This window comes from Ranitomeya imitator, chromosome 2 (genome assembly GCF_032444005.1).
Source record: "Ranitomeya imitator isolate aRanImi1 chromosome 2, aRanImi1.pri, whole genome shotgun sequence".
NCBI lineage: Eukaryota > Metazoa > Chordata > Amphibia > Anura > Dendrobatidae > Ranitomeya > Ranitomeya imitator.
In genome coordinates this window covers 40,375,920-40,520,098 of record NC_091283.1, presented here as the reverse complement: position 1 = coordinate 40,520,098, position 144,179 = coordinate 40,375,920, and the positions used below count along the sequence as shown (strand labels likewise).

Below are 144,179 nucleotides of genomic sequence, written 5' to 3'. Positions count from 1 at the left end.
TGCCCCAGCCCTGGTGCCTAAGTAGCCCTAATGTCCCCAGTGCTATAAAGAGACACTAGTAGTATAAATTACCTCTTAACTTCGTCTGTGCAGCTTCTTCTCTAGTGCACTCCCGGTCAGTACAGCAAAACGCCTATTAATTGTTATATTATTACATAATCTAGATTATCAATGATTTTAGAAAAAAAAATATAAATCACTTTTAGAGATACAAAATCTTTCAGAACAATGTTATAAAATTTCTTCTGTAGTGCAGTCCCATTCAGTACAAGAAATAAGGCTGGGGCTAAACAACGGTTTGGCAGTGGGTCAGTAATGGTGTGGGGTGGCATTTCTTTGGAGGGCCGCACAGCCCTCCATGTGCTCGCCAGAGGTAGCCTGACTGCCATTAGGCACTGAGATGAGATCCTCAGACCCCTTGTAAGACCATATGCTGGGGCGGTTGGCCCTGGGTTCCTCCTAATGCAGGACAATGCCAGCCCTCATGAGGCTGGAGTGTGTCATCAGTTCCTGCAAGATGAAGGCATTGAAGCTATGTACTGGCCCGCCTGTTCCCTAGACCTGAATCCGATTGAACACATCTGGAACATCATGTCTCATTCCATCCACCAACGTCAGATTGCACCACAGACTGTCCAGAAGATGGCGGATGCTTTAGACCAGGTCTGGGAGGAGATCCCTCAGGAGACCATCCGCCACCTCATCAGGAGCATGCCCAGGCATTGTAGGGAGGTCATACAGGCACGTGGAGGCCACACACACTACTGAGCATCATTTCCTTGTCTTGAGGCATTTCCACTGAAGTTGGATCAACCTGCAATTTGATTTTCCACTTTGATTTTTAGCATCATTCCAACTCCAGACCTCCATGGGATATTAGTTGTGATTTACGCTGATAATTTTTAGGTTTTACTGTTCTCAACGCATTCCACTATATAATAAATAAAGATTTACAACTGGAATATTTCATTCAGGGATATCTAGGATGTGGGATTTTAGTGTTCCCTTTATTCTTTTGTGCAGTGTAGATATAACCCACTGGTAAGGATACTAAAGCTTCAGAAAAAAAAAAAGCATAAAAGGTTCTTCAGTGGTTCGTCCAGTCGGTACAATAAAATATCCTGTGATCTTGTAAAGAGATGCAAGATCATCAAGAAATGTGGATTACCAACGTTTTTAGAAAAGAAAAATATATAAAACTTATGCGCAAAGGTACAGAAACTTCAGAGCAAAGTTTCCTGCTCAGTCTTCTGCTTCTGGTCTTTTAAAATCATCTACGGTATTATATTGCAAATATTGGGCTGCAGGATTATCAGACTTTCCAGACTAGAAGATGCTGGATTAAAGGAATTTAATTCCAAATAAAAGGGAAATATAGACAACAATAACATGTTTAATCCCTGTGGAAAGGTTTAGGAATATGCATGGTCTTTGGCAGGACAGCACCAGTGCAGATCTTACAGAACCGTATCAGAGAACTGACTGTGATTTTAATAGAAAATCCCACCCCTGGGTCTATTTTACATAACTCATTCTATTTGTATATAGGGACAATTAAAAAAAATCTAAAAAATGAATGTTCGCAATGTGCCAAAAAAACAGCAATGAAATATAACACTACACAGATATAAATATATAGAAAAATTCCAATAATATGGAATGATTAGCACTGTAAGTTCGGATACATACACATTCATCTATACGTGCATGTAACCTGTTTCTGGTAGGGGCTGGTAATGGGGGTCTGTGTGACCCCACAACCAGAAAGTACACAGTACAGTGCACAATCAGGAAACAGCTCTGCGGAAATCCACTGCGTGCAGTGAATACGTAGAGTACAGGCTGTACAGATCAGCCTGTAACTCCGCACAATAAATCCTGCAGATAAGAGCAGACACTGTGTAATATGATAAGAAGAGGAATGGAAAAATATCACAGGGAAATGTGTAAGCTTTTCTGGCCGAAGGTCTCTGAAATATCTTACTCTATGAGTCAACTTAAAGAGGCGGTCTTGCTAGAAAAAAAATTGTTTTGATGTGTTCATAGTGAAAATAGATAATATTTGCTAATATAACTGGGCTCGGACTGGCCCACTGGGCAACAGGAGAATCCTCCGGTAGGCCCCCTTGGAGTAGTGCTGACGAGCAGTGCTATTGCACTGGATTTACTATTTGCAGAAAAAGTTATCAGTAAACGAGCCAGCCAAATTAATATTACATAGAAGTAAAAGTAAACTTACATACTGGGGTCAGGTTATTTTTGCATGTAGCTAAACAGTGGGCCCCAAGAATCAATGTTATTGGTGGGCCTTTGCCAGCCCAGTCCGACACTGTATATTGTGACCCGATGCCAAGTTATCAGGGTCATTCCCGGATCATGGCAGCTTCACTACTAACTTGATATTAATACAAGAGTTTCTTGGGCTAGTCCCTGCCCCAGAACTTCCAATTTATGTTTGTATAAATGCTGCCCCTTTTTGGGCCAGGATGTTACAAATTTTGCAAAAAAAAAAAATCTAGACACTTGGAATATATGAAATCCCCCCCCTCTATGTCTGTGCATTGTATGAAGGCTGTTTGGCTCATTTCAAAATCAAAGCCAGCCCCCTCCTCTGTCTCTGAATCAACCATTATTAGGTATTAAAATGAGCCGTACAGCCAGACCCCTTCAAGGCACAAAGAGGGATGAAATGTTCCAGTGTCAAAAAGAGGTGGCGTACACAGACCCATACCTAGCGACAAATACTTCTTAATGGACAACCCCTTTAAAGATGACCACACTCACCAGAGTTACCGTTCATTCAGCTGATAGCCATTTTTCTCAACCTCTTTGTACGTAAGCACACTTGGCTTGGCTGCGAGTTCTAAATTAAAAAAAAGGGAATAAGACTGTGCCAATCCAGAATTTACATCCTTTCAATTGCCTTTGGGTAGTTGGTACTTAAAGGGAATATAAATTTAAAACAACCCCTGTCTGTAGGTCCAATAAGGTCATATGATTATTTTTGAGTGGGGTTTCCATGCTTGAAAGCCACTGTGAAGAAAGATTCCTGTATAACCGTTGACTTTAGTAGATGGCTTGTAATACTAAAATTCCCCTACATAAATGTAGATTTGTCACCAGATTACCTCCGCCTTAACAGCAAATGGCCACTACACGGGATCAGTGACCAGAGATTAGTTAGAGCATTACAGCTGGCAAACAAGAAGACCAGGAAACATCAGAAGATGCAGAACCAGGAGTGTAGATAAACACAGGAACTATAGAGGAATAGTCACTTCAGGACTTGCAGCAAACAAACGGTTAAAGGCAGAGTTGTACGCTATCAGCAGACAAATAGTTAATAGTAGAGACTAAGGCAATCATCAATCCGAAGTGATAAACAGTGAAACTGGATATTTGTTTGCAGAAGAGATCACACACTGTTGCAGCAGCGTTGTAGTGTGAACAGCACTAGCGTACCAAAGGAGAGTTCTTTATGCTGACAACTGAAGAATGGTTCCTGCAGGTCAGCACTGATGAACAGGCAACTTAATGCATCCTTGCAGAGATGATCACAGTGTTGAAGCTGCATGGTAGTGTGAACAGCACTAACCAACCAGAGAAGAGTTTGTAATGCTTACTGCAGAAAAATTGTTATGGCAGGTCTAAGTCAGAATTCCCCAATTTTTGCTGTTGTGATTTTACTATATACACACCAACAAAGGAAATTTAATTGTGAGCTCTGGGACAACCTTCTCTTTTTCATCATATTCCACACCTATCTCTTATTTTATAACCAAGTCTTGAAGAAAAATAACTTCAGGAGACGGAGAAGACGACATTATTTTGCCCCCGAGGATATAACATGTGAAAGTGAGAAAAGGGATCATTCATCGTGACTCGTTAACCTATACATGGTCCCATTAAGTAAAGCGTCTCCTGAGCTGCAGACTAGCAGTCTCTAACCTGATGCCACCTTTTAGTAATGCTATACACTCAATGTACAATAATATCTGAAGTTACCAACAGAAGGAGGCTATGGGCTCCTCAGGGGCGAGGGCCAGTTGTCATTACAGACACTACATTATGTTTTAGACGAGTCAGCACCTAGGAATATGTAGGTTTGGATATTTAGGGGGAAAAAAAGTGAGCTGGGCCATCCATGATGTCTACAATTAAGGGACCCATATACAACAGCATTGTCTATAAATAAAAAGTGGAACATAGAAGAACTCCAAATAAGCCCCACCCATTGCTGTTTTGTGACCTGTTGAGAAAGGCTTGGTTTCTAGTGCCTACTCCATACTCATACTTATGACCCTTGTGCCAATTCTTCACTCTCTTGGCGTTCTGTATGGGTTTCCACCACCCAATAGCAAAGTAGAGGGGTCCATGCCCCTCTTTCCAATGTCCTCTGGCAGTAGTCTGCCTCTATGATATGTAGACCACTTGTCTCCATTGTAAAAGCTGTAATGAAATGATAGTTTCTTTCTTTTAGTGATCAGTGGGGGTCTCAGGATCCCAACAAATTGTAATAAGTGAGGGTCACTGAATGTTATTTTTAGTGTTTTCATATCTACTGCACACCTTCATATATATATATACTCTTTTATATATTTTGGTCACCAACCTTTTCCTGTTGTCCGAAAATGGCTGACCTTGTTTATGTAAGAACATGTGCTCCTTGTACTATGCCGCCTCCTCGCTCAAGTCAAGAAGTTGACGTCTGCATTACGGAATCCGCTGCTATGTAACATCAGACATTCCTCCACATTCTTCAGCTTTCAAAGCTCTACAAAAACATATGCATTCCCGGAAAATCTTCGACCCGCCCAGCCTTTAATCTCAGTATCAGCAGCTTGTACAAATTTCCAATCTTGCGTCCACAAAAGACACCTATGTATTATCAACACAAAGTGGGGTATTCCCGTGCTGTACCCCACCCCATATGGTTTTTTTGTTTTTGTTTTTTTTTGTAATTTTTTTTTTATCTGTTAAATCTCTCCTAATACATAGTAAAGCATCCACTGTAAGGGAAATTCCTTTCATAAAAGTGATGGTATAGGATATAGTACTTCGACCTCTGGGACACCCACCAATCATGGAAATTAGTAGATGCACCTTGGGTTGAGGATTGTATCTGCTCTGGTGCTCTGGAAAGAATGGTTGTAGATGACGAGGAAAAAGCTAACATATTAAACACCTTCTTCTCCACGGTATTCACGGTGGAAAATGAAATGCTAGGTGAAATCCCAAGAAACAATGAAAACCCTATATTAAGGGTCACCAATCTAACCCAAGAAGAGGTGCGAAACCGGCTAAATAAGATTAAAATAGATAAATCTCCGGGTCCGGATGGCATACACCCACGAGTACTAAGAGAACTAAGTAATGTAATAGATAAACCATCATTTCTTATTTTTAGGGACTCTATAGCGACGGGGTCTGTTCCGCAGGACTGGCGCATAGCAAATGTGGTGCCAATATTCAAAAAGGGCTCTAAAAGTGAACCTGGAAATTATAGGCCAGTAAGTCTAACCTCTATTGTTGGTAAAATATTTGAAGGGTTTCTGAGGGATGTTATTCTGGATTATCTCAATGAGAATAACTGTTTAACTCCATATCAGCATGGGTTTATGAGAAATCGCTCCTGTCAAACCAATCTAATCAGTTTTTATGAAGAGGTAAGCTATAGGCTGGACCACGGTGAGTCATTGGACGTGGTATATCTCGATTTTTCCAAAGCGTTTGATACCGTGCCGCACAAGAGGTTGGTGCACAAAATGAGAATGCTTGGTCTGGGGGAAAATGTGTGTAAATGGGTTAGTAACTGGCTTAGTGATAGAAAGCAGAGGGTGGTTATAAATGGTATAGTCTCTAACTGGGTCGCTGTGACCAGTGGGGTACCGCAGGGGTCAGTATTGGGACCTGTTCTCTTCAACATATTCATTAATGATCTGGTAGAAGGTTTACACAGTAAAATATCGATATTTGCAGATGATACAAAACTATGTAAAGCAGTTAATACAAGAGAAGATAGTATTCTGCTACAGATGGATCTGGATAAGTTGGAAACTTGGGCTGAAAGGTGGCAGATGAGGTTTAACAATGATAAATGTAAGGTTATACACATGGGAAGAGGGAATCAATATCACCATTACACACTGAACGGGAAACCACTGGGTAAATCTGACAGGGAGAAGGACTTGGGGATCCTAGTTAATGATAAACTTACCTGGAGCAGCCAGTGCCAGGCAGCAGCTGCCAAGGCAAACAGGATCATGGGGTGCATTAAAAGAGGTCTGGATACACATGATGAGAGCATTATACTGCCTCTGTACAAATCCCTAGTTAGACCGCACATGGAGTACTGTGTCCAGTTTTGGGCACCGGTGCTCAGGAAGGATATAATGGAACTAGAGAGAGTACAAAGGAGGGCAACAAAATTAATAAAGGGGATGGGAGAACTACAATACCCAGATAGATTAGCGAAATTAGGATTATTTAGTCTAGAAAAAAAGACGACTGAGGGGCGATCTAATAACCATGTATAAGTATATAAGGGGACAATACAAATATCTCGCTGAGGATCTGTTATACCAAGGAAGGTGACGGGCACAAGGGGGCATTCTTTGCGTCTGGAGGAGAGAAGGTTTTTCCACCAACATAGAAGAGGATTCTTTACTGTTAGGGCAGTGAGAATCTGGAATTGCTTGCCTGAGGAGGTGGTGATGGCGAACTCAGTCGAGGGGTTCAAGAGAGGCCTGGATGTCTTCCTGGAGCAGAACAATATTGTATCATACAATTATTAGGTTCTGTAGAAGGACGTAGATCTGGGGATTTATTATGATGGAATATAGGCTGAACTGGATGGACAAATGTCTTTTTTCGGCCTTACTAGCTATGTTACTATGTTACTATGGTGGTCCCCAGAGAGTTACCTGACCAATAAAGCCAATTACAGGCCTCAGCGGACAGTTGACTGAAGAACAAGACGTCATGGCTTCCTCTTCCACCAAAGACCACCGGAACGGCCAGGTTTTACCATTTTGCCACCATTCCTGACACTTGGAAATTTCTTTTTAAGGTCGGACAGCCCTTGTTGGGGTTTCTTGCGCTTGTCAATCCTTTTTTGTTCAAAGGGTTCCTCCTAGAAATAAACTAATCACGGGAAATCTTGGCTTCTAGAAACCCTTTAGTCTGCAGTTGTAATCTGAAAATAGAAGTACTACATGATGTCTATTGAATTCAATGCATGGACTATTGCAGACTTCAGCTTTCAGCAAAATCATCAGACATTGTCGTTCCCTCCACAATAAGCCTGCAGCTGTTGTATATTCCAACGTGGACACCCCAGATCCTCCAGATCTTGACACTCTCCTCCTAATAATTAATGGAGGTCCTCAGTGATACACTAATAGAGTAGTTGAAAGTGCTATGGTTTTCTTCTGTCATTCTCAGTCTCTGTTTTACTGACTAATTATGTGAAATGTTAGGGGTTATGGTATGTGGATCAGCGTGGACTCACTGCTATTAAGAGGCAACATCAGGAAGAAGCCTTATCTACTATATATATGTCTAAAGGTACCGTCACACTAAGCGACGCTGCAGCGATACCGACAATGATCCGGATCGCTGCAGCATCGCTGTTTGGTCGCTGGAGAGCTGTCACACAGACCGCTCTCCAGCGACCAACGATGCCGGTAACCAGGGTAAACATCGGGTTACTAAGCGCAGGGCCGCGCTTAGTAACCCGATGTTTACCCTGGTTACCATCGTTAAAGTAAAAAAAACAACCACTACATACTTACCTACCGCTGTCTGTCCTCGGCGCTGTGCTTCTCTGCTCTGGCTGTGAGCACAGCGGCCGGAAAGCAGAGCGGTGATGTCACCGCTGTGCTTTCCGGCTGCCCGGCGCTCACAGCCAGACCAGAGAAGCACAGCGCCGGGGACAGACAGCGGTAGGTAAGTATGTAGTGGTTGTTTTTTTTACTTTAACGATGGTAACCAGGGTAAACATCGGGTTACTAAGCGCGGCCCTGCACTTAGTAACCCGATGTTTACCCTGGTTACCAGCGAAGACATCGCTGAATCGGCGTCACACACGCCAATTCAGCGATGTCAGCGGGAGATCCAGTGACGAAACAAAGTTCTGGACTTTCTTCCCCGACCAGCGATCTCCCAGCAGGATCCAGATCGCTGCTGCCTGTCACACTGGACGATATCGCTATCCAGGACGCTGCAACGTCACGGATCGCTAGCGATATCGTCTAGTGTGACGGTACCTTTAGGGTCACTTCCGTCTGTCTGTCTGTCTTTCTGTCTGTCTGTCATGGATATTCATTGGTCGCGGCCTCTGTCTGTCATGGAAATCCAAGTCGCTGATTGGTTGCGGCAAAACAGCCGCGACCAATCAGCGACGGGCACAGTCCGGAAGAAAATGGCCGCTCCTTACTCCCCGCAGTCAGTGCCCGGCGCCCGCATAATCCCCTCCGGTCACCGCTCACACAGGGTTAATGCCGGCGGTAACGGACCGCGTTATGCCGCTCGGAACTCACTCCGTTACCGCCGCTATTAACCCTGTGTCACCAAGTTTTTACTATTGATGCTGCCTATGCAGCGTCAACAGTAAAAGGATCTAATGTTAAAAATAATAAAAAAAATAAAAAATCATTATATACTCACCTTCCGCCGCCTTTCCGGTGGCAAGGATGGTATGCGACAAGGACCTGCCATGATGTCACGTTCATGTGACCGCGACGTCATCACAGGTCCTGCGCTACCAACCCTGGGATCGGAAGCTGCCGAGTGCACCGCACACAGGCGACATTACTACAAGGGCAATATACTACGTGGCTGGGCAATATACTATGTGGCTGGGCAATATTCTACGTGACTTGGCAATATTCTACGTGACTGGGCAATATACTACGTCACTGGGCAATATACTACGTGGCTGGGCAATATACTACGTTACTGGGCAATATACTACGTGGCTTGGCAATATTCTACGTGACTGGGCAATATTCTACGTGGCTGGGCAATATACTACACGGCTGGGCAATATACTACGTGGCTGGGCAATATACTATGTAGCTGGGCAATATAGTACGTGGGCTGTGCAATATACTACGTGGAGATGCATATTCTAGAATACCCGATGCGTTAGAATCAGGCCACCATCTAGTGATTAATAAGCCCCAAAATTAGGTTATGGGGTACATTAGTAAAATGACGCAAAAAGGGCCTAAAAAAACATATACAAGTGGACACTATATCAAAATGTACTTACCTAATACTCCCCCACTCCAGGAGTTGCGGACATCACATTAGGGGTCTTTGTTCAGCAGGCAGATTTGTGTACTTCTCAAAATTGGCTAATGGGGTTCATGGATATTTTTCTTATAAATTGACAAGTCCTGCCAGGGGCGTTACTATAGGTGGTGATAGGAGTGCAGTCACACCCGGGCCCTGAAGCCTCATGAGGCCAAAAGGCCCCTTTGACCCATATCATAAGACCGACACTAGTACAGACCCTGTGATAGATGGACGCCCTGTTGGAAATTTTGCATTGGGGACCACAAGATTCATGTATGCCTTTAGCACCACCCCAATTTGTGACACCCATTGAATTGAAAACAGGATAGAAGCAATGGGTGTCACCCAAGGGTCCATCCAGGGGTATAACTATTAAAGGTTAATGGGGTGTAGTCACACCCAGGCCCTGAAGCCTAAAGGGTCCCAAAAGATCCTTTTGGCCATATCATAAGACCAATACTATTAGAGACCCTGTAATGGTTGGGGGCCTTGTTGGAAATTTTGCATTGAGGTCTACAAGATTCATGATATGCTTCCAGTGTCACACCATAGCTTGTGACAACCCATTGAATTCAAAACAGGGCACAAGCAATGGTTGTCACCCAAGGCAGTAGCTATAAGTCCCACTTTTGTGAATAAGTTCCTTGCCAGGGAATATTCACTTCTTAACACCCATACCTATATCATTCTTATCCAGGGCCGGACTGGGACTAAAATTCTGCCCTGGCATTTGAAGTTACACAGGCCCACTTGTCACATGGTGACTGTATAATATCTTTGTACACTTGTAGGCAGGGCCGGTTTTAGGCAAAGTGGGGCCCTAGGCAAAGTTTAAAATGGGGCCCCAAATGCTAACATATCGCACATCACACAAAAGCATTTCGGTTGTATTTACATGCGCTGAGTTCAGGCCGCTAAATGAGTTTGATCGACAATACTGAAGTTGTTCAACGCTTGTTTCCCGTCCTTTTTCCACCAGCTGAGGAATAATGATGGTACAGAACGATCACTAACAGATCACCATACAGTATCATGTTATCAGCAGCACATCTACAGTTTACACCGGCGATGTGCTGCTGAGAGCAAGGATTTTTGTTCCGGCAAAAGCAATCTGAATATGCAGCATTTTACTTGTTTAGTAAAATACACCCCATAGTCCTCCATATATTATAATGTGCACCACAGTCCTCCATATAGTATAATATACTTCCTAGAGTCCTCCATATATTAAAATACACTGCTCAGTCCTCAGTATAATGCACCCCGTAGTTCTTCATATAGTATAACGTATTCCCCATAGTCCTCGATACAGTATAATGCAGCCCCCATACAGTATAATGCAGCCACCACCCTACAGAGTATAATGCAGCCACCCCAGAGTATAATGCAGCCTCCTCAGAATATAATGCAGCCACCCCAGAGTATAATGCAGCCTCCTCAGGATATAATGCAGCCACCCCAGAGTATAATGTAACCCTCTATAGAATATAATGCAGCCCCCTCATAGAGTATGATGCAATCACCCCTCATAGAATATGAATATAATACAGCCCCCCATAGAATATAATGTAGCCCCGAATAGAATAGAATACAGCCCACCTCCCCATAGAATATAATGCAGCCCCATCAGAGTATGACGCAATCATCCCTCATAAAATCGAATACAGCCCCCCATAGAATATAATGCAGCCCCCCATAGTATATAAGACAGCCTCCTCCATAGAATATAATATACCCCCATAGTATATAACACAGCCTCCCCCATAGAATATGATATATCCCCGCAATAGAATATAACACAGCCACATAGTATATAACACGGCCTCCCCCATAGAATATAATATACCCCCCATAGTATATATCAAAGCCCGCATAGTATATAGCACAACCCACATAGTATATAGCACAGCCTGCATAATATAGCACAGCCTGCATAATACAGCACAGCCCGCATAGTAGTATACAGCACAGCCCACACAGTAGTATATACAGCACAGCCCACACAGTATACAGCACAGCCCACACAGTAGTATGCAACACAGCCCACACAGTAGTATATACAGCACAGCCCACACAGTAGTATGCAGCACAGGCCACACAGTAGTATATACAGCACAGCCCACACAGTAGTATGCAGCACAGCCCACAGAGTAGTATATACTGCACAGCCCACACAGTAGTATATACTGCACAGCCCACACAGTAGTATATACAGCACAGCCCACACAGTAGCATATACTGCACAGCCCACACAGTAGTATATACAGCACAGCCCACACAGCAGTATATACAGCACAGCCCACACAGTAGTATATACAGCACAGCCCACACAACTGTAACTGAGGCAAAACACCTATATACATGTCCTAACTAAAGGCCATAATATTGAATCATAAACACCTACAAGTAATGGCAACGCCAGAGAGAACAATATCATAAAAGATATAAGTTTATTGAAAAACAGAAATAAAACAGAAAAAATGATATTAAAATACAAAAGTACAATACAGGTGCGGGTCACATGAACAGGAAAAAGAAAAGGTGGAAAACGCCTGGAACAAATCTATATATAATATAATCTACAGCTGACCTGCCATCTGTGCAAGCAAGAAGCTACAACCAATAAGAACCAAGTAAAAAGGGACCTTATGTCTAATAAGCCTGTATATGTATGGAGGAATATAGCCAATACATATACACATAAAGGCCGACAAGGGTCCTATAAGCTAGTAAAGTAGCATGTTACAAATGGCAACAACATTACATAGTACACATATTTACCAGGTCAGGTGCAGGATAACCAGGCGTCCACCACACCCGACGCGCGTTTCGCATTGAAATGCTTCGTCCAGGGGTGTAACTGAGGCAATGACAGACTAGCACAGCCCACATCTCACCTCTCCCCCCCCCCCCCTGAGAATGGCCGCACAGTCCAGTTAAAAAAAAACAAACAAAAAACACTCTCCTCACCTCTCCTCTTGCCCGCGCTGCTCCCTGCTCCTGTGTCTGCGGCGGCAGTCTGCCCGGGACACAGCAGGTGCGCGATGATATGGCGTCATCGCGCACCCGCAGTGTCAGAGGCAGAGCGGGGAGTGATGGGAGAGGGAGCGTCAGTAGACGCTCTCTCCTCCATCATTGCATTGAACTGTACCGACATCATAGACGCCGGTATAGTTGAATGCGGTGGCACTTGCGGGGGGAGGGGGGAAAGAGTGCAGCGGCCCACTACTGGCACCGGCCCTTCTGGCATTTGCCAGAACTGCCCGATGGCCAGTCCGGTTCTTATCAATATATTCCCTTGATCTCTAGAACAAAAGATCCATGATAAGAGCTGTGCCCCATCGTCAGTGAGATAGCGGCTCATTGCTATGGGTCTCTCTTAAGAAATCCCAACACTCCTCCATCATCATGGCCCGGCATGTATTTCGCCAGTAGAGAAAAAAAAAAATGGTTGATCACCTAATACGTGGACGGGTTCACCAGAACGAGTGCCGCTCTCTGTTACTGGCCACCACTGTTTAATCGAGGAGGTCCCAAGCAGGGGACCCTTTTTTTTTACATCTTTATGGACTTAAAAAGGGGTTGTCATGATGAGATCTCTCTTTAAAATGCAATTTTTCAGTATCTGCTGGGTGCAGTTCTCCTTTAAAAGCTCAATAAAGCGTCTGTTACATTGTTTACTTTCTTATCAAATTATTTGCCAAAATTCTATTATATCCTTTATCCGGATACAATATTATGATGGTAAAAGCTGCCTGTTGTTACATCAGATTTCCTGTATAATGTTCTGCAGGAATTTTCATGGAAGTTTTCAGTAACTTAGCATAACACGGTTATCCGCTTTTTACCCTTGCATTAGTCTTGTAGCCCTGAGTCACATTTAATTTGCCGTCAGACCCCCTGCTAGCCTTCCCGTGGCCCCCCATGCCCTTAAGTCACATCGCTGTGACACGGATTACGCCTGGTTTCTGGTTGTGTCATCCTACTCTGTAAATATATATGACATGGATGACAGTTCTTTCCACGAAGGATAGACTTCTGTGTATCTGCTGCGTCCGTAACCTTTGTGATCCATTTAGAGAATTGCATAACCAACAATTCCCTGAACTCTCTAAATATTTCCCCATGACTGCCCTCTCCTTTAATATAAATCGTTACAAAATTGTAGAACAAATGAGTTGATTGTGGGGGTTGCTGGTAGGCGAGTCTCCATCAATCGGATGGGTCAACCATAGTTAAAGCCCCTTGGATCAGTTGAGTGCCATAAGTCAGACCCGGACTGATCTAATGATAGGTAATTAATAGTAAGGTTTTTATTATGGTTAAATGGGAGTAAATAAACTTTGTATAAGGCTCTGCACACATCTGCATTGTGAATTATGGGCGCCATTGTGCAATGATGGATATCGAAAAGCGTCAGAAGAACCCCGCTAACTTGTAATGGGATCCATCAGGTTTTATAGTGGTGTCCGCGACACATTAAAAAGTTTTTTTTCCGAGGAAAACAAGTAATCACCTATCTATAACTTATTGATCGCTGAGGGTCTGATCGCTGGGACCAAACTGAATAGGACACTTTTATCCCCGTTAGAATTGAGCGACCGCCACTCCATTCATTCCCTATGGGGCTGCTGAGCTCTGCATCCAGCTTTTTCTTGCAACCCCTTAGAGGATGAATGGATCCGCGGTACAGTCCTTTAATTAGGATAAAAATTCCCCGTTCTTATTTGTCCCGGTGGGCGGATGCACATCAATCAGGTGAAAATATATTGCATTGGTCCTATATTAACAGCAAGATCCAGGAGGACAGGTATGGCGCTGTACCTTATGGTAAAACTTCAAGATATCTGATATTTTTTTCAGCACCGAAATGCCACATACAAAGGGGATCTGCAAAGATATGGAATATAGAGTAGTGATTGGCGAAACAAGATGTCTGCAGAATATCAGTCAACCTCTTGCAGAAATTGCAGTGCAAATTGCAGAATAATAGATTGCATGCAACTTTTCCAACCAGTGAAGATGACGCTAGATGTCGGAGCACAATCAGAACTAGTGGTATAATCCTGTATACATTTCCCGGTGCAGTCAGGACGCCGCTGTGCGGTACAGAGCGTGCAGATTATACGGACTATCCATCATAACAATCTGACGGTAGCACTGGAGGTGTTTATAAGAAGCTTAGCTGCACTTATACACAGCACTGGAATGGGCGGGCGAGACTCATGAGTGCGTGTTCTCAGATAAGGACTGACGTCAGCTCACCTGATACACAGCCAGGAACTTTGTACTGCAAAGACCCAGACCACAGGGTGAAAAAGAGAAGTCGGATATGTGAAGTGCGACAGGCAGTATAATGGCGGGATACAAAAAGAGGAACCAAAATCGCATCATGCGTGTGCATATATACATATTGTAGTGCCGCAGGGTTGGTGCAGTGTGACAGGCGGGCATTGACCCAGGAAAGTTCAAAACAAAGTCTCTTTTAATGGTCAGCGTACTCACAAAAAGAAAACAATAGTATCCTCGAGATCACAGCCGGGAACCCAGACAGTCCGTAGCTGAGACTGGTTGTCGTGGGGGACTGCGCCGTCGTCTACGCTAAGGGGTGCCAGGCCTTTTGGCTCCCCTTGGCTCCATGTTGCTTCACACAGGCTGAGCACTGCAGAACCTCCTGTAAACCAAATCTGACACACCCAACCCTTTGCTGCAGGGTTTTTACAAGGAACCCGTGGCTATAGGCCACATAGAAGACCCAGCTGGGAGGAAACGGGAAACGGACCGCCCCACTACCATCCTATAGTCCGTTTCAAAAATAAAAGCCCATGGCAGGTTTTCCTAAATCTTCCTTGGACACATGGCTTGCCCAAGACCAACACTTACTTTTATTTTGCATTGCAATCACAGCTATGCCTGTGACTGCAATGCACTCTCACGGCCTCAGTATGCATGTGTGTGCATCCTGGGGGACACATAGTGACCCTCGCATATTACACTGGTCACTGCCTCACAATATATACATATATATATATATGTGCAAGTATGTGGTCCGGTCCCAGCAGTTTATAGGGGTTTTGTCTGCAGTACTGACATTACATTGACAGTGCTGCAGACAATCAATGAATTCAGTGGCTTGTACCGTCAACTTCGGCAGAGCCACTGAGCTTACTGATTGGCTGCAGCGCTGTCGATGTGATGTCAGCATTGCAGAAATAAGGCTGTGTGCACACAATGAGCTTTTGGTGCATAATTTTACAGCGCCAAAAATGCAGCGTCTTACGGTTTGAGCAAAGTGGGCTTCTCCTGCCCACTGTGGTTTCACTGAGGTGCGTGCTTCAAATCCGCAACACATCAATTATTCTTGGATGTTCGCGGATTTTCTCCATAGACTTGCGTTAGATGCTGAAAATCCGCAGGTAAAAAATGCACGCGTGTATTTAGTTTGTTTCCAAGGCGGAAAGCCGCATGTGATCCGCACCTAAGTACATCAATAAAGTTTTGTCAAAGCCAAATACCAGGATGTATCAAAAACAAAGCAGCTTTATTTAAAGCATGACACACAGAAAGAAGACAAAAAAAAATCACAATAAAAACTCACATTAAAAAAAAACGCAGTTGGGGACAGGTTTTTTTCACGAAAATATAAAACCCCTTTAACTCCCCAAATTTACATATTTGGCATCACCGTGTATGTGACTGTCCAGACTAATAAAATATCTTAAAATTTATCCCCTATGGTAAATGCCGAAACAAAAAGGGTAAAATCATGAAACTGCAAAGATTTGAAAGTTTCATGGACCCTGAAAATGATAATGATAAAAGCTACAGCACGTGCTGCAAAAAAACAAGCCGTGGTACAGCGCTATCAACCGAAAAATAAAAAAAAGTTATAGCCCGACGTGAGGAGGAAAATCGAAAATGAAGAGGGGGTCACTGGGACTCTGTCACCCACAGGAGTTGCCGGTCAAGGCACTACTGCTGTATAGATAGGTGTATAGACCACCATGGTGGTGGGTCTGGCGCCCAAACTTGTCAGGACATTACACAGTCAAAAGTAATTGTAATGGCTTTATTTGTGGAGTTTCTAGAAAAAAGTTTTACTTTTGACACTTATGAAAATCATAATCGTCTTTGTTTCCCATAGTAACCAATCACAGCACAGCTTTCATTTTACCAGAGCTGATTATGTAATGCAAGCTGAGCTCTGATTGGTTGCTATGGGCAACACAGCTATTTGTTTTCTCTCTATATGGAGGACATACAGGGCCTCATTTATCAAAACTGACTAATTATTTTTTCTCTATATTGTAGAGATACAGGGCCTCATTTATCAAAACTGACTAATTATTTGTTCTCTATATTGTGGAGATACAGGGCCTCATTTATCAAAATCAACTAATAGTAGTACTGTCTTGAGGCCCATAGCAACCAATCAGAGCTCAGCTTTCGTTTCTTAAACTGCAAAATGAAAGCTGAGCTGTGATTGGTTGCTATGGGCAACACACATATTTATTTTTTCTCTATATGGAGGAAATACAGGGCCTCATTTATCAAAATTGACTTTTTTTTCTCTATATTTTGGAAATACAGGGCCTCATTTATCAAAATTGACTAATAACAATACTGTCTTGATGCCCATAACAACCAATCAGAGCTCAGCTTTCATTTCTTAAACTGCTATACTAAAATGAAAGCTGCGCTGTGATTGGTTGCTATTGGCAAGAAAGAATTTTCACTGACAGTTTTGATAAACCAGGCCCTTCGTTTCTATAGTTTAAAGGGGTTCTCCGAAATTATCAGATCAAAGTTCTGCAGCTTTCTAATATACTTGTATATGAATATACGCTGACGCTGTATATATACAGTGGGGCAAAAAAGTATTTAGTCAGTCAGCAATAGTGCAAGTTCCACCACTTAAAAAGATGAGAGGCGTCTGTAATTTACATCATAGGTAGACCTCAACTATGGGAGAGAAACTGAGAAAAAAAAATCCAGAAAATCACATTGTCTGTTTTTTTAACATTTTATTTGCATATTATGGTGGAAAATAAGTATTTGGTCAGAAACAAAATTTCATCTCAATACTTTGTAATATATCCTTTGTTGGCAATGACAGAGGTCAAACGTTTTCTGTAAGTCTTCACAAGGTTGCCACACACTGTTGTTGGTATGTTGGCCCATTCCTCCATGCAGATCTCCTCTAGAGCAGTGATGTTTTTGGCTTTTCGCTTGGCAACACGGACTTTCAACTCCCTCCAAAGGTTTTCTATAGGGTTGAGATCTGGAGACTGGCTAGGCCACTCCAGGACCTTGAAATGCTTCTTACGAAGCCACTCCTTCGTTGCCCTGGCTGTGTGCTTTGGATCATTGTCATGTTGAAAGACCCAGCCACGTTTCATCTTCAATGCCCTTGCTGAAGGAAGGAGGTTTGCACTCAAAATCTCACGATACATGGCCCCATTCATTCTTTCATGTACCCGGATCAGTCGTCCTGGCCCCTTTGCAGAGAAACAGCCCCAAAGCATGATGTTTCCACCACCATGCTTTACAGTAGGTATGGTGTTTGATGGATGCAACTCAGTATTCTTTTTCCTCCAAACACGACAAGTTGTGTTTCTACCAAACAGTTCCAGTTTGGTTTCATCAGACCATAGGACATTCTCCCAAAACTCCTCTGGATCATCCAAATGCTCTCTAGCAAACTTCAGACGGGCCCGGACATGTACTGGCTTAAGCAGTGGGACACGTCTGGCACTGCAGGATCTGAGTCCATGGTGGCGTAGTGTGTTACTTATGGTAGGCCTTGTTACATTGGTCCCAGCTCTCTGCAGTTCATTCACTAGGTCCCCCCGCGTGGTTCTGGGATTTTTGCTCACCGTTCTTGTGATCATTCTGACCCCACGGGGTGGGATTTTGCGTGGAGCCCCAGATCGAGGGAGATTATCAGTGGTCTTGTATGTCTTCCATTTTCTAATTATTGCTCCCACTGTTGATTTCTTCACTCCAAGCTGGTTGGCTATTGCAGATTCAGTCTTCCCAGCCTGGTGCAGGGCTACAATTTTGTTTCTGGTGTCCTTTGACAGCGCTTTGGTCTTCACCATAGTGGAGTTTGGAGTCAGACTGTTTGAGGGTGTGCAAAGGTGTCTTTTTATACTGATAACAAGTTTAAACAGGAGCCATTACAACAGGTAATGAGTGGAGGAAAGAGGAGACTCTTAAAGAAGAAGTTACAGGTCTGTGAGAGCCAGAAATCTTGATTGTTTGTTTCTGACCAAATACTTATTTTCCACCATAATATGCAAAAAAAATGTTAAAAAAACAGACAATATGATTTTCTGGATTTTTTTTTCTCAGTTTGCCTCCCATAGTTGAGGTCTACCTATGATGTAAATTACAGACGCCTCTCATCTTTTTAAGTGGTGGAACTTGCACTATTGCTGACTGACTAAATACTTTTTTGCCCCACTGTATATCCTAGATTCCTACATTTGGAACTCTCAGTTTGCTGCCAGTGAATGGAAACCTTCATTGATTACATCCAGAAGCTGAAATTGTGTCCGGGTCATGTGATGCCCCAACAGCTAGTAATAGAGGTTTTTGAGGCATTAAAAAAACTCAAATCTTTCAATCAGAAAATGCTTCAGAAAACATTCCTCTTTGGGGGGGGGGGGGGGCGGGGAGTTTTTGGAGCAGTTTTTCTTTTCTGAAGTGTTTTGGAGAAAGTTTTTTCCTAAATTGTTCTTTGCAGCCTTTTGATTGTGGATGGGGCTGATTCCTTCAGGATTTTTTTTCCCAAAACCTCTTCACACCATGTTCACATGTAACATAAATGTAGCTTTTTTTCCCCACTGCATTTTTCTCTTGCACACATTGCAGATTTCCTGCAGATCCGCAGCGTTTTTTCCGGTCAGAAACGCTGCAGAGCCGCAAGTGATTTACAGTACAATGTAAATCAATGGGGGAAAAAAATGCTGTGCTAATGGTGCGGAAAAATCCGCACTGAAAATGCAGCAGATTCAAAAAAGGACCATGTGGTCGTGTTCACATGTAGCATAAATGCTGTAGCTTTTTTTTCTCCTGCTGCTTTTTAGCTGCACGTTTTCTTCATGTGATAGGCAGATACAATCTTCTCTGTGTTTAGGCTATGTGCACACGTTGCGGATTTGCCTGTGGAATTTTCTGTGCGGATTCTGCGTCTCTTGGCAGAAAACGCAGGTCAAAATCTGCTCGTTTTTTATGTGGATTTTGTGCGTTTTTCCTGTGGATTTTGTGCAGATTTCATGCGTTTTTACCCCTGCGTTTTCCTATAATGGAATGGGTGCAGAAACGCACAAAGAATTGACATGGTCCGTTTTTAAATCCACTGCGGATTCCGTGCAGAATTTTCTGCACCATTAGCACAGCGTTTTTATTTTCCCATTGATTTACATTGTACTGTAAGTCACATGTGGTTCTGCAGCGTTTCTGCATGGAAAAAAAACGTAAATTCGCAATGTGTGCACATAGCCTTACTGTGTTTAATTAATGCATTAAAGGCAGTGTTTAAGTGTTTAATATTACAAAAAAGCTTTAATTCTGCACTTAAAAATACAAATCCTTTTTTACATGCATTTTTTCAGTTTCAGGTTCCCCATTCAAGCATGTATGGAAAAAAAGAGCACACCAAAAAACACACAATGTATCAGCGTCTTGAGTTTTCATTAAATCCAGTGCACTTTGCTTGAACTGTTAAATGCAGCAGATTTTCTGCCCCCCAAAAAATGCTAGGGGAAAAAAAGGAGCGTTTGTACTATGTCAGAATACGACCTCAAGAGAAAAAAGAAACAACAGATTTCTCCTAGAAATGAATAGGAAGGGTTTAAGTGTTTTTTAAAGTTGTTTTTTGGAGATGATCTTAACGTGAATCCGCTCAAAAAAATTATATATAAAAAAAAATCCTCTGTATGAACATAGCCTTACAAGTTGAGTAGGGGGATGCGCGGACCCACGGAAGTTCGGATTCTGGTACCTGACTACAACTTTATTCCAAAGTTTGGTGCCAGAACTGTACCGGAACTTAAATCTGAACCCCAATGAAAACAATGGGGACCTGAACTTTTGATCTGGAAAATGTTCTCTCTCCTCCCGGATTTCCCCCGGATGGTGAACATTGTAGTGGACTTCCACGAGAAGTCTGTGTTTAGCAATTAGCACCAGATACTAACTGTCTGGTACGAACCCCAAACTACTAACTGTCCGGTACGAACCCCAAACTACTAACTGTCCGGTACGAACCCCAAACTACTAACTGTCCGATACAAACGCCGAACTTTTAAGTGCGGGTTTGTTCATCTCTACTTACAAATCATTCATCTGTGTGAGCGCAACGTAGGTTCCAAATCACTGACAGCAATCCGAGATTTTACGATAAATTCATAAAGTGATGAATAGACTTGATTTTTTTAAAAACTATAAAAATGGCACCAGTGATGAGCGACCATGCTCCGACAAGGTGTTATCCGAGCACGCACGTTTCCTAATCGAGTATTTTCGACGTGCTCAAAACAAAAAATGCTCGCGTCACCGCGGCTCCATGTCTCCCGGCTGTTCGACAGCCGCAACACATGAAGGGATTGATTGTTTGTTAGCCAATTCTTGCATGTGTTGCGGCTGTCGAACATCCGCGATACACAGAGCCGCGGTGACGGGAGCATTTTTTTTCGAGCACGCCGAAAATACTCGATTAGGACACGATCGGGAGCATGCTCGCTCACTCATATATGTATATAAAATGTCATTATTTAACGATGTCGATTTCCAGATTTTGTTTCCCTCAAAGACACTCCAGGCAAATGGAAACCTGCAGTTTCACTCTTCTGTTTGTGTTTGAGAAGGAGAAATAGGTCAGCGTCTGAGTCACCCGAACTAATCAGTCAGCTGAACTTAATCATCTTGTTATGCTGCCTCTCGTGATGCCAGTTCTAGCCATAGAGCTGCCACCGCCACTGCTTGGCATCCATAAAAGTACCGATCACACGGTGCTATGGCCATGCCAGATGCCTTCAGACGCCAAACCCACAGGCCCGGCTAACTCCTCAGGGATTCTGGGCAGGAATGTATTCAGTTTCCGTTACTCAAAGAAAACAGGAAAATGTTAGAAAATCTGCCACGAAAAAATAAGCTAAAAGTAGAAACATTTGTCGTAGCGGAGCCAGTCATACAAGATGAACTCAGAGCGATTGGTCCCAGATTGCGCTCCGACTTTATTTTAAGTTATCGTTTTCTGCTGACGAGCACATATGTGTCTCATTAATCTCGTATTACAAGAAGTATGAAGGATGTGCTTTTTTTCCATGATGATGTCCTGGAAAAATATCTAACTGAAATGCTAAATCTGACTAATATATCTTAAGGCATGGCGTGACTGATTATCATGGCGTGATTGATTAGTTATCAAGTCAGCCTTTTAGAATAGCTGTCTTTTTTTATATTTTTCTTAAAAGAGAACCTGCTACTTGCTATATATGTATTTTTTTTCCCTCTGGTGAAAATGCCGCTGTTCTCCTGAATCCGGCGATGTTTTTCTTTCTTTCCTGCATCTCTCCATTCCTGAGATATGGCCCCTTCTTCCCTGTATATAAATCAAGTCTTTATAACCAAGTGGGTGGGGTACTCCACTGCTCTTTGTGGGCGTGTTCTGAAGGACAACACCCACTTGGATAACAAGACTAGATTTGTATACAGAAAAGAGAGGGCCGTATCTCAGGAATGGAGAGACGCAGGATTGAAAGAAAAGTAGCACCGGATTCGGAAGAACAGCGGCATTTACATCAGGTAGAAAAAAAATACATTTTTTTTTTAAGTGATGGGTCCACTTTAAAGGGGTTGTCTAGTTTAGAGAAATAATTTTTATATACCCTGTTAGGAAATTCTGAATTCATAGTTGCGGTCCTCTTTTCAGCCGACAGCTATCTCTCTCAGTTACCCCATACACATGAATTCGGCTATGAATTCCTGTGCTCTCCCAAAAAAACAGAACCATTAGCAATTGATCCATCTCTCCCCTGACCTCATGTATTGGGGAAAAGACAGCAGGCCCTCATACATATTAGATGGTCAGTCGAACTTACCAAAATCTGCGGATTCAGCTAACATTCAGGATAAGCACATTGGGGATAATCCCCCAAAAAGTACCCACTTCTTTGGGCTACTTTGGCATAAGCCCACCATCCATGGAGGTTAATTAATTGGGGCAATCCTATAAAAAACAGGATGATTGGGAAATGTGGGTGATATATCTGCCTATCTATGCAAGATACTTGACGTCCAACCTCTAGTCTTTCCAGAAACACCCACAACATTTCTCAGAAGTTCCCACTTCAGGGTCTTATTTGTATAAGCCCTGTTTCAGAATTCTATATTTCCTACATATATATTTTGAACCTCAACAAAGCATAGAATAAAAGAGACAGGCAGACACAAATACTACTACCGTATATTGGAAAAAAATTCATAAGCATGTCCACCCCTCACTCCAGTCGTGAATGAGCTCGATGTGTGGCCCTGACGGAGTCAAGGGCCACATTCGAGGCCCCTACAGTATGTCAGACTGACCACCGCTTTGTGTTTTTCTTTTATGGAAGGTAATAGAAGAATGTGGAAAACATGCAGACCCCATGCCCTTGTATTTAGGGCAGCTAGAAAACGAGCCACCACAAAACCTTACACTTGCAAAAAATAAATCCAGGTTTCTGACAAATTGCTGGATTGCACAAAACTCCATTACAAATAGGCTTTCTTTCTTAAAAGTTCCCTGTCAGCACATAGAACCACTTTCAGAACCTCATTTTATAGATACAACCATGTTTTTGAGTTGGAGTCGGCAGGAGGTGGTGAGTGTGGCAATGTCAGAACTGTGTGGGTTAAACTTAAAATTTATGCACAAGAAGGTGTCTCCATGAGTAGAACACAGGGTCGGACTGGCCATCGGGCAATTCTGGCAAATGCCAGAAGGGCCTGTCTGGTCATGGGCCACCTTGTCTGCTATGTTGTTAACAGAATCTGTGTTCTCAAGACACCCATACTGCTAAGAGTTGTGATGGAGCACAAAGTCACTTACTCCATCACTTACCCCAGCAGGGTATCATTAGAAATATTGGTCTTGTAGAAAATCTTCCTTTACTTCATCCAGGGTGATATTAGTAATATATCCCATCTGTTTCTTTTGGACGGGGACAACATGGGCCTGTGTACTTTCAAATGCCAGGACTGAATTTCAGCCCCAGTCCGTACCTGGTAGAACATGAAATGTTCCCATGAGTTTCCTCCAAGATCAGACAATCTATGGGTCTACATGGGTCCAAGCGATTGTTGACCATATTGCCTTAAGCTAACTTTGGTCCAAAAATCACTAGTCGTGAACCCAGGATCTGTCCCCAGCTCTCCTGCCATAACTGCATCCACACATTTTTTGAAGTTTTACACACATTTATTTTAACTCCTCTGACAAAACTACTTTCACAAAGTTTATAAAGCTTAACATAACTTTTACTGAGTTATTGCTGTACACCTGCAGGATGTACGACTTCCTCTCTGGGTGATTACAGGAAGTTCCATATTCTATACAATAGACTCTCTCTTTGTCTCATCACAGTGTACAAGTTATTAACTATGTACTGAGAAGAAGAACGGGGGAAGACATTGTATAGAAAATGGATACAAATTAAATCCCCTCCAGAAGGAAGAAAACTGTCTTTATAGTGTCATCTATAGGCAGCAACCCAATAAGTCAATGTCTGGTCCAATCAAAAAGGCTTGAAAGATGACTATGGAAGCCAGCCAAACCATAGACAACCATCTGTAGGCAGCTGTTTGGGTTTTTTTGCCCCTCATTAGTACAGAGCAAGGTATTGTTAGATGGGTGGTTTCCCTTGTCATGTTTCAAGACTCTTCGTTGGATCAGATTGTAACCCTTAGGGCACTAGAAAAACATCATCCTTAATATAGCGGCCTAACAGATTTTTAATTATTAGTGGAAATAGAGAAGTATACCGTGTGCAGAATTATTAGGCAAGTTGTATTTTAGAGGATTATTTTTATTATTGATCAACAACTATGTTCTCAATCAACCCCAAAGACTCAAATATCAAACCTTAATATTTTTGGAAGTTTTTTTTACATTTGGCTATCTTAGGAGGATATCTGTTTGTGCAGGTAACTATTACTGTGCAGAATTATTAGGCAACTTAATAAAAACCAAATATATTCCCATCTCACTGGCAGTAGGTCTGGGAGTTGAGCTTCACTCCATCCTCAACCCGAAAAGGTCCCACAAGTTCATCTTTGATGATACCAGCCCATACCAGTCGCCCACCTCCACCTTGCTGGGGTCTGAGTCGGAGTGGAGCTCTCTGCCCTTTACTGATCCAGCCTCCGGCCCATCCATCTGGCCCATCAAGAGTCACTCTCATTTCATCAGTCCATAAAACCTTTGAAAAGTCAGTCTTAAGATATTTCTTGGCCCAGTCTTGACGTTTTATCTTATGTTTCTTGTTCACAGGTGTTCGTTTTTCAGCCTTCCTTACCTTGGCCATGTCCCTGAGTATCGCACACCTTGTGCTTTTTGTTACTCCAGTAACGTTGCAGCTCTGAAATATGGCAAAACTGGTGGCAAATGGCATCTTGGCAGCTTCACGCTTGATTTTCCTCAATTCATGGGCAGTTATTTTCCACCTTTTTTGCCCAAAACGCTTCTTGCGACAATGTTGGCTATTTGCCATAAAACACTAGATTGTTCGGTGATCACACTTCAAAAGTTTGGCAATTTCAAGACTGCTGCATCCCTCTGCAAGACATCTCACAATTTTGGACTTTTCAGAGCCCGTCAAAGTTGCCTAATAATTAAGCACACCTTATATAGGGTTCTGATGTCATTAGACAACACCCCTCCTCATTACAGAGACGCACATCACCTGATTTACTTAATTGGTAGTTGGCTCTCAAGCCTGAACAGCTTGGAGTAGGACAACATGTATAAAAAGTATCATGTGATCAAAATACAACTTGCCTAATAATTCTGTACACAGTGTAGATTATTGACCAAAAGAATTGTGCCTCTTCACAATATCTTGCTGTTTCTGTGGTCTACAGGCAGGGTTGGACTGGCCCACCGGGACACCGGTGAAATGCCCAGTGGGCCCCGCCCCAGAGAGGAGGAGAAGGAGGAGGAAAAAAAAAAAAAAGGGACGCAGGCCCTTTAAATCTTCTGGCGGCGCCGACCGCCGCCACGACCAGGGGCTCCCCCGATGCCAGCGCTGGCATCGGGCCCCCCTTCTAGTACTCACCTCTCCTCGTTCCGGCGGCAGCAGCAGTGTTTTCAGCGCCCTCTGACTCTGCGATGTCTCAGGGCAGAAGGGGAGATGACGTCATCACTGCGCGCTCAGCCTCTCTGTCCTGAGAGTTGCAGAGCCGGAGAGACGCTGAGTGCACCGGACCTGCAGTGGGAATGGGAGAGGTGAGGATTTTACTTTTTTTTTTCTTTATGTCTGGGGCCCATAATAATTAATGGAGGAGCGGGGGGAGGCATAATACTGTGCGGAAGGTGGGCATAATACTGTGCAAGGGGGCATAATACTGTGTGGAGGAGCTGGGGGGGCATAATACTGTGTGGAGGAGCGGGGGGCCCATAATACTGTGTGGAGGAGCTGGGGGGCATAATACTGTGTGGAGGAGCTGGGGAGGCGTAATACTGTGTGGAGGAGCAGGGGGCCCATTATACTGTGTGAGGAGCAGGGGGCCCATAACACTGTGGATGAGCGGGGGCCCATAACACTGTGGATGAGCGGGGGCCCATAATACTGTGTGGAGGAGCAGGGGACCCATAATACTGTATGGAAGAGCAGGGGGCATAATACTGTGTGGGGGGGCATAATACTGTGCAGGGGAGCATAATACTGTGCGGGGGCATAATACTGTGTGGAGGAGCTGGGGGGGCATAATACTGTGTGGAGGAGCGGGGGCTCATAATACTGTATGTAGGAGCTGGGGGGCATAATACTGTGTGGAGGAGCTGGGGGGGCTCATAATACTGTGTGGAGGAGCGAGGGACCCATAATACTGTGTGCAGGAGTTGGGGACCCATAATACTGTATGGAGGAGCGGGGGGCATAATACTGTGTGGAGAAGCACGGTGCCCACAATACTGTATGTAGGAGCAGGGGGCCCATGATGTGCTGTATGGAGGAGCATTATATGGGGCTCATAATACTTTATGGAGGAGTATGTGGTTTGCCATAATACTGTATGAATGAGCATTATATGGGGCCAATAATACTGTATGGAGGAGCATTATATGGGGCAATAATACTGTATGGTGGACTATGTGGTTGGCCATAATACTGTATGAAGGAGCATTATATGGGGCCAATAATACTGTATGGAGGAGCATTATATGGGGCAATAATACTGTATGGTGGACTATGTGGTTGTCCATAATACTGTATGGAGGACTATGAGGTGCCCATAATACTGTATGAAGAAGCATCATATGGGGCCAATAATACTGTATGGAGGAGCATTATATGGGGCCAATAATACTGTATGGCGGACTATATGGTTGGCTATAATACTGTATGGAGGACTATGAGGTGCCCATAATACTGTATGGAGGAGCATTATATGGGGTCAATAATACTGTATGGAGGAGCATTATGTGGGGCCAATAATACTGTATGGAGAAGCATTATATGGGGCCAATAATACTATATGGCGGACTATGTGGTTGGCCATAATACTGTATGGAGGACTATGAGGTGTCCATAATACTGTATGGAGGAGCTTTATATGGGGCCAATAATACTGTATGGAGGACTATGAGGTGCCCATAATACTGTATAAAGGAGCATTATTTGGGGCCAATAATACTGTATGGAGGAGCATTATATGGGGCAATAATACTGTATGGTGGACTATGTGGTTGGCCATAATACTGTATGAAGGAGCATTATATGGGGCCAATAATACTGTATGGAGGAGCATTATATGGGGCAATAATACTGTATGGTGGACTATGTGGTTGGCCATAATACTGTATGAAGGAGCATTATATGGGGCCAATAATACTGTATGGAGGAGCATTATATGGGGCAATAATACTGTATGGTGAACTATGTGGTTGTCCATAATACTGTATGGAGGACTATGAGGTGCCCATAATACTGTATGAAGGAGCATCATATGGTGCCAATAATACTGTATGGAGGAGCATTATATGGGGCCAATAATACTGTATGGCGGACTATGTGGTTGGCTATAATACTGTATGGAGGACTATGAGGTGCCCATAATACTGTATGGAGGAGCATTATATGGGGTCAATAATACTGTATGGAGGAGCATTATGTGGGGCCAATAATACTGTATGGGGAAGTATTATATGGGGCCAATAATACTATATGGCGGACTATGTGGTTGGCCATAATACTGTATGGAGGACTATGAGGTGCCCATAATACTGTATGGAGGAGCTTTATATGGGGCCAATAATACTGTATGGAGGACTATGAGGTGCCCATAATACTGTATAAAGGAGCATTATTTGGGGCCAATAATACTGTATGGAGGAGCATTATATGGGGCAATAATACTGTATGGTGGACTATGTGGATAGCCATAATAATGTATGGAGAACTATGAGGTGCCCATAATACTGTATGGAGGAGCATTATATGCAGCCAATAATACTGTATGGAGGACTATGTGGTTGGCCATAATACTGTCTGGAGGAATATGTGGTTGCCCATAATACTGTATGGCGGACTATGTGGTTGCCCATAATACTGTATGGAGGACTGTGAGGTGCCCGTAATACAGTATGGAGCACTATGTGTTGACCATAATACTGTATGGCGCATTGTGTGGTGCCTATATATTGTACTATATCTGTTTTTTTAATCTGTGCATCAGGAATCGCGGCATGTGTTAAAGGGGCCCACTGATACTCTTTCGCCCGAGGCCCATGAAAACCTGGCGCCGACAACGCACATCAAGATGAATCCCGGCTGCAGCTGTGACAGGGCGCTCTGCTCTGTGACAGGCCATGTGTTGAAGTCACATAGCAGTTTTGTTAAATGACTCCTGCAGCCTTTGATAGGCCGGCAGCCTTTCAATGTTACTGCTATGTGACGTCAGCGCTCGGCCTGTCATAGAGCAGAGCGCCCTGTCACAGCTGCAGTCGACAGCCATTGTAACGACCACGCCAAATATGAAGCCACAAGAGGATGCCGGGGAGCGCAAGAAGGTGAGAAGAATCCCCCCTCTGTAGTTGGGCAAGGTAGTGGCCATAGGGACGGACATAGGAGCCCAGGGAGCGTACATTAAATAAATGGGCCCAGGATGAGGACATTATTACTGGAAGGGGCCCAGGATAGGGACCTTATTAAGGTGGACATTGGGGTCCAAGATGGAGACATTAAATAAAGGGGCCAAGGATCTGGCACCTTATTAAATAAAGGGGTGACATAATTACTGTATTGAGGTCAGGATGAGGAACATTATTGGTTTATGGTGGCAAGTGGGGACATAATTACTGTAGGGGCCATTCAGGGGACATTATTACTGCTGTAATTTACTTTTGATCTTACTGTCTTCCATTGTGAGAACAAAAGGGGGTCCTACTACTGTGCAGGGTGGCACTATGTCTTTTTTTTTCATCTGACACAGTATAGAAGTCGAGGAAAATAGTGGGGAATGTGCTCTGGAAGCGATCAGCTATAGCTAACTGTGTTATTTTCTGCAGAGATGAGTCTTTGCTGGGAGAAGTAATGGCGGTCTGCACTGGATGAAGAAAAAAGACTTCAACTACAGATGTCACCGGTGAGTCAGTGTGTTGCTTGTACACTTACACTATATACTGTGTACAGAGCTCCTTTGTATAATGTCACTGGTGATCACTGTATTATGTGTACACTGACACTATATACAGAGCTCCTGTGTATAATGTCACTGGTAAAAACTGTATTACCTGTACACTATATACTGTATACAGAGCTCCTGTGTATAATGTCACTGGTGATCAATGTATTATCCGTACACTATACACTATACACAGAGATCATGTGTTTAATGTCATTGGTGATCACTGTATTGCCTGTACCTTTATATACAGAACTCCTGTGTATAATGTCATTGGTGATCACTGTATTACCTGTACACTATGCAGCATATACAGAGCTCCTGTGTATAATGTCACTGGTGATCACTGTATTATGTGTACACTGACACTATATACAGAGCTCCTGTGTATAATGTCACCGGTGATCCCTGTATTACCTGTACACTATACACCATATACAGAGCTCCTGTGTATAATGTCACTGGTGATCACTGTATTACCTGTACACTGACATTATATACAGAGATCCTGTGTATAATTATGGTGATCACTGTATTACATGTACACTATATACAGAGCTCATGTGTATAATGTCACCTGTGATCACTGTATTACCTGTACACTGACACTATATACAGAGGTACTGTGTATATTGTCATTGGTGGTAATAACAGTGTTGTTAGTATTGTGGTTTGTATTCATAATCAATTTTGTAGCATTCGGGCACTATGTGTTGGTAATTTGTGGTCTGGTCACGGCGTGGCAGTATTTCTCCTTGTATGTGGTATCATTTGGTCCCTATATGCTGGTAATATTTATTTTTATTCATTTATATAGCGCTATTAATTTCACAGCGCTTTACAGACATTATTGCCACTGTCCCCGATGGGGCTCACAATCTAGATTCCCTAGCAGTATGTCTTTGTAAATGTGGGAGGAAACCAGAGTACCTGGAAGAAACCCATGCAAACACGGGGAGAACATACATTGCAGATGTTGTCCTTGGTGGGATTTGAACCCAGGACCCCAGCGCTGCAAGGCTGCAGTGCTAACCTCTGAACAGTGCTGCCCTAATTTGTCATATTATTCGGTCACTATGTGGTGGTAATATGTGATCTGGTCATGGTGTGGAGTTATTTGTCCCTTGTATGTAGTATTATTCGGTCACTATGTGGTCTGATCATGGTGTGGTGGTGTTTCTTCCTGTATGTGGTATTATTGGTCTTGGTATAGTGGATTGTGTTGTGTATGGCAGTCATTTGTTCTCTCTGATATTAATTAGGAGAAGATTCTTTATTTCCATTAGAGTTTTAATGCTTTGTACACAGCGGCGGAGATGCACTTACAGGGGGTTCCCTGTGGAAAAAAGTAATCACCTCTCCACAGGATAAGTGATAACGTACTGATTGGTGGGGGTCTAACTGCTTTGACCCATTCAGCAAAATGTGGAACTTTTTATCCCCATTAGACTGGAGTGGCATGTCCGACTAGATCACTGATCCATTCATTCTCTCAGTGGCTGCACTTGGTTTTTTCTGGAAGCCCCAAAGAGAATGAATGGAGCTGCCGTCAGACATCCCACCTGCCGCTGCATTTTAAAATAGGGATAAAAGTGTCCTGTCAGGGATAAAACGTCCCCAGTCTTCCGATCGGTGCAGTTTCTGATGGTCAGACCTAAGCGATCACCTATCCTGTGGAGCCCATGGATGGGTGATAACTTGTTTTAACCAAGAACCCCATTAATGTAAACTACCGAAATTATACATCCCAGTTATTGGGGCATACAGTAGATGTGCAGCAGCCGCTGGTGTTTTACAGCTGATGCTCCGCTATAATGACAGATATTTGCATATAGCTGTAGGGTGGGCCCCTAGAGTCCATTCCCCTGGTGGGCCCCAGACACCCCAGTCCGACCCTGTCTACAGGCGTAGGCTTTCATTGGAGAGGGTAAAGAAAATGTCCATATCAAGTCCACCACCTGTGGAGGACGTACCTGATGGTTCTGGAGAACACCCCAAAATCAACCCCATTCCTGTATTTCAAGAAAGCTACACTAAATTATACACATGTTATCATCTGTCATATCGGTACGGCTTTCGGAAAAAAAAGCAAGGTCCTAAATTTATAGAAGATGTTTCATGTGTGGAGCTACATTGCAAACCAGTGTGTCCATATTGCATAAAAGGCAATAAGTCACAACATCTGAGACCACTATATATTGATATTCATGTGAATACATGGCATATTTGAAACTTTTTAAGGACATTTTTTTTTCCAAGATTAAATGCCATTTTGCTTTTTCATGAGCAATTCTATTGGACCAACGTACCTTAAAAATGTAACCTTGAAGCTAATTTGGTGCTAAAGTGACATGTGGAGTCAAAGGGTTCTTCACCAGCATAAGCTTCAGGGAACTTTGGATCCCCAGGTTAAGGTCCAGAGGGTAGTCACTAATTGAAATCCCTCAATGTCTGTCCACTATTTCATCCTTCTTCTCCGCTAGATTTCTGAAACTTAACATAGACAAAACAGAATTCATCATCTTTCCCCCATCTCACGTGACCCCTTAACGAACCTTTCCATTACAGTAAATGGCTGCCCACTCTCCCCAGTCCCACAAGCTCGCTGCCTCGGGGTAATCCTTGACACTGATCTCTCCTTCAAACCACATATCCAAGCCCTTTCCACTTCCTGCCGACTTCAACTCAAATATATTTCACGAATCCGTTCATTCCTCAACCAAGAATCTGCGAAAACCCTAGTCCATGCCCTCATCATCTCTCGCCTTGACTACTGCAACCTCCTGCTCTGTGGCCTCCCCTCGAACACTCTCGCACCCCTCCAATCTATTCTAAACTCTGCTGCCCGACTAATCCACCTGTCCCCCCGCTATTCCCCAGCTTCTCCCCTCTGTCAATCCCTTTACTGGCTCCCCGTTGCCCAGAGACTCCAGTACAAAACCCTAACCATGACGTACAAAGCCATCCACAACCTGTCTCCTCTGTACATCTGTGACCTCGTCTCCCGATACTTACCTACACGCAACCTCCGATCCTCACAAGACGTCCTTCTCTACTCCCCTCTTATCTCCTCTTCCCACAATCGTATACAAGATTTCTCTCGCGTATCACCCCTACTCTGGAACCCTCTACCACAACATATCAGACTCTCACCTACCATCGAAACCTTCAAAAAGAACCTGAAGACCCACCTCTTCCGACAAGCCTACAACCTGCAGTAACCACCGATCGACCAAACCGCTGCATGACCAGCTCTATCCTCACCTACTGTATCCTCACCCATCCCTTGTAGATTGTGAGCCTTCGCGGGCAGGATCCTCTCTCCTCCTGTGCCAGTTATGACTTGTAGTGTTTAAGATTATTGTTTTTATTATGTATACCCCTCCTCAGATGTAAAGCGCCATGGAATAAATGGCGCTATAACAATAAATAATAATAATAATATGTGGCAGGGAAGATGGAACAGGAGACTATTCAGATGGAGGCTTGGGTCAGAATCTAAACATCAATTGGAGAGATAATCCTGAAAAAAAAAGGAATCTGAGCTCAGTCAAGGAGTAAAAGATTGGCCTCGGCAAAGGGAAGGATCCCCATAAATGAGGACTGTGATTGAGGAGGAATAAATAACAAAAGTCAATAGATTCAAACAAGAAGATGATCTCTATGGTCTTGGGACTTGGTGGCCACTTACAAATGTTAGGCCATGTAAACTCCTTTATCAGAAAAACACATTTGTTTTGATAGCAGACATGGCTATACATTACATATATAAAAAACAGGAGAAGCTCTTTAGTCACACTTACCAGTGGCTTAAAGTCTTAAATAAGTCAAGATAGTTGACTTTTCACACTGCATCACTATAATAAGTGTTATTATAACTGGGTAAGGGAAGGACAGAGTCACCACAGATCTCACCACAAAGCCTTACAACGGCAAAAATAAATCAGGGTTGCTGACAAAGGAATGCTGGATTACACATCGCTTCATCAGAAATAGGCTTTCTTCACCACACAGTACCATGTCAGCACAATACGTTGCTACCCTAATCTAATTTTATAGGTACAGTATAACTTTCAAAGTCAAAGATTATCCCTAGAGCCAAGAAGGTGCTTCCCTTTACAAGACATTTAGTTTGTAAAATATCCTTTTTTTTTAAACTATTCTTGACATTCGCGATTACATACCATCGACCTCTTGCCTCTTCTGGACGCTCAATTGATTAGAACATAGTATTTGACTTTCACGGCTTTCTGAGTTCATCTATCATGTTAGCTTAACCTGTCCTTATCCAGTGTGACCGCCATGAACTGGCAACCCAGACAACTAAGGGTACCGTCACACTAAAACGACGCTGCAGCGATATGACAACGATGTCGATCGCTGCAGCGTCGCTGTTTGGTCGCTGGAGAGCTGTCACACAGACAGCTCTCCAGCGACCAACGATCCCGAAGTCCCCTGGTAACCAGGGTAAACATCGGGTTACTAAGCGCAGGGCCGCGCTTAGTAACCCGATGTTTACCCTGGTTACCAGCGTAAACGTAAAAAAAAACAAACACTACATACTTACATTCCTGTCGCGTCCCTCAGCGCTGTGCTTCTCTGCACTGACAGTGAGCGCCGGACAGCCGGAAAGCACAGCGGTGACGTCACCGCTGTACTTTACGGCTGGCCGGCGCTCACCAGTCAGTGCGGGAAGCTGAAGGCGAAGGACATGACCAGACACCGGGAAGGTAAGTATGTAGTGTTTTTTTTTTTTAACATTTACACTGGTAACCAGGGTAAATATCGGGTTACTAAGCGCGGCCCTGCGCTTAGTAACCCGATGTTTACCCTGGTTACCAGTGAAGACATCGCTGAATCGGCGTCACACACGCCGATTCAGCGATGTCAGCGGGAGATCCAGCAACAAACTAAAGTTTCAAACGATCTGCTACGACGTACGATTCTCAGCGGGGTCCCTGATCGCAGTAGCGTGTCAGACACAGCGAGATCGTAAGGATATCGCTGGAACGTCACGGATCGTGCCGTCCTAGCGATCAAAGTGCCACTGTGTGACGGTACCCTTAGATCTGCTTGTTTGACATGCATATCTGCTCGGGAAACCAGAGAACCTGAGCCCTTCACCAAGGGATGTCAGGTGTTCCTCAAGATGAAAATGGTTTGAAAAAGATAATGAAAATGGAACAGAGAGTTTGTACACTGATGACAATGGCCCACACAGAAAGACCAGCTACTTCTATACAACATTACTACTTAGGTAGAAAATGGCTCACTCTTCTTGATGGAGGACTTCAGAGCTGCACATTATTATTCACTACTAATGTTGACAATGGATATCCATTTTTGGTGGTCTCCAGGGATGCATGACTACTGTCTAATCATATAGACAAGTCACTAATCTTGGTGGTGGGTTCCAGGGGTAGACATAGATTACGGATGTCTCAGGTAGACATTGGATCAAAATTCTTGATGTCAAGGCACACAGGATGACTTCACATGTTCGCAAATCATTGCCATTTTTGATGGTGGGTTCCAGATATACACAACCTTCCTTACCACTCAGACAACTGAACCCTATTTTCAGAAAAAGTAGTCCATGGACCAAAGAATAGCATGTCTCATTAGTTCAGTGATGCATCTACACCTTCCTCCATCTATGCACATTTTTCTTCATAGTACTTACATGGTTGGAAAGTCCAAGAGAACTCATCAGTTAACCATCAAGATAGGATTTTGTTTGAGAATGCAACTCATGCACATTAGATGACTATGGGCCAAGCAATGTTTCGGCTGATCTTTTGGACGTCAGCCATCTAGGCCAACTCTCTCACGCACAGGAGCATTTGCTTGGCTGAGCGCTCCTGTGTTCTCTATGAGAAAATCGCCGGGTTTCGACAGTCCGAAATCAGACATGGCCAATAGACAACTCCAGCTACAGTCGGCTTTCCCCTCTATACACATTAGACAGTCAGCCAAACCTGTCGATATCAGAGGGTTCTGCCGAACATTAGTCTATTGTGTATGGGGGCCTTTAGGACACTATTGCAAATAGGCAAGCACACTAGATGCCAATGACGACATATAACTCTACAAAACGTTAATAAAGACCATCATTATGGGAGTTGCCTCCATATTTTATTACTTACACCCATAAAATACTATTACATAACGTATTCTTGCAGCCCCTATAAAGATTTTGGCAGAAATGAATCAGCACCGAATGTGATAACTAAAAATAGCTGCTTATCCTAGTGGGAAATTATAATTCCTCCATTTTGTATTATTATTAAAAACAGATATTTAGGACGTCAGACCTTCTGTTGGTGTGTGCGTATAGACGTTTTACATCATATGGAAGTTTCTTTAAATGTGAATCACTAGACCGCTGTAAACCTACAGAACTCTTTTAGGTTGTGAAATCCCAGATGTCTGATTCTTATGAGAATTTATGCTGCTTTCGTGAAAAATTCCCACTAAATTCATTCACAGCTGTATTGTTAATTCTGCACATTTGACCACAGACTGAGTACTCTGTTAACTCATGATGAAAAGGACATAGAAGGATTATCTTCACAAGGCTATCCAGTAAGTAGAGGGACGCTCTGTACCGAGTACGCCCAGCACTGTACATCAAGGGACTAGTAATCTTTTTCCGTAAGTCACGCAGGGTTCATATGAAATGTGCACCTCGAGAGTGCAAGCGACTTCTCACAATTAATGAAACAAAATACAGGGCAGCAGATTTGCAATCTCCAACAGATATTAGTTGGGCTTAAGTCCTCGATGTCCAAGAACGCTTGGTTCTGCCGATCGCTCTTGTGTTCTTTATAAGAGAGTTGCTTCCAAACTCTTTGGACTGTGTATCTCACAGGGTATAAAAGGAGCAACTCTCAGAAATTCGATGTCCCTGTTGTTTCTTCTGACATTTTCTGGTGAGAGTCAGTGGACCCTCATACACACCAGATGGTCAACCAATCTTACCGATATGGTCAGGTTGGGCCAACTATTGTCCAGTGTGTATGACGGCTCTTAGTCATCACTATTCGAGTTACCTCTTAGATTTTCTTTCATGATGTTAGGTCGGTGGAATACCTATAGAAGGTACTTGCTGGTCCCATTGGAAACAATAGCAATTATTCAGCATATCAGACAATAAAAGGGGGTTCCACACACTCGAAAATCCATGCTTGCTAAAGGGTCCCTTAGCAAAAAGCAAATCACAAAGTTTCCCCCCTTGCTTAGAACTCCAGAGATCAAATTTTATCTGTGAAGAAACCAAGCTCTAAGAGTTGAATTTCCTCGTAGCTCCACCAGCAGAGAAATGAAGCATTTGATCAATAGGTCCTCCAGAAAGAGACTCTCTTTGTAACTGCTCTCTGCTTTGGCCAAGAGATCAGAATTCTAACCCGAGGACCCACTAAGAATTCACTAACAGGTATATACACTAGACAATCCCCTTTTAAATTTATTTCTCAAGTGTTTGACCTGTAACGTCCTAATGAGTTAATTGGGGAAACCAAGTAAAATCTGTGTCCAAGGAACTTTTGGTTGCACCACTGAAAATATGAAGCTCATGTCCAATGGAAGAAAAGGCATTGTCAGCAAAGTCCAGCAGCTAGAGCTTTCACCTTTTGATGGTCCTTTGGGGCTGCCTCTAGAAAACATGTTCCTCCTGCAAGTCTTAATTTACGTTCTCTGCCATTTTAGCCCAAAGGCAGCTGCACACTCTTCACTCGATAAATGCTTAGCATATTTGAACTGGAAAAAGTGTGTATTAGTCTATTTTAATGTGTGCTTGACGTGGTGGTGAGCGGTTGCATGTACCGGATTTCCTCATAGGTGGGTCCTTGGAGGATTCTAGAAAATTTGCACAATGGAGATCTGGCAGCATATGAACATGGTGCTGTTTGTTTCATGAATTCTTAGAAAAAGGCAAGAACTTCTCACGAAAGTGAGAAATGGTGATTAGATCGAGTGCCAATTTTTTTTTTTGCTATTATGGCTGAATTAGGATGTTATCAACTGAGGGAAGATATAAAACCCTTGGCATCTGGTAGTAACCTGCATTGTAGTAAACTCTTGGTACCAGGGAACCCAATGGTACAGTGTCCAGTCTAGCTCCAAAACATTTTGTTGTGTAGTATCTATGACTTTTGATTATCTGTCTTAGCCTTGATCACTAATCATCCTTTGTGGCACATTTGAGAAAACTTCAAGTTGGAAGCAGAAAAAAATGGGTCTCCCTACACATTAGATAGCCGCTGGCAGGACAATATTTGGCCAATATCTATCTCCCCTAAACCCCTCATGCACAGGAACAGGCATCTCTCTTGCATTCACTTTCTTACTCCTCTGGCGGTGTCTTATCTCTTGAAAAGCCAAAGAATTGACCATTAGAAATCCAATATTCCAAATTCTTCCCTTGTTGGGGGCCAATCAAGAAGCCCTATACACACTATCGCTGGATTCAGACATACTTTAGTCTAATATTTATGGGGGCCTTTAGGATCTGGGTCACTTTGAGAAGAGACAAATTGTGAAATCTAGACAACAAGGTTGGATCATTTCCAAATTGACAGATTGGGGTATTCACAATGTTCAGTCACTAGTAACTATCCTATGGTCTAAGGAAGGGCATGAATGAAGACTAGCTCAGCTGGTCCGATCCCATCGAAAAACTATTGTACCATGAGATCACCACATTGCAACTTACACAAACGAAAGAATTTGCTGCCAACCGTATTGGGGCCAGATACCACAAGAACTTTTCGAGGTTATGTGGAGTCCATGTATTGATAGGTCGGTGATGTTTTGGTGGCACAACATGAAGCTACACAATTTTAGTTTTTATTTTATGAACGACCAGTGATTATCATATGCATGGATGTAACACATAGGAAGTATACAGTACAACCACTGAGCGAACGTGAAGGTGTTTTCTGAGCACGCTTGTGCACTAACCGAGTGTCTTCGGCGTGCTCAACTAATATGTTCTAGTTCCCGCGGCTGCATGTCTCTCTCCTGTTCGACAGCAGCAACACATGTAGAGATGACCTGTCTGTTAGGCAATCCCTGTATGTGTTGTGGCTGTCGAACATCCGGGGACTAGAACATACTATTCGAGAACGCCGAAGACACTCGGTTAACGCACAAGCGTGCTGAGATAGCGCCTTATCCGAGGAGGACGCTAACATACATATATTGTGATATACACACACTGGGTGTCTGTTCTCCTATGTAACAATACAATAAAAATTTCATGTAGCTAATATTTCATTCATCTCTTTATTCCACCTCCGCCCTATACACATTCTATTAAAAAAAAAAAGCAAGCTTTTCAGGCAAATTCTTTTCTAAAGTACTACAAGTTCTGATGAGTTCTTCACTGCGGGGCGTAAACTTCCTGGAAATCAAAGTATTGAGACATATGAGCCTGTTACACAACTCGGCAGTGTTGCTTTGCCAAGCCAAACATGGGAAACCGTCCTCCCTCTGTGCAAATGGGCCGGGACTTTTACTGAAACGACTTCCGACTGCAGCAAAACAGCTCTGGTTACTTGATAGGGTTTATAGAGCTCTGATACTAGGTCTGTACTCTGTAGCCTGCCCTAGATAACATATGCCAGGGGATAGAGACTATTAATGCTCATTTCCCTGGAGCACTAGTCTTAAATGTCATTATGTAACTGGGGCGTAATGTTCTATAATGTAATAGTAGACCTGTCAGCCATGATAGGTTCACTATGGGCTATACAGGCCATACACGACCTGATTTATATGCCCAGTGTAGAGTTTCTTCCTGAGGTCATGGCCGGATGGCCGGCAAAGGCCACTGAGAATATGCATCAGAACTGGTATTTGAGAATGTGAGGGTGTCTAGGACATTTTCTAGTCTATAGCAGATGGTAGGAAAGACCCCCCCCCATATACAGCCAATTGTAGGTAGCAATTTTCACTTGGGCATCTGCTCTGAAAAACCTGTTAACCTATCCCACCAAAAGCCTTTGGGCATTACCATCAATGGGTACGATAATTTCCAAGTGAAATAGCCTTCAAGTGGCATTTAGGTCTTGTGTTCGGCTATCTTCTGTAGCTGGAATGGTCTTGCTGCCCACATATCTGTTGAAAGACAGCAGCTCGACTACTTGGAAATGGTAAGTTCTGTGGCTGACTCTGTTCGCGGCACTGTGGCTGGTGCTAGTCCATGGCCGGCTTTGAGCACTGTGGCTAATACTGTTCCTCGGACTCTGCTGCTGTCATTGTTGTGCGGGTACTGTAGTTCGCATTGCTCTGGGAGAACTGTGGATGGCCCTCCTGTGGGACACTATTGTGGGGAAATAGTGACCGATTTGCTTGTGGAGCACTGTGACTGGTTCTGCACTGGAGGACTGTAGCTGGCACTCTTCTGGGGGCAGTGTGATATTCTCTTTGTACTGGGTCACCTTTACTAGCACTTTCTTCTGAGGGCACTAAGGCGGACTCAGTTCTGGAGACACCTTTGCTCTTTGCCTACAGAAACCATGACTGACACGTCTGTGGCGCAAGGTACTGTCTCTATACTATGCAAATTAGCTCTCCTTCAAAAGGAAGAACGCTGACACTCTGAATCTACCCTATAAGCTATGTCTGACGTGTTAGCAGGCCTTTACGCTTGACTACAGTTATAGGCCAGACGTAAGTGTCCTTCAAAAGAGACATCCAACTACAGACAAGGGTATGGCTTCCTCTACAAGTTGTCATCAGAGTACCAGCTTTCTTCCTCCTGGAGGATAGCCGATTGAAATCCTTTTTTCCCCAGAAAGTCTTCACTAGTATAGAGCCAAGGCGGGTACAGTTGGAGCGCCCCCAGATGCAGGGCCGCGGGTTACTCGGTACCGGTTCTCTGCTGGCTCAGTTCTGGGGATGTCACGGTGGCTGGACCCGGTCCGTGACCCTGCTAAGGGGCGTCCAATGAAAGGTGCTACGAGTCTGTCAAGGTTTTGTGACGCCACCTGTGGTATTCGGTCAGGGTGACCGACGCTGCTTGGGGCCCACTGGGGTGATGTGATGGCAGCTAGATGCTAAACCTTCCCACAGGTGAAGTGTGTCCCCAGGGCTTCCCAGTAAGGTGGATGGTGATGATGTGAGGTGCAGACAATAACGAGGACACAGGGTTGCAGTCTCTTTACCTCTTTACTGGTGACTTCAGGATCCTCAATCCAGAGCACAGTTAACAGGGCTGTCTGAGACCGGCCGGTCCGAAGGCACATCCAGAGTTCCCTTTGCAGGTGGAAATCGTTGCCTACCACTAGCGCCTGTGTGTTGTAGTGCTTCCCTGCTGAGCATTTGGGATAGTTCTCACAACTTCTATTCTCGTTCATTCCAGTTCTTTCTAGTTCTTTCTAGTTCTTTCTATTTTCCGTCCCCCAGGTTTGTTATGGCTAGGACGCACCCGTTTGACGGGTAGGCTCAGAGCTCTTCCGGGACCCTAGAGACGCCCCTCTCCACGCGTTGGCCCCTATGTCTGCTTAGGTGATGTAAGGTAGACAGCCAACCTATAATTAACTGTCCTGCGGTATTTGAAGTAAGGCATAAAGTCAGTTACTTCCTCGGTGTTCCGGGCACCGGCTACGCACCTCAGTAGGAGGTTGCTGTTCTCGGTGCACGACTCCTACTGGCTCTCCTTTGTGCTTGATCTCGTTTCTCACTGTCCACAATATCCTTCGCTTCGTGTCCTTTCTAAGGATACCGCCGCAAGGTAGTGCAGGCGCGGTTCCGTTCGTTCTGTTCTTGTCGCTAGGTACCTGCCAGGTTCCCACGCCTGACAGGGACCCCCCTGAATCTTCCCCCGCAACACCTCCTGCCACGGGATGTTGCCTGGACAAAACCCAGTCAGCTTCTGACTAACTTCCTATCCAACCCCTAGTTTTACCAGTGTGAGGAGTGGCCTAATAAATAAAACCTTTTGCTCCCCCTAGTGGCCGGAGTGTGAAGTGTAATGTGTGCTGGTGATACCTGGTCAGATGAACTCCTTTAGTGCCATCAGACGTACCATCCACCCTTAGTGGTAGAGCGACACTACTGCAACGACCAGGTCTCTGGGGCGCTGCACTACCTTAGTATTGGCACCATGGCTGACATTCATCTGAGGCACACTGATTGACTTGGTTCTTGGGCAATGTAGCTTACGCTCCTCTAGTGACGCTATGACTGGCAATCTTATGGGCCCCTGTACTACGGGCACATAATGTATGAACATGGCCCACCTTGTCCCCTTTCTATCCTTTTCTTATGTTCTGTGTAATCTTTTTATTCTATGTACTGGTACCGGTAGAGCAGTATATTTACAGGGTGTACGATATGTAGCCAAGGGGGTGTAACTGTAGACAGAGATAACTGTTCCACCCCGGCTGGAGCCTTGGACTACTAACCAGAGATACTTATTGGTAATTATACATCTTGAGGCCCATACCAAGTGCTGATCGATAAGATAACAAGTTGATCGACGCTCGTTTGAAGCCCTTTTTTTTTTCATGTCAAGTCCCCTGCTTACCAAAGACATAAGCCGTGTTTTGCCGGCTGACCGCTAACATTTATATGTCGGCCAATGATCTGGAATGAATGCTCATTCTGTTCATTATTAGGGGCCCAGGTAAATGTGCCTAAAAAAAGAGTTTGGTCCAAATTTTGACAGTTATCCCCTATCAATAGGTTAAGGGATAACTTACTGATTGCTGAGGGTCCGAATGTAGATGGTAGTCATCGCCAGAGGGAGCTGAGCGAAACGCTTGGCTATCTCTAGAAGTCCCATAGTGAATGAATTGAGCCGGTATGCACTTGTTCAACTTCCCACCCGACAAGACAAGGCTCTGCAGACCCCACTCTCCGGTCGGACCCTCAGTGATCGCTAAGTTATCCCCTATCCTATAGCTATGGATAGGCGATAAGGTCAAAACTTGGTACAAACTCTTTAAATTTGTAGAGATGTATTTAATTACACTAATTTCCCAAAAAGTTACATAATTTTGCAAACACTTTACTGGTTTTGCATCCATATTGAATTTTCACCAATCACCTCCAGAGCTGCTTTCAAAATTCTGCTATCGCAGATGTGATCGAGCTCCCACAATGGATCCCCAAATCTGTACGCAGTAGGTAAAGTATTTTAGGAAATACCTTTACACTCTGGTTTCCACCAATGGTGGCTGATAGAAGCAATCACTGGCTGTAATGCGAGCATGTAAAGCATGGCGCACTGTTGAGGCCGGTGATTGGCTGCAGCGGTCAGGCGGATGTACGTGTGCAGTGCAGGATTAAGTGCTTACTAGGCTGCGACTGGGCGCTGAAGGATGAGGAATAACAGAGATTCTGCGCTGGTAATCTTGACTTTTCTCCCGCGGTGCAGTAGTCCACGTTGTGGAGTTGGACTTTAAGAAGCAGCGGAAACTTTTTTTGGGATGCCTGCCTAGCATAATAAGTGATTCCATGGAATGGAGGAAATATATGAAGGAAATGTTTCATTTATTAACACGCTGGCAGCCTGACCGTACACGCCGCGCTGCCAGCAGCTGCCTGCCACTTTTACGAGCATGAAGCAGTGAAGAACTTACGGGAACTCGGAGCCGGTAATATTTACACTCCGCTTTTATGATCACCAAAACTTCCAGCATCCACTCAGGTTAATATTTAAGGAAAAGAAATAAAAGCCGGCGGATCTCACACTGGATTTAAAGGAATGCCGAATTAACATTTTAACACCTAAAATGAATGGCAGTCCGCCGAAAATACAAAAAAAATAGTAAACTGCTCAATGTTCTTAAAGGGGTTAGTATCACTTTATTTATATCAGGGTATTTTCAGATAGTTCACGTAAAAACAAACACTTTTGCAATTTACTGTTCATTAAAATTTGCAGCCGTTTTTGAGATATTAACAGTTTTATTTTGTTTACAGCTGGTTGCCTGGGAGACCGACCACCACTGCTGTCAATATACTATGCATTGCGCTGAAGCTCGCCAGGATCAGGAGGTAGCCGCATGCTCAGGCGATCCTGACCAGTGCTTACAAGCTCAATAGAAAAGAGCTTTTAAGTACTGTGCATGTTCGACCACCAATGCTAGACAGCAATGGTGGTCGGTCACTTAGGCAGCAAGCTGTATACAAATGAAACGTGTAAATAAGTTTCAAGAACGGCTCAAAATTTTGTAAAATTGCTTGTTTTTACCCGCACAATGCAACAATACTTATCTTCCAAGATGGGAAAAAAACCCTTAAAGGGGATCTCTACTTTGGACAGGTTTCCTTCTGCTGTGATTGACAGATTGCGGCTGATCACTGACAAAGAACCTTGTAATAAGTGTTAAAACTCCCTGCAGTGCCACCACTGGCCAAAAGAAGTATTACATGATGCATTTTTTTTTTAATCAAGCACATGGATGTGTTGGGTCCTCCAGTGACATAGGTGGTCTTTAAAGTGCCAACGTTATTGTGAAGGTCCCAAATGAGGGTCCGCCCGTTACCAATACAGATAACCACACAATGACAGGAGAAAATGTGCCCTGGTCAGGTCATTTTTGCACCTGCCCCTCTATAATAAAAGGCCAAACATCACTCTGCCCATGTGCATAGGAAAAAAACAAAAAAAAAACAATGAAAAAGGGGAACAGCGTGATGACGGAAGTCTTGCGCCAGTGCTAACTTGCTGACTGCATTTCTAAGAACTGATACAGAAGAAAGTCCTCCCGGCTTATGATTTTATGTATATATTATATTGACGTGCATTCCAGGGGGCTGTGGAGACCTGCAGTGTTGACATAGTTTCATTTAAAGGGGCCACACACATGATAATCCTTAATACACATATTGAAAAGGTTAATTTAAAGGGACCAGGCACCCTAATCCTTAACGCATAAGCTTGAAAGTTTCATTTAAAGGGGCCACAAACGCTAACACTCAAGGCATATGCTGGAAAGTTTCATCTAAAGGGGCCATACATGCTAATCCTTAATGCGTATGCTTGAAAGTTTTCATTTAAAGGAGCCGCACATGCTAATTCTTAAAGCATAGTTTGGAAAAGTTTCATTTAAAGGGGCCACGCGCAATAATTCTTAGCGCCTATTCTTGCACTTTTGTATGAGCAGAGTCTTTTTTAGTTTACTTTTAAGTTGACTATTTTAGACAATGATTTAGAAATTTTGATGACGGTCCGGACCTTACGATGGCACCGAGTTAGAGCAAGTCTAATAAAAGCCACCATTGTCCCGTGCTTTAAGCACTTCTCAATAAGGTTAATCCCTTGTAATATGCCGTGCCTGCCTCGCTTTCCTTCTTCTCTTCTTGTTTTCTTTCTCCAGTTTCTCTCTTCTGCCCTCTTTGCATTCTTTCTCCCTTTTTCACTCTTTCATTTGCTTTTCTTTTTTTTCCTCCCCCCACCCTCCCTTCCTTCTCATAATGTGATCTTGGCTGGAGACTGACTTGTTTTCCTAAGCAAGGAGAGAGATTAGCTAACGCCTCCCCCCTCCACCACCCTTCCCTTATCCTCCTCTCTGGACTTCACCCTAGGGTGACATCATTTGTAGGTGGGGTATCGCCACTGTATATAAGGAAGGCGGCTGGGAGGCTCTGTACTGCACTGACTGCTCACAAGAATCACTGGGTGTAGGAGCAAGCACTTATTTTTTTGGATCATTATGTCCACAATGCTGGATATACAAACAATCTACGAGGTGAGACCTTGGGGACAGTGCCACTTGGCATTTGGGGGGGAGAGGCATCTTGTCTCAAGGGTAGAGAGAACATCATAGTTCCTTAAGGTTCCATATTCTACAGAATTGCTCCAGAATCTGTATTGTAATGTTTTGTATAACTTTGTTATTGTGTTGTGACATTTTTTTAACCTAACCGTGTCTACGTTAGGTGGACTGATAGGGTGGGACCCCTACATAGGAAGTGCAGGGACAGAAAGGGGGGTAACGTATAGGTTGGGACTTGGATATAGACCGGACACAGAGGTGATGTGAAGGTCAAGGGACTGTAGCGTTTGGAAGGGTCGCAGAGTAGAACAGATAAAATCAGAGAGGAAAAGGGTTGTCGGTGGGTCCTAGAAGCGCATGAGGACGTCCGTAGGGTTGGGAGATAGGATAGGCAGTCTGTTTTTGGCTACAATATGGACTATCCGGTGCAGAGGTCAAGGGACTGTAGTGTTTAGGTGGATCTGGAAAGGTCGCAGAGTGGAACAGGTAAAATCAAGATGGAAAGGGTTGTCGGTGGGTTCTAGAAGATCTTAGGCACATTTGTAGGCTTGGGAGTTAGAATACGTAGTCTGTTTTGGGCTACAATATGGACTATCCAAGTCCCAGAAATGATATTCTGTTCCCCAGGGCTCCACTCATTTTGTACAATGGCTCTTTGTCGGTAGTGCCCTCAGTCTGTAGGATAGACCCAGAGGTACCGGTGCTGCCGGATATCTTATGTCCCTTCATTGGGCTCATGTAACCAGGACGACTTCAGAGATGAAACCTGCCATGACAACTGCGCTGGACTGACCTCATTCTCTTGTCCTGTCCGCTGTCACTTTTTGTATGAACGTCACCCTGTTTCTGCACCTGCCCGTCACTCCGTGGTTGTGTTACCCAATACCCCTGTCAACAGGGGCTCTTCGTGGATCTTAGACCTTTGCATTCCTGACAGTTGTGCCTCATACCTCATAGTCTGTCTTCTGTGCCTCGTCAACTAACCTTTGTACCTCTCTGTCCTGTCTCAGCTCAAGTGTCGGTGGGGTTGAGTACTTCTTGTCTATTATTGTCTTTTGAACTTTGCCACTTTTGTTGCACGATTCCTCTTAGACCTTGGACCTTTCTATGCCATAAAACCTTATCTGCTGTCAGTCCTGAAAATGTGCTGTCACTTGCCTGTTTTTTCTGACGGTTCTCATAACTTGCCATGACTCACATCTACTTCCGGTTAACTCTTGTAATGCTGTTTCCCAGGCATAGTACATTACTACCCCTTTGCCTTACCAGTACACCTCTATCCTACCAGTCCTCGTACACTTCTACCCCTCAGCCCTATCGGTCCTTATACATTACTATCCCTCAGTACTACTGATCCTTATTCCTTACTACTCATCTGCCATACCAGTCATTATCATTTACTTTCCATCTGTTCTTCCTATACTTGTACTTTACTATCCCTCTGTCCTGCAAGCCTGGATACTTTACTTTCCCTCTGTCTTAGCAGTTCTTATACTTTACTAGTCTTATACTTTACTTTCCCGCTATCCTACCAGTCCTTTTACATTACTACCACTCTGTCCTACCGGTCTGTATACTTTACTACCTCTGTCCTATCATTCCTTATACTTTACTTTCCCCCAACCTCACCAGTCTCCTTACATTACTACCCTCTGTCCCACCAGTCCTCAAACATTACTACCACTCTGTCCTATCAATCCTTATTTTTTACTTTCCCTCAGCCGTACCAGTCCTCATACAATATTACCCCTCTATCCTACCAGTCCTCATACATTACTACCCTCTGTCCCACCAGTCCTTATACATTACTACCCCTTTGTCCTACCAGGCCTTATACTTTGCCACTTTCCAGCTGCTTGTTCTGTTTCATGGATGAGTTGTATTTTTGCCTCAGGCCCATCATATTCAGATACAACTCTGCTTGTCTGACAAGCTTCTGCTTGTCTGTCTGTCCTACATACATAAATTTGACAAAGAATGAGGGCCAGACTTCCTGTTTGAATGCACAGCTGAAATTATTTGACTTTCAGACTTTTCTTTCGATGTGAATGTTGCAGATAATATAAATCATGTACTTTGCCATCTATATGTATGTAGGACACACATACACCTGGTCTTATGGGTATGAGAGAACTTGTTTTTCTTGTTGTGTTGTTAAGATATAGTTATGGTACTAAGGTATGGATCACAAACTTAAAGCACTGCATTGACAATGGTTGGGTTTGGCCTAGGTATCACCCTAACTCTTTTGCATTATGTAAACCTCCAGAACCTTCGCAACTTGAATTTGTCAGAAGATATAGAGAACACCAATGACCATATCTTCACCAACACCAAGAGGAGACATTCTTGTGCCCCTGAAGTCTATGATGAAACAAAGTGGTCTGCTCGTTGGAATTTTGAGCCTCATCGTGCTCCATTCAGAGCTGATCGTTCCATCAGCCTTACCGAAGGGCCCCGAACAGCACTACCTCCACCGCCACCGGGATTCCCTCCTTTGAAAGCTCCATTGCCTTCTCTTCCTGCTCCATCACCTCGTTACAAGACAGAGCTGTGTCGTACCTTTTCTGAAACAGGTACCTGTAAATATGGCTCCAAATGTCAGTTTGCTCATGGTCAAGGTGAGCTAAGAGAACCAAACCGTCATCCAAAGTACAAGACAGAGTATTGCCACAAGTTCCACCTCTATGGAGAGTGCCCATATGGGTCTCGATGCAATTTTATCCACCACCCAGCTGAACAAGGTAGTTGTCCTCAACCTCAACACGTTCTACGCCAAAGTCTCAGCTACAGCGGTGTACCCATTAGAAGAGCCTCTCCTCCACCACCAGGTTTTCCAGATCCTGCTTCGTTCTCCAGAGCTCCATCAGTATCTCCTCCTCCCAGTGATTCAATCTTCTCTCCTGCTCCTTCTGAGACCAGAAGCCATGTGTCTTCCCTCAAAGGAATGGATTCCTGTACTCGTTGTTGCTCATGCCGATGCTCCAGAGCTGGGAATCTTGTTCAAGACCCTTTCTCCAACTATCAACTCCTACGTTCACCTTCTTCCAGTTCCTTGACCGAAAACGAGTGTTACAGCAGTGGCTCCGAGTCTCCAGTTTTCGAGGTGCCAAGTCAAGCGCTTACTAACAAGCGATTGCCTATCTTCCACAGGCTTTCCGTATCTGATTGAGGAATTAAATGTGGAGAAAAGCATCAGAACAAAATTTTAATTTCAGCCCTGCTGTCACACAAGCATCGGGACACTTACGAAACCAAAAAAAGTTCTGTGAAGTTACAACTACCGGCAGAAGAACCACCTCTAATCAAGTGCCTTTTCGTTGATTCTCAGGGCTTTACGCAGTTTGGGGTGAAGGCTTCAAAAGTAGCCTTGAGAGACATGACTGTTTTTGCACATATGGAAACCGCCCTTTTCCAACAAACAAAAAGTCTATTGTTAACCTATGCGGATATGGAGTCCTGTAAGATTCCGGAGGTCACAGGTGCATTTTCTTGTGTAAGGGCCTACCCTACTACTTGCTGTGTACTGTAGATTGGGGTCAAGCTCTGAATTCATGTAGCAAAACAAGGTGTATAGCATGTTTACTGCCCCTAGTCTCCTCTCCCATAGTTTGGGCTGGACCTAAACTTTGGGGGAACGGGACCCAGCGTGGACCAGTATCCCAGTTGTGAAAAAAATCCTGACTTTTTACTCCTGTGAAACCCCCCCCCCCCCCTCACCGCTCCCCAAAAAACGTTTAAACTTTTCTGGAAGTGCTGCAATGCATTGCAATGTTATAATACAATACTATAATATTACAATATCATTGTGTATTATACCGATACACTACTACATGCATAATATACACTACGCTGTGTATACCCATCCCTGACATTCAGGTACCACCATTTTCCCCTCCCGTTGACTTTTTTGCATGCCCATTGCTCTTATATATCACTTGAGTCTCTGGAAGACGTCAAGATCTGTAGTATTGCCTCAACTTTGTACCCCACTGATAAATGAGGCATGTGATACGCCCTACTATACCTGTAATGGACCAATGATGTGTGAGAATTCATTAGCGACGCGTCGTTATGTTGATTGGTCCATAACTGGCGCCAAGTCTGTGCCTAAGAGTGAAATTCCATGAAGTCCTAAATACCACGCAAGGCTTCTCATTCTTGGTATTGTGACAACCCTGCGCAATGCATTTTAGTACTCCCATCTCTAGGATCTTTACAGCGTGCCTTATACCTCACAGGATGGCTGATACAGGAGTTAAAATCAGGTGCTTTATGGGAAATATCAGCAAAAAAAATCCAGTAGTAATTAATACCGTGATCATAGTAATCCAAAGTGTGTATCTTCTAACACATATGTATCTATTTATGTCCTATTTATTACCAAATAAATTTTATATGTATTTATCTTTTTTGTATTATTTTTGGAAATAATATATATTTGTCAGAAAATAAGTTTGTAATCACTTAAGTGAAATAAATGAAGCTAATAAAAAGGTAAATTTGCATAAATATGGCTTATTTCTTGTCTGGGGAACCTGAGGAATGGGGAATGGTAAAATAGGTACCATGAAGAATCCTGGCTGCACTATAGGACCCCTCTAGGTTTGTCCTTCTGAAGGTCCACTATATCACAATCTTACACTACAATGGTCTCTTAAAGTCACTGTCCCATAAAGATGTATCCCCTATCCACAGCATAGGTGATAAATGTATGATCATCAGGGGTTCGATTGGGATCAAGAGATCAGTGTCCCAAATTTCATTGTGCGTATGGAGCAGTTGTGAGCACGTGTGACCACTGCTCCAGTCATGGACTTTAGGTGTGGTGGTCACACATGCTCTCTACAGTTCCATCTTTAGGATTGGTGCTCACTATAGCTTCATATTTGGGAATAGTGGTCACACAAGCTCATTACAGCTCCAATTTTAGGAGTGGTGGTCTCACATACTCACTAAATTTCTATCTTTAGTAGTGATGGTCACACATGTCTTCTACTGCTTCATCTTTAGAAATGGTGGTCACACATGCTCACTACAGTCCAAATTTTAGAAATGGTGGTCACACATGCACATTACCGTTCCATCTTTAAAAATTGTGGTTGCACATATTAACTACATTTCCATATTTAGTAGTGGTGGTCACACATGCTCACTACAGTTCCATCTTTAGGATTAGTGGTCGCACATGCTCACTACAGTTCCGTCTTTAGGAATAGTGGTCGCACATGCTCACTACAGCCCCTTCTTTAGGAGTAGTGGGTTCAGATACTCACTACATTTCCATATTTAGTAGTGGTGGTCAGACATGCTCACTACAGTTGCATCTTTAGCAATGGTGGTCACACATGCTCACTACAGCTCCATCTTTAGCAATGGTGGTCAGACATGCTCACTACAGCTCCATCTTTAGCAATGGTGGTCTTACATGCTCACTACAGCTCCATCTTTAGCAATGGTGGTCAGACTTGCTCACTACAGCTCCATCTTTAGCAATGGTGGTCAGACATGCTCACTACAGCTCCATCTTTAGCAATGGTGGTCGGACATGCTCACTACAGCTCCATCTTTAGCAATGGTCGTCGGAAATGCTCACTACAGCTCCATCTTTTCCAATGGTGGTCAGACATGCTCACTATAGCTCCATCTTTAGCAATGGTCATCAGTCATGCTCACTACAATTGCATCTTTAGCAATGGTGGTCGTACATGCTCACTACAGCTCCATCTTTAGCAATGGTGGTCGGACATGCTCACTACAGCTCCATCTTTAGCAATGGTGGTCGGACATGCTCACTACATCTCCATCTTTAGCAATGGTCGGCAGACATGCTCACTACAGCTCCATCTTTAGCAATGGTGGTCGGACATGCTCACTACAGCTCCATCTTTAGCAATGGTCGTTAGACATGCTCACTACAGTTGCATCTTTAGCAATGGTGGTCGGACATGCTCACTACAGCTCCATCTTTAGCAATGGTGGTCGGACATGCTCACTACAGCTCCATCTTTAGCAATGGTCGTCAGACATGCTCACTACAGCTTCATCTTTAGCAATGGTGGTCGGAAATGCTCACTACAGCTTCATCTTTAGGAATGGTGGTTGGACATGCTCACTACAGCTCCATCTTTAGGAATAGTGGTCGGACATGCTCACTACAGCTCCATCTTTAGCAATGGTGGTCGGACATGCTCACCACAGCTCCATCTTTGCGAACAGTAGTCGCAGACACTCACTACAGCACATTTCACACAGAATAATTTAGTCTCCCCAATTCCTGTAATCCCATTAAACCCCTTTAAATGAGCATAAACCCTTCAGGCAAAGACGGTTGCAAATGGAGGTTATTTTCTTTTAAAGAGGATCCTGATTTAGCTTTATATCCCAACTCCTGTGGCAAAGCTCAGTACTGACTCCTAGGAGGTGGCACTAGAAACCTGTACTCTTCCTCCATAAAGAGACTATTTGCATATTTTCCCAAAGATCATTGCACAGCTTCGCTCTCTCCTTAAAGAGTAATTGTTGTTTAACATTTTTTTATTTCAGAAATCAATAGCACAAGTGAAAATAAGAAACTTTGTAATATACCTTATCAGAGAAATATGTTTCTTTCTTTTCCTGGACTGAGCTTTCATTATCATTTCATGGGGAAAATCTGTAATCACTGAAGTCCAGGAGAAGAAAGAAGCAAATTTCTCTAATAAGATATATTACAAAGTTTCATGTTTTCATGTATATTATTGATTTATGGGGGGAAAAAATGAAAATGATTTTGACCCTTTAAGAAGAAACTTTACCATTTAAACAAGACAGGAATATGGCGTATTGCAGGAAAACAGACTAAATAGCTGGCATAGCTCTGCTGATTCTCTCAAAATCGGCATATCTTCTATATGGCTCTATAATTTTTTTATTTTTTTTTACGTGTGCCTGACTTTACAAAAAAAAAAATCACCAATAGGGGCTCACCATGCCCTTTTTCTATAGAGGAGTGTATTATGAAGGTGGGTATGACCTGGACAGCCATTTATGGACAGGGTATGGACAAAGAGGTGCAAACATGCAAAGAGGAATGTTTTTTTTTATTAGACACAGTCCTTACCTGGTTATGGGCACAATCTATAAGCACAAGGTATGAGGTGTCCTCTTGGATAATTTGGTGGCCCTCCGATTTTCCCAGTGGGATCCCTTATTAATTAGCCATGCCTATATTGGACCTTTCAATAGAAATTGTTAATTATATCCTGTGAAGAATGATGGAGAAGTTTAATAAATACTTATGTAAGCGTGAATAATCATAAAGTGAATCAGCGTGCAGGACTCGCCGGATCAACAATCTGTGCTTAATTAAATGTGAGGCTCTGGTTAATCACTGAAACACTTAATCACACTGATTCATTATTGTGAGTCGGAAATTGACGATTGTTTTTCGAACCGACCTATGAAATATTAATTGAAAAGTCCAGGCAAAAACTAAGGAACTGAAGATTCTCTCATTGCTCCTGCATCCATTAATTAGTGGACCTATCACTTTCACACATACTGTAGAATATTATAGTAAGGAGACTGTATATATATATAAATAAATATGAAAAAAAACCTTTGGAATAATAATGACTATAATTATATCAATGATGTTAATCACAGTTTATGGGAGCGGCCATCATGGGATTGGCAGCTCAGCGTGCTGTGTTCTAATGAGGAACACTGCAAGATTCCAGGCTGGTTTTTGAATCTTCACTCTGCACTGGGGCTTCCATCATCACGTATGCCTCTTATGTGACAATATGCATCACCCGAGAAACAGCCTACTGGGTGTTAGGTGAAGCACAGCATGACGTGAGGCCTACTCGACGCAGGAATCCCCATAGCAGAGGGAAAAGATCATTGCATTGGATGGAGGGAGCTGTGCAGAGGTACATACGGGGGGCTGCAACGGTGGCACAGGAAAGCATCAAAGTGAGTATATTTTTTTTTTTCACCCTACACCTATTATTCTATGGAAAGACCCCAGAGCATAATAATGAACAACCCATTTGCAATAATTTCATGCAAACTGGCTAAATTTGAGCAACAATGGCATTAAAACTTCAGCAGATGCAAACATCCCTATTAAAAGGGTTGTCAACTACTCAAACAACCCCCTTTACAATTACTATATTCTCCAATGTAAAATAAATAAAACAGCCTAAATTTACCTCCGGTGCCGGCGCTGCTCCATTGTTATGTCATGTGAGCGCTGCAGCCAATCAGCGGCTGCTTCTCTCTGCATCTGCTCTCTGTCCGTTGCATCTGAAGGAAATGCTCACATGACTATGCTATGAGACCCTATGTCATTGGAAGAGTGAGGTGAGAAGGGGTTGTCTGACGGTCCTAGGGAGTCACTGAGGGAATCCTTCTACCAGGCCAGTGCTGGGCGCTCATCACTTTGGCAAACATGACCGTTGGCCGGGCTCCACTTACAACTGGTGCTACCCTCGGCACCAAGTCTGAACACTTTCCATAAAGTTGGATTCACCCATCTGTGTGTCATGGTCAGAGTATGGACTGGACCGCGATGGATGCATCAGCCACCGGTCTCTTGACCCGAAATCAACAGCTGAATATATACCTATAAGGCCGTGGATGATCCATGCATTTCGGTCCATACTGCAAATCTAAAACCTGGGATGAGGGGAGTGGTTTGTCCGGTCAACATCAGTGGGGTCCGACATTTAATGTGGTATCTGTCACAGTTTCCATGAGGAAGCTTCATGGGTCATCCGCGCAGAAAGACCTGCCTGCCGATCATGGTAATAGATTGTGTCTTCCCAGCAGATGCAGAGGAGGATCGCAGAGGTGTTGCTGTAGCACAACATTGTACTCATCAGCCCAGCGATTAATGTTATTACACCTGATTTTGAATGAAATAATATAATTTTTAGCGATAGTTCCTCTGTAAGCTCCACCCATGAGGATCCTGTACTGGGCAGAACATCAGTTTTGTCCTCAGGGACTTCCTTTTATTACATTATTAGTATGGCTTCAGTAGACCTTGATCATTGTTTGCTGATTGAAGAAATCTTTGGAAAAATAAATTGCTCTCTTTATCAAATGGGTTTGAGCGTGACGGTCAATCAGATGTCTCCTTCCTCTTTCCCCTCCACGTCTTTAAAGTCAACAATGAACTTTCCACCATCTAGGCGAGGTTTTAGTTTACAGCCTGGGCACAGTGTTTAACAATCCTGACCAAGGCAAAGTAGTTTGTTGGCACCCTCGTGGCACCCTCGTGGCCAGGCCACATACCCCAATACCCCACCCCCACAGTTATGCCTCCACAGATCTAATAGACACTTCCATCCCAATAACCCATGCATATGGCAGGGAGGATGTTCCCCTGAACCATTTGAGGAGCGTCGTTACACATCACATTTTAGAATCACTCGCAATTTCACAACTGAAAAATGAGGAACATATTTTAAAGAGTCATTTTTGTAGGAGTGTGCCTTTACCCCATACATTCCGAATACGAGGCCAATCCTCTGATATCGCCTTCCTCAACACAACATGGATGAATAGTGATAACTGAGGTAAGTTCATTCTGCCCACTGTTACTTTTTGAATGGGCCTATTCTTGGAAGACCCCGTATAGTGATATACAGTGAGGACGGGCGCTGTGCCCCTAGCCGGAGGACTAGTGACCCAAGCCGTGTTTATAATGACACGTAAGGAGTTGTCAGGGAGACGGTCCGGAGCGATGAGACACTTCCTTCTCTTCAAATATCCATGTAACATGACATCAGCCCCATCAGCACCTGTGTAAATAATGGCCTCACATGGCGGAGCGCTGTCATCAGCAAGAAGCAAGTGTGTGTGACAGCCCACCCCGCCGAGAGCGCACCACCCAAATATCTATGGGAGGAACAGGGTCATACATTATCTGTCTGTGTATCTATCTAACATCTATTTATCTATCTATTATCTATCTATTATCTATCTGTTATCTATCTATCATCTATCTATCTATTATCTATTTATTTATCTATTATCTATCTATTATCTATCATCTATCTATTATCTATCATCTATCTATTATCTATCTATCATCTATCTTATCTATCATCTATCTATTATCTATCATCTATCAATTATCTATCTATCATCTATTATCTATCATCTATCTATTTATCTATCTATCTATCTATCATCTATCTATTATCTATCTATCTATCTATCTATCTATCATCTATCTATTTATCTATCTATCTATCTATCTATCTATCTATCTATCTATCTATCATCTATCTATTATCTATCTATCTATCATCTATCTATTTATCTATCTATCTATCATCTATCTATTATCTATCATCTATCTATCTATCTATCTCTATCTATTATCTATCTATCTATCTATCTATTATCTATCTATTATCTATCTATCTATCTATTATATATCTATTATCTATCTATCTATTATCTATTTATTTATCTATTATCTATCTATTATCTATCTATCTATCTATCATCTATCTATTATCTATCATCTATCTATTATCTATCATCTATCTATTATCTATCTATTATCTATCTAAGAGGAAGAATATTAGAGCAGCACAAAGAAAGAGTCCGGGTGCAAAGACCCTTGAGAAAGGTTCCTGTTGGGACCGAAACGTTGCCTTCTGGGCTGATTAAATAGCTCCTTTTCACTACAAACGGTGTGCTGCCTCCAATTTTTCTGGATTTCTATCTATCTATCTATCTATCTATCTATCTATCTATCTATCTATCTATCTATCTATCTATCTATCTATTATCTATGCATTTATCTATTATCTATATATCTATTATCTATCAATCTATCTTGAAGCACTATTATCACATCACAATGTATATGATAATTTTTTTTGCACTGTATCACTTTATGTAATCATGCTCTGACATATTGTTATGTAAATCATAATCATATTATTGTTACACTGCTGTACTTTTATATATTAATGTTAAATGTTTTGCTAATCAAGTTACCTTAAATACTCTGCACATGCACTTTTGTAACTGCTTGAGAAAGGTCAACACTTGGGACCGAAACATCCCCGCTTGGGCTATTAAAGAACACTTTTTTAATACAGTTGGTGTGCTGCCTCAACTCTATTATTTATTTTATCTTTTATCTATCTATAATCGATCTATCTATTATCTATTTATCTATTATCTATCTATCGATTATCATCTATTATCTATCTATCATCAGCTATCTATCTGTTATCTATCTCAGAGGTGTAGCTAGGATTCTGGTTCAGGGTGGTGAAACTTCTGAGTGGGCCCCTAACCAGGTAACCTTGATTACAACTGGGTGACGCACCCTAATAGTGGAGGAGAACCTCAGCAGATGACCGCGCTGTTACGGAAGATAATCTATATATATAATTGTCTAAGGGTTTTTCCGTCTGTCTGTCTTTCTGTCTGTCTTTCTGTCTGTCTGTCTGTCCTGGAAATCCCGCGTCTCTGATTGGTCGAGGCCGCCAGGCCTCGACCAATCAGCGACCGGCACAGTATCGACGTAGAAATCCCGCGTCTCTGATTGGTCGAGGCTTGGCGGCCTTGACCAATCAGCGACGGGCACAGCAACGATGATGTCATAAAGGACGTAGACATCCCGCGAATCTGATTGGTCGAGGCCGCCAGGCCTCGACCAATCAGCAACGGGCACAGCGACGATGATGTCATAATGGTTGCCATGGCGACGATGATGTCATAAAGGTTGCCTCGACCAATCAGCGACGGGCACAGTCTGCCGCGAATTCATAAAGGACGTAGACATCCCGCGTCTCTGATTGGTCGAGGCCGCCAGGCCTCGACCAATCAGCAACAGGCACAGCGACGATGATGTCATAAAGGACGTAGAAATCCCACGTTTCTGATTCAGCGACGGGAACAGTATCGACGTAGATGTCATAATGGTTGCCATGGCGATGATGATGTCATAAAGGTTGCCTCGACCAATCAGCGACGGGCACAGTCTGCCGCGAACTCTGGAATCATCATTGTCCATATACTACGGGGACATGCATATTCTAGAAAACCCGATGCGTTAGAATCGGGCCACAATCTAGTCTATATATAAAGACCAATATGGATATTACCGCCATATGGTCAGTGGTAGATACCAGTCCTACAGAACATATAACAGATCACTGCACAGTTACAGATAATGATTTACCGCTGACGATCTTTATGATGGAATCGTTCATTTTTCCAGTATTTTCCATCTGGCCCAGACCGACATGACAACTTCTTCCAGCTACAACTCGTCTGCAGAGAATACAACAAAGACACATTTCACTTCTCATATTCCAGCCCCATCACCATCTATTCCCAACCTGCACAAACTCCTCATCCTGCTGATACCCCAATACTGAGCCGCTGCTACCGTATGTGTCCCTATTACTGCACCTGATACCCCAATACTGAGCCGCTGCTGCCATATGTTTCCCTATTACTACACCTGATACCCCAATACTGAGCCGCTGCTGCCGTATGTGACCCTATTACTGCCCCTGATACCCCGATACTAAGCCGCTGCTGCCGTATGTGTCCCTATTACTGCACCTGATACCCCAATACTGAGCCGCTGCTGACGTATGTGTCCCTATTACTGCACCTGATACCCCAATACTGAGCCGCTGCTGCTGTATGTGTCCCTATTACTGCACCTGATACCCCAATACTGAGCCGCTGCTGCCGTATGTGTCCCTATTACTGCACCTGATACCCCAATACTGAGCCGCTGCTGCCGTATGTGTCCCTATTACTGCACCTGATACCCCAATACTGAGCCGCTGCTGCTGTATGTGTCCCTATTACTGCACCTGATACCCCAATACTGAGCCGCTGCTGCCGTATGTGTCCCTATTACTGCACCTGATACCCCAATACTCAGCCGCTGCTGCCATATGTGACCCTATTACTGCCCCTCATACCCCAATACTGAGCCGATGCTTCCGTATGTGTCCCTATTACTGCACCTGATACCCCAATACTGAGCCGCTGCTGCCGTATGTTTCCCTATTACTGCACCTGATACCCCAATACTGAGCCGCTGCTGCCATATGTGACCCTATTACTGCCCCTCATACCCCAATACTGAGCCGATGCTTCCGTATGTGTCCCTATTACTGCACCTGATACCCCAATACTGAGCCGCTGCTGCCGTATGTGTCCCTATTACTACACCTGATACCCCAATACTGAGCCGCTGCTGCCGTATGTGTCCCTATTACTGCACCTGATGCCCCAATACTGAGCCGCTGCTGCCGTATGTGTCCCTATTACTACACCTGATACCCCAATACTGAGCCACTGCTGCCGTATGTGACCCTATTACTGCACCTGATACCCCAATACTGAGCCGCTGCTGCCGTATGTGTCCCTATTACTGCACCTGATGCCCCAATACTGAGCCGCTGCTGCCGTATGTGTCCTTATTACTGCACCTGATACCCCAATACTGAGCCGCTGCTACCGTATGTGTCCTTATTACTGCACCTGATACCCCAATACTGAGACGCTGCTGCCGTATGTGTCCCTATTACTACACCTGATACCCCAATACTGAGCCGCTGCTGCCGTATGTTTCCCTATTACTACACCTGATACCCCAATACTGAGCCACTGCTGCCGTATGTGTCCCTATTACTGCACCTGATACCCCAATACTGAGCCGCTGCTGCCGTATGTGTCCCTATTACTGCCCCTGATACCCCAATACTGAGTCGCTGCTGCTGTATGTGTCCCTATTACTGCCCCTGATACCCCAATACTGAGCCGCTGCTGCCGTATGTGCCCTATTACTGCCCCTGATACCCCAATACTGAGCCGCTGCTGCCATATGTGTCCCTATTACTGCACCTGATACCCCAATACTGAGCCGCTGCTGCCGTATGTTTCCCTATTACTACACCTGATACCCCAATACTGAGTCGCTGCTGCCCTATGTGTCCCTATTACTGCACCTGATACCCCAATACTGAGCCGCTGCTGCCGTATGTGTCCCTATTACTGCCCTTGATACCCCAATACTGAGCCGATGCTGCTGCCGTATGTGTCCCTATTACTGCACCTGATACCCCAATACTGAGCCGCTGCTGCCGTATGTTTCCCTATTACTGCACCTGATATCCCAATACTGAGCCGCTGCTGCCGTATGTTTCCCTATTACTACACCTGATACCCCAATACTCAGCCGATGCTGCCGTATGAGTCCCTATTACTGCACCTGATACCCCAATACTGAGCCGATGCTGCCGTATGTGTCCCTATTACTGCACCTGATACCCCAATACTGAGCCGCTGCTGCCATATGTGTCCCGGTTACTGTACCTGATAGCCCAATACTGAGCCGCTGCTGCCGTGTGTGTCCCTATTACTGCCCCTGATACCCCAATACTGAGCCGCTGCTGCCGTATGTGACCCTATTACTGTCCCTGATACCCCAATACTGAGCCGCTGCTGCCATGTGTCCCTGTTACTGCACCTGATACCCCAATACTGAGCCGCTGCTGCCGTATGTGTCCCTATTACTGCACCTGATACCCCAATACTGAGCCGCTGCTGCCATATGTGTCCCTTTTACTGCCCCTGATACCCCAATACTGAGCCGCTGCTGCCCTATGTGTCCCTATTACTGCACCTGATACCCCAATACTGAGCCGCTGGTGCCGTATGTGTCCCTATTACTGCACCTGATACCTCAATACTGAGCTGCTGCTGCCATATGTGTCCCTATTACTGCACCAAATACCCCAATACTGAGCCGCTGCTGCCGTATGTGTCCCTATTACTGCACCTGATACCCCAATACTGAGCCGCTGCTGCCGTATATGTCCCTATTACTACACCTGATACCCCAATACTGAGCCGCTGCTGCCGTATGTGTCCCTATTACTTAACCTGCTGTGTGGTACTATGTGCCCTCTAAATTCTAAAGCAACCCTCTATAATATAGTAATGCCAGGTGCAAGTGCCCTAGAAAACAGTGCCCATATTTTGCCCCCTAGAAAGTAATAATGCCCTGTGTGCCCCTTTGACAATCACAGTCACCTGAGTTCCCCTATAACAATAAGTGCCCACTTTACATTTAATAATGTCCCGAGTCTCCCCCTGTACAGCTCCCCTGTACACAGTATGATGCTCTCTTATACCCTTTTTAATGCCCCCTCACTGTAATCTACCCCCACACAGTATACTGACCCCTTAGTAGCCCACAAACTGTTTGATGGCTCCAACACTGTAAGATGACCCCCTCACTGTAATCCCCACACTGTATGATGCCGCCCTCTCTGTAATCTCCACACTGTATGATGGCCCCCTAGATAGCCTCCATATAGTATAATACACCAGATCATCCTACATATAGTATAATGAACTCCCCATAGGCCTACTCTATATTGTATAATGCACCCCCATAGGCAGACTCTATAGCACAAGGCAGCCCCCATAGGCAGACTCTATAGCATAAGGCACCACCCCAATAGGCAGACCCTATAGCACAAGGCAGCACCTTCATAGGCAGACCCTATAGCACAAGGCAGCACCCCCATAGGCAGACCCTATAGCACAAGGCAGCACCCCCATAGGCAGACCCTATAGCACAAGTCAGCACCCCCATAGGCAGACCCTATAGCACAAGGTAGCACCCCCATAGGCAGACCCTATAGCACAAGGCAGTACCCCCATAGGCAGACCCTACAGCACAAGGCAGCACCCCCATAGGCAGACCCTGTAGTATAAGGCAGCACCCCCATAAGCAGACCTTGTAGTATAAAGCAGAACCCCATAGGCAGACTCTGTAGCACAAGGCAGCACCCCCATAGGCAGACCCTATAGCACAAGGCAGCACCCCCATAGGCAGACCCTATAGCACAAGGTAGCACCCCCATAGGCAGACTCTATAGCACAAGCAGTACCCCATAGGCAGACCCTATAGCACAAGGCAGCACCCCCAAAGGCAGACCCTGTAGTATAAGGCAGCACCCCCATAGCCAGACCTTGTAGTATAAAGCAGAACCCCATAGGCAGACTCTGTAGTATAAGGCAGCACCCCCATAGGCAGACCCTGTAGTATACGACAGCACCTCCATAGGCAGACTCTGTAGTATAAGGCAGACCTGGTAGTATAAGGCTGCACCCCGATAGGCAGACCCTGTAGTATAAGGCAGCACCCCATAGGCAGACCCTGTAGTATAAGGCAGCACCCCCATAGGCAGACCCTGTAGTATAAGGCAGCACCCCATAGGCAGATTCTGTAGTATAATGCACCCCCATAGGCAGACCCTTTAGGATAAGGCAGCACCCCATAAAAAAAAACAATACTCACCTCTCTTCCTTCTTGTTCCAGGTGTCTTATCTATGGTCTTTCCCCTTTTTTTCTGAGCTATGTTATGCATAAATATGTGATTCTTCAGAATTTCTTTTAGTTTTGCCTGATGAAGAGACCTGTGTAGTCTCGAAAGCTTGCAATTTGTTACCATCTTTTCAGTTAGCCATTAAAAGGTATCAACCACTGAGGACTCTCAATTCTAAATATTTTTCTATCTACTGGCTAGCACGGTACCAAGATATATATCTTTCCTGTAAAAAAAATACAAAACCATGGCAAAAACACACCCAAAAATGCAGAAAAACACGCTTTTTTTGCCGCAGCTTTTTTGCTGCAAAGAGATGTAGAGACCTTGCAGAAATTCCTGCAAGCAAATACTCAACGTGCGCACATAGCCTAAGAGCAGTAATAATATGTCATACAAAGATGCTACATAATATAATTGCTGACAGTGTCGGTCAGCGGAGGAGGGCCACTTAGCGGTTAGATGTTTCCCCACAGCACCTCTACAGGAGAATTGAGGCATTACACGGCCTTGCATCAAATTTTAGTGTTATTTGCAGAAGCAAGTGAGACACAAATATTCAGCTTTGATCTGTGGAGGAACCTAACAGCAAGTGTTCAATTTCCCTACAGCACCTCTACAGGAGTATTGAGGCATTACATGGCATCCATTGTTTGCATAGGTTGCGGAGGCAAGTGGGACCCAGATATTCAACAGTCTGAATCCTCCGCTAACGTGAACACAGAAATGCATTACATAACACAAGCTGGGCCCTCAGTATTTCGCCTTGCCCGGTCCCCTTCCCCCACCTCGGGCTCTAGGAGTGGACACCTTCCATTGTGTGTGTGTCAGCAGTGACTCATTGCAAGTGACAAGGCAGAAAAACAGGCTGAGGAGGTCACGTGAGAGTGTCTCCTCAGCTGAGCCAGTTCCACAACTCTTCATCAACAAGATGATGACTATTAGTCATGAACAGCAGAGTCCACAAACACTAGGACAGATTATTAGGGAAAGCACACAGAAGCCGCTCAGGCCAGGTGAAGGGCAGACAGATATATATAGAGAGTAACCACAAGAGTGGGAGTTTTGGTTGGAGGACAGACCGCTACATAATTATTAGGTGTCTACTAAGAGGGGAACTCCAGATGAATGTTTTCCGTAAGCGATAATGATGATCTCTTTTTTTTTTTTTACGTGAGGTGCTCTGTTTAACAAGAATCATTGAGTTTTACAGAAAATGTATTACCGTATTTATTATTTATTTTTTTAAGAAACAGTGACATATTCCATCATGGCTCAATTCCATTCATTTGAATGAAAATGGGATGCAGTACCACACATGGCCCATCGAGGCGCTGTTTCTGGAGCTTAAAGACAAACCTTTTTGTTTTCTATGGTTGTTCCACCAGGCATAGTTATAGTTGTACCTCAACATAGTATTCCCCTATAAACTATGTCACCGGTAAAGGTGCCCTCCAAACTTGCCCCTTTCCAAACATCTTGACATTCACCTTGAATTGATCAACATCGATGATCCACTGTAGACATTCTCATCGTATAGATGTGTCCAAGACAGCAGAAAATATTCGTTAGGGGTACAGGCCTTGGGATCCCAGTTACCTCTCTTTTGGGTTACATATGGCTGTCACCAGGTTATAGCTAAAGGGGCAACCGAAGCATGGGTGCCATCATACCACTTTGCCTGGACCAGGGAACGAAACCTCTCACCTGGACAAAGATAGTGGTGCGATTTTATGCCAGTTTTAACGTAGATGCTATACTGGGTAACATTATGCTGGTAGAGTCTTTCTCCTTTTAGTTGGACCCCGGCATTGATTTGTGATCAGTGATCAGTGGAGGAACTCAATAGAAAGTGTTTCATTTCCCTACACCACCTCTGCAGGAGAACTGAAGCATTACACGGAATCTAATGATTGTATAGGTTACGGTGGATAGTGGGAGCCAGATATTGAGCTGTGATCTGCGGATAAACCCGATAGTAAGTGCTCACTTTCCCAACAGCACCTCTACAGGGGAAATGAGGCATTACATGGTGTCCAATGTCTGAAAATATATGGACGATTTGGGTCCTCCAAAGTGAATGATGCGCTTTGTATCTGATCTCAGCTCTGGCCAATCAAGAAAGGGCCTGAATTTAATATTTGAAAGTGGATTTTCGAGATCAGACATCCTCTTTAAATGTTTGTGACATATGCACAAAATATTTTCATAGAAAAATGGACAGTCATAGAAAGATGGAAAGTCTAAATTGGTTAATTTTGAGAAGAGAATGGTTTGCTTAGTATGCAATTTCTGGGCATTTTTGTGGTTCTCGGATTCTTAGAAATCTCTATAGACTCATTTCTTGTAGATGTTGAGAACATAATGACCATAACATATTGAGCGTTGTTAGAAGTGCCAAGAGAAAATTTCCTGGAATTGCACGGCACTAACGGGGCACTAAAATGACATTTGGCACTGTGTATATCACATTGTCTAGTTTCTGAATGACGCTACCACAGTTGGGTTTTTACAAACGCCATGAGAACGTTTGGTGGAAGGGTGATAATTCTATGAGTTTGTTTGTCATATTTCGGCCTCAGCCCTTTAGTTCCGAAGAAGGGAAGTCTCAATTCTTCAGCACAAGACATTTTGGACAATTGTAGCTTTGAGCTTTGTAGAAATAGTTTGGGGAAGACCCTTTTCTGTTCCCATTCATTCTGGATGAAAGGGTAACAATTCCCACAGACTACTCTAAAGTCTCGTTGAAGGTCTTCTCAGAAGACGGGGAAGAAGTTATATCTGCAGAGGGGCCGACTCTGTAGGTGTAGGTGGACCAATATGGTGCACATCACTAAAGACCTCTATAAGTATGGTTTGGATTGGGAAGGGGGTTATCTGCATTGGAACCTGACTTTTATGCTTTGACAGTGGTTGGGTGCCCTTTAGGTGGTCACAAGCCCTTGTTGTTTAGTCTACAATGATTTCCTGTCAATCACTTTACAATTATGTGAAGCAACAGGAATCTACTTGGTGCCAGAGGCGAGGAGGTTGCAGGGTGCTGATCTGCTGAATATTACTAGAAACCAGAAAAGCATCATGTGAGTTACATGGAAAGGCAGCACAGTGTTTCTACACGTCTATACGGCACCCCAGGGGCGACTGCACTCCCAGACACTAAAAATCAACATGGCAATCTGACAACGCCTCATTTATCTTTTTTTTTTTTCTTGCACAAACTTGGGATGTAAAAACTTTTGGGCATCTTCAGACAGAGCCTGTCATTTACATTTGTTATTACCAGTGGGATATGTAGAGGAAAGGAACCACAAATAAAGGTCCTTTCAGGTGATGCTTAGCACAAAATTGAGTGGATCACAACGTTTGCGTCGCCCTATGGTCCTACACATGGTTGACAACTTGAGGATGACATATTGATGAATACAGACACAACAGGGATAACTAGTAACACGTTTACTTCAATGTAGCATAGGCAAGGTAATAGCTACTGTCTCTCAAAGGACAGCAGGTTCATGGTTACACAATAGGGTTGGTAAAGTTCATGCTGGTTACGCTTCAACTCTGAGGCATTTATCTTATAAGTTGCCATTTTATATGGAAGCACTTGGCAGATACACTATTCTAATAAGGCACTAGGTTTGGGAGTTACACTTCTATATAGAAGCAATAGGCTTGCCAGTTACACTTCTATGAAGAGGCATTGGGTTTGGCAGTTACACTTCTATATAGAGACTTAGAGACACAAGGTTTGGCAGATAAACTTTTATATAGAGGCATCAGGCTTGGCAGTTACACTTCTATGTAGAGGAAATAGACTTGCCAGTTACACATTTATTAAGAGGCACCGGGTTTGGCAGTTACATTTGTATAAAGTGGCATAAGATTTGCAGTTACACTTTCATATTGAGACTAAGGGTATGTGCACACGCTGCGGATCCGCAGCGTTTCCGCAGCTGCGGGTCCGCAGCAGTTTCCCATGAGTATACAGTTCAATGTAAACCTATGGGAAAGAAAAAACACTGTGCACATGCTGCGGAAAAAAAAGCGTGGAAACGCAGCGGTTTACATTCCGCAGCATGTCACTTCTTTCTGCGGATTCCGCAGCGGTTTTACAGCTGCTCCAATAGAAAACCACAGTTGTAAAACTGCAGTGGAATCCGCAGAAAAACCGTGGTAAATCCGCAATAAATCCGTAGCAGTTTTGCACTGCGGATTTATCAATTCCGCTGCGGAAAAATCCGCAGTGGACCATTCTACGTGTGCACATAGCCTTAGAGACACAAAGCTTGGCAGCTAAACCTCCATATAGTGGTACCAGACTTGGCAGTTACACTTCTATATAGAGGCATTAGGTTTGGCAATAACACTTCTATATAGAGGCACCAGGTTTGGCAGTTACACTTCTATAAAGAGGCATTAGGTTTGGCAATAACATTTCTATATAGAGGCACCAGACTTGGCAGTTACACTTCTATAAAGAGGCATTAGGTTTGGCAATAACACTTCTATATAGAGGCACCAGGTTTGGCAGTTACACTTCTATAAAGAGGCATTAGGTTTGGCAATAACACTTCTATATAGAGGCACCAAGTTTGGCAGTTACACTTCTATAAAGAGGCATTAGGTTTGGCAATAACACTTCTATATAGAGGCACCAGACTTGGCAGTTACACTTCTATAAAGAGGCATTAGGTTTGGGAGTAACACTTTTATGTAGTGGTCTTAGGTTTGGTATTTACACTTCTATAAAGAGGCATTAGGTTTGACAATAACACTTCTATATAGCGGCACCAGGCTTGGTGGTTACACTTCTATAAAGAGAATTTAGGTTTGACAATAACACTTCTATATAGAGGCACCAGGCTTGGCTGTTACACTTCTATAAAGAGGCATTAGGTTTGGCAAGAACACGTCTATATAGAGGCACCAGGCTTGGTAGTTACACTTCTATAAAGAGGCATTAGGTTTGACAATAACACTTCTATATAGAGGCACCAGGCTTGGTGGTTACACTTCTATAAAGAGAATTTAGGTATGACGATAACACTTCTATATAGAGTCACCAGGCTTGGCTGTTACACTTCTATAAAGAGGCATTAGGTTTGGGAATAAGACTTCCATATAGAGGCACCAGGCTTGGCTGTTACACTTCTATAAAGAGGCATTAGGTTTGGCAAGAACACTTCTATATAGAGGCACCAGGCTTGGTAGTTACACTTCTATAAAGAGGCATTAGGTTTGGGAATAACATTTTTATGTAGTGGTCCTAGGTTTGGTAGTTACACTTCTATAAAGAGGCATTAGGTTTGACAATAAAACTTCTATATAGAGGCACCAGGCTCGGTGGTTACACTTCTATAAAGAGAATTTAGGTTTGACGATAACACTTCTATATGGAGGCACCAGGCTTGGCTGTTACACTTCTATAAAGAGGCATTAGGTTTGGGAATAACACTTCTACATAGAGGCACCAGGCTTGGCTGTTACACTTCTATAAAGAGGCATTAGGTTTGGCAAGAACACTTCTATATAGAGGCACCAGGCTTGGCAGTTACACTTCTATAAAGAGGCATTAGGTTTGGGAATAACACTTTTATGTACTGGTCTTAGGTTTGGTAGTTACACTTCTATAAAGAGGCATTAGGTTTGACAATAACACTTCTATATAGAGGCACCAGGCTTGGCTGTTACACTTCTATAAAGAGGCATTAGGTTTGACGATAACACTTCTATATAGAGGCACCAGGCTTGGCAGTTACACTTCTATAAAGAGGCATTAGGTTTGGGAATAACACTTTTATGTACTGGTCTTAGGTTTGGTAGTTACACTTCTATAAAGAAGCATTAGGTTTGACAACAACACTTCTATATAGAGGCACCAGGCTTGGCTGTTACACTTCTATAAACAGGCATTAGGTTTGACGATAACACTTCTATATAGAGGCACCAGGCTTGGCTGTTACACTTCTATAAAGAGGCATTAGGTTTGGGAATAACACTTTTGCATAGTTGCCCTAGGCTTGGCAGTTACACTTCTATAAAGAGGCATTAGGTTTGCAATAACACTTTTATATAGAGGCACCAGGCTTGGTAGTTACACTTCTATAAAGAATGTTATTTAAATGCACTTTTGCTTTTTTTACTTAGTTACATCAGGGTTTTCGTTTACTTTTTTCTCTAGTAGGTTTTAATGTTTTGTGGCCAATGTGAACATGCGTTTAACCTCTGCATGTGTACCAACTTAAGTTTAGCTCAATTTTGTGTTTTTTTTCTCTGTATTGTTGCATTCTGTGCAACCCGGGGTGTGGCCTCCCTGTTTCTGAGCTAGAGATATAAGGCTTCCACAGTCTAGTGTTTCACTGGTTGGGCCCAGTCCTTTCGTCTGCCCTTATTCACACTGAGGTCAACATTGATACATGGTAAGGTTTTAATATTAGACAGTGTAGGACTGTCCCGATCAGAGTTACCGTGACGAGGTGGGATGGCTTTTGTGCTATTTTTTTTTATCAAAAAACAGTATTACTAAAAACTCTGTGTTATTTAAATGCACTTTTGCTTTTTTACTTAGTTACAACAGTGTTTTTGTTTACTTTTTTCTCTTGTAGGTTTTAATGTTTTGTGGCCAATGTGAACATGCGTTTAACCTCTGCATGTGTATCAACTTAAGTTTAGCTCAATTTTGTGTTTTTTTACTTCTATAAAGAGGCATTAGGTTTGGGAATAACACTTTTATATAGTGGCCCTAGGCTTGGCAGTTACACTTCTATAAAGAGGCATTAGGTTTGGGAATAACACTTCTATATAGAGGCACCAGGCTTGGCTGTTACACTTCTATAAAGAGGCATTAGGTTTGGTAATAACACTTTTATATAGAGGCACCAGGCTTGGTAGTTACACTTCTATCAAGAGGCAATAGTCTCATCAGTTACACTTCTATAAAGACACAATATGTTTGGAGTTATGGTTCTAAATAGAGGCACAAGACTTGGCAATTACACCACTCTGAGGTTTGTACCAACAAACACAAACCTTCTATATATACCACAGTTTTGCTGTACACCTTGCCACAGATCACACATGAGACTCAAATATGTAGGACAAAAGATTGGGGGTGACTCCTGCTCTACAGGTTTCCTGGTTCAGGCCACAGTATCTTTATATTGCTGTCTCAAGCTAATGGAGAAAATCTAAATCTAGGCTTTACCCTCTCAGTCTCAGGACCCAAGCACCACATGGAGTTACAGCCACCGTCTCTACAGCAAAATTACAAACTTTGAAGATTAGCCATCCACTGGATACTAATGGAGGGATGCAGAAGTGTGGGGATGACATTTCCTCTATGGCACTACCTGTTTTTCCAAACGTGTCATGCCCCCTCCATCCGTACAAATATGTGTTTCAACCCCAAGACTCTCTCTCTAATGACAGATCATCCCAGCCGCAAACACAAGAACCTTCTTGGAGAGCTACTTTTTGAGAGGTTTTGGCACTACCTAGAAAATTTACCATCTTGTCCAGAAGGTCTCTCCTATATCTGTGAGTCTCTTGGATTTTCAGGGCGAACTGGCGAGTAAGATATACAGTTGTCCCAGGCCACGTTCTCTTCCAGTATTCTCAGGGCAGATGAGTGATGTTATCCATTAAGGCCCTTCAGGTCTTTATGGCATCTCTAGCATCTCCAGCCTGAGGTCCACCTTTAGGTCAAGGCATTTCTCCACTTAGATGAGGTTGTCATAGGTAGCCATTCACAGGGTGCTCCGAAACTACTCTCTATCATGGAGTCAGTTCTGTCTCTCAACTAGCTCAATAGCTACAGTCCTGGGCAGGTCTCTCAGCCCCTTGTAGGCGGCTAATAAAAATGATATAGTAATTCAACATTGCAGGGCGGTTTGCCATACTAATAGGGCAGTAATAACTTAATAATACAGTTTAGGGATATGTCTTGTGTAAAGAGCTGTGATGATGGTTCCCAGTTCCATCTTTCTACATCACCCTACTCTTCGAGCACCTGGCCTTAGAGAGCTCTATGCCCACATTGTAGTACTCCTGGAGTCCACATCCATCTAAAGTGTCTACCCACCCATTTAATTTGGGCAAGACCAGCGCTGATATGAGACTCTTCTCTCCAGGGGCCCATAGTAGACACATGGGCTGCCTCTATGATGTGCACTCCAGTCAATATTACTAGGGTGCGTTTTTGTGAACCGGGATCGGCGTCAGCACTTAGTGAATCAGGATAAGTGTTTTCGGTACCCCCTCAGCCTGGATTTCCGTTGGCGACATTTGCTGTACATGTAAAGGGCATGTGCAGCGCCCCAGAGTCCTGGTCGTTGCAGTAATGTCGTTCTTCCACCAGGGGGAGCGATGTTACGTCTGATGGCACCAAAGGAGTTCACCCTGCCAGGTATCACTGCCACACACACACTTCACACGCCGATCCACCAGGGGGAGCTAAGGGTTCTATGTACTAGGCCACTCCTCACAAAGGGTAAAACTGGTGGGTTGGTTAGGAAGTCAGGCAGTTGGAGTCAGAGGGAGTCGGAGGAAAGGAGAGCTCCTGGCTGGAGGCCGATGAGGAAAGGTCTTCAGGTCAAACTGGCTGGGGTGATCCATGGTCAGATCCAGACTGTAGTTTGAGGAGGAAGGAAAGAAGGACACGGAGCGGCGCCTGCAACCCATGCGGCAGCCTCCTAAGAAAGGACACGAAAGGAAGTGTGCCGTAGTGAGTGAGCACAGAAGTCGTAGCAACAGGAATGAAACATCAGTGGGAGACCAGCTAGAAGCAGGCTGCCTCCATCTGAAGCGCAGATCTGGTGGCTGGAACACCGTGGGAGTAATAGACTCTACGCTTTACTTTAGAGACCGGCAGGGCAGTCAATTCCAAGTTGGCTGTCCGACCTAAACACCTAAGCAGACAAGGTGGCAACGCGGAGGAGGGGCGACTGTTATGGACCTGGTGGTTAAGAGCACCCGGAACGACCTGATGGTTAAACTCACACAGGACAAGCTCTGGGAAGTGGGAACTCTGCTGACCGCAACCCCTAATCCTATCACACAACTAGAAATAGCCGTGGAGCGTACCTAACACGACCTAGACGCCTCTTCACAGCCTAAGAGCTAACTAGCCCTAAAGATAGAAAATAAAGCCTACCTTGCCTCAGAGAAATTCCCCAAAGGAAAAGGCAGCCCCCCACATATATTGACTGTGAGTTAAGATGAAAGTCACAAACACAGAGATGAAACAGGTTTCAGCAAAGGGAGGCCAGACTTACTAAACAGACTGAGGATAGAAAAGGTAACTTTGCGGTCAGCACAAAAAACTACAAAAAACCACGCAGAGTGTGCAAAAAGACCTCCGCACCGACTCACGGTGCAGAGGTGCCACTCTGCATCCCAGAGCTTCCAGCTAGCAAGACAAAATCATGATAGCCAACTGGACAAGGAAACAATGAACAAATAATTAATTAGCAGGGACTTAGCTTCTGCTGGAGTAGACAGGTCACCAGAAAGATCCAAGAGCGAACTGAACCAGTACAAGAACATTGACAGCTGGCATGGAGTAACGATCTGAGTGAAGTTAAATAGAACAGCCAGCCAAAGAATAAACTATGTCACCTGTGGAAGGAACCTCAGAAGCAGCAGCTCCACTCACAGCCACCAGAGGGAGTCCATGGACAGAACTCGCCAAAGTACCATTCATGACCACAGGAGGGAGTTCGAAAACAGAATTCACAACAGTACCCCCCCCTTGAGGAGGGGTCACCTAACCCTCACAAGAGCCCCCAGGCCGATCAGGACGAGCCAAATGAAAGGCACGAACTAGATCGGCAGCATGAACATCAGAGGCAAAAACCCAGGAATTATCTTCCTGACCATAACCCTTCCACTTGACCAGGTACTGGAGTTTCCGTCTCGAAATACGAGAATCCAAAATCTTCTCCACCACATACTCCAACTCCCCCTCGACCAACACCGGGGCAGGAGGATCAACGGAGGGAACCATAGGCGCCACGTATCTCCGCAACAACGACCTATGGAACACATTATGGATGGCAAAAGAAGCTGGAAGGTCCAAACGAAATGACACAGGATTAAGAACTTCAGAAATCTTATATGGCCCAATGAAACGAGGCTTAAACTCAGGAGAGGAAACCTTCATAGGAACATGACGAGATGACAACCAAACCAAATCCCCAACACGAAGTCGGGGACGAACACAGCGCCGGCGGTTAGCGAAACGTTGAGCCTTCTCCTGGGACAATGTCAAATTGTCCACCACATGAGTCCAAATCTGCTGCAACCTGTCCACCACCGTATCCACACCAGGACAGTCCGAAGGCTCAACCTGCCCTGAAGAGAAACGAGGATGGAAACCAGAATTACAGAAAAAGGCGAAACCAAAGTAGCCGAGCTGGCCCGATTATTAACCCCTTAATCCCATATGACGTACTATCCCGTCCAGGTGACCTGGGACTTAATTCCCAGGGACGGGATAGTACGTCATATGCGATCGGCAGCGCTCACGGGGGGAGCGCGGCCGATCGCGGCCGGGTGTCAGCTGCCTATCGCAGCTGACATCCGGCACTATGTGCCAGGAGCGGTCACGGACCGCTCCCGGCACATTAACCCCCGGCACACCGCGATCAAAGATGATCGCGGTGTGCCGGCGGTGCAGGGAAGCATCGCGCAGGGAGGGGGCTCCCTGCGGGCTTCCCTGAGACGATCGGTACACGGTGATGTACTCACCGTGTACCGAGCGTCTTCTCCCTGCAGTCCCCGGATCCAAAATTGCCGCCGGGCTGCATCCGGGTCCTGCAGGGAGCACTTCCGGGTCAGGATCAGGCTGCAGCTGCAGCTCTAATCCTGCCCGGCTGTATGTCAGATCACCGATCTAACAGAGTGCTGTGCACACTGTCAGATCGGTGATCTGTATTGTCCCCCCCTGGGACAAAGTGAAAAAGTAAAAAAAAAAAATTTCCACACTTGTAAAAAAAAAAATAAATAATTCCTAAATAAAGCAGAAAAAAAAAATATTATTCCCATAAATACATTTCTTTACATAAAAAAAAACAAAAAAACAATAAAAGTACACATATTTAGTATCGCCGCGTCCGTAACGACCCGACCTATAAAACTGGCCCACTAGTTAACCCCTTCAGTGAACACCGTAAGAAAAAAAAAAAAAAAACGAGCCAAAAAACAACGCTTTATTATCATAACGCTGAACAAAAAGTGGAATAACACGCGATCAAAAAGACGGATATAAATAACCATGGTACTTCTGAAAACGTCATCTTGTCCCGCAAAAAACGAGCCACCATATAGCATCATAACCAAAAAAATAAAAAAGTTATAGTCCGCAGAATAAAGCGATGCCAAAATAATTATTTTTTCTATAAAATAGCTTTTATCGTATAAAAGCGCCAAAACATAAAAAAAATGATATAAATGAGGTATCGCTGTAATCGTACTGACCCGAAGAATAAAACTGCTTCATCAATTTTACCAAACGCGGAACGGTATAAACGCCTCCCCCAAAAGAAATTCATGAATAGCTGGTTTTTGGTCATTCTGCCTCACAAAAAATCGGAATAAAAAGCGATCAAAAACTGTCACATGTCCGAAGATGTAACCGATAAAAACGTCAACTCGTCCCGCAAAAAACAAGACCTCACATGACTCTGTGGACCAAAATATGGAAAAATTATAGGTCTCAAAATGTGGAGACGCAAAAACTTTTTTGCTATAAAAAGCGTCTTTTAGTGTGTGACGGCTGCCAATCATAAAAATCCGATATAAAAAACGCTATAAAAGTAAATCAAACCCCCCTTCATCACCCCCTTAGTTAGGCTAGGTTCACATTGCGTTAATGGGTTAACGCTAACGGACAGCGTTGCACGGCGAAAATGTCACAATTAACGCCGTGCAACGGGTCCGTTAGCACAACCATTGACAGCAATGTGATTTTCGGGTGTAGCGCATCGCTAGAGCGTGCCATTTTCGGCTCGCGCTAGCAAGGTGCCATTCTTTTGTGGCGTGCCTCAGACGCTGCTTGCAGCGTCCGCGGCGCGCCCGAGGTCCGATCCCCGATCTTCCAGACCGGGGACGTTAACGCGACCACTAAACACGACACCTAAAAAGACATTGCGTTAGCGCAATCCGCTAGTGCTAAACGGATTTCGCTAACGCAATGTGAACCTAGCCTTAGGGAAAAATGATAAAATTAAAAAAAATGTATTTATTTCCATTTTCCCATTAGGGTTAGGGTTAGGGCTAGGGTTAGGGCTAGGGTTAGGGCTAGGGTTAAGGTTTGGATTACATTTACGGTTGGGATTAGGGTTGGGATTAGAATTAGGGGTGTGTCAGGGTTAGGTGTGTGGTTAGGGTTACAGTTGGGATTAGGGTTAGGGGTGCGTTTGGATTAGGGTTTCATTTATAATTGGGGGGTTTCCACTGTTTAGACACATCAGGGGCTCTCCAAACGCGACATGGCGTCCGATCTCAATTCCAGCCAATTCTGCATTGAAAAAGTAAAACAGTGCTCCTTCACTTCCGAGCTCTCCCGTGCGCCCAAACAGGGGTTTACCCCAACATATGGGGTATCATCGTACTCGAGACAAATTGGACAACAACTTTTTGGGTCCAAGTTCTCTTGTTATCCTTGGGAAAATAAAAATTTGGGGGGCTAAAAATCATTTTTGTGGGAAAAAAAAGGATTTTTTATTTTCACGGCTCTGCGTTGTAAACTGTAGTGAAACACTTGGGGGTTCAAAGTTTTCACAACACATCTAGATAAGTTCCGTGGGAGGTCTAGTTTCCAATATGAGGTCACTTGTGGGTGGTTTCTACTGTTTGGGTACATCAGGGGCTCTGCAAATGCAACGTGACGCCTGCAGACCAATCCATCTAAGTCTGCATTCCAAATGGCGCTCCTTCCCTTCCGAGCTCTGCCATGCGCCCAAACAGTGGTTCCCCCCCACATATGGGGTATCAGCGTACTCAGGACAAATTGAACAACAACTTTTGGGGTCCAATTTATTCTGTTACCCTTGTAAAAATACAAAGCTGGGGGCTAAAAAATCATTTTTGTGAAAAAAAAAAGAATTTTTATTTTCACGGCTCTGCGTTATAAACTGTAGTGAAACACTTAGGGGTTCAAAGTTCTCACAACACATCTAGATAAGTTCCTTGGGAGGTCTAGTTTCTAATATAGGGTCACTTGTGGGGGGTTTGTACTGTTTGGGTACATCAGGGGCTCTGCAAATGCAACGTGACGCCTGCAGACCAATCCATCTAAGTCTGCATTCCAAATGGCGCTCCTTCCCTTCTGAGCTCTGCCAAGCGCCCAAACAGTGGTTCCCCCCCACATATGGGGTATCAGCGTACTCAGGACAAATTGGACAACAACTTTTGGGGTCCAATTTATTATGTTACCCTTGTGAAAATACAAAACTGTGGGCTAAAAAATAATTTTTGCGAAAAAAAAAAAAAATTATTTTAACGGCTCTGCGTTATAAACTGTAGTGAAACACTTGGGGGTTCAAAGCTCTCAAAACACATCTAGATAAGTTCCTTAGGGGGTCTAGTTTCCAAAATGGTGTCACTTGTGGGGGGTTTTAATGTTTAGGCACATCAGGGGCTCTCCAAACCAACATGGCGTCCCATCTTAATTCCAGTCAATTTTGCATTGAAAAGTCAAATGGCGCTCCTTCCCTTCCGAGCTCTGCTATGCACCCAAAAAGTGGTTTACCCCCACATATGGGGTACCATCGCACTCAGGACAAATTGCACAACAACTTTTGTGGTCTAATTTCTTCTCTTACCCTTGGGAAAATAAAAAATTGGGGGCGAAAAGATCATTTTTGTGAAAAAATATGATTTTTTATTTTTACGGCTCTGCATTATAAACTTCTGTGAAGCACTTGTTGGGTCAAAGTGCTCACCACACCTCTAGATAAGTTCCTTAGGGGGTCTACTTTCCAAAATGGTGTCACTTGTGGGGATTTCAATGTTTAGGCACATCAGGGGCTCTCCAAACGCAACATGGCATCCCATCTCAATTCCAGTCAATTTTGCATTGAAAAGTAAAATGGCGCTCCTTCCCTTCCGAGCTCTGCCATACGCCCAAACAATGGTTTACACCCATATATGGGGTATCAGCGTACTCAGGACAAATTGGCCAACAATTTTTGAGGTCCAATTTCTTCTCTTACTCTTGGGAAAATAAAAAATTGAGGGCGAAAAGATCATTTTTGTGAAAAAATATGATTTTTTATTTTTACGGCTCTGCATTATAAACTTCTGTGAAGCAATTGGTGGGTCAAAGTGGTCACCACACATCTAGATAAGTTCCTTAGGGTGTCTACTTTCCAAAATGGTGTCACTTGTGGGGGGTTTCAATGTTTAGGCACATGAGGGGCTCTCCAAACGCAACATGGCATCCCATCTCAATTCCTGTCAATTTTGCATTTAAAAGTCAAATGTCGCTCCTTTCCTTCCGAGCTCTGCCATGCGCCCAAACAGTGGTTTACCCCCACATATGGGGTATCAGCGTACTCAGTACAGATTGTACAACAATGTTTGGCATCCATTTTATCCTGTTACCCTTGGTAAAATAAAACAAATTGGAGCTGAAATAAATTTTGTGTGAAAAAAAGTTAAATATTCATTTTTATTTAAACATTCCAAAAATTCCTGTGAAACCCCTGAAGGGTTAATAAACTTCTTGAATGTGGTTTTGAGCACCTTGAGGGGTGCATTTTTTAGAATGGTGTCACACTTGGGTATTTTCTATCATATAGACCCCTCAAAATGACATCAAATGAGATGTGGTCCCTAAAAAAATGGTGTTGTAAAAATGAGAAATTGCTGGTCAACTTTTAACCCTTATAACTCCCTAACAAAAAAAAATTTTGGTTCCAAAATTGTGCTGATGTAAAGTAGACATGTGGGAAATGTTACTTATTAAGTATTTTGTGTGAAATATCTCTGTGATTTAATTGCATAAAAATTCAAAATTGGAAAATTGCGAAATTTTCATAATTTTCGCCAAATTTCTGTTTTTTTCACAAATAAACGCAGGTACTATCAAAGAATTTTTACCATTGTCATGAAGTACAATATGTCACGAGAAAACAATGTCAGATTCACTGGGATCCGTTGAAGCGTTCCAGAGTTATAACCTCATAAAGGGACAGTGGTCAGAATTGTATAAATTGGCCCGGTCATTAACGTGCAAACCACCCTCGGGGCTTAAGGGGTTAAGGGCGAACTCAGCCAAAGGCAAGAAGGACACCCAATCATCCTGATCAGCAGAAACAAAGCATCTCAGATATGTCTCCAAAGTCTGATTAGTTCGTTCGGTTTGGCCATTTGTCTGAGGATGGAAAGCCGAAGAAAAAGACAAATCAATGCCCATCTTAGCACAAAAGGACCGCCAAAACCTCGAAACAAACTGAGAACCTCTGTCCGAGACGATGTTCTCCGGAATGCCATGCAAACGAACCACATGCTGGAAAAACAATGGCACCAAATCAGAAGAGGAAGGCAATTTAGACAAGGGTACCAAATGGACCATCTTAGAGAAGCAATCACAAACCACCCAAATGACCGACATCCTTTGAGAGACAGGGAGATCTGAAATAAAATCCATAGAAATATGCGTCCAGGGCCTCTTCAGAACCGGCGAGTCAGGCACAAAACTCCTTGACAGGGCATCAGCCTTCACATTCTTAGAGCCCGGAAGGTACGAAACCACAAAATCAAAACGGGAGAAAAACAGCGACCATCGAGCCTGTCTAGGATTCAACCGTTTGGCAGACTCGAGATAAGTCAAATTCTTGTGATCCGTCAAGACCACCACGCGATGCTTGGCTCCTTCAAGCCAATGTCGCCACTCCTCGAATGCCCACTTCATGGCCAACAACTCTCGATTGCCAACATCATAATTGCGCTCAGCAGGCGAGAATTTTCTAGAAAAGAAAGCACATGGTTTCATCACCGAGCCATCAGAACTTCTTTGCAACAAAACAGCCCCTGCTCCAATCTCAGAAGCATCAACCTCGACCTGAAACGGGACCGAAACATCTGGCTGGCACAACACAGGGGCAGAAGAAAAACGACGCTTCAACTCCTGAAAAGCCTCTACAGCCGCCGAGGACCAATTGACCACATCTGCACCTTTCTTGGTCAAATCAGTCAATGGTTTAACAACACTAGAAAAATTAGCGATGAAGCGACGGTAAAAATTAGCAAAGCCCAGGAACTTCTGCAGGCTCTTCACAGATGTCGGCTGAGTCCAATCATAAATGGCCTGAACTTTAACAGGGTCCATCTCGATAGTAGAAGGGGAAAAAATGAAACCCAAAAATGAAACCTTCTGAACCCCAAAGAGACATTTCGACCCCTTCACAAACAAGGAATTCGCACGAAGGACCTGGAACACCATTCTGACCTGCTTCACATGAGACTCCCAATCATCCGAAAAGACCAAAATATCATCCAAATATACAATCATGAATCTATCCAGGTACTCTCGGAAAATGTCATGCATAAAGGACTGAAACACAGATGGAGCATTAGAAAGCCCGAATGGCATAACCAGGTACTCAAAATGGCCCTCGGGCGTATTAAATGCTGTTTTCCATTCATCGCCCTGTTTAATTCGCACAAGATTATACGCCCCTCGAAGATCTATCTTGGTGAACCAACTAGCCCCCTTAATCCGAGCAAACAAATCAGACAGCAGCGGCAAAGGGTGCTGAAATTTGAGTGTGATCTTATTAAGAAGGCGGTAATCAATACAAGGTCTCAAAGAGCCATCCTTCTTGGCCACAAAAAAGAACCCTGCTCCCAACGGTGATGACGACGGGCGAATATGACCTTTCTCCAAGGATTCCTTTATATAACTCCGCATAGCGGCGTGCTCTGGCACAGATAAATTAAACAGTCGGCCCTTAGGAAACTTGCTACCAGGAATCAAATTAATAGCACAATCGCAATCCCTATGAGGAGGTAAGGCACCGGATTTGGGCTCTTCAAATACATCCCGGTAATCTGACAAAAACTCAGGGACTTCAGAAGGAGTGGAAGGCGAAATTGACAGCAATGGAACATCACCATGTACCCCCTGACAACCCCAGCCAGACACAGACATAGATTTCCAATCCAATACTGGATTATGGACCTGTAGCCATGGCAACCCAAAAACGACCACATCATGCAGATTATGCAACACCAAAAAGCGAATATCCTCCTGATGTGCAGGAGCCATGCACATGGTCAATTGAGTCCAGTATTGAGGCTTATTCTTGGCCAAAGGCGTAGCATCAATTCCTCTCAATGGAATAGTCCATCAAATTCAGGGCAGCGCCTGAATCCACAAATGCCATTACAGAATAGGACGACAGAGAGCAAATTAGAGTAACGGACAAAAGAAATTTAGACTGTACCGTACCAATGGTGGCAGACCTAGCGAACCGCTTAGTGTGCTTAGGACAATCGGAGATAGAATGAGTGGAATCACCACAGTAAAAACACAGCCCATTCCGACGTCTGTGTTCTTGCCGTTCCGCTCTGGTCAAAGTCCTATCACATTGCATAGGCTCAGGCCTATGCTCAGAGAATACCGCCAGATGGTGCACAGCTTTGCGCTCACGCAAGCGCTGATCGATCTGAATGGCCAAGGACATAGACTCATTCAGACCAGCAGGCGTGGGAAATCCCACCATGACATCCTTAAGGGCTTCAGAAAGACCCTTTCTGAAAATTGCCGCCAGGGCACACTCATTCCACTGAGTAAGCACAGACCACTTTCTAAACTTCTGACAGTATACCTCCGCTTCATCCTGACCCTGACACAAAGCCAGCAAGATTTTCTCTGCCTGATCCACTGAATTTGGTTCATCATAAAGCAATCCAAGCACCAGAAAAAATGCATTAACATCACGCAATGCAGGATCTCCTGGCGCAAGGGAAAATGCCCAGTCTTGAGGGTCACCATGCAACAAAGAAATAATGATTTTTACTTGTTGAACGGGGTTTCAAAGCTAGAAACAGTTTACAATTATTTTTGAAATTCAGGAATTTAGATCTATCCCCAGAAAACAAATCAGGAATTGGAATTCTAGGCTCTAACATCGGATTCTGAACCACAAAATCTTGAATGTTTTGTACCCTTGCCGTGAGATGATCCCCACAAGAGGACAGACCCTGAATGTCCATATCTACACCTGTGTTCTGAACCACCCAGAGGTTAAGGGGAAAAGAAAGATAAAAAACACTGCAGAGAAAAAAAAATGGTCTCAGAACTTCTCTTATCCCTCTATTGAGATGCATTAATACTTTGGGCCAGCTGTACTGTTATGGACCTGGTGGTTAATCGCACCCGGAAAGACCTGATGGTTAAACTCACACAGGACAAGCTCTGGGAAGTGGGAACTCTGCTGACCGCAACCCCTAATCCTATCACACAACTAGAAATAGCCGTGGAGCGTACCTAACACGACCTAGATGCCTCTTCACAGCCTAAGAGCTAACTAGCCCTAAAGATAGAAAATAAAGCCTACCTTGCCTCAGAGAAATTCCCCAAAGGAAAAGGCAGCCCCCCACATATATTGACTGTGAGTTAAGATGAAAGTCACAAACACAGAGATGAAACAGGTTTCAGCAAAGGGAGGCCAGACTTACTAAACAGACTGAGGATAGAAAAGGTAACTTTGCGGTCAGCACAAAAAACCACGCAGAGTGTGCAAAAAGACCTCCGCACCGACTCACGGTGTGGAGGTGCCACTCTGCATCCCAGAGCTTCCAGCTAGCAAGACAAAATCATGATAGCCAACTGGACAAGGAAACAATGAACAAATAATTAATTAGCAGGGACTTAGCTTCTGCTGGAGTAGACAGGTCACCAGAAAGATCCAAGAGCGAACTGAACCAGTACAAGAACATTGACAGCTGGCATGGAGTAACGATCTGAGTGGAGTTAAATAGAACAGCCAGCCAAAGAATAAACTACGTCACCTGTGGAAGGAACCTCAGAAGCAGCAGCTCAACTCACAGCCACCAGGGGGAGTCCATGGACAGAACTCGCCAAAGTACCATTCATGACCACAGGAGGGAGTTCGAAAACAGAATTCACAACAGGCGACACTAGGGTCCTTATAAAATAGCCTCAGGCCACCACCATCATGCGGGTTTGTCCTATCCATCTGGGGGACAGAGAGAGAGAAGTAACAAGAGTGAGGACATTATGGTAGCTAATGCAAGTAGGGACCTGTTATGACCTGGTGGTCAGGACAACAATGGACCTGGTGGTTAAGAGCACACGGAATGACCTGATAGTTACTGATAATAAAGGACGAGCTCTGGGACGTGGGAACTCTGCTGACCGCAATCCCTAATCCTATCAACCACACTAGAAATAGCCGTGGATTGCTCCTAACGCTCCCTATGCAACTCGGCACAGCCTAAGGAACTAGCTAGCCCTAAAGATAGAAAAATAAAGCCTAACCTTGCCTCAGAGAAATTCCCCAAAGGAAAAGGCAGCCCCCCACATATAATGACTGTGAGTAAAGATGAAAATACAAACACAGAGATGAAACAGATTAAGCAAAGTGAGGCCCGACTTACTGAACAGACTGAGGATAGGAAAGGTAGCTTTGCGGTCAGCACAAAAACCTACAAAAAGACCACGCAGAGGGCGCAAAAAGACCCTCCGCACCGACTCACGGTGCGGAGGCGCTCCCTCTGCGTCCCAGAGCTTCCAGCAAGCAAGACAACAATCAAAATAGCAAGCTGGACAGAAAAATAGCAAACCAGAGAAAAACAAGCAGTCACTTAGCTTCTGCTGGGAAGACAGGTCACAAGAACGATCCAGGAGTGAACTAGACCAATACTGGAACATTGACAGGTGGCATGTAGCAAAGATCTAAGTGGAGTTAAATAGAGCAGCCAGCTAACGAATTAACCTCGTCACCTGTGGAAGGAAACTCAGAAACACCCACAGCCACCAGAGAAAGTCCATGGACAGAACCAGCCGAAGTACCATTCATGACCACAGGAGGGAGCCCGACAACAGAATTCACAACAGGGACCTACTACATTACTGTGCGCAAGGGGATGGCTACTGATTTTCACCTGGATAAGGGGACTCTGGAATTGCCATCAGACCGGCCGGGCCCTGCCTACCCTGTCATCCGGCACTCTGTAATGTGGATGCTGAAGCCTTCAGTAAAGGTAAAGTGACTGCACCCATTGTGTCCTCGTTATTCACCGCGCCTTGCACCATCCACCATCATCATCTACACTTCTGGGAAGCCCTGGGGATATACTTCACCTGTGGGAAGGTATACCATCTAGCTGCCATTCCATCATCCCAATGGACCCCTAAGCAGCGTCGGTCCCTCTGACCGAATACCGCAGGTGGCGTCATGAACACTACCTTTATCTACGAACTCTGCCTTTTATTGGGCGCCCCTCATAGGGCCTCGGTCCGGGTCGGGCCACCGTGACATCCTCGCTGAGGGAACTGAAGGACCTGGTACCGAGTATTCCATTGCCCTTACGTGGGGGCGATCCAAATCTTGGCGTCACGAACAGTATCTACTTAAGCCTGAAAAATCGGGTCATGTGCGCCTAAGAACTGTGCCAGAATTGTGTTTGAACTGTTTCTACTGAAAGTACTGTGTATTGCCGTTTACCGCCAAAAATTCCCGCCAAAATTGCCGACATTACTGCGCCACGAGGAGCGTTGGAGAAGAAAGAGGGCATGCCATGGGAGGAGACCGCGAAAGCGGCGCCAAAAGTAGCGACCGCCCCCTCCGACTACGGCTGCAGGATGACGAGCACAGGAATGCAGGAGCTCAAACCCCAGAAAATGGAGGAGCAGCATGTGAGAGCGAGCGAAGGTCCCGGAGCAGAGATGGCTACCGGCAGGGACCTGGGAGAGAGCGACTTGATCCATTGCAGCCTTAAGTAGTCGGAGGAGGACTACTCGGACATGCCGTCGCTAGAGGAAATTGATTTCGTACAGCTATGGATAGAGCAGCTGCGTCGACTGCCATGGCACAACAGCTTTATGGCACCGAGGGAAGAGGGATCTACCCTACGCTGGGGGAACGCCCAGGTGGGGTTGACGGCCGGGCAGTCAACGGTTCCAGCATCCCGGACAACGGAGTGGAACGGTGCCGAAGGGGCCATATCCCATGCAGGTATGGAGAGCGCCAGCACCCCAGGGACCAGGCCGACTCCAGCGGTCACTCGCCGCCCCGCATCTGACCTGACACCTGCGCTTCCGGTGCGATGGGTGTAGTGGTGGTCTCTCCCCACCAGACTGGCAGGGGGTATATACAGGAGATAGAGCCACCAAACGGGGCCCCCGCCACCGACAAAGAAAGATTATCTCCCGTGGGGGCAGACTGTGCTGTCTATGAAGCGCAAAAGGGGGACTTAGTCACGTACACCCGCTACTGGACAGATGGCAGTTGGCGTGCATGGGAAGTGAGGAAAAGTGCCCCCTTAATGTTGTTACCCAGTGCCTGGCAGCCTGACTTGACCACCCCCGTAGCCACACAGGACTTGGCAGTACAAGGTGATGCGGTGACTGGTCTGCGCACCCAGGCCGCGATTGCAGCCCCTGACCTGACTGTGTCTGAACAACTGATTAGTGGGGTCGACATAGAGGAGGACATATACACGGATTGCCCAAGGCCAAAGGTTACTAGATCCTGTACCGGGCCCTGGATGCAGTGGCATCAATAAACCTTGGAGCCCTGAAAAACTGTACATAGTTCACAAACATTCTCTTTTGCTTCAAAACCCATTCAGGGTTAACATTTAAAGGGATCCCTTCGTTTACCCGGGATCCCTATTGTTTCAAGTTTTATCCTTGTTTAAAGAACATTGAAATCATGAACTACACATGATTAGAACTTGTTTTGTACATAGTTTGCACCTTCTTAATGGTGCTCTCAACTGGTTTTACAAGAAAGAAGACTTTGCGAAGAAACTGTTCCTGATGACGACGTGAAAGTGTCTATGGTCTTAAAGTTTATAACTGACTTGTTGATTGTTTGCACTACCTCAGAAAAGACTAGTTTCCCTCTTAAAGGGAATGTTCGGTTGTTGCACCCTAATAATGTTTACATAGCAGGTAATATGTAGCCAGATAGTGATATAAAGCTTGATGGCATACTTTAAATAAAAATGAGGTTTTAGGAAGAAAGATGCAGTAGGCCCGTGGGGTAGACAGATAGTCCTGCATGTGAAGAAGAAAAATAAAGACAATGTTGAAATTGCACATTAAGGGTTAATGCTAGCATACCCTTAGAGGGTACTTGCACTTAGTAGATAGAATACCTGTATGGGTAATTATGTTCCATAGTAAGTTAGTAATTGTCTCTTTTCTACTTTTGCCTTAAAGGGTAATATGCACAATGTAAATATGTTCTTGTTTGCAACGTTCAAGTGTTCTCACCTCCCATAAAGGGAAGCACTGTTAAATTAATTTGTTTAATAGCATTTCAAAATTTTGCATGTCTTTTATTAACCTGTAATTGTTGTGTTCTTTCCCCAGCTCCGGAGTGCTGGATTTAACGTGGGGGAGGTCAGCGCCCCAGAGTCCTGGTCGTTGCAGTAATGTCGTTCTTCCACCAGGGGGAGCGATGTTACGTCTGATGGCACCAAAGGAGTTCACCCTGCCAGGTATCACAGCCCCACATACACTTCACACGCTGGTCCACCAGGGGGAGCTAAGGGTTCCATGTACTAGGCCACTCCTCACAAAGGGTAAAACTGGTGGGTTGGTTAGGAAGTCAGGCAGTTGGAGTCAGAGAGAGTCGGAGGAAAGGAGAGCTCCTGGCTGGAGGCCGACGAGGAAAGGTCTCCAGGTCGAACTGGCTGGGGTGATCCCTGGTCAGACCCAGACTGTAGTCTGAGGAGGAAGGAAAGAAGGACACGGAGCGGCGCCTGTAACCCATGCGGCAGCCTCCTAAGAAAGGACACGAAAGAAAGTGTGCCGTAGTGAATGAGCACAGAAGTCGTAGCAACAGGAGTGAAACATCAGTGGGAGACCAGCTAGAAGCAGGCTGCCTCCATCTGAAGCGCAGATCCGGTGGCCGGAACACCGAGGGAGTGATAGACTCTACGCTTTACTTTAGAGACCGGCAGGGCAGTCAATTCCAAGTTGGCTGTCCGACCTAAACACCCAAGCAGACAAGGTGGCAACGCGGAGGAGGGGCGACACTAGGGTCCCTATAAAATAGCCTCAGGCCACCAATGTCATATGGGTTTGTCCTATCCATCTGGGGGACAGAGAGAGAGAAGTAACAAGAGTGAGGACATTATGGTAGCTAATGCAAGTAGGGACCTACTACGTTACTGTGCGCAAGGGGAAGGCTACTGATTTCCACCTGGATAAGGGGACTCTGGAATTGCCATCAGACCGGCCGGACCCTGCCTACCCTGTCATCCGGCACTCTGGACTGTGGATGCTGAAGCCTTCAGTAAAGGTAAAGAGACTGCACCCATTGTGTCCTCGTTATTCACCGCACCTTGCACCATCCACCATCATCATCTACACTTCTGGGAAACCCTGGGGATATACTTCACCTGTGGGAAGGTATACCATCTAGCTGCCATTCCATCACCCCAGCGGACCCCTAAGCAGCGTCGGTCACTCTGACCGAATACCGCAGGTGGCGTCACGAACACTACCGTTATCTACGAACTCTGCCTTTTATGGGGCGCCCCTCATAGGGCCACGGTCCGGGTCGGGCCACCGTGACATCCTCGCTGAGGGAACTGAAGGACCCGGTACCGAGTACCCCATTGCCCTTACGTGGGGGCGATCCAAATCTGCACACTGCAAGTATAGGTCGGGCTCAGGAGCTTGATCCTGCTTTATACGGAGGCTGTAGGCTGTGTAATATAAATATATGGTGGAATTTCAGAGGTTGGAAATATCGGGGGTGTTGGTGCCTTTCATGATGCCCATAGGGTTGTGGGTTATCAATGGCAATGTCATGGCGGTAAAAGACAAAGCAAAGGCCCCTTGTGTACTGTGCAACCGACCAAGTGATTGCAGATTAAAATACCCTTATTGGGACCAATTAAAAGTGTAAAAAAACATACAAACAGAAAAACTATTAAAAATAACAATAAATAATAATAATAAAAAATAATAAAAAATATACATATACAGTACAGACCAAAAGTTTGGACACACCTTCTCATTTACAGATTTTTCTGTATTTTCATGACTATGAAAATTGTAAATTTACACTGAAGGCATAAAAACTATGAATAACACATGTGGAATTATATACTTAACAAAAAAGTGTGAGACAACTGAAAATATGTCTTATATTCTAGGTTCTTCAAAGTAGCCACCTTTTGCTTTGATGACTGCTTTGCACACTCTTGGCATTCTCTTGATGAGCTTCAAGAGGTAGTCACCGGAAATGGTCTTCCAACAATCTTGAAGGAGTTCCCAGAGATGCTAAGCACTTGTTGGCCCTTTTGCCTTAACTCTGTGGTCCAGCTCACCCCAAACCATCTCGATTGGGTTCATGTCTGGTGACTGTGGAGGCCAGGTCATCTGGAGTAGCACCCCATCACTCTCCTTCTTGGTCAAATAGCCTTTACACAGCCTGGAGGTGTGTTTGGGGTCGTTGACCTGTTGAAAAATAAATTATGGTCCAACTAAACATAAACCGGATGGAATAGCATGCCGCTGCAAGATGCTGTGGTAGCCATGCTGGTTCAGTATGCCTTCAATTTTGAATAAATCCCCAACAGTGTCACCAGCAAAGCACCCCCACACCATCACACCTCCTCCTCCATGCTTCATGGTGGGAACGAGGCATGCAGAGTCCATCCGTTCACCTTTTCTGCATCGCACAAAGACACGGTGGTTGGAACCAAAGATCTCAAATTTGGACTCATCAGACCAAAGCACAGATTTCCACTGGTCTAATATCCATTCCTTGTGTTCTTTAGCCCAAACAAGTCTCTTCTGCTTGTTGCCTGTCCTTACCAGTGGTATCCTAGCAGATATTTTACCAGGAAGGCCTGCTGCACAAAGTCTCCTCTGAACAGTTGTTGTAGAGATGTGTCTGCTGCTAGAACTCTGTGTGGCATTGACCTGGTCTCTAATCTGAGCTGCTGTTAACCTGCGATTTCTGAGGCTGGTGACTCGGATAAACTTATCCTCAGAAGCAGAGGTGACTCTTGGTCTTCCTTTCCTGGGGTGGTCCTCATGTAAGCCAGTTTCTTTGTAGCACTTGATGGTTTTTGCCACTGCACTTGGGGACACTTTCAAAGTTTTCCCAATTTTTCGGACTGACTGACCTTCATTTCTGAAACTAATGATAACCACTCATTTTTCTTTACTTAGCTGCTTTTTTCTTGCCATAATACAAATTCTAACAGTCTATTCAGTAGGACTATCAGCTGTGAATCCACCTGACTTCTGCTCAACACAACTGATGGTCCCAACACCATTTATAAGGCAAGAAATCCCACTTATTAAATCTGACAGGGCACACCTGTGAAGTGAAAACCATTCCCGGTAACTACCTCTTGAAGCTCATCAAGAGAATGCCAAGAGTGTGCAAAGCAGTCATCAAAGCAAAAGGTGGCTACTTTCAAGAACCTAGAATATAAGACATATTATCAGTTGTTTCACACTTTTTTGTTAAGTATATAATTCCATGTGTTAATTCATAGTTTTGATGCCTTCAGTGTGAATTTACAATTTTCATAGTCATGAAAATACAGAAAAATCTTTAAATGAGAAGGTGTGTCCAAACTTTTGGTCTGTACTGTATATGTTCATAAAATAAATAGCATAAAATAAAAAAAAAACTTGGAGAATACTGAAATACTGACGTCGGTAGTCACCCAGCTTTCCCCGAGACAGATATAATAAACAGGTGCGAAAGATTTTTCGTAACTGACGGCTAAATCTTTTTCTTTTCTGCGTTCTGTCTCCCAGTAGGATTATTACATAATGTAATCAGGTTGTTTCCTCATACAAAAGAACACTTCATCCAATCTATTTTGGCCATAACCTGCCCAGTTCTGAAATTCTGTTTTGCGCCCCTTCCCCCATCGGCTGCTGTCGTCGTCATCGTCACCCCTCCCCCATCCACTTCCTCTTTCCAGTTTCTGCTTTTATGGGCAAAGTATTTGCAAAGTCTGCAGAGAGAATGCGACACAGCTGTATATTGTATTCTTCCTCTTTCACAACTTGGCCGTTTCTGCATCACAAAGTCGAGCTATTAATATGAATGGGACCTGCTCATGAAATATCACGTCGTATAACGGGGGGGGGGGGGGGGGGAAGAGGGTTTAAAGGGGAACTCCACAAGTTTTTTCATTAAAATTTTGCAATATAGAAACCCTGTGGCCGACAGAGATGTAGTTATCGCAAACAGATGCATAAAATCAAGCACACGGTCGTGCAATCTCTATGGAAAAAAAAAAAACATTGGTAGTAATACATATGAGTCATGTCGAAGAGAACAGAATGCTGCTGGAGAGGAGATAATCTTCTGAAAATCTAATTTGCCAACTTTGGGAAATTTTTCCTAGTAAATTCTATCTGCGGTGAATCGATTCATGATGAACCGTGCCCTGAAAAGACTTATGTAAAACTCTGAGGTCTCCTAGGACTGCATCCAACCTTTTTCAAGCCACTTTAATGCAAACACAGCCTTAGTAATGTCAAAGTTTTTAGTAGTGACCAACAGTCTGTTCTTCACAAACTAATCTTCTTCGTTGTTGTGCTGTCACACACTACTATTTGTACGGTTTGATCAGTGTTTTATGGATTTCTCTCCTTATCTCTATAGGAAAGGTGATAGCTGTGATGACTGCAAAATGGCTGCTGCATTCCCTACCTTGGCTTTTATACAGGCTACGATAATCCTTTCCGATGGGCTGCGCTATACCATGTGATGAGAGCCAGCCCATTTAAGCTCAAGGTAATGTGATCCTTCAATGGCCGATACAGTCTTCTGCAATATGTAAAATAGTCACTTTTAGGTTACGGTAATTTCCAAATTGTTTGAATTTGCCAGGATCAACAAATCCTAAAAATTAGACAGAAATTTGATTATCATTGAATTGATTCGTTCTTCTTGTCTCAATACAGATCATTTGTATCTACTAGATCATTCCCAGTCCAGAATAATTGCAACGTGGATGAGACGAGGGGTTAAGGACAGCCGGTATAGAGGTCCATGGTGACATCGGCACAAGAACTGTGCATTGAGAACTCCATGGAGAATGCTCAATGCCAAGAATTGGATGCAGGGGTATAAAACACGTCGTCACCAGATTCTGGAGTAATTCATCACATTTCCCTATCGGGCTGTCTACTGGACTTGGGTTTGGTGGATGCTCGGAGAATCCTTCCTACGAAAAAAAAGGCCCAAACCAAATGTAAAGTTTGGTGGAGGAATGAAAATGGTATAGGGTTCTACACAATTGTCACTGTCACTTCCAATTTTTTGGCAACCAATTGGGAAAGGTCCTCTTTTGTCATGACATGACTGTACCCCAATGCACAAAGCAAGGTCCATAAATGAGCGGTGTCATGAGTTTGGGGTGGAGGACCTGAAGTCCTGACCTCAACCCTACTTAACACTTTAGGGATGAAATAGAACGCTGATGACCTTCTTACCAAATATTAGTCGACTCCTTCCAAAATTTCCTGGAAAGAACGTCCAGTAGAGTGTAGAGTAGAGTAGAGTGTTCTAGCAACAAAAAGTGCCCCAACTTCATTTTAACATTCAATGTTTTGGGAAGGGATGTCCACCAAGATCATACACATGACCTGTTGGGTTTTCACATACGTCTGTCCCATAAGTCTTCTTTATGGATGGATGTAGACGTAGGCCTCCCATGGACGTTCCTGCAGGCCTCTGGACCAAATTAATTTGCATGAAAGTTACATAGATTTGTTCGGCTTCCACTTTGAAAAGTTTCGAGAAGTCTAATAATTTTTTATGAGAACTATGAAGTCATTGGGGTGGACGGAATCATTGACCAGATATGATGACTTCAGAGGAATATTCATGGAATGACATATCAGACATAGTATTGGATGCTGTAGACACCAGTGGCCACGGGGGTTATAGATGGTAAACCAGATGTTATACACCTGGGGCGATGGGGCTGGATTTTATACACTGGGGGTAAGGGCAAGATGTTATATACCAGGGGGTAAAGGCCAGATGTTATACATCGGGGGTAAGAGCTGGATGTTATACACTGGGGGTAAGGGGCAGATGTTATACACCTGGGGTGACGGGGCCAGTTGTTATACTCCGGTTTGGCAAGGAGCCGGATGTTATACACTGGGGTTAAGGGGCAGATGTTATACACCTGGGGCGACGGGGCCAGATGTTATACACCGGGGGGGCAAGGAGCCGGATGTTATACACTGGGGGTAAGGGGCAGATGTTATACACCTGGGGTGACGGGGCCAGATGTTATACACCGGGGGGGCAAGGAGCCGGATGTTATACACTGGGGGTAAGGGGCAGATGTTATACACCTGGGGTGACGGGGCCAGATGTTATACACCAAGGGGGGGCAAGGAGCCGGATGTTATACACTGGGGGTAAGGGGCAGATGTTATACACCTGGGGTGACGGGGCCAGACGTTATACACCGGGGGGACAAGGAACCGGATGTTATACACTAGGGGTGAGGGACCGGATGTTATAATAATAATAATAATCTTTATTTTTATATAGCGCTAACATATTCCGCAGCGCTTTACAGTTTGCACACATTATCATCACTGTCCCCGATTGGGCACACAATCAGGGGAAAGGGGCTGAAGGTTATACTATACAATGGGGGCGAGGAGCTGGTCGTTGTACACCTGGGGCGAGGGGCCAGATATTATGCCCTGAGGATGAATGACCACATTTTACACACCAGGGGTGAAGGACTGGATGTTATCTACCTGGGGTGAGGGGCCAGATATTATACACTGAGGGTGAGTGGCCAAATGTTATACACCGGGGGCAATGGGGCCAGATGTTATACACTGGGAGGGCAATGGTACTGCATGAAAAAAAATGAATTCTGTGAATAAGATGTGTGTCCCAATACTTTTCTCCATAAAGTGTAGTTTTTAGCATCTCACTTCTAAAAACAATAAACCATTAAGAAGAAAAATATTTAAAAATAGACTTGCTCCTACATACTGGTTAGCAGCGGTGACCACGATACTTTATTATTAAGATTAGCAGTGGAAACTTTGGTTCACGTGTGGGCGGACGCTCTGCTCGGGTGGGCACTGTTCTGTAGAGGAACTTGTCCTAAAATAAACGTTAGCTTCTCTCTGTACGGTGTGCAGGGCCACTACATCGGGGCTATGAAGACCTGCTGGAGGACAGGAGGACATGGTCAAAGGTAAAGCTGGGAATTCAGGAGCTTGAACCCTGTGACTGGCCTGACATGGAGGGATTCTTTCCTTATTTACCACCTTTCTTCTTTTCCGTGCGTTGTTTTCCCCAGTTATCCTCCAGACCTCCTTTAGCTTGCTGTAAGTAACGGCAGCCATGTTTGGCCCCTCTGGAGCTGTCATGTAGTCACATAGTCACTAAGGCTTCATAGAAATATAGTATATTCCCTACTTTCTCCTCCTTGCTGACCTTCCCCTTTCCTTTTATTCATCTGAATCCCTGCTTTTTCTAAGCTTAGGAGTCCAGTGGGCTGTCCTAACCAGTGATTCACAGCTATCTTTATGTAAAGTTGTAAAAAGAGGGCTGTTAATCACAGAACTGTATATCAGCCGTTCCACCAATGACCAGATATGTGCAACTTTATAAAAAAAAAAAGGTTTTCGGTTAATTGAAAGTGCTTCAAAATTAAGTTTTATTATGCTCTAAGTTGTCTCCATACCTCAAAGCAGGAAAACGGAGGCCAGGGTTTAAAAAACCTATACTAACATGTCCTAGACCCATCCCTCACACGTCTTGCCGCCATAGGTCCTTGGCCGGTTCTCCGGTGTTCTACCCAATAACTTCCTGAGGCCAAAAAATTAGAAGCAAAGACTTTTGGATCAGGCAAGGAGTTGGGGAGGCAGGACAGGCGAGGCTCAGGCCTAGAACAGGTGAGTATGATCTTTTATCATTGTTTAACCCCTTGCTGACCCTAAAATGAAATGTCCATCAGATGGCCACTCAACAGTTTGCCGTAGTCATGTAAAACGAATCACGAAAAATGTGGATTTTTTTTTTTCATGAAATTCATGCCCAAAAAGTCCTGAATAAAATGAGCCACTTTTCTCCAGATTCTTGGAAGATGATCAACCGTTACTCAATGTTGCTCTTCCCCCACCATGGCAGCACACCTGCTGATCGGAGGGCAACAGATCTATTTTGACATCCAGGATGAGAAACACTCATGTTTTCCATCTCGTACATACCTTGGCACACAGCTGTGAAAGGAGCACACAAATAGCTCAAAGTGATATCAAGCTGTAGACCCCTGTCTGCTAAAAATGGAAAGGAGCTCGAAATGAGGCAGAACCCACAGAATCAACAAAACCTACACACCGCATGTGACTCAAAACAACCAAAGCAGCACAGATCGGATGGTTGACACAGGAAGTGAACGCCTACTGCAGGTGAAAGTGAGCACAAACACTTACAGTCCTCCTCTGTAAGACCTCTGAAATATGTGTTTTGTAAGGACCTTGATTGGTGCCGAGAAGCCATTAGGATGATAAATCTCCTTAGCATAGAAGAAAAAGTTAGTGTATGTTGATGCGAAAAGAAAAGGATAAAAAAAAGTCACAGAGGGAGTGTAGGGATGGGAAGGTAAGTAATGCTAGAAAGATGCAAAGTAGGCCGACTGGCGCGGAAATTTATAGTGTAGCACATACTTGGTAAGTCTTCCAGAATGTCCAGGGGACTCTAGGAGAAAGCGAAGACTGGCAAATTGCTCCAGGTGCCATCAGAAGCTCCTGGAGAGAAGGGTCTAAATGCTTTGTGTTTGCGGAGTTGGGATATTGTGTCAACAGATGTGCAGTCATGGATCAACAGGGGACGTAGAATCGAGAGGCATGCTTATGGTGTAAAATGTAAAACAATGTTGGTAAGTATTGGATAGGGTTTCGAAGAAAGAGTAAGTGGTGGAGTGCAAAGGTGGTTTTAAAGAAGGTCAGGGACTGGCACAATCAATACTTCACTTTGGTCAGTTGATGACCTGTTATTTGTGATATTGGGGGGATGTGTAAGGTTAGTGACTTAGCCACTAAGCTAAAGTGGACTCTGACGTGGCGATATGTGGGGCATGGGCAATCATGAAGGCCGAGAGAATGTCCAGACGTGGGGGCTGGTCTTTGCAAAGGTATTGGGTGAAGGTTCACCTATCATCAATCCACCCTTCCATCCATTAAAAAAAAAAAAAGACAGGTGCAAATGGGAGAATGAAATTGGCCTTAAATTCATATGGGTAGAGTAGAGGGGTCAAAGAACAAAATCAACGTCTGCTGTACAATTCAATGGCAAAGGCGGATTTCACGCATCATACAACAGTCCTTCCTCTGTTGCGTATATTTGCGGTTAATTATTTTCTTAGCAGAGCCTTGACAGATGCATCCATAAACCAGTTGTCCCCTCTTTTTTTTGCTATCATGGTATCATTCTTCACTGCTTGGACCTGCCATGTTATCCGGCTTCCCGACCAGGAGCTCTTCTCCAGCACCTTCATGGTTTCTCTTCTCCACTGCACCAACACCCATAGTCAATCTGATTTTATGCCATGTCTGGTTATAGACACTAGATATTGTAACGCCCTCCACACTTTGTTTGGAAATCCTCATCAATTCCGCAACTAGATCACATCGAGCACGTCGGCTTTTGGCTAACCCAAACTGGCAGGAGTACAGCTCTTAAAAGCAGAGGTGGGCTCTGGGCTCAAACTCCTTCTAGTTGTTTCCCGGCTATAGTACTAGACTAGTTTGATAAAAATATTAAAAAGGTATTCCGCCATGAATGATCCAATGTCAGTTTGTTGGTCTACGTGGTACCAGCTAAGGCTACTTTCACACTAGTGTCGGTACGGGGCCGTCGCCATGCGTCGGCCCGACGTACCGACGCAGGTTGTGAAAAAAATGAACAACGGGGGCAGCAGATGCAGTTTTTCAACGCATCCGCTGCCCCATTGTAATGTCCGGGGGGGAGGGGGCGAAGTTCCAGCCGCGCATGCGCGGTCAGAAATGGCAGACTTGACGCACAAAAAAAGTTACATGTAACTATTTGTGCCTAGGGTCCGCCAAAACACGACGCATCCGTCGCACGACGGATGTGACGTTTGGCCATACGTCGCAATGCGTCGGCTAATGCAAGTCTATGGAGAAAAAACGCATCCTGCGGGCAACTTTGCAGGATGCGGTTTTTTTCTCCAAAACGACGCATTGCGACGTACGTGACACAACGCAAGTGTGAAAGTAGCCTAAGTGTGGGACTTTCTCAACTGGGCCCAAAAGCGAACGAAAGAAGTTGCCTATTGAAATGTACGAGAGATCTCTTCAGTCTTAACATCTTTTGGCGGTAAATTGATGCCATGTCCTAATATGTCGTATAACAAGGGGTTCAGTACACCGAGTTCACGCTCTGGGATATGGTCCATCGTGTACCAAAATGCATTTCTGCAGATGACTAATAAAATTCCTAAAAATAAAAAGTACAATTGTCTTTTGTGTCCCTCATGGATTATTGTATGGTATGACACATGCAGCTGGCATTCTAATAGCTCAAAATAACCCAATCTGTTTCCTGGACACAATGTAATAAGAAGTCAATGAGGAAGGTAGAGCTGGTCGGCCTATTCTTTTACTAGACTTGAGAAACGTGGGCAAACACCTGTTTTGAGTTACAGGTGGCAGCATATGATGAATGTGTAAGAAGATGGACATATTGCCCTGTTCCCCCTTGAAGACAGTGCTGCAAACAATGTAAAGTGTAGTGTGTACAATGTCATGGGTTATGGTGATGATGTTGTGTAGTGTGGTATGTGAAGTGATGTGGTGTATTGTAATGTTTTACACTGTACTGTTAGAAAGCTGAGTTCTGCCCAGCAACAGACAATGAGTAGGGTAAGACATAGGTGTTGGGACTAGCCCAGAGAGGGAGGAGCTATGTAACAGGATCACAGAGAACTTCCTGGTAGTGACTCCTCAGACAGGGTCTAGCTTGCAGCTAGAGTAGAAGTTTGACCTGAATACTTAGTAGGGCCACATGTAGTGGGTGTTCTGTGGCAAGAGAGAAAGGAGATTGGAACAGAGATAGCCTGATCCTGAGGAGCAGACCGAGACAGAGATAGTTACAGAGAAGCAGAGAAAAGGACAGCGCCACCTCAGAGGACTGACCAGAGTGAACAAATGAGATAGGTCCGGAGAAGGTACGCCTAGCAGCACGGCCACAAGTAGCTTACAACTAATAAAAATAATGGTCCAGGATGGAATGGAACATACGACCAAGTGAGTGTCCCCGGCAGGTGTTCCCTAAGCATCATAGAACTTGAAGCAGTGTCTGACCATATTGGCAAACCCTCTCCTCTACGAGGAAATTCAGATGCAGAACCGGGGGTAGAGGAAATTACTTTCACGGACTGGACTGTGGTGCTAAGCCAGGATGATGGTGAAGGAAATGAGACCAGTGGAGGCAGGAATGTGTGAGGTTGAGGAAGTAATGAGACTGTGTATTGAGATGTTCTGTATTAATGAAGAAACGTGCGAGAAGTTGTGTACCCACTATCCTGCGTACATATTTGCCAGGCAATGGCTGTTTAGTAAAGCTCCGTTTATTAAGAACTGGTGCTCTCCTTTCATAAACTGATTAACATCAGGTGCTGGTCAACCAGCAATATCGGTTACCTGGGCATAGCGCCCCCACAGCACAATTCCACACATCCATCCAAGACCTTCAGCTTCATGTAACATGCAGATGCACAACAGACGAGTATCTCACCCACAGCTACTGCCCTGCGTCACGTTACATATATATGGGGTTACTACCAAATGAGGGCGCTCATGCCAATGACTTGCCATTACTCGGCAGATTGCAAGAACACATCTTTCATGTATATACCTTCTCTGGGTCCATCTCCAGCCTGGTCTCCAAGATTACACGTCCTCGAGGCAGGGAGGTTCCTTGGGGCAGATCATTGGAAAAATTGTCGAGACTGTGTAAGAACATTGCCTCTGCTTCCCTTCCTTCAGAGACACCAGCACACAGTGAGTCGGTGACTAGCAGTCCTGGCAGAGAAGATGGTGACACTACAGACTGATCTGGATGGGGACTAGACACCTCTTGTGACTCGACTGTTCCCAAAGAAGCAACACATGGGGTCTCCAGACTAGAATGGGCATTTAAGTTCTCAGCTCTGAAAGACCTGTGGGTAAACCAGACAGCACATGGAAGGTGATCTTCTCCTTATACACTGTTCCAATCTGGAGCTCTATTTGCTTGGAAATGACTGCACTGTCTTTTGGTAGGGCTTGTCCTTCACCGGACAACATCCTCAACGAATTCTGGAGCTGTCGGACGGCAATCTGACACAGACTCTTTATGGCTTGTGAGTCGCCCAGCCAGGGCAGTGGGGTACTCGGTACCGGGTCAGGTCTCAATGGGATGTCACGGTGGCTGCGACCCGGTCCGTGGCGCAACGTTAAAGGGGGATGGTCTTTAAAGGGGAAAATGTTCAAAGTCTGTTGTGACGCCACCTGTTGTGTTCGGTCAGTAGTGGGATCAACGCTGTGTTAAAGGGGTCCTCTGGGGATGTTATTGCAGTACTGATGGTACACTTCCCACAGGTGAAGCGGGGTCCCCAGGGGTCCTAAGATATGTGGCAAGGTGGTGAATGCTGACAAATAAGTGGAAGACACAAGTTGTAAGTCTTTACCTGGTTTACTGTAGTTGGCAGGCCACAGTCCAGGGAATCAGGCACGGATGATGGTGGTCCGGCTGACTCAGAGGCAATGGAGGGTTCCCTTGTTCCAGTAGAGGTCCGTGAGCCTTTCCAACTAGTGCCGCTAAAGGTGAGGTCCCTGCTGCCTGAAGGTTCCTGCCGAGTCCTCTATTCCCCCTGTCCTAAGACAGGTACCTGCATGATGGGCAGCTTGAACCTTTTTACAGGGACTCTATCATGTCCCGACCTCCTCAGGTGCTGCTGCATCTCAGGTGTGGTGTGGGCAATGTCTGTATGATATTATGCCCTCCTGTTCTGCCAAGTGTCGTACAGTTCCACTAAGGCCTCGGGCTCCCGGTACCCGGCTTCTGCGCTATGGCTCTGAGGGTGTCCTATCCCCTCTGAGCCCTGTTCCTCTCCTTTGCTCCTTCCCTTCCGGCTACTCCACATACAACCCCTCAGGTCTTCCTCCTTCCAGAGGCTGCAGCTTGCTCGTGGCTGCTCAGGCCTCTCTGTCTGCTCTACATCTCTCCTAGACGTCTGCTCTGCTTGGTCTACCTGACCAACTGTCTAGCTCCTCCTCCAGGTCAGGATACATATAGCTTAGGGAAGCTCCCCTGAATCCAGGTCTTGAGCTCCCCCTCCTGGCCTGGATTCAGAATGTGTTGCATGTGTGTGCCTTACCTGGTGAAGAGAACTCCATTGCCTCTGAGCATGACATTACCCTCCCCGAAGGAAAAGCAACATCACTGCAGCAACCGGTCACCTGGGGTGCTGCACTTGCAGCAAGAACTTTCCCACTGGACCGAAGCTTCGACCTGACAAGGATACAGTCACAGTCATCGGTGGAGAGGGAAAGCTCCCGTCAAGGACAGCCTCTCCTACTGGACCAAGCCTTTGGAGGTTTTTTCGACTTTACAGAACAAAATCCGTCAGGTTGTTCCACACAACCACAGTGATACCGCAATCCCTTCTCACGACGGAGTTCCGCCTTCTTCTCAGCCAAACAAACACCATCAACCTTCATGGATTCTGCACGGGTAGCTGCCTCAATAGGCTGGGAAATGGGTGGTCTTTGGAAGGACAAAACAAGACGTGTCTGGTCTGCTCCTGGAAACTGGGAAGGGAAAATGTAGAAGATTCCGGATTTGGTTCATCAGAGACCTTTTGGAACCAGGAAGGCCTGCAGGTTCAAGGTGATAGGAGCCCCTTTTTCCCATAGGGAGTTGAGTTATGCTAGGGCATTGCATTGCAGGTAGGCCATCAGGAATCCCACCTTGACCTGAAAGGAAGAAAACTGATAGCCCAAAACTTCATAGTGCCGCATGCACTGCTCTAGGAACCCACAGCACTGCTTCAGATCCCCATAATACCGTGGCGGCTCAGATAGAATAGGTTCCACTCCAGTGTCATAAGCTTTGGGTTGAATAGGCCACGGCCGTAGATACTACAACTTGGGCTGGCACAGCTGACTTCAGGGCTATGTTCAGACTACTAGGTTCAGGATTCACTGCAGAACAGTTACTGACACAGAGTCTCAGACAGGGCTGATTCAGAGACTGCTAGGACAGTCCGGATATGAATACTCTGATAGGCACACGTTCAGACACATGGGTCTTGGATACTGATTCAGGGCCTGCCCGCACGCAGATTGGGGGACAAGATTCAGGCACTGGTCACACCAAGACCAGGGACTTAGGGTTCAGACACTGGCCACATCAAGACCACGGGGCCACACAATTTATTAGTAGAGTACCACACTACCTAATGATTCACGGGTGCTTGGCACCTCCCTATTGGGGAGAGTGCCTTTTAAACATGATGCCTCCCAGCTATTAGCTGGGAACCATCTTGCAGGTGAACTCATTGGCTGGGGGCATATAACTATGTGCGCTTACTGCCCCTTTAGGAGCAGGGGAGCGCGCGCGCACTAGGCATGCAGCCGTAAAATACGGTGCACACAACACCAGGACGCAGGGAGCACATCGGGGACCACGCCGCGCATGAAGGGAAAAAGGGAACCATGCAGTGGCAACGGCAAATAGCGCTACACTTGGTCAGAAGGGGCAAATTTGTTTTGTGGAAGAATAGAAAGAGCTGCTTTTTATAGGGTGTGGTACAAGGTTTTTCTTAAGATATTTTTTTCCCCAGAGTATTCCCTAAAAACCATGACCATACCGGCAGTAATTATGTGAAAATTGCTCATTTTGCGCAGTTGGGGGTAAGACTTGGTGTCCCATCCCAATACAGTGTGAGATCATGGTGTTATCCAGCCAGGCCCGTCCTTCTAGAGGCAGTGACTGGAGATGTGTAACACCTCAGAAGACCTGCTGATGTTGACTCATTGGCTAATATGTCTTGTTTGCACGGGTTTACACATTACCTCATGCCAGCCAAATATTGATTCACTGCAATTTATGCAAACAAATCCCAGAAATGCCATCCGTGAAGCATTGCACATTATCCACGTCATCTACACTGAGCTTCACCAACTCTCATCAATACACATAATGCCTACTAAGGAATAATAAAAAAAAAACACCTATCGTAAAAAAGGATATGGAGATCAACGAGTCTTTACGACTGCGGCATTTATGATATTTACCGGGTATAGGTGAATAATGACAAATAACGAAAAATACAGATACTCACCTACCGGCCAGCTGACGTTCATCATCACTTCCTTTTCCTTAGGGGCCTCATAGGAGTTGCAGCCGATCAGTAGCCACTGATGGGTTGCAGTGGTGACATTCTGTCCTCCACCAGTAGAGAGAGAACTATGAGACATTCATGGCTCAGATGGAACATTAGCTGCAGTGGTGATGTTCCATCTGAGCTAGAAGAGACAGAATAATAGCCCTCTACCTCACGTTATGCTCCTATCGGAAGAGGAAGCAACAAGCCCCAAAGAATATCACTATGTTGGGTGCCCTTCCCCAACAACAGAGCGGGATAGGACCATCCAGCCAACACTGGAAAGCTGTCATGATGTTCTACTATCCCTATGTAAACCATCTTCAAAAACGTCATCTCAGATGTTGAAATGTCCTCAAAGAATGGACGCACGAGGAAGCTACAGACAAGACAGGAGGAAGACGGTTAAAGAAGGGCAGCGTAAGAGAAGAACAGGAACAGGAACATGGCCAATCTAGTGTAAAGGGAACTAGGACAGAACAGTTTCACCCATGAGCAGAAGTCTTGGCCACCAGAGATGAGGTCACATAAGATCTCCTCCCTGTCTCCACATTCACGGTAAGTGCTCTACCAGCTTACAAGGTCCAACTAAGGCTCGAAAGTTGCTGGGATTGAGCACCGGTGGCTCCTCGGGGAAGAGCTAGTATACAGGAGAAATTTTTGAATGATTTTAGATTTTAATTATGCAATTTATTTTTTAAATTGAATTTCCCATTGACTTCTGCAAATGTTGCAAAAAACACACACACACAAAAAAAGGAAAGGCCAAACACAAACATAAAAAGGGAAGGAACGCGTTAATTGTAATCTTAGTGGAAGGGGATTTCAGAACACATTGGAAAGACTAATAAAATAACAAATAACCGTGCTACATTTTGTTTGGAAAAACTGGAATATGAAATTACGAAAAGATGCTCCCAGAAGAAGCCTGAACAGAGAGGCGAAACGCAATTCGTAATAACCATTTCCCGTGCACCATTCCCTGGGTTATATGATTACCTAGGGCAATTCTACATCAAATTGCCAACAGAATTCACCAAAAAAAGTCTCCAAAGCACTAGATAGATTCATTAGTAGTCTTCTTTCATTATCCAAATGTTGAAAGGCTTGATTGTTCGAGATATCTCGCTAATTCTATCTGATGAGGGATTTTGAACTTGGAGAGTATATACTATTAATATTCCTTACACGTTTCTGTGATTTAGATTCTGGTTTTTCCAGAGAAGTGTAGCGCGGCATTCTCTTATTTTCATTTCTGATTTTTTTTTGGAACATGGTCTTCATTTAGGTGAAGTTGCCCAGTTCTTAGGAAGAGCGTCTTCCACTGTACTTTACACCATCCCTCGATCTTTGATCAGTTCCAGAGAACTAATCTGTGACCTCGTCTCCCGGTACTTACCTACCCGCAACCTCCGATCCTCACAAGATCTCCTTCTCTACTCCCCTCTTATCTCCTCTTCCCACAATCGTATACAAGATTTCTCTCGCGTATCACCCCTACTCTGGAACCCTCTACCATAACACATCAGACTCTCGCCTACCATCGAAACCTTCAAAAAGAACCTGAAGACCCACCTCTTCAGACAAGCCTACAACCTGCAGTAACCACCGATCGACCAAACCGCTGCATGACCATCTCTACCCTCACCTACTCTATCCTCACCCATCCCTTGTAGATTGCGAGCCTTCGCGGGCAGGGTCCTCATTCCTCCTGTACCAGTTATGACTTGTATTGTTTAAGATTATTGTACTTGTTTTTATTATGTATACCCCTCCTCACATGTAAAGCGCCATGGAATAAATGGCGCTATAACAATAAATAATAATAATAATAACTACAACCATGTTTTTAAAGTTCTTCGGAGCCAAAGGTGATTCACCGCGGAACCTTATTTGTCATCTCCAGGAATATCAGTCTTTGGCCTGCCCTTAGGATAGACCATCAATGTCTGATCGGTGCGATGATCTAACCTCCAGCGATCAGATGATGGAGATTAATGGACCACGAGGTGATTCTTGAGGGCGTTGGAAGAAGCTACATGCCAACATCTGGTCACGCGTTAATCGCGGTGAAATTGCAGAATTACCATGGCCGTGTCCTTAATGATTCTCTGTGGAAAACAAAATCGAAAGAGGCCTTACAACCATCACAAGGGCCACAGTGAGGTTATTTCCTGTTCCTAAATTCACCGGAACTGGCCCGTGACCAAATGATCCAAGCAAAATCACATTCTGCTCAGGGTTTTTTAGTAAGTCAATGGTGATTTCAATATATTAAAGGGTTATTAAAAAATGATCCCCTGTGAAAAACTGAGCGTCCGACTAGTGCGACTCCTTGGTTATTCCAAGATCGAGGTTCTGGAACCTCAAGAATGGGATTATGCAGAGTTTTCCTGGATGGATCGTAGGTGCTCATCCGCTCCAATCATATAGGACTGCAGGAAATGGCTGAGCACAGCGTAGAGAATGAAGGGAGCAGGTGTCGCGCATGCGCACCTCCGCTCCATTCAGAACAAGCCTGGGGAGTCCCATTCCTGAGGTTCCAGGGCCCCAATCTCTGGATCTCAGCATCAACCTTACTGGGGCACAGTGTCTCTGTTCTGTTCATTGTCTATAGGACTGTTGAGCGTTGTGCTTGCCTATTTCTGGCAGTCCCATAGACAATGAATGGAGCAGAGGCTGAACCTGTGCACCTCAGCTCCTTTCACAACGCTGGAGAGACCCATTCCTATGGGACTGTTGAACACTGTGCTTGCCTATTTCCGGCAATCCCATGAACAGTGAATGAAGCAGTGGCTGAACATACGCAGCACTGCTCCATTCAAGAACAAGGCAGGTGAGTCCCGTTCCTGAGGTTCTAAGGCCTCAATCTTGGGATCTCAGCTTCATCTTGAATGGGGCACAGGGTTTCTCTTCCATTCATTGTCTATGGGACTGTTGACAGCGGTCTGTGCTCCTCTATTTCTGGCAGTTGCATAGACAATGAATGGAGCAGAGGCTGAACATTCATATTCCTGAGGTTCCAAGGCCCCAATCTTGGAGTCTCAGCTTCATCTTGAATGGGGCACAGGGTTTCTGTTCCATTAATTGTCTATGGGACTGTTGACTGCTGTCTGTGCTCCTCTATTTCTGGCAGTTGCATAGACAATGAATGGAGCAGAGGCTGAACATTCCCATTCCTGAGGTTCCAAGGCCCCTATCCTGGGATCTCAGCTTCATCTTCAATGGGTCACAGGGTTTCTGTTCCACTCATTGTCTATGGGACTGTTGAGTGCTGTGCTCCTCTATTTCTGGCAGTTGCATAGACAATGAATGGAGCAGAGGCTAAACATTCCCATCCCTGAGGTTCCAAGGCTCCTATCTTGGGATCTCAGCTTCATCTTGAATGGGTCACAGGGTTTCTGTTCCATTCATTGTCTATGGGACTGTTGAGCGCTGTGCTTGCCAATTTCCGGCAGTCCCATAGACAATGGATGGAGCAGAGGCTGAACATTCATATTCCTGAGGTTCCAAGGCCCCAATCTTGGAGTCTCAGCTTCATCTTGAATGGGGCACAGGGTTTCTGTTCCATTAATTGTCTATGGGACTGTTGACTGCTGGCTGTGCTCCTCTATTTCTGGCAGTTGCATAGGCAATGAATGGAGCAGAGGCTGAACATTCCCATTCCTGAGGTTCCAAGGCCCCTATCCTGGGATCTCAGCTTCATCTTCAATGGGTCACAGGGTTTCTGTTCCACTCATTGTCTATGGGACTGTTGAGTGCTGTGCTCCTCTATTTCTGGCAGTTGCATAGACAATGAATGGAGCAGAGGCTGAACATTCCCATCCCTGAGGTTCCAAGGCTCCTATCTTGGGATCTCAGCTTCATCTTGAATGGGTCACAGGGTTTCTGTTCCATTCATTGTCTATGGGACTGTTGAGCGCTGTGCTTGCCAATTTCCGGCAGTCCCATAGACAATGAATGGAACAGACACACTGCGCCCCAGTAAGGCTGAAGCTGAGACTGAACGTGCGCAGCTCCACTCCCTTTCTCATCATTCCCCCATTTAAGGAAATTAATTGATAGGGGTCTGAGAGGTCTGATCCCCAGGGAGAAGCAACTTGACTTTTAGGGGGGGAATAACCCTTTAATTTTCAGCATCCCGGTAATGTAGATTGTAAGCTCATATAGGCAGGGTCCTGGGTCATTTTGTAATTAAGTATTGTCTAACCTGATTCTAAATTGCTGCAAAGTAGGTTTGCACTGTAAATATTATTATTTTTATTATTATTATTGCAGACACCTCCCTTTAATTGTCAGAGTTACGTCCAGTGACAGTCGCAGTGGCAGCATGATCACAGTATTCACAAAAGTTGAATTAGCAAAGTAAAAAAAAAAAGTTAAAGGATTTATTCTCCCAGAAGTTGAGGTAGAAAACTGGGGACTTGGGGCTATGGCTAAACGCAGGAGAAACCGTGCAAAAAACTCTAGTGTTATATCGCCACCTAGTGGATAAGACAGGCTACTGCAACACAACATAAAAAGGTGATGGCAAAATAATGCACATTCCTCTCTCAATGCAAACAAATGGCTGGAAGCAGATCAGTGTGCACAAAGCTGATGTCACATTACCTCTCAATTTTACCACCATGTTCTCAGACCCCCAATTTTTTTTTTATGTTTTACTTCTTTTTTTGCAGGGCGAGGCGAGCTGTAGGTTTTTTTTAATAAATACATATAACTTTTTATCACTTGTTTATTCTATTTAGAAGGATAGATAATCTAAAATAACGTGACGTGAACTTTTCTTATGATATTCATTATAATTTGAATGAAATCAGTCAGCCCCTCACATCTTTGGCCTCCAAGTGTTCGCCCCACATTGCCCTTATTATAATAATAATATAATAATAATAATAATATAATAATAACTAATAACTAATTAATAGTAATAACTGGCACACGCCATAATAGGGACAATTTCACAGGAAGCCGAGATGTTTATTGACATTTACATGATGGGTTTTTCTGTCGCAGGAAAACTAAACAGATATCCAGATATTGCACCGACCCAAAGTGCTGCAAGATGACAACGGCCGGAGGGATTACAGGGGACAAAGGGGAAAGATAGAGAGATAATACAGGGATAATAGATAATAGATAGATAGATAGATAGATAATAGATAGATAGATAGATAATAGATAGATAGATAGATAGATAGATAGATAGATAGATAGATAGATAGATAGATAATAGATAGATAGATAATAGATAGATAGATAGATAATAGATAGATAGATAGATAGATAATAGATAGATAATAGATAATAGATAGATAATAGATAAATAGATAGATAATAGATAGATAGATAGATAGATAGATAGATAATAGATAGATAATAGATAGATAGATAGATAATAGATGGATAGATAGATAGATAGATAATAGATAGATAGATAGATAGATAGATAGATAGATAGATAGATAGATAATAGATAGATAGATAGATAGATAGATAATAGATAGATAGATAGATAATAGATAGATAGATAATAGATAGATAGATAGATAATAGATAGATAGATAGATAATAGATAGATAGATAGATAATAGATAGATAGATAGATAGATAGATAGATAGATAGATGATAGATAGATAGATAGATAGATAGATAGATAGATAGATAGATAGATAATAGATGGATAGATAGATAGATAGATAGATAATAGATAGATAGATAGATAGATAGATAGATAATAGATAGATAGATAGATAGATAGATAGATAGATAGATAATAGATAGATAGATAGATAATAGATAGATAGATAATAGATAGATAGATAGATAATAGATAGATAATAGATAATAGATAGATAATAGATAAATAGATAGATAATAGATAGATAGATAGATAATAGATAGATAATAGATAATAGATAGATAATAGATAAATAGATAGATAATAGATAGATAGATAGATAGATAGATAGATAATAGATAGATAGATAGATAGATAATAGATAAATAGATAGATAATAGATAGATAGATAGATAGATAGATAATAGATAGATAGATAGATAATAGATAGATAATAGATAATAGATAGATAATAGATAAATAGATAGATAATAGATAGATAGATAGATAGATAGATAGATAGATAATAGATAGATAGATAGATAGATAGATAATAGATAAATAGATAGATAATAGATAGATAGATAGATAGATAGATAGATAGATAATAGATAGATAATAGATAGATAGATAATAGATGGATAGATAGATAGATAGATAGATAGATAGATAGATAGATAGATAATAGATAGATAGATAGATAATAGATAGATAGATAGATAGATAGATAATAGATAGATAGATAGATAATAGATAGATAGATAATAGATAGATAGATAGATAATAGATAGATAGATAGATAATAGATAGATAGATAGATAATAGATGGATAGATAGATAGATAGATAGATAGATAGATAGATAATAGATAGATAGATAGATAATAGATAGATAGATAATAGATAGATAGATAGATAGATAGATAATAGATAGATAGATAGATAATAGATAGATAGATAGATAGATAGATAATAGATAGATAGATAATAGATAGATAGATAGATAATAGATAGATAGATAGATAGATAATAGATAGATAGATAGATAGATAATAGATAGATAGATAGATAGATAGATAATAGATAAATAGATAGATAATAGATAGATAGATAATAGATAGATAGATAGATAGATAGATAGATAATAGATAAATAGATAGATAATAGATAGATAGATAGATAATAGATAGATAGATAGATAATAGATAGATAGATAGATAGATAGATAGATAGATAGATAGATAGATGATAGATAGATAGATAATAGATGGATAGATAGATAGATAATAGATAGATAGATAGATAATAGATAGATAGATAGATAGATAGATAATAGATAGATAGATAGATAGATAGATAGATAGATAGATAGATAGATAGATAATAGATAGATAGATAATAGATAGATAGATAGATAATAGATAGATAGATAATAGATAGATAGATAGATAGATAATAGATAGATAGATAGATAGATAGATAGATAGATAATAGATAGATAGATAGATAATAGATAGATGATAGATAGATAGATAGATAGATAGATAGATAGATAGATAGATAGATAGATAGATAGATAGATAGATAATAGATAGATGATAGATAGATAATAGATAGATGATTGATAGATAGATAGATAGATAGATAGATAGATAGATAGATAGATAATAGATAGATAGATAGATAGATAGATAGATAGATAGATAGATAGATAGATAATAGATAGATGATAGATAGATAATAGATAGATGATAGATAGATAATAGATAGATAGATAGATAGATAGATGATAGATAATAGATAGATGATAGATAGATGATTGATAGATAATAGATAGATGATTGATAGATAATAGATAGATAGATAGATAATAGATAGATGATAGATAGATAGATAGATAATAGATAGATGATAGATAGATAATAGATAGATAATAGATAGATAATAGATAGATGATTGATGGATAGAATAGATAGATAGATAATAGATAGATAATAGATAGATAGATAGATAATAGATAGATAGATAGATAATAGATAGATAGATAATAGATAGATAGATAATAGATAGATAATAGATAGATAGATAGATAGATAGATAGATAGATAGATAGATAATAGATAGATAATAGATAGATAATAGATAGATAATAGATAGATAGATAATAGATAGATAATAGATAGATAGATAATAGATAGATAATAGATAGATAATAGATAGATAGATAATAGATAGATAGATAGATAGATAATAGATAGATAGATAGATAGATAGATAGATAGATAGATAGATAGATAGATAGATAGATGATAGATAGATGTTTGGGGCATTACTGATGTTCCTGTTCTACATGACAATACATCTCCTTCCCTCCCCGGGGCCTGAATCGCAGGAATGTGGGAGCAGCAGATGGGGTCATGGAGACTATTGCTGCCATCCCATTCCTTCACCCCCTGCCGTCCTCCATCCCCTGTCATTGTACCCTCCATCCTATCCCCTGGTTTCCCACTCCTCCCGAATACATTATCTTCCTCCACCTCTGTCTTGTGTGACCACTGCCCGGTAATGAGGAGATGAGAGGATGACCTGTTCTCCTCTTTATCTCTTTATACAGTGTAATGTAATAGTTTTTACACCCCTGGTCAAAATTCTTGTTACTGTGAACAGTTAGGCAAGTTGAAAATGAAATGATCTCTGAACGGCCTAAGGTTAGAGATGACACATTTCCTTTGTATTTGGGGGGAAAATGTATCTTCATATTTTACATTTTAAAAATTACAAAAAGGAAAATGGGTGAATACAAAAGTTTGGGAACCCTGCATGGTTAGTACCTAGTAACACCCCCTTTTGCAAGTATCACAGCTTGTAAATGCTTTTTGTAGCTAGACAAGGGTCTTTCAATTCTTGTTTGAGGGATTTTCTTCCATTCTTCCTTGGAGAAGTCCTCCAGTTCTGTGAGATTCCTGGGTCGTCTTCCATCCTCTGCTATTTTGAGGACTAGCCACAGATTTTCAATGATGATCAGATCAGTGGACTGTGAGGGCCATTGTAAAACCATTTTCAGAGTGCTAGGCTGCTGCTTAGAAGAACCCATGGCTGCTGTTTTCTGGCACAAGGCTAGAGGAGGCTGGGTTTTTATAAAGCTGGGAAATTTGCGTTATCTGGCCTTTTCGAACGATGATAGTGAGCAAGCCATAACCTAACAGCCTAATAAAGGTCTGAAACCTTGATCAAAATTATATGAGCATAGAAATCTCCAAGGGTGCCCAAACTTTAGCATCGGCCCATTTTCCTTTTTTTGGAATTTTTAAAATGTAAAAAATGACACAAATATATATATGGTGGTGGAAAAGGTGCGAGAGGTCAACTATAAAGTACACGGACCAGGAAAAATGGAAGACCTTTCCCATACAGGGATCTACACCCTGCAGAGCTGCTTCAAAATGCCCATGAAAATTTCATCCAGATGCGGTTTGTATACGCCTCCTATCCATGTCTAGGTTAAGTCCACTTTATTGTTTAAAGGGTTTTTTTTAGCCTTTATTTAGGGCGAGGTTTTGAAAACCTTGCCTCAGTTAAAAAAAAAAAAAAGAGAGAAGTATCGCGTCACTTCTGTGATGTGGCTGCCTCTCCAAACTTAACAGGTCTGCAAGAAAAATTGTGGAAAAATTTATTTTAAAAATCTCTTTAAAAAACTGTTCAGTAAAAAAAAAAGCAGTGTTTTCTGGAGGCTGTGCGTATAATGAGTCTTTTTGTAGAATTTTTTTGGGGGGAAGATTTGCAGGTCTTCCGCTCCAAAAACTTCTTGAAAAACTCCGTGTGCACATGACCCTTCCGTGGAATTTTTTTTTTTTTGAGGCGTTCAAAAACTGAGTTCCGTCAAGAGATTCCTTTCTGGCGGATCTTTTTTCTTTTATTTCTAAAGCGTTTCTTGAAACACTTTTGTAGAGTTTTTTTTTTCCCATTAAAGCGTTTATTGCAGCCTTTTGATTGGACGGTGCCAAATTTGCACTTTTTTTTTTTCTCCACTAGTCGGGTTCAAAAACTTCTTCTGGAAAAATAAGACTATAAAAATTTTTTTTTCAAATGAACAACAAAGTGGATTTTTCATAGAAATGAATAGGAACGAGTTTTCCAGGTGCTTTTCGAAGAGGACTTTGGAGCAGATCTATACCAACGTCCTCGCGAAAAAAACGTTATGAAATACTCTTTAGTGTGAATTTAGTACTATACCCTTTAGAGTCATTTTGCTACGTTCTTGAAGCAGAAAGTCCAAGTTTTTATTTTTATTTTTGAGAAGTATTTTTGGAGACTTTTTACTCGATATGGCTATGGCATCTTTTAGACGTTTTCCGCACTCAAATCTCATTTTGTGTTGAACGTTCCCCACTGATGGGATTGAGGCAATGCCTTATCAGATGGGATTGGGCAGATATTGTGCAGGCAGCTCTGACCAACTGGGCATAAGCCGCCCCTTCCCATTAAGAGATGGTGACTGATGGTTTTAGATAGGGGGGTTGTTGACATCTGGCTGCAAGAGCAGCGGAATGGAGAGGTTAGACCCCTGTGACCCCTCCAACCTACTGAACAAATTCCTGCCCCTAATGACAGCCAGCTGCCCCTTTAACTATCCCCTCTACATTACTGCACAGCAAGTGACAGCCAGCTGCTGCTCCTCAAATCCTTCCTGCATGGCGGCTGACAGCCAGCTGCTCCTCCTTGCCTTTGCAGAAGTATTAACTCCATGGCCTGGAGAACATCCCCGATAAATTTGGCGCACATTTCCTGGCACGTCCCCATGGCTGGAGTGCATACCGTATAAAACCGGGGAACCTCTTTAATAAATTTGACCTCCTCCTTGACTCCTCTTGATCGTCGCTCCCCTACTATGGCTGCCAAAGTGTCAGTCAAAGGAAAAAAAATAGGCACTAAGATAAGCTATGTGCAGCCTCCTACGGTCACTTTTTGGCACCATTACGTGGCCACCCTTGCACCTTTTATTTTTGCCAATTGCCTGGCTGCTGATATTCACCCTGTTTGTAAAACAAAGAAAAAAGTGGAGACCCCCTTCAAATAATTTGAAAAAGCTAGAATGGTAATTGAGGCCATGGGGCAACAAAATATTTTTCATAAAATATGTGGCTATATCATAGTTGCCAACTTTCATGCCTTCTGGGAGAACACGGTATAAGGCGACATTATTTCTGCCATAGCCGTGCCCCCATTTTTTAGGCTGCGACTGCTCATGGAAGTGGCTTTTCTGAAGGCGCCAATTTCGAGGAGGTTTTGGGATTTGCAGATGATCAGGTGGATTTGTCAGAAGTCCGGGAAGTCTTCTCATTTTCTGGACTTTCCTGGAGAGTTGGCAAGTCTGGGGGATGTTAAGCCGGTAAGACATATTAGATAAAGCCTAAATGTCCCCCCCCCCCCCAACATCTTCTAAAAGGGGAAAAGATTGCTGATCCCTTGACCTTCAGAGATAATCTTAGCTGGTGGTTCCCGGCAGCTGTTTATCTTCTAAATAGGCTAGAACGAAGAGAAAAAAAGTGAAAAAAATACTTGCAGCGACTATTCTTGAATGTCTGGAAAGCCGTTTTTGGAAGCAAGCCCCATATTAGTAGAGTCTCCTGTGCAACTGCCCATTTCCTCTAAACCTGCGATGTCAAACTCAAACACACAGAGGGCCAAAAAGACAAACTTGGACAAAGTCGGAAGACAACTATTCTACATAGTCATCCATGTAGAATAATAGGCCCCACATAGACCTCCATACAGAAAAATGGATCCACATAGTTCTCCATACAGAATAATGGATCCACATAGTTCTCCATACAGAATAATGGATCCACATAGTTCTCCATACAGAATAATGGATCCACATAGTCCGCCATACAGAATAATAGGCCCTACATAGTCCTCCGCACCGAAAAATGGCCCCACATAGTCCTCCATACATAATAATGGATCCACATGTTAGGGCTAGCGGAACGCACCAAATAATTAGAGAAAAGGAATAAGGTGCGTTCGCAGCCTGGGGTCCACCGTGCAGAGATGGAACCTGCTGCTAAGCAATGACAGACTATATGGCGGTACAATGAGGATACACACACGGGTTAGCTTCACCCTGTGTGAAAGAAGCGAACCCTGTTGCGTCACAGGGCCGCAATGCCGCACATAACGGAAATAATAATAAAGTAGCACGAGAGTGCATGCGGTGCCGCACTGACGGACGCCACTAACCACCCAGACTTGGGTTTGGAAAGCGAGGTGATAGCACATGGCGCCGCACTGGTGGTCACAGCAATAGACGCTGTTTGTGTACTATGTTGGTAAAGTCGGGCGCTAGATTACAATCATCCTCCTTACGCGAGCATACAAACACAAGGGAGGGGATGATTAAAGAGCGACTTTCACTCACAACACACCCATAAAAAAGAGTATACTAGCACATGGCCGTGCGGCCATGCGAACCTTTTATAGCTGCAGCAAGTTCAGGACCTTCCTAGAGGACCAATGAGAACTGCTACAGTAACTGAGCAACTTCAGGACCTTCCTGGTGGACCAATAGGAGCTACTTCAGTACCTGAGCATGTGACCCCAGACCTCCACTGAGAGGTCTTCCTTTGGGCATGCTCAGAAGGGGGAAAGCAGGACTTAGTCCCAGAGGCGTCTGCTTGCCGATGATCAGTACAGGCTTCAATGGCAGAGCCTGGAAAGGCAGCAGTAACCCTTTGGACAGAACCAGACTGAGCGAGACGCTGGGACCGACGTCTCCGCTGAGCAGGCTCCACTGCGGCTGATGCAGAATGAGAGACCGCAGCAGACATGGTTCGAAATCCCCCCTGTGCAGCGGTGGGAACTAGACTCCTAACACACATAGTCCTCCATACAGAATAATAGGCCCCACATAGTCCTCCATACAGAATAATGGATCCACATAGCGATGGCGTTTCTGGTGTCGCGGGCCAAATACTGTATAACCAGCCTGCGGGCCAGTATTTGGCTCGTGGGCCAGAGTTTGACATGTATGCTCTACACTGAAGCTGCCTATAAACGGAGAGGAATCTGTTCCTAAAGTCGCCTCTGTGCAGTCATTTGCTCAATAATGGCCCTAACAATAGAGGGAAGGATTAGGACCGAGCATTGTTGTGCTGCTGGCAGATTGGCATTCTTGGGTTTTTATCTCTGTAGAAAATCAATCCTGTTGCATATCAATCTCACTGCAGGGAACGGCTCTGGAGCAAGCAAAAGCCAATCTGCCATTAAGGAGGATGGTCTGGGACTCCTGCCCTCTGCACTGCGGGAGTATGCCCCAAATTAGTTATCTCCCCCCCAACAAGCTTGGTCCTGGTCCCCATTGTCAACAGGACAGGGATGGGACAAAATTGCAGTCATTTGTCTAGGACTATCTCTGGAGAAGTGAAGGTATTAACTAACGTATTAACTAACTAGCGTAATTTAGCCTACAGTTGGACCTCCTGGGGTTCTGCTGAAACGGACTTGAATCATCATTAGATCCAGTTCAGTGGAAATGCAACCATGGCCAAAAGATGAAGACAAAATGATCACATGAAGCGTCTGCTGTAGAATCATCCAGAGAACCCCACACAAGTAAGGTGCCTGCCATAGGACCCCAGTATAGTGTATTCCACATTATATTTATATTACTCACTTACTGTATATAATACCATTAATTCCACAGCGCTTTACAGACATCATCACTGTGCCACACTTTGGAGTGTGGGAGGAAACCAGAGAACCCGAAGGAAACCCACGCAAACACGGGGAGAACATACAAACTCTTGCAGATGCGCCCCATATACTGCAACAGGGTCAGGGTATGAGCGCCCACCCCGAGGGCAAGCCAACATAATGCTGGGGTCTTGTATAATAATATGCCTAATAATATACACACACATTGGTGTAAGTACACACATTTATACATGTACACACACATTCGTACATGTACACAAACACATTCATACATGTGCACACATTCATACACGCACACACATTCACACATGTACACACATTCATACACACACACATTCATACATGTGCACACATTCATACACACACACACATTCACACATGTACACACATTCATACACACACACATTCATACACGCACACACATTCACACATGTACACACATTCATACACACACACATTCATACACGCACACACATTCACACATGTACACACATTCATACACACACACATTCATACATGTGCACACATTCATACACACACACATTCATACATGTGCACACATTCATACACGCACACACATTCACACATGTACACACATTCATACACACACACATTCATACACGCACACACATTCACACATGTACACACATTCATACACACATTCATACATGTGCACACATTCATACACACACACATTCATACATGTGCACACATTCATACACACACACATTCATACATGTGCACACATTCATACACACACACATTCATACATTTGCACACATTCATACATACACACATTCATACATGTGCACACATTCATACACGCACACACATTCATACATGTACACACATTCATACGCGCTGCTATATAAGCAAGTAAAATAAAGACTATATACACTGCTCAAAAAATAAAGGGAACACTAAAATCCCACATCCTAGATAGCAATGAATGAAATATTCCAGTTGTAAATCTTTATTCATCACATAGTGGAATGTGTTCAGAACAATAAAACCTAAAGATGATTAACGTAAATCACAACTAATATCCCACGGAGGTCTGGAGTTGGAATGATGCGCAAAATCAACGTGGAAAATGAAGTTACAGGCTGATCCAACCTCAGTGGAAATGCCTCAAGACAAGGAAATGATGCTCAGTAGTGTGTGTGGCCTCCACGTGCCTGTATGACCTCCCTACAATGCCTGCGCATGCTCCTGATGAGGCAGCGGATGGTCTCCTGAGGGATCTCCTCCCAGACCTGGACTAAAGCATCCGCCAACTCCTGGACAGTCTGTGGTGCAAAGTGATGTTGGTGGATGGAGCGAGACATGATGTCCCAGATGTGTTCAATCAGATTCAGGTCTGGGGAACGGGCGGGCCAGTCCATAGCTTCAATGCCTTCATCTTGCAGGAATTGCAGACACACTCCAGCCACATGAGGCCTGGCATTGTCCTGCATTAGGAGGAACCCAGGGCCAACCGCACCAGCATATGGTCTCACAAGAGGTCTGAGGTTCTCATCTCGGTATCTAATGGCAGTCAGGCTACCTCTGGTGAGCATATGGATGGCTGTGCGGCCCTCCAAAGAAATGCCACTCCACACCATTACTGACCCACTGCCAAACTGGTCATGCTGAAGGATGTTGCAGGCAGCAGATCGCTCTCCACGGCGTCTCCAGACTCTGTCATGGCTGTCATATGCGCTCAGAGTGAACCTGCTTTCATCTGTGAAGAGCACAGGGTGCCAGTGGCGAATTTGCCAATCCTGATGTTCTGTGGCAAATGCCAAGCGTCCTGCACGGTGTTGGGTTGTGAGCACAACCCCCATCTGTGGACGTCGGGCACTCAGATCATCCTCATGGAGTCGGTTTCTAACCGTTTGTGCAGACACAAGGCTGAGGTAGCGGTCCTGCTGCTGAGTTATTGCCCTCCTATGGCCCCCTCCACATCTCCTGGTATACTGGCCTGTCTCCTGGTAGCGCCTCCAGCCTCTGGACACTGACAGACACAGCAAACCCCCTTGTCACAGCTCGCATTGATGTGCCATCCTGGATGAGCTGCACTACCTGAGCCACTTGTGTGGGTTGTAGAGTCCGTCTCATGCTACCACGAGTGTGAAAGCACAACCAACATTCAAAAGTGACCAAAACATCAGCCAGAAAGCATTGGTACTGAGATGTGGTCTGTGGTCCCCACCTGCAGAACCACTCCTTTATTGAAGGTGTCTTGATAATTGCCAATAATTTCCATCTGTTGTCTATCCATCCACCTCTCGTGTCTCCCCTTTTCCTCATAGTTTGTAAGCTTGCGAGCAGGGCCCTCATTCCTCCTGGTATCTGTTTTGAACTGTATTTCTGTTATGCTGTAATGTCTATCGTCTGTACAAGTCCCCTCTATAATTTGTAAAGCGCTGCGGAATATGTTGGCGCTATATAAATAAAAATTATTATTATTATTATTATTATTCCATTTGCACAACAGCGTGTGAAATTGATTGTCATTGATTGCTTCCTAAGTGGACAGTTTGATTTCACAGAAGTTTTATTTTACTTGGAGTTATATTCTGTTGTTTAAGTGTTCCCTTTTTTTGAGCAGTGTGTATACATATATATAAATATATACGGTATATGTATGTACACACCTACATACGGATGGACATAATCCTGCACGTAAGCTGGCCATGCTCAAGATTGATGCTGTTATGCCAAAAAAACCTAGGTAACTAAACAGGTAAGAGTTAATATGCTTTAACACAAGAGCCGCTGGGTGTGAACATGGCAACAACCTGGGAAATATGGGAACAGACGTATTTATCTCTTTGCTGGGACACGCCATGATTTGTACAAAGATGTAAACTACGCATCTGCCCCATTCATCAGTTTTTTTAAGCGACTTTTTCTTTTTTTTGGCTCATACTCGCTGCTATTTTTCTGTGCCAAATTCCTGAAAATGGAGCATTAATTTTACGCAAGATAAAAAAAAAAAATGCTCTTTATTTTTATATTGTTTTTACTTTTTTTCTTCATTTTACAGCAAAAAGAATTTGAAAGATCTGTAAAAAATGTCGCTTGTAACTTTATCGACGGCGTAAAAATTTCTGGTCCCGGAAAAAAACAAAAAATTCCCCCAAATTCTGTGACTTTATAAAAAGTCGCAAATATTGAATGTCGAACAGAGAAAAAAAAAAGAAGAAAAAGACTTTAAAAATAGGCGCAACTTTAAAGGAGAAATTGGGGCAAAAATAAAAATCAGTTTTAAAACAGAAAAAAAAATTAATGCAGATATAAAAACAGGCTGCTATGTTATATAGCGCTGCGCCCGCAGGCAGGGAGGAGTACTGCACGTGGTGAAGTTTTTTTTTCTTTTTTTGGATTGTTCGCTACACATTATCAGGGTACATATTGCAACTATTGGCTTTTAAGGGGGTCACGGTCAATTCTGACCACATCTGGAGGTAATCACGGATGTAAATGACTTTTAACATTGACTGAGTGTGAAAAAAATGTTAGAAAGGGATTCATTAAAAAAAAAAAAAAAAACACTTTTATTTCCATATTTAGTGTAATTACGGGGCAGATATTCCCAAACATATGGGGGCTAAAGCAAACATGTATTAGGGTCTGTGCAGTGGAAAAAAAACCTCAGTCCCTATAGTGTGTGCATGGGAGCAGCCTACATAAAGGTGGAGGAGGGGAGTTTTTCCTGCAGAGGGGGTGGGGGGGTTGTCTGCCATTCATCTTATTATAAGACCATCTTCTTAGGATCACTGAACACACATACAGCCCAGTGGTGCCGCACATCAGCTCTGCTACCTCCACAAAGAACATCTCCTTTGTCCTTGCAGCCATGGGGGGTTGGGGGTAACCTGGGATGGAGGAGGGGGCTCTGCATTCAGGAGGGGGAACTTTAAGATCTTGCTGGTAAACTTTTTTGAGTACAATAAGATCAGACCTTCTCCTGCTCCTTTTCTGGATGATTCTCACAATTTGCAGGAAAATTCAGCAAAGTTTTTAAAAGTTGTTAAAAACTTTTTTTTTGGGGGGGGTAAGTTCCAAAGCGGTAAATATGCAGCAGATTTTCTGTGACTTTCAGATTTCTATCTCCAGCGTGTCATTTCTTTCAATTTTTTTTTTCTTGCAGATTTCACCCATACTACTAACCGAGTGGGTAAAAACTGCAAGTAAAAAAAAAAAAACAGTAGCAAAAAAAACGCGCGGATTTGAAATTCCCTTTTTTTTTTGGTGCCAAGAGATGCCAAAATTTCTGCACCAGAAAATGACGAGATGACACCTTACCACTAGTTATGGAACATTTCACCATTGTTTTGGCTTAAAAACAAACAAACAAAAAAAATCTAGCGCATTCTTCATTATTCAATGTAGTGGGGGAAAAAATAAAAACAACCGGAAAATGACAGTAAAAAAAAAAAAAAAAGGCGTAACGAAAAACCTCCAAAACAAGATGACATAAAAGACTCCAGTAAAATAAAAAAAACCGCCAGTATCATGAAGTGTCTTCTGATTGAAAAGCTTGGCCGGTTCAGCAGAGACGTGGTGTGCGCGTAGTCTGAGGGTGTGTTCTCCGAGAACAGTAAGGAGTTAAAAAAATTAGGGAGTTTTGATTTGGAGAGTTGGAAAATTTCAGTTTCAAAAACTGCTGGGAAAAAAAAAACGCATCCTGTGACAACGCAGAACAACGGGGGCAGCGGATGCATTATTACAACGCATCCACTGCCCCATTGTGAGTTGCGGGAAGGAGGGGGCGGAGTTCCGGCTGCGCATGCGCGGTCGGAAATGGCGGACACAACGCACCAAAAAACGTTACAAGCAACGTTTTTTTGGTGCTGACGGTCTGCCACAACACAATGCAACCGTCGCACGACGGTTGCGACGTGTGGCAATGCGTCGCTAGTACAAGCCTATGGAGAAAAAACGCATCCTGCAGACAACTTTGCAGGATGCGTTTTTTCTGCAAAACAACGCATTGCGACGTGCGTCGTACGACGCTAGTGTGAAAGTAGCCTATACTAGTGTCGGCATCGGCCCGTCGCAGTGCGTCGGGCCGACGTACCGACGCATCCTGTCACAACGGAGCACAACGGGGGCAGCGGATGCATTATTACAACGCGTCCGCTGCCCCATTGTGAGTTGCGGGGAGATGGGGGGGTGGAGTTCCGGCCGCGCATGCGCGGTCGGAAATGGCAGACACAACGCACCAAAAAACGTTACAAGCAACGTTTTTTTTGTGCCGACGGTCCGACGCAACACGACGTGGCAATGCGTCGCTAATACAAGCCTATGGAGAAAAAAACACATCTTGCAGACAACTTTGCAGGATGCGTTTTTTTTTCTGCAAAACGACGCATTGCGACGTGCGTCGTACGACGCTAGTGTGAAAGGAGCTGATTTGTAGAGAGCTGCTGAGACCTCTCATCTTGGGAAGTCCTGAGCTGAGGAGGAGGAGGAGGAAGAGGAGGAGGAAGGGGAAAGTTTGGGGAAGGAACTTTATTTTGTGTGTAGTGATCCTGGATAGTGTGGATGTGTGGGTGGGACTGGCAGAGGCGGAACCTGAGGGTCTCACCATCTGCCCTGATTACAAACATTTGGGTTTTGTGCAGAACACGAGGTGGCAGTGATATAAGGGCTCTCCAGACCTCTGATGCCAGCACGACCTGTTAGCATGCCCTCCAGCATGCTCAGCCCCTTCCCCGAGCTGGACACAGACCTCCCCAAGGTAAAGCAGGAGCACATGCCCCAAATACAATGTCTGACAATGATCCTTATTAATGTGTGTGTTATGGAATTAGTGCAGTGTGATTGGAGCATTTAGAACAATGGAACTGGAACTCTTATTAATAAGTTTATTTTCTGCTCAGACTCCTAAAACTGTGACTCCATTGTGTCCATAGACTGCACTGAGGGGGATCTTCTTTTTTTACCACCTCTCTAAGGAGAGGGTGTAAGAACTTCATATGTCAACCCCCCCCCCCCATTCTCTGACTCCTATTTTTTCAATAGGAGTCAAAAACTTAGTTTTTATTTGGAGAGTGCTCCAAAAACAGTTATTTTCACACATTGCGCTTTGCTGACTTAATTTAAATATGTACTGGAAACAAATGAAACCTGATCTACACCAAACATGCAGCAAAACCTATTTGTTTTGTTTTGTTTTTCTGCCAAAGGAGCAGGATTTAGCTGCAAAAAAAAATAAAATAAAATAAATCACTGTGTGTGAACATGGCCTAACAGTTTAATTGTGAGGGTAGGAGGTTCCTCTGTTTGGTAGCAAGTCCATAAGTTTGGCTGAAGCTTTGGGAGTGACTGGAGGATACTTTGTATCATGCTCTGTAATGTTTGCCAAGAATAGAAGTTCCTGAATCGGCAGTCCCATGTAACGAATACTATTGGTAATGCAGTAACCTGGTGCATTACCAGAACTCAGGAGAGTTTACAGATTATTCAACTTAAGGTTTTTGTACCAAAAAAAAGCAACCAAATCTGATCCCTGCATGTTTTGCTGCATTGGTTTTTTTTTTTTTTTTTTTTTTTTTTCTTACCCGTTACTTTCTATGGGTGCAAGTAAACCTTAAAAGAAGTGATGCGCTGCCGTCTTCAAAAATGCAGCAATTCGGTCACAAAGTGTTCTGAAATCTTTGCTGGAACTGTAAGGCTATGTACACATTTAGGGAATGTGGTGCGGAATTTTCTGCACAAAATCCATCTCCGGGCAGCTGCCGATTTGCCGCGGATTTTATGCAGTTTTTGCCACTGCGGATTTCTATCATGGAGGGGTGCAGAAACGCTGCAGATCCGCACAAAAGTGGTGACATGCACTTCTCTTAAATCCGCAGCAATTCCGCATTTATTTTTATTTTTTCTGCACAACTTTTTTTTTTTTTTACCCATTGATTTACGTTATACTGTAAATCGCAGTGCGGATCTGCAGCGTTTCTGCATGGAAAAATCCGCTGCGGATCCGCAGCAAATCCGCATTGCGTGCACACAGCCTAAGGCTGTGTTCACATATAGCATTTTTGCTGCATTGTTTTTTTTTTTCTGCTGCAAAATCTGTTCTCTTGGCAGTAAGAAACTTGATGCAAAAAAGCAGGTTCTGCTTGTGCCTTTTTTTTTTTTTTTTTTTTTTTTTTTTCCTGCAGATTTGTCACCCAATGTATAGTTTCTTGATTCCATCCGAGTGAGAATCCTGGTGTCTTGTGCGCACGCTGCTTATCTGTGATTTGCAGGCTTAAATCTGCAGCGTCAATCCTTTCAGTGAGTTCACTCCTACTAGTGAGTGGGGGGAAATCTGCAGCAAAAATTCAGCTTTGCAGCTGTATTTTTTTTTTTTTTTTCCCCCCCCCTGAAATGCCTAAAGTTCTGCCTCACATTCTTACCCTGCGCTCATACCCTAAGGCTATGTTCACACACAGCATATCGGTATCCGAGCGTTCCTAGAAAAACTCCTTGTTCACGATAATCATGTAAATGCCCCTTTACTCCTAGCTTCAAAGACCAGAACATGGAAAAACCTCCATAAAACCGTGTCTTCCGGTGGCTTTTCAACTGCAGCGTTTGGCTCATGTGTTTGTGAATTTCCCTTATTCACACCTCAAATAAGTCAAGTCTGAAATATCCAAGTGTGAACGGGGCCAATTATTACTTTCCTAGTTCTTACTTTAATGTTTAGGTGCAGATTCTTAGACTTGGCTGCAAATACTGATGTTGGCAGAAAAAACACAGCATAAGATATGTGCATTTTTGACTTTTTTTTTTTTTTTGCCAGCATTTCTTGATGCCTTCCTGTTCATTACGGGTGAAATCTGCAGCAAAATTTATAGATAGAATTTTACAAGCTGCAGGTTTAAATCTGCAAGGAAGAAAATAAGCAGCGTGTGTATGAGACCTCAGGAATCTCATGCATTTTGCTGGAGCTAGGAAATCCTTCAGATTTTGTGACAACTGCAGAGAATAAATGTGACGTGTGCACAGACCCTAAGGCTATGTTCACACTTTGCGGATTTTGCTGCGGATCTGCAGCGGATTTGACCGCTGCGGATCCGCAGCAGTTTCCCATGAGTTTACATTACAATGTAAACCTATGGGAAACAAAAAACGCTGTGCACATGCTGCAGAAAAATCTTTACATTCCGCAGCATGTCACTTCTTTTCTGCGGATTTTCACCTGCTCCAATAGAAAACTGCAGATGAAAATCCGCAGAAGAAACCGCAGTAAAAAACGCGATAAATCCGCAGTAAAAACCGCAACGGGTTTTCACTGCGGATTTAGGAATTCTGCTGCGGAAAAATCCGCAGTGGAATCTGCAAAGTGTGAACATAGCCTTAGGCTACTTTCACACTATCGTCGGAATCTCCCCATCGCAATGCGTTGGGGAGAGATTCCGACGCTAGCGTTTAACGTACTGCACAATGGAGGCAGCGGATGCATTTCTCCGGCACATCCGCTGCCCCATTGTAAGGTGCGGGGAGGTGGGGGCGGAGTTCCGGCCGCGCATGCGCGGTCGGAAAAAGCGGTCCGTCAGGAGCAAAAAAAAAACGTTACATGTAGCGTTTTTTGCTCCCAACAGTCCGCAAAAGCACGACGCATCCGTGTGGCAATCCGTTGCAAATGCGTCGTCAATGCAAGTCTATGGGGGGAAAAACGCATCCTGCAAGCACTTTTGCAGGATGCGTTTTTTCTGCAAAACGACGCATTGTGACGGATTGCAGAAAACGCTAGTGTGAAAGTAGCGGCAGGATTCTAGTATAAATTCCAAGTGTTAGTTTTTGTTCTTTTTTTTTTTTTTATAGGTGTTTTGTGTTTCCGAACCAGAAACTCGGTGTGAACGCACACTTGGCATTTTATATCTGCAGCGTGGGTCAACTTCCGGCTGCAGGTTTTCTTAAAGGGTTTCTTCAGATTTGAACATCATCCCCATGGGGTAGAGCAGGGGTGTCAAACTGCATTCCTTGAGGGCCACAAACCATGCGCGTTTTCAAGATTTCCTTAGCATTGCACAAGGTGCTGCAATCATTGTGTGTGTAGGTGATTAAATTATCACCTGTGCAGTACAAGGAAATCCTGAAAACATGACCTGGTTGCAGCCCTCGAGGAATGCAGTTTGACACCCCTGGGGTAGAGGATAACATTCTGACTGGGCCTTCCCAGCGGTCTTGAGAAATCTGGTTCTGAAGAGCCCTATGTGAATGATTCAGGGCTTGATTTGCCACTCCTTTCATTCTAACGGGACTGCTGAAGATCCGCCAAGTGAAATGCTCGGCAAGCTCCAGTGCTCCCATTAGGAATGAATGGAGCAGGACTGCGCATAATCAACCACTGCTCCACTCATAGGGCTTTTCATGGCTCCAGTTGTCAGGATTACTGGTTGGACCCTCAGTGATCGGAAAGTTATTCCCTATCCTGTGGATGGGGGTTTCTTTCGGTCATGAGAATACCCTTTGAAGACCTCATCTACCTTCTTGGTGTTGTAATATTGGTCCACTAGGGACCTGCCTTTGTGCTTCTTTTTTGAGTTTTGGCTTCCAGGATCACTGAACTGGGCCAGCCATAGACTAGTAGGTTCTGATCCATCCTATTCGATTCCCATAAGGTTAGTCTAGATCACTACCAAATTTTTGGATCCCAAAAGTCAACATTAAACTTTTTTTGTTCTGTTTTCATCTTTTATAGGATTTTGTATCCCTGCTGGCGGGGGTAAACATGGAAAGTCCTGGGAAGGAGCAGTCAAGTGCACACTCTTCCTGTCCCGTTAACCTCAACGAAGACCCAAATGACCAGGAACTCGTGACAGATTCTGCTGTATGGCCTCTACAAAGCCCTTGGAGTCGGGATTCTGAGCTGCCCTCTTCAAATGTCCAAAGACTTATCCCCTTTCAAGCAGACCGCTCCGTTAGCATGATTGAGGAAACCAAAGTGTCTCCGTCTGCTTCGAGACCACCTACATCCCGATACAAGACCGAGCTGTGTCGCACTTTTCACGAGAGCGGTTCCTGCAAATACGGCTCAAAGTGTCAGTTTGCTCACGGGGCTGGAGAGCTGCGGGGACTGAATCGCCATCCTAAGTACAAGACGGAGCTGTGCCGAACTTATCACACCATTGGTTTCTGTCCGTATGGGTCACGTTGTCACTTTATCCACAATGCTGAGGAACAGAGGTTCAACACCAACTCCAAGGGGCACCGTCCTCACCTACTGAGACACAGCGTCAGCTGCTCTGGAATACCATCGTCATCATCGTCTTCTTCATCGTCGTCCTCTTCTGTGTCCCTTCTTTCCGCTTCCTTTGCTTCTTCACTCACTTCCTTATCTCCCTTCTCTCCTAGCCCAGTGAGCCCAACTTTTAACCCATTTGCCAGCGTTGGCTCTGACTCCTTACCTACCTCTCCGGTCCCACTAAGTCTACCATTTTTTGTGACAGTGTCTCCACCTCGCTCAACTGTGCAGAACCCTTTGGTAGATAGTCTTCAGTTGCAGGCCTCTCCCTGGGTACAACAAGAAGATCCGAAGATGGCAGAGAAGTGGGATTCCTCTCAACAATCTGAAAAGGTAGAAGAATCAACATCTGCTTCTGGTAACTCTCAGGAAGCAAAACGTCTTCCGATTTTCAGCCTCCTTTCGGACTAATCGGCCTTCCTGTTTCTCTTGGGCTTTGTGATCAGCTGGCTTTATTGACTGTCTATTGATATTGAGTGCTCGGATGAGAACGGCGGTCTAGAATCTGACTTGGGCATTTGAGAATGTCTTCGACTATGTTCTTCTAGTTGGAACAAGTCTTGACTCAGATGTACTTGTTAGAGGTTACAAATTTGCAGATTCTAAGGGGAATGGAGATTTTGAGTAATGGGTCCATCCAGTTGTCCTACTAGGACAAGGGTGTGCACTACTGGCCAGTAATATAAGGGACTGTGGTAATTATGAAGCAAAAAAGCTGAAAATTAGTTTTTAAAAGGTCCAAAAGTTATTGGTAGAAAATGTGACTTGTTTAACCAATGGTCACAGTTCTGGGTGCTTTCACACAAGGCTTTTTTTTTTTTTTTTTTTTTGGTAATTTTTTGAGCCAAACCAAAGTGGATGCAGCAGAAAAGGACATATTTTTAGTGACAATTCATTCCACTTCTGGCAAGAATTACTGCTGCTTTTAATTAAGTCTGTGAAACAACCCTCATGGCTAGTTTACATGGAGCAATCATGGCCTTTGATCACTAAATTGCCAATAAGCCACCTGTTTAGCGGTCATTTAATAGCGCGCTGAGACCAGCCATTCCAGGTTGTTGGAGCCTTGATATTTCTTAGAGGGCTTTTTTTTTCTTAAGATGTCTGTGCTTGTATTCTAAAAGGTACATCAAGAGTGACCCAGCATTTATTGATCCATTACCCAAATATCAACTACTAGTATTTCATAGGATGACTAAAGTAGTAGAGAACAATCAAACTTTGTTCTTCACCTAAATGGATGGACAAACTTCTTAGCATCTTAGATGACCTCAGAAATATTACTCTCTGTTCACCCTTTATCATTTCTAGAACTTCAAAGGTTGGTTCTCAAAGTATTCTCATTATTTATTGTACTTGGACCTCCCTACGTGTAGTCAACACTTGTCTTCTAGATCAGTTGGGTAGATCTTAGGAGCACCATAGAACATGAGTGGTACCACTAATTGTCAATGAACCTTCGTTTCATTCCATTTTTTTTTTTTTTTTTTTTTTTTTTTGTGAAGGATTACCTATGACATGGAAAAAAAAAAAAAAAAAAGTGAACTTCCAGCCCAATCACTTTCTACTATCAGATGGTGTCTTGTTTTTTTTTTTTTTGTCTTCTTTTAGATTTTAAAGCTTAAATTCGGTAACAATTTGTGGTGAACCAAAAAAGTAACTTTTTTTGTGTTGGGTTTTATTTTGCGTTTTTTTTTTTTTTTCCTTGGTAATTTCTTTATCTTTATTAGAATATTATTATTTTATATTTTTTTTAAGGCATCGATCTGTCAGTCTGTATCTACAGATGCATCATGTCTATATCCACCATAGCCCCTGGTGGTGATGTAGATGCACACTAAGGCTGCAATCACAGCATGGGACCCCCTTATTTTGGGGAACAGAGGGGGGCCCAGTAGTGATCATAAGTTATATTTATTTCACCTATTAATGGGGAAAACCAATTTAAAAAGGGATTTTATCATGAGGTTTGCTTTGGTGGGGGGGGATGCCCACTGATGGAAATCTGAGCAACTCAAAAAGTACTGTAGCTACGCTAATCCTCACGGAATCCCAGCAATTCGTGTCTTTAAATATTTCACTATAAAAGTTATATATCCCCAAATGAAATAAATCACCTGTGGAACATTAAAGAAATCCTTAGATACTAATCTGCTCCCTACGTTAACAGTAATTGCTTTCTTTTGGGTCCCAGATCATAGATCTCCACCTCAAGTGAAACCCTCTAACCTCTTTTCCAGTCCATAAATACCTAAACCGGGTCATGTTTTCAGGATTTTTACCATCAGTCCTATGGGATATCCCCAAATTATAATGTCTTGGTGGACTACTTGAGGTCTATTGTTGAGGAGTACTGGTTTCTAAACCAGAGGAGGACGTTCCTTGTGATGAAGAACCCCTTGGAGACCATAATCTTGCACCATGATGGATATGTTTGTGCATAATATTAGGAGGGGGGGATTGTTCCAGCTGCTAAAAGTAAACCATTAATTTATTCCGTTCAATATCTAATAACTTAAATTTTCCTGAAGGGCTTTTGTCCTAGTGTCCCTATAGAAGGGGACGTGGTGACCAACCACTGGGCTTCTGGAAAGCCTTGCTTGGAAGTTAAGAACGAGACCAAATATTTAATCTTATTCTAATTTATTTGTAAAGTTCTGGTTTTTGCCCTTGAACCTGAAAATGTAATTTAAATGACAGTATAATATAATGGAGCTGTCGTTCTGTGTTGGCAGTGATGCAATTTTTCTTAATATTTTATTGTAACTTATTGGTTTCTTTTTATTTACTTTTTTTACTGTAATTCATTTTGGATACCACTTGATAACTTATTTTCATTTAATTTGCCTAGTTTACTAATTTTAATGATTAAATAAACCAATTATGTTTATACATTGTGTGCCGTGTTTTTGGTTTAGGGAAGTTTTGCGCGATTGTAGACTCTTGTTGGCACTCTGACCGCCTCTGGTGGTCCAAACAGCATTATATGTGCCGGTTTTAAGACTCGGACTTGGGCAAGGCATTATGGCTGCGTACACCAGATTAAAATAAAAAAATTAAAACAAGTCGTAAGTCTTGCGAATGTCCGTATGTGTACGGCCACCTTCTAGCCAGAGCAATGACGATGGAGGACTTGTTGCAGCTGTATATTACACAGGGTATAGACTCGGCACAAAATGACTATTCAAACCAATTGTTCAGTTCACCTTTCCACCGACTTGTCCATGTTCGTCCTTCTCTACCATTTTCTGGCTCCTGTAAAGCTGGCAAGGCAAAGACGATAAAAAAGTAGCTGGGAAGGTGCACTAAAAGGGGTGATCTAAGCAGTCCAAAGAGTCACTTTGTGGCGATTCTCCCTTCTAAGGAAAAAAAAAAAAATATTTGCCCCAACAGTGGGGCTACCACCACTTAATGAGTTTGGTTTTGGAGAACATGGTAATTTTTTCACCAGGGCTATAGGGGTAGGTAGTTAGGGGTAGGTAGTTTGGGGCATGTTTCAAGTTCAACATGAACAAGGTGGCATCATCTGTCCTGTTGCCTTACAAAGCCATGTGCGGCTCCTGCATGATTCAGACCAAAGGTGTTGGATGGAGTTAAGATTCAGGCTTTGAGCGGCCGGTCATGCAGCTTCTCAGCCATGAAGGTCCCGGCTGAGACTCAATGTTTGTACTGATGTTATACCAGAGGAGGTCTGGACTCTGCAGATATGGAGCCAGCTAAGCAGTAGTGACTTTTCTGCCCTCTGCTCCTCAGCACTTGCCCCCGCTCTGTAACATTACAGGGTCTCCACTTTGTGGCTGCGGTTCCTTCCATTTCTCAATATTATCACTCGCAGGTGGAGGAATAAATGTCATGTCATGAATGGACTTCTATTACAGGACCATGCTGGTATCGGTGAGCTCCGCACCACCGGTCGTTCTATCACATGTTAGTAAAGGCAGATGGCATGGCGGAGGTTATACACTGGGGGCAATGAGAAACCCAAATTCCAGACTAAGTCTTGGCTTGACTAATATACATGACAACAAAAAACAGTCCAAACAGACTCCAGCACCACATTTGACCCGAGGAGCCCTATTTTGGGGCAATTGAAGCTTGTGTATATATATATATATATATATATATATATATATATTTTTTTTTATTAAGAGACTTAGTCACTGATCTCTGAAATGTTAGAAAAGTTATTCCAGGTGTGCAAGGCTTTCTGCGGCACCTCAGTATTCATGGCCTCAAGATGAAATGGTTAATTGGCTGAGGGAAGTGGTGATCCAGAGCTTTAAACATAATGATTATTTTGATTTTTGTTTTTTTTCTTCCCCAATCCTCTGCCTGCAGTATTTGAAGACAATATCCTAGTGGTGCCAGGACTGGCAGCAAACATCTGTCCCAGAGTAATGGCCCCCCTCACATCCTGCCACCCACCCCCAAAAAATGCAAATGTACGAAACTTTTTTTTTTTTGCAAACCCCTCACTTAGCCTATTGTTAGGGGGCTATTGTGAAAATCAGGTGCTTGGGAAGGCCTGGGGATGACAGGTCTGCAGAGCTGAGGTCCCTTCCCCCTGGGCCTCAGGCCTGTTTATCACACTTTACTGTGAGGTCCACACATGTAATCCCTTTGTTTCTCTAACTCCTGTGGTGTTTTCTCTCCAGTCCTATGGAAATGGAGGGCCATTGTGGATTGGAGGATGGGGGGATAAACATACACTGGGGTGGGAGGGGGTGCCCTGTGTATTATCATAGCCCCCATCAGCAAAGGAACCCAGGGAATATTTTAATCACTGTATATATCCATTGTCACCTGAGGTTAGGGTTGGTGACATTTTGAAGGTACCTTACTTTTGGTGAAGGTCCAGCCCTCTAGTAATCTTGATGAAGAAATAATTGAGGGCAATTACAACAAGTATGCAAAACAGTCCTTTTGTTCTGCTTGACCTATCTGCATATGTACAGTTTAGTCACCATGTTGGCCAAAGCCTGAGATGCCTTCAGGCCGGATTTCAGCCCCTGTTATGTGTTTGTTTTATGCAGCTTTTTGGTCGGTTTCAAACCTCATCACCGTTCATGTACGGATTGGCCGAAGGGTCTCTTGACCAAAACTCAACCATGCGGCTGTGTTGTGGCCAGTGGATATGTGACCGGCCTCTGATCACCATCCGATAAGCCATCATTATTCTGAGCCAACTCATGCAATTTTCTTCAGCGTTTGCTCTGTGCGTCCGATTTTTTTATTTTTTTTTTTCAGATTTTGTTGCTTGCAACAAAATAGAAATCTGATGGATGTTTCTCAAGCCTTGGATAGCAAAACGTCAGTGAAAAACTGAAAGCGCCAAGATGCGACGGATCCGTTTTTTGCTGGATCAGACTAGCTGATCCAGCTAAAGGATCCTAAAAAAAAATCTGAGCATGCTCCGTTAAAAAAAAAAAAGTCACCGGATTCCGTCATTTGACGGATCTGGCGCCCATAGGCTTCTATTCTAACAAATGACAGACGGCAGCAGATCCATCGCTGTTTGTTTTTTTTTTTTTTTTTGGTTTTTTTTCAATGGACACAAAAAATGTTACTCTGACCATTGTCTCAGGCCGCCGGACAAACAATTTTCGGCGAATGACGGTTGAAACGTGAGGCCATCCGTCGCTAATACAAGTCTATGAGAAAAAAAACGGATCCGGTGGCATCAGTCGCTAGATCCGGCAGCATCAGTCGCTGGATCCGTTTTTTTTTTCAAAATTCAACGGATTGCGACTGATGGCAAAAAAACTGTGTGAAAGGGGCTTTAGAGTGCAAAAAAAAAAAACCTGAACAAGTGAAACCGAAATCTGAATGTGGCCTGATATTGTGCACATCTGAGAAGGTCAACTGCTGTTGGATACAACATAGGACTGGTTGTGATGGTGCTCAAGCTGCATGAAGTAAGATGGGGTAGCAGTGGTACAGTGAGAGTAGTGCGGCCACCGAGAATATCCAGCGACCCCCGCGTCCTCTCAGGAAGAGGAGGGATGGAATTGGAGTGAGGTGATGGCTGAGCCCCAGAGAAGTAATTGTTATCCACGAAGCGGTGGGTACTGTGGTAGTGTCAGAAGGTTAATGGCAGAGGTTTAGCCTGAGAAACAGGGATTTGAAGCCACAAGGCCCATACTGGCACAGAGACAAAGCCAAGGGGCAGCGGTGTCCTCTTGACCTGAACTAGCACCATATTGTGAGCAATAATGTAACTAGTCTGATGGGCCCCAGTGCAAGATTTGAACTAGGCCGCCCTCCTCCTCCTCACCCATCCTAGTGTGTGTATATCTGTGTTAGGCCGGAGTCACACTACAGCGAGATACGGCCGAGTCTCGCAGGTTAAAACCAAACTCTGGCGCCGGCACTCTGGAGCAAAACGTGCAGCTCCATGTATTGCTGTGCGGCCGCACGCTCCGCTCCGGAGTGCCGGTGCCAGAGCTTGGTTTTAACCTGCGAGACTCGGCCGTATCTCGCTGTGTGTGATCCCGGCCAAAGAAGAAAGATCGGGCTGCGGGTACCCGTGAAAGGCCGCGTCCGGAACTGTAGAGGCTGCGTCCAGTGTTGCCGGGGAGACAGAATGAGACCCTATAGGTCCTATGACCCGGGGAAAGGGTACATGGCTAAGCCGCGCAGTGCACAGGAAGAGTGCGAAAGAAATTTGCCGCCGGCAGCAGGAGCAGAGGCAAGTGTGCGGCGCGCTCTGCAGTGTGAGACAGTGCGGAGTTGAGCTGCGGCAGAGCTTTTGCATACGTGCCGTTAAGCCAGTGAGTGTGCAGAGCGACGCGCACCCGGCTAAGCAGAGTACAACGCTCGCGCGGAGGAGCCGGTGCCACATGCAGGACCCTGAGGTGCGCTCCTCATTGCTGACAGACATGTGGCAGCACACTTGTTGTACAGAGACTCCAGCAGCGCTCCCCATTTTGGCTGCACAGATTTATGGACTAGGGGCTTAGCGGGCAAAACCAGAGACCGCCCATTGCTGCCTGAAGCTGAACTGTGCTTTGTTGGAATTCTTCTCAGTACACCACGCCGGCCGTTGCCGGTACTCCAACTCCCATCAGACTGTGTGGATAAGGACCAGAGAAGACTGTGATAAGTGCCATTTAAATATCAGACTGTTGAGTTAACCCTTTAACCCCCCCCCCCCTTGCCTAATGTTCATCACTCGTTGTTTATTATTAACTCCATGCAAGGAGACCATTGCCATCTCTCTTGTTAAAAAAAATAAAATAAAATATTGTTATACAGCCTTGTTCTGCAATCCCTGCGTTACTGCATTCCCGCACCTGCTTACATATGTCTCCTCCTTCCTGGTATATATGCCATAGGCCGGCCTCACACTCAGCGTATAAAAATATGGTCCATATTTTACGGCCGTAATACGCCACAAAATTAAAAAAATGGTGATCCGTAAGTACTCCGTAGGCAGGGTGTGTCAGCGTATTTTGCACATGGCATCCTCCGTATGTAATCCGTATGGCATCCGTACTGCGAGATTTTCTCGCAGGCTTGCAAAACCGACATACAGATATACAAGGGATCCATGTGCTCAAAAAATTGTAAAAACACATATACTGTCTATATATATATATATATATATATATATATATATATATATATATTGACGCCTCTCCATTATTAATCTGGCTTAATGTCACCTTACAATAGCAAGGTGACATTAACCCTTCATTACCCCATATCCCACCGCTACACGGGAATGGGAAGAGAGTGGCCAAGTGCCAGAATAGGCGCATCTTCCAGATGTGCCTTTTCTGGGGTGGCTGGGGGCAGATGTTTTTAGCCGGGGGGGGGGCAATAACCGTGGACCCTCTCCAGGCTATTAATATCTGCCCTCAGTCACTGGCTTTACTACTCTGGCGGAGAAAATTGTGCGGGAGCCCACGCCAATTTTTTCCGCCATTTAACCCTTTAATTTAGTAGATAGAACGGCCAAATTTTGCAGATACACACTACTAACATTAGTAGTGTGGAATCTGCAAAAAAAATGGTGATATGAGATGGTTTACTGTATGTAAACCAGGTCTCATATCATGTCGGGTTTTAGGAAGGAGAAAGAAAAAGCCGGCAATTGAATTACCGGCTTTCAAGCTGTATAGCGCTGGAATAAATATTAATATATATACATATACAGTGGGGCAAAAAAGTATTTAGTCAGTCAGCAATAGTGCAAGTTCCACCACTTAAAAAGATGAGAGGCGTCTGTAATTTACATCATAGGTAGACCTCAACTATGGGAGACAAACTGAGAAAAAAAAATCCAGAAAATCACATTGTCTGTTTTTTTAACATTTTATTTGCATATTATGGTGGAAAATAAGTATTTGGTCAGAACCAAAATTTCATCTCAATACTTTGTAATATATCCTTTGTTGGCATGACAGAGGTCAAACGTTTTCTGTAAGTCTTCACAAGGTTGCCACACACTGTTGTTGGTATGTTGGCCCATTCCTCCATGCAGATCTCCTCTAGAGCAGTGATGTTTTTGGCTTTTCGCTTGGCAACACGGACTTTCAACTCCCTCCAAAGGTTTTCTATAGGGTTGAGATCTGGAGACTGGCTAGGCCACTCCAGGACCTTGAAATGCTTCTTACGAAGCCACTCCTTCGTTGCCCTGGCGGTGTGCTTTGGATCATTGTCATGTTGAAAGACCCAGCCACGTTTCATCTTCAATGCCCTTGCTGATGGAAGGAGGTTTGCACTCAAAATCTCACGATACATGGCCCCATTCATTCTTTCATGTACCCGGATCAGTCGTCCTGGCCCCTTTGCAGAGAAACAGCCCCAAAGCATGATGTTTCCACCACCATGCTTTACAGTAGGTATGGTGTTTGATGGATGCAACTCAGTATTCTTTTTCCTCCAAACACGACAAGTTGTGTTTCTACCAAACAGTTCCAGTTTAGTTTCATCAGACCATAGGACATTCTCCCAAAACTCCTCTGGATCATCCAAATGCTCTCTAGCAAACTTCAGACGGGCCCGGACATGTACTGGCTTAAGCAGTGGGACACGTCTGGCACTGCAGGATCTGAGTCCATGGTGGCGTAGTGTGTTACTTATGGTAGGCCTTGTTACATTGGTCCCAGCTCTCTGCAGTTCATTCACTAGGTCCCCCCGCGTGGTTCTGGGATTTTTGCTCACCGTTCTTGTGATCATTCTGACCCCACGGGGTGGGATTTTGCGTGCAACCCCAGATCGAGGGAGATTATCAGTGGTCTTGTATGTCTTCCATTTTCCAATTATTGCTCCCACTGTTGATTTCTTCACTCCAAGCTGGTTGGCTATTGCAGATTCAGTCTTCCCAGCCTGGTGCAGGGCTACAATTTTGTTTCTGGTGTCCTTTGACAGCTCTTTGGTCTTCACCATAGTGGAGTTTGGAGTCAGACTGTTTGAGGGTGTGCACAGGTGTCTTTTTATACTGATAACAAGTTTAAACAGGTGCCATTACTACAGGTAATGAGTGGAGGAAAGAGGAGACTCTTAAAGAAGAAGTTACAGGTCTGTGAGAGCCAGAAATCTTGATTGTTTGTTTCTGACCAAATACTTATTTTCCACCATAATATGCAAAAAAAATGATAAAAAAACAGACAATGTGATTTTCTGGATTTTTTTTTTCTCAGTTTGTCTCCCATAGTTGAGGTCTACCTATGATGTAAATTACAGACGCCTCTCATCTTTTTAAGTGGTGGAACTTGCACTATTGCTGACTGACTAAATACTTTTTTGCCCCACTGTATGTGTCTCACTGACATATATATATATATATATATATATATATATATATATATATATATATATATATATATATATACATATATATATACCTATTCTGTGTACACATTTATTCTACCTATTGGACTGGAAGCTGTCAGTGTGATTTTACTGTACACCGCACTGAATTGCCGGCTTTTCTCTCTAACAGCGCTGCGTATTTCTCGCAAGTCACACTGCTTGTCCGTGTGTAATCTGTATTTTCTTCCAGATGTGCCTTTTCTGGGGTGGCTGGGGGCGGATGTTTTTAGCCGGAGGGGGGGGCAATAACCGTGGACCCTCTCCAGGCTATTAATATCTGCCCTCAGTCACTGGCTTTACCATTCTGGCGGAGAAAATTGCGCAGGAGCCCACGCCAATTTTTTCAGCGATTTAACCCTGTAATTTAATAGCTGGAGCCCCCAAATTTTGCACATACACACTACTAACAGTAGTGTGGATTATGCAAAAAAAAAAAGGGGATATGAGATGGTATACTGTATGTAAACCATGTCTCATATCATGTCGGGTTTCAGAAGGAGATAGCAAAAGTCGGTAATTGAATTACCGGCTTTTAAGCTATCTAGCTCTGTATGAAATATTAATATACTGTATATACATATATGTGTCTACTGACCTACATATATATATATATATATATATATATATACCCCTATACTATGTGTAGACATTTATCTTAGCTATTCTATTCTAACCTGTCAGTGTGATTTTACTGTACACCGCACTGAATTGTCGGCTTTTCTATAGAACACCGCTGCGTATTTCTCGCAAGTCACACTGTTGGTCCGTGTGTGATCCGTATTTTTCTGGTCCCCATAGACTTTCATTGGTGTATTTTTTGCGCAATACGGTGACAAACGCAGCATGCTGCGTTTTTCTACGGCCGTAGAACACCGTATAATACGGATCAGTAAAATACAGCTGATAGGAGCTGGGGCATAGAGAAGCATTGTACCGTATGCAATCCGTATTTTCAACACCTCTCTTACATCCGTAAAACACGCTAGTGTGAGGCCGGCCTTACTCTGGGGTGTATATGTATAATCTGTCCCTCATCCTGGGCCCCATGCTACTATACAATTGTGTTAAGTGTTTGCCCTCTTCCTAATTTACGATTCTTTTGCATGCTTGTCACTTAAATGTTTCAGATCACCATGCAAATGTAAATATTAGAGATAACGCAAGTAATCACAAAATGCAGTTTATAAATGAAGATCTTTATTATTAATGGAAAAGAAATCCAAACCTACAGGGCCCTGTGTGGAAAAGTGATTCCCCCCTAAACCTAATACCTGTTTGGGCCGCCCTTTGGAGCAGCAACTGCAATCAAGCGTTTGCGATAACTGGCAATGAGTGTTTTCCAACGCTCTGGAGGAATTTTGTCCACTCATCTTTGCAGAATTGTTGTAATTCAGCCACAGTGAAGGGTTTCCGAGCATGAATCGCCTTTTTAAGGTTATGCCACAGTATCTCAATCAGATTAAGGTCAGGACTTTGACTAGGACACTCCAAAATCCTAATTTTGTTTTTCTTAAGCCGTTCAGAGATGGACTTGCTGGTGTGTTTTGGATCATTGTCCTGCAGTTCCCGGTTGTGGGCACATACTTGCCGTCCTCTGCTCCCCTGCTGTGCTGGCACCGGAGGACCACTCACCCTCACAGGCCCAAAATGCCGTTGCGACCTTCTGCGACTGCGGGCGTTACACCCCAGATTTTGAGGTAAAACTATTAAAGGGAACCTGTCACCTGAATTTGGCGGGACCGGTTTTTGGTCATATGGGCGGGGTTTTCGGGTGTTTGATTCACCCTTTCCTTACCCGCTGGCTGCATGCTGGCCGCAATATTGGGTTGAAGTTCATGCTGTGTCCTCCGTAGTACACGCCTGCGCAAGGCAAGATTGCACTGTGCAGGCGTGTACTATGGAGGACAGAGAGTGAACTTCAATCCCATATTGCAGCCAGCGGGTAAGGAAAGGGTGAATCAAACACCCGAAAACCCCGCCCATATGACCAAAAACCGGTCCCGCCAAATTCAGGTGACAGGTTCCCTTTAACTAAACTGCCTAAAGTGGCAAGTATGGTGTTCTCATTGATCATCTGAGCATCAAGCAATTCTTTTAGAATCATTGGAGTCAGAGCGGTTTAGACATACGGAAAGACTGTAGTCTGGAAAGATGGTGATTTTATAAACCCTGACATACAGTCTACATACTGACCCCCAAAATGCCCCCATAAAGCATGAAAAACAATGCGGCCTGATTTTCCGTTTCTATCTTATAGAAAAGTGCTGCAAATAGTGTGGTGGTTTGATTTTTTATTTTTTTTCTTTTATAATCAGATTGGGACTTTCACACATGTCGACACTAGATGGCAGCATAGTACTCAGGACTGATAATGCAGTGACTTCTAAACAAAAGTCTGAACAGGTTCCCAGTGTGGCGTTCCCCTTTACGTCCATGCACATGCATCGTGGAGCGCCCGCTAGGGCCGTGGGGTACTCGGGCCAGGTCCGGTGGTCCTTAAAGGGGTAGTCACAGTGGCTCTGGACGTCCAAGTTAAAGGGAAGTTCATTTAAGGGGTTGTTTTGAAAGAAAATAAAGAATGTTCGTGACCCCACCTGTGGTATTTGGTCAGGGATGACCGACGCTGCTTAAAGGGATCCAATGGGGATGATGTTTTTGCAGCAGGGATGGTATGGCTTTCCACAGGTGAGGCTTAGTCCCCAGGGCTCCCGGTGTAGTGCCAAGGATGATAGATGGTGTAGTGCCAGAAAGAACTGAAGGACACAAGGTTGCAGTCTCTTTACCTTTTACTGACGAAGATCCAGTACACAGGTTACAGGCGGTCTTCGGAATCCCTTTAGCCAGGTGGGGTTGGGAGCCTTCCTTTCTATGCTGTAATGAACGTCCCTTGCTGCCTGAGGCTTCTCACAAGGTCCTCTCTCTCTCTCTCTGTCCTAGGATGGCAGGCAACGTGAGCCTTTTTACAGGTGTCCCTACTTGCAGCGACTCAGGTCTCTATATGCTGCTGTGCCTTCGGGTGTAGTTGTGGACAGGCGACTTGAAATCCCCTGCCCTCAAGTTTCTGCTGTGGGGCGCACAGTCCCACACAGCCTCGGACTCCCGGTGTCCGGTTCCTGCGCTTCAGCGTGGAGGGAGCTCAGTCGCAGCTCCTCTCCAGCTCCTCACTTCTCCTGTGCTCCTTTTCACCTCGCACTTTCCTACAGACTGAACTAACTCCTCCGCCAAGCCAGAACATATATTATTATTTATTTTAGTGCCGTTTATTCCATAGCGCTTTACATGTGAGGAGGGGTATATATAATAAAAACAAGTACAAGTCATAACTGGTATAGGAGGAGAGAGGACCCTGCCCGCGAAGGCTCACAATCTACAAGAGATGGGTGAGAATACAGTAGGTGAGGATAGAGCTGGTCATGCAGCGGTTTGGTCGATCGGTGGTTACTGCAGGTTGTAGGCTTGTCGGAAGAGGTGGGTCTTCAGGTTCTTTTTGAAGGTTTCGATGGTAGGTGAGAGTCAGATGTGTTGTGGTAGAGAGTTCCGGAGTAGGGGTGATACGCGAGAGAAATCTTGTATACAATTGTGGGAAGAGGAGATAAGAGGGGAGTAGAGTAGGAGATCTTGTGAGGATCGGAGGTTGCGTGTAGGTAAGTACCGGGAGTCGAGGTCACAGATCTAGGGAGGAGACAGGTTGTGGATGGCTTTGTACGTCATGGTAAGGGTTTTGTACTGAAGTCTCTGGGCAATGGGGAGCCAGTGAAGGGATTGACAGAGGGGAGAGGCCGGGGAATAGCGGGGGGACAGGTGGATTAGTTGGGCAGCAGAGTTTAGAATAGATTGGAGGGGTGCGAGAGTGTTAGAGGGGAGGCCACAGAGCAGGAGGTTGCAGTAGTCAAGGTGAGAGTTGATGAGGGCATGGACTAGAGGTTTTACAGATTTTCGGTTTAGGAATGTACGGATCCGTTAAATATTTTTGAGTTGGAGGCGGCAGGAAGTGGAAAGGGCTTGGATATGTGGTTTGAAGGAGAGATCAGCGTCAAGGATTACCCCGAGGCAGCGAGCTTGTGGGACTGGGGAGAGTGGGCAGCCATTTACTGTAATGGATAGGTTCATTGGGGGGGGTCGTGTGAGATGGGGGAAAGATGATGAATTCTGTTTTGTCCATGTTAAGTTTTAGAAATCTAGCAGAGAAGGATGAAATAGTGGACAGACATTGAGGGATTCTGGTTAGTAGGGAGGTGATATCTGGTCCAGAGATGTAGATCTGTGTGTCGTCAGCATAGAGATGATACTGAAAGCCATGAGATTCTATGAGCTGTCCTAGGCAAAAAGTGTATTTGGAGAAGAGCAGGGGCCCTAGGACCAGGGCCGCCATCAGGGCATTACAGCCGTGACTGGCGTATGGGGTCCGGTGAGCAGAGGGGGCCCGCATCGGGCCCCCTCTTACCTGCTCACCGGGCCCCTACCGGCAGCCGCAGGCTGAACCGGGCCCTTAGCGGCGGCCGGCGCTACAGCTGTTTAACGCTATTAACGTGCGGGCCCGTGCCCGCACGTCAATAGTTAACAGCCGCCAGCCGCAGCGTGCAGGTCGCCGGCGTCTGACGTCATTGTCAGTCGCCGGCGAGTGCACGGTGCAGCTGCGTGGAGAGATCAGGAGCGGCTGAGCGCGGCAGGTAAGCAGACACAGAGGGGGCAGTATAGCAGGACACAGGGGGGGGGGGGCAGTAAAGCTGGACACGGGGGGGTAAAGCTGGACACGGGGGGGGGCAGTAAAGCTGGACAAGGGGGGGGGCAATAAAGCTGGACACGGGGGGGCAGTAAAGCTGGACACAGAGGGGGCAGTAAAGCTGGACACGGGGGGGGCAGTAAAGCTGGACACGGGGGGGGGGGCAGTAAAGCTGGACACGGGGGGGCAGTAAAGCTGGACACAGGGGGGGCAGAAAGCTGGACACATGGGGGGCAGAAAGCTGGACACATGGGGGGCAGAAAGCTGGACACATGGGGGGCAGAAAGCTGGACAGAGATGGGGCAGAGTGCTGGACAGAGATGGGGCAGAGTGCTGGACAGAGATGGGGCAGAGTGCTGGACAGAGATGGGGCAGAGTGCTGGACAGAGATGGGGCAGGATTGGACACAGATGGGGCAGAGTGCTGGACAGAGATGGGGCAGAGTGCTGGACAGAGATGGGGCAGAGTGCTGGACAGAGATGGGGCAGAGTGCTGGACAGAGATGGGGCAGAGTGCTGAACACAGATGGGGCAGAGTGCTGGACAGAGATGGGGCAGAGTGCTGGACAGAGATGGGGCAGGATTGGACACAGATGGGGCAGAGTGCTGGACAGAGATGGGGCAGGATTGGACACAGATGGGGCAGAGTGCTGGACAGAGATGGGGCAGGATTGGACACAGATGGGGCAGAGTGCTGGACAGAGATGGGGCAGAGTGCTGGACAGAGATGGGGCAGAGTGCTGGACAGAGATGGGGCAGAGTGCTGGACAGAGATGAGGCAGAGTGCTGGACAGAGATGAGGCAGAGTGCTGGACAGAGATGGGGCAGAGTGCTGGACACAGATGGGGCAGAGTGCTGGACACAGATGGGGCAGAGTGCTGGACACAGATGGGGCAGAGTGCTGGACACAGATGGGGCAGAGTGCTGGACAGAGATGGGGCAGAGTGCTGGACAGAGATGGGGCAGAGTGCTGGACAGAGATGAGGCAGGATTGGAAACAGATGGTGCAGAGTGCTGGACACAGATGGGGCAGGATTGGACACAGACGGGGCAGAGTACTGGACACAGATGGGGCAGGATTGGACACAGATGGGGCAGAGTGCTGGACACAGATGGGGAAGGATTGGACACAGATGGGGCAGGATTGGACACAGATGGGGCAGAGTGCTGGACACAGATGGGGCAGAGTGCTGGACACAGATGGGGCAGAGTGCTGGACACAGATGGGGCAGAGTGCTGGACACAGATGGGGCAGAGTGCTGGACACAGATGGGGCAGAGTGCTGGACACAGATGGGGCAGGATTGGACACAGATGGGGCAGAGTGCTGAACACAGATGGGGCAGAGTGCTGAACACAGATGGGGCAGAGTGCTGAACACAGATGGGGCAGAGTGCTGGACACAAATGGGGCAGAGTGCTGGACACAGATGGGGCAGAGTGCTGGACACAGATGGGGCAGAGTGCTGGACACAGATGGGGCAGAGTGCTGGACACAGATGGGGCAGAATGCTGGACACAGATGGGGCAGAGTGCTGGACACAGATGGGGCAGAGTGCTGGACACAGATGGGGCAGAGTGCTGGACACAGATGGGGCAGAGTGCTGGACACAGATGGGGCAGAGTGCTGGACACAGATGGGGCAGAGTGCTGGACACAGATGGGGCAGGATTGGAAACAGATGGGGCAGAATGGAGACAGATGGGGCAAGATTGGAGACAGATGGGGCAGGATGGATACGATGGAGACAGATGGGGCAGGATGGGGAGATCATATGGGGCAGAATGGATACTCATGAGGGAAGGATGGGAGAACATATTGCTGGAGCCTGGAATGAGACACACAGGGGCTAGGATGGCGAATATTACCATAGGGGCTAATTAAGGGATATTATTATTGCAGTGATGTATTTATTTTATTTTTTGAGTATACCGTTTTAAATGGGGGGGCGGTCCTGTTACTGTGTAGAGTGATACTATGTTGCCTTCTTCATGTGGTCTAATGTAGAAGTTGGGAAAATTAAGTAATGTGTACTACAAGCGGAACTCTACAGTTAGGTCCATATATATTTGGACAGAGACAACATTTTCCTAATTTTGGTTATAGATATTACCACAATGAATTTTAAACAAAACAATTCAGATGCAGTTGAATTTCAGACTTTCAGCTTTCATTTGAGGGTATCCACATTAAAATTGGATGAAGGGTTTAGGAGATTCAGCTCCTTAACATGTGCCACCCTGTTTTTAAAGGGACCAAAAGTAATTGGACAGATTCAATAATTATAAATAAAATGTTCATTTTTAGTACTTGGTTGAAAACCCTTTGTTGGTAATGACTGCCTGAAGTCTTGAACTCATGGACATCACCAGACGCTGTGTTTCCTCCTTTTTGATGCTCTGCCAGGCCTTCACTGCGGTGGTTTTCAGTTGCTGTTTGTTTCTGGGCCTTTCTGTCTGAAGTTTAGTCGTTAACAAGTGAAATGCATGTTCAATTGGGTTGAGATCAGGTGACTGACTTGGCCATTCCAGAATATTCCACTTCTTTGCTTTAATAATTTCCTGGGTTGCTTTGGCTTTATGTTTTGGGTCATTGTCCATCTGTAGTATGAAATGACGACCAATCAGTTTGGCTGCATTTGGCTGGATCTGAGCACACAGTATGGCGGCTCTGAATACCTCAGAATTCATTCGGCTGCTTCTGTCCTGTGTCACATCATCAATAAACACGAGTGACCCAGTGCCACTGGCAGCCATGCATGCCCGCGCCATCACACTGCCTCCGCCGTGTTTTACAGATGATGTGGTATGCTTTGGATCATGAGCTGTACCACGCCTTCACCATACTTTTCTCTTTCCATCATTCTGGTAGAGGTTGATCTTGGTTTCATCTGTCCAAAGAATGTTCTTCCAGAACTGTGCGGCTTTTTTAGATGTTTTTTTAGCAAAGTCCAGTCTAGCCTTTTTATTCTTGATGCTTATGAGTGGCTGCACCGTGCAGTGAACCCTCTGTATTTACTTTCATGCAGTCTTCTCTTTATGGTAGATTTGGATATTGATACGCCGACCTCCTGGAGAGTGTTGTTCACTTGGTTGGCTGTTGTGAAGGGGTTTCTCTTCACCATGGAGATTATTATGGGATCATCCACCACTGTTGTCTTCCGTGGGCGCCCAGGTCTTTTTGCATTGATGAGTTCACCAGTGCTTTCTTTCTTTCTCAGGATGTACCAAATTGTAGATTTTGCCACTCCTAATATTGTAGCAATTTCTCGGATGGGTTTTTTCTGTTTTCGCAGCGTAAGGATGGCTTGTTTCACCTGTATGGAGAGCTCCTTTGACCTCATGTTTACTTCACAGCAAAACCTTCCAAATGCAATCACCACACCTCAGATCAACTCCAGGCCTTTTATCTGCTTAATTGAGAATGACATAACGAAGGGATTGCCCACACCTGTCCATGAAATAGCCTTGGAGTCAATTGTCCAATTACTTTTGGTCCCTTTAAAAACAGGGTGGCACATGTTAAGGAGCTGAAACTCCTAAACCCTTCATCCAATTTTAATGTGGATACCCTCAAATGAAAGCTGAAAGTCTGAACTTCAACTGCATCTGAATTGTTTTGTTTTAAATTCATTGTGGTTATGTCTATAACAAAAATTAGAAAAATGTTGTCTCTGTCCAAATATATATGGACCTAACTGTAACTGTTTTATTTCCTGCAGAGACGAGTCCTGGCTGGATGAAGTGATGGCGGTCTGTGCTGGATGAAAGATGAAGGACTTCACCTAGAGACATCACTGGTGAGTCAGTGTTACCTATACACTGACACTATACACTGTATACTATATACAGAGGTCCTGTGTACAATGTCACCAGTGATCACTGTATTACCTATACATTATATACAGAGCTCCTGTGTGTAATGTCACCGGTGATCACTGTATTACCTGTACACAGACACTGCTTAATAATTTCAGATCTCCTGTGCATAATGGCACTGATGGTGATAGTATTGTGTTTTTTTTTTTTATTACTGATCAGTATTGTAGTATTCAGTCATTGGTGGTAATATGCGGTCTGGTCATGATGCGGTGGTATTTGTTCCTTGTATTTTATATTATTCGATCACTGTGGTGGTAATATGTCATCTGGTCATAGTGCTGTGGTATTTGTTCCTTGTATGTAGTATTATAGGTCATTTTAAAAATTTAAAAATAAATAAAAATATACCTAAATTGTATTGCATATTTTAACAAATATTTAGTAGGTTACAGTAGAGTAGGGCCCGCCCAAAAGTGTCTACCGTGTTATGGTGGCGGCTTAAAAAATCTTTTGGCCAAAACAAAAGCTGCCGGCTATATGTGTGATCTGGTGATGGGAACTGTTAATGTGTGATAGGTGAGAAGTGGAGTTTTTCCAAGAGAGAGCGGTGGGACTGTGGACAGTTCGTGGGGTGGAGCCTGGAGGCGCGGCTGGGGTGGAGCCTGGGCGGAGTTTCAAGGGGGCGCCGAAAATTTTGCCAGTATGGGGCCCCGAAATTTCTAGTGGCAGCCCTGCCTAGGACTGAAGCTTGCGGGACTCCGACAGATAGGGGGCGAGGTGAGGAGGTGGTGTGTGAGTGGGAGATGCTGAATGTCCGGTCTGTTAAGTATGACGAGATCCAGGATAGGGCCAAGTCTGTGATGCCAAGGGATGCGAGGGTCTGTAGTAATAGGGAATGGTCCACTGTGTCAAAGGCAGAGGACAGGTCCAGGAGGAGGAGGACAGAGTAGTGTTGCTTGCTCTTGGTGGTTAATAGGTCATTGGTGACCTTAGTTAGGGCATATATATGGTAGTTCCGCTGAAACTGGGTCTAGAGCGCCCACTTCTGGCCTGGAGTCAGAACAGTGTTGTATGTACATGTTATCCGCTAAAGGGATCCTCCTTGCTTCCAGACATGGCATTACCCTCCCCGTGAGGAAGGCAATACCACTGTAACAACCAGCTTCCTGGGGTGTTACACATGCATACCCAGCAGTCAGGACCGATGTTACATCCCTTCTGGGAAGGCTCACGTATAATGTTAATGCCCTTCTCGGTACTGGAGTATTGTAGAGCACAACTAAGGGGTTAAATGTAAGTGCTCCAGACTTATGAGTGATGTTATGCAACTCCCCATGATGTTTCTTTTGACCATTCTATCATTACACCCCCCCACCCTGTAGGGCCGAGTTTATTCTTCAGGAGCTCGTTCCATGTTGCTCCTAGACCACCGCATCATAACACTTCTCGGTGAGGTCCTCACAACTATTGCAGATGTAATATCTCTTTCTCTCTGTCCTCCTGATGGATAGGATAAGACAAACCCGTATGACTCATGGCCTGAGGCTTTTTACAGGGACTATATCATGCCCCGGCCCCCACAAGTTGCCACCGTGCCTCCTGGGTGTAAGGTCGGGCAGCCAACATGGAATTGACTGTCCTGCCAGTCTCTGAAGTAAAGCATATAGATCCTTACTCCCTCGGTGTTTTGGCTACCGGCTTCTGCGCCTCAGAAAGGAGGCAGCCTTTTACAGGGCAGAACTCCTTCTGGTTTCCTCTCCTTTGCTATGACTTCGTTTCTCACTCACTACAAGCCAATTCCCTTCTAATGTCTCTTTCTTAGGATGCTGCCGCACATGGGGCAGGCGCAGCTCCGTGGACCCTAGTCCTCCGCAGACCTCAGTCAGCATCTGGCTCCCTCTCTCTCCAGCCAGCTTCTCCCTCACTTCCTGTCCAGACTACCGGTTTTACCTAGTTGTGAGGAGTGCCCTAATAGATAGAAGCATGGCTCCCCCTGGCGGCCTGGAGTGTGTTGTGTGGTTTGTGATACCTGGTAAGGTGATCTCCTTTATTGCCTTCAGACATAACATCACTCCCCCTGGTGGAAGAACGACATTACTGCAACGACCAGGACCCTGGGGTGCTGCAAATATGTATCAGCTGCTTTAGAGTTTCCTCTCTCTCCCCTCCCCCCCAGCAGCCTGGGTCCTGGTAGCTTTCCCTCTGTCCCCTTTTTCTTCCTCTTACCCCCAACAGCAGCCTGGATCCTGTTAGCTTTCCCTCCCTCTGTCCCCTTCCCCCCCCCCAGCAGCCTGGGTCCTGGTAGCTTTCCCTCCCTCCGTCCCCTTTTTCTTCCTCTCCCCCCCTCAGCAGCCTGGGTCCTGGTAGCTTTCCCTCCCTCCGTCCCCTTTTTCTTCCTCCCCCCCCAGCAGCCTGGGTCCTGGTAGCTTTCCCTCCCTCTGTCCCCTTTTTCTTCCTCTCCCCCCTCAGCAGCCTGGATCCTGGTAGCTTTCCCTCCCTCCGTCCCCTTTTTCTTCCTCTTCACCCTCCAGCAGCCTAGGGTCCTGTATATCATACCAGCGGAAAAGGGAGTCTAGACACTATAGGTTTATATAAAAATATAGAAATTTTATTAGTATATAAGTACAGACAATACCACACAAAAATAACAAAAACATACAATAAATAATTATATAAAACAGTCCCAAAATATGGGAAAAAGAGGAGGTCAACCAGTACACTGACAAGGAGGGCACACACCTGTAGTATGATCTGGGTAAAAGATCTCATGCATATGACTAGTATATCACAGCGGAGGAGCGTACTCAAACAAGGCCAATCCATCCAGGCACCTATCATGCCATATCCTTTCAAACTCTACATATCACTGCAAGTCATGCATAACTTACCCATGGTAGATCAGAGCGCCCGTGTGACCTCCACAGCACCCCTGACGCGCGTTTCGCACTGTTGCTTTCTCAAAGGGAGTGGTAGCCTTCCCTTCCTCCATCCCCTTTTTCTTCCCCCCCCCCCCCCAGAGCAGCCTGGGTCCTGGTAGCTTTCCCTGCCTCCGTCCCCTTTTTCTCAAACCCAGTAGTCTGGGTCCTGGCAGCTTTCCCTCCCTCGGTCCCCTTTTTGAAGCTGTCAATTTTCCATGTTTCTGGAATAATGTACATTTAAAGTTTTACTTAGAAACACATTTAAAGTCCGTGTGGAGGAGATTTGGTGAAGTTTTGGTAGCGAGAGCGAGCCTGCTCACCGCGTTTGGTGACTGTGTAGAGGTTGGCCAGGGCTGTATTCGTGGCTGAGTTACTAAGGCTTTCCAGGCCCTGGCCTCCCTC

The 144,179-nt window shown here is 44.3% G+C and overlaps 2 protein-coding genes and 1 long non-coding RNA gene across 3 annotated transcripts; all 3 read left to right on the top strand.

Annotated features, from left to right (window-relative positions):
* Nucleotides 1–44,777: 44,777 nt before the first annotated feature.
* On the top strand, nt 44,778–49,433 carry LOC138661674 (mRNA decay activator protein ZFP36-like). Its single transcript, XM_069746517.1, has 2 exons — nt 44,778–44,894; nt 47,191–49,433. The coding sequence occupies exons 1-2, from the start codon at nt 44,859–44,861 to the stop codon at nt 48,091–48,093; spliced, it is 939 nt and encodes a 312-aa protein (XP_069602618.1). The 5' UTR covers nt 44,778–44,858; the 3' UTR covers nt 48,094–49,433.
* A 4,550-nt stretch (nt 49,434–53,983) lies between these two features.
* Nucleotides 53,984–89,789, top strand: LOC138667164 (uncharacterized). The gene is made up of 3 exons (XR_011318621.1): nt 53,984–54,490; nt 88,159–88,290; nt 88,461–89,789. It is a non-coding gene; the product is annotated as an uncharacterized lncRNA (long non-coding RNA).
* Nucleotides 89,790–117,638: 27,849 nt separating this feature from the next.
* On the top strand, nt 117,639–124,196 carry LOC138667163 (mRNA decay activator protein ZFP36L1-like). The gene is made up of 2 exons (XM_069755459.1): nt 117,639–118,002; nt 121,957–124,196. The coding sequence occupies exons 1-2, from the start codon at nt 117,928–117,930 to the stop codon at nt 122,908–122,910; spliced, it is 1,029 nt and encodes a 342-aa protein (XP_069611560.1). The 5' UTR covers nt 117,639–117,927; the 3' UTR covers nt 122,911–124,196.
* Nucleotides 124,197–144,179: the final 19,983 nt, after the last annotated feature.

Coding starts and splice junctions, on each gene's coding strand:
- LOC138661674 (XM_069746517.1), top strand. CDS start 44,859: ATGTCCACAATGCTGGATATACAAACAATCTACGAG. Junction 44,895..47,190: donor ATATACAAACAATCTACGAG/GTGAGACCTTGG, acceptor GTAAACCTCCAG/AACCTTCGCAACTTGAATTT.
- LOC138667163 (XM_069755459.1), top strand. CDS start 117,928: ATGCCAGCACGACCTGTTAGCATGCCCTCCAGCATGCTCAGCCCCTTC. Junction 118,003..121,956: donor TGGACACAGACCTCCCCAAG/GTAAAGCAGGAG, acceptor CATCTTTTATAG/GATTTTGTATCCCTGCTGGC.